This window comes from Ylistrum balloti, unplaced genomic scaffold, assembly GCF_031769215.1.
Source record: "Ylistrum balloti isolate Yb309-2 unplaced genomic scaffold, AGI_CSIRO_Ybal_v1 Utg369604, whole genome shotgun sequence".
Classification (NCBI taxonomy): Eukaryota; Metazoa; Mollusca; class Bivalvia; order Pectinida; family Pectinidae; genus Ylistrum; species Ylistrum balloti.
This window is the reverse complement of record NW_026781883.1, coordinates 150,747-294,925: the sequence shown is the minus strand read 5'-3', so window position 1 is coordinate 294,925 and position 144,179 is coordinate 150,747. Positions and strand designations below refer to the sequence as shown.

At 35.8% G+C, this 144,179-nt stretch overlaps 5 protein-coding genes across 5 annotated transcripts; 1 reads left to right on the top strand and 4 right to left on the bottom strand.

Moving 5' to 3' along the window:
* Positions 1 to 36,669: 36,669 nt before the first annotated feature.
* LOC132546329 (putative peptidyl-tRNA hydrolase PTRHD1) lies at positions 36,670 to 38,673 on the bottom strand. The gene is made up of 2 exons (XM_060210046.1): positions 38,451 to 38,673; positions 36,670 to 36,853 (listed from the first exon to the last, which is right to left on the bottom strand). Exons 1-2 carry the CDS (start codon positions 38,637 to 38,639, stop codon positions 36,683 to 36,685), a joined length of 360 nt encoding a protein of 119 aa, XP_060066029.1. The 5' UTR covers positions 38,640 to 38,673; the 3' UTR covers positions 36,670 to 36,682.
* A 4,292-nt stretch (positions 38,674 to 42,965) lies between these two features.
* LOC132546266 (dyslexia-associated protein KIAA0319-like protein) lies at positions 42,966 to 86,893 on the top strand. The gene is made up of 27 exons (XM_060209981.1): positions 42,966 to 43,081; positions 52,632 to 52,937; positions 53,507 to 53,686; positions 55,595 to 55,756; positions 56,478 to 56,630; positions 56,957 to 57,160; positions 58,514 to 58,560; positions 59,358 to 59,406; positions 59,629 to 59,727; positions 60,902 to 61,002; positions 61,228 to 61,315; positions 62,439 to 62,528; positions 63,798 to 63,930; positions 64,671 to 64,735; positions 65,283 to 65,443; positions 65,933 to 66,056; positions 67,291 to 67,423; positions 67,984 to 68,135; positions 68,935 to 69,086; positions 69,780 to 69,918; positions 71,349 to 71,419; positions 73,090 to 73,190; positions 73,551 to 73,699; positions 74,017 to 74,139; positions 74,820 to 74,916; positions 75,880 to 75,971; positions 80,148 to 86,893. Exons 1-27 carry the CDS (start codon positions 42,979 to 42,981, stop codon positions 80,300 to 80,302), a joined length of 3,429 nt encoding a protein of 1,142 aa, XP_060065964.1. The 5' UTR covers positions 42,966 to 42,978; the 3' UTR covers positions 80,303 to 86,893.
* Positions 86,894 to 92,264: 5,371 nt separating this feature from the next.
* LOC132546201 (acetylcholinesterase-like) lies at positions 92,265 to 105,662 on the bottom strand. The gene is made up of 11 exons (XM_060209915.1): positions 105,426 to 105,662; positions 104,458 to 104,613; positions 103,430 to 103,592; positions 102,472 to 102,657; positions 101,027 to 101,232; positions 99,411 to 99,576; positions 97,935 to 98,113; positions 97,450 to 97,522; positions 93,947 to 94,028; positions 93,282 to 93,463; positions 92,265 to 92,475 (listed from the first exon to the last, which is right to left on the bottom strand). Exons 1-11 carry the CDS (start codon positions 105,660 to 105,662, stop codon positions 92,330 to 92,332), a joined length of 1,776 nt encoding a protein of 591 aa, XP_060065898.1. The 3' UTR covers positions 92,265 to 92,329.
* A 2,973-nt stretch (positions 105,663 to 108,635) lies between these two features.
* On the bottom strand, positions 108,636 to 134,813 carry LOC132546255 (alpha-amylase). The gene is made up of 9 exons (XM_060209969.1): positions 134,562 to 134,813; positions 125,867 to 126,061; positions 116,619 to 116,755; positions 114,125 to 114,270; positions 112,419 to 113,059; positions 111,830 to 111,938; positions 111,033 to 111,120; positions 109,956 to 110,286; positions 108,636 to 109,168 (listed from the first exon to the last, which is right to left on the bottom strand). The coding sequence occupies exons 1-9, from the start codon at positions 134,668 to 134,670 to the stop codon at positions 109,131 to 109,133; spliced, it is 1,794 nt and encodes a 597-aa protein (XP_060065952.1). The 5' UTR covers positions 134,671 to 134,813; the 3' UTR covers positions 108,636 to 109,130.
* A 6,541-nt stretch (positions 134,814 to 141,354) lies between these two features.
* LOC132546371 (alpha-2B adrenergic receptor-like) lies at positions 141,355 to 142,878 on the bottom strand. Its single transcript, XM_060210088.1, has one exon. The coding sequence runs from the start codon at positions 142,837 to 142,839 to the stop codon at positions 141,355 to 141,357; it is 1,485 nt and encodes a 494-aa protein (XP_060066071.1). The 5' UTR covers positions 142,840 to 142,878.
* Positions 142,879 to 144,179: the final 1,301 nt, after the last annotated feature.

Genomic DNA, 144,179 nt, shown 5'->3' with positions numbered 1-144,179 from the left:
GTTGAAAATGTGTTTTCAAGATGGCGGCCATGTTGGATTTCGGACCAACCCGAAATTAACAAACTTTGGTCAGGATCATGTCACGATCATTTCAGGTAAGTTTCAGCTCAATGAGATATGTTGAACTTGAGAAGAAGTTGAAAATGTTTACGACGGACGACGGCGGACAAAAGGCGATTGCAATAGGTCATAAGATCCTTCGGTCAGATGACCTAAAAAAGTGATATCACAACTACCATCTAACCAAAGTTATCAAAATAAGAAAAAAAATAATTTCTGTTGAAGTCATGTTGACACTTTATCTGCAAATTTGTATGTCCAGAAAAAGAAAAACCGATAAAAATTGACATGGCTTCTTAGTATTAATGGATTTCATGAGCTAGACTTAACCAAGAAATAACTTTTTATGAAACTTTTTCTTGTAAAACCATTAACTTAAATTCCAACAAAAATATGTGATTGACAGTATCGTACTACTAATGTAAGGATTCAAATTTGGAAAGTGTATTTTTCAAACATTCAAACATATCCATAGTAACAAAAAAAAAATAACAACAAAGTTATCTTGTACTCAACTTCCTGATGCCTTGGTAAAGATTGTGACAGATTCTGTTACATGTGGAGACACCTAAACACTTTATTTTGACAGGACTGGCATATCAGCTTTCCATGTATAGGAAAATGCAAATATTCTTATTGATACAAGGGTTTACTTATCAATATCAAAAGAAAAAAACAAGAACATATAAAGGAAAACATCACAAACATCCCTAACTAACTGTATTACTTTGAGAATAGATCCAAGATTTTTACAGTCAGGTAGTATTTATCATGACAATTTGTAAGTTGTTCGCTGACCATGCATGTAAAGTTGTTGGCCTTAAACTGAGTGGTCAAGTGGATGTCTGGTGGACAGATACACAGGTGTGTTATACCTACGTCATTGAGTAAACACAGCGGTATTAAGTAGCACACAGTTGCACTGCTCCGTTGGCTAAACAAATACTATAACAACACAGGTTTCCTTTCCGAGGGATTAGTAGCTTTATCCCATACATATATACCTGCTTGAATCAAAAACCTTAGTCTTATTATCCTATGGTATATTAGTCATAGTATGTGGTATACAGGTCTAGTTCTGCAATAGAAAATCCTCACAAGGGTCAAGAAGAAAAGGATTTCACAATACCTAAAGGAATGTAATAGAGATATTACAATGTACATAATGTAGTCTGTAGAAAGTTATTTGTTGGTTAAGCATACTTATTCCTAAAGCACTTCCTTATTGACTCAGTGACAGTGCGATCAGGGTATATATTCGATTATTTCAACTGGTTTGAATATCTTAAAATATATCTTTTGAAAAAAAACTTTAAGTAACTTTAAAATAATAAAGGTATCATGTATTATAATTATTGCCACTATATAATTTTTAGATAAGAATAGAATAGAAAAGAACAGAATAGACAGACGGACAGATGGACAAGGAAATCACCAGATAAACTGTTACAATAGACAGAGATCACCAGGCAAACTGTTACAACAGACAGGAGATCACCAGACAAACTGTTACAACAGACAGGAAATCACCAGACAAACTGTTACAACAGACAGAGATCACCAGACAAACTGTTACAACAGACAGAGATCACCAGACAAACTGTTACAACAGACAGGAAATCACCAGACAAACTGTTACAACAGACAGGAAATCACCAGATAAACTGTTACAACAGACAGGAAATCACCAGACAAACTGTTACAACAGACAGAGATCACCAGATAAACTGTTACAACAGACAGGAAATCACCAGACAAACTGTTACAACAGACAGAGATCACCAGACAAACTGTTACAACAGACAGAGATCACCAGACAAACTGTTACAACAGACAGAGATCACCAGATAAACTGTTACAATAGACAGAGATCACCAGACAAACTGTTACAACAGACAGAGATCACCAGACAAACTGTTACAACAGACAGAGATCACCAGACAAACTGTTACAACAGACAGGAAATCACCAGACAAACTGTTACAACAGACAGAGATCACCACATAAACTGTTACAACAGACAGAGATCACCAGACAAACTGTAACAACAGACAGGAGATCACCAGACAAACTGTTACAACAGACAGAGATCACAAGATAAACTGTTACAACAGACAGAGATCACCAGACAAACTGTTACAACAGACAGAGATCACCAGACAAACTGTTACAACAGACAGAGATCACCAGACAAACTATTACAACAGACAGAGATCACAAGATAAACTGTTACAATAGACAGAGATCACCAGACAAACTGTAAGAACAGACAGAGATCACCAGACAAACCGTTACAACAGACAGAGATCACCAGACAAACTGTTACAACAGACAGGGGATCACCAGACAAACTGTTACAACAGACAGTAGATTGCCAGATGAAACAGTTTGATAAATAGATGAAGAAAAAAGATTGCATTTGATGACAGACTAATGCACAAGGAAATAGATGGATAAACAGTTTACAATAAACAAACGAACAAAGGATTGTAGCTTACAACAGAGAGATGGACAAGTTCATCACAGTTTATGAGACAGAGGGAAAAAAGAGATCACAATTCACATCAGGACAGTATCATGGCTATCATGGCTATTACAAAAATTAAATCATATTAGAAGTAAAATCATTAAGTTCAACCATATTAAACTGCAGCCAGTGGATACACTTATAGAACTTAATAGTCAATGACAGAAATTGTCTTCACTTGTTAGTGAGCTTCCTACTTCACTTTTTAGTGCGCTTCCTACTTCACTAGTTAGTATCCTACTTCACTTGTTAGTGAGCTTCCTACTTCACTTGTTAGTGAGCTTCCTACTTCACTAGTTAGTATCCTACTTCACTTTTTAGTGCGCTTCCCACTTCACTTGTTAGTGCGCTTCCTACTTATCTTTTTAGTGCGCTTCCTACTTCACTAGTTAGTATCCTACTTCACTAGTTAGTGAGCTTCCTACTTCACTTGTTAGTGAGCTTCCTACTTCACTTTTTAGTGAGCTTCCTACTGCACATTTTAGTGGGCTTCCTACTTCACTAGTTAGTGGGCTTCCTACTACACTTGTTAGTGAGCTTCCTACTTCACTAGTTAGTATCCTACTTCACTTGTTAGTGAGCTTCCTACTTCACTTTTTAGTGAGTTTTTTACCTCACTTGTTAGTGAGCTTCCTACTTCACTAGTTAGTATCCTACTTCACTTGTTAGTGAGCTTCCTACTTCACTAGTTAGTGAGCTTCCTACTTCACTTTTTAGTGAGCTTTCTACCTCACTTGTTAGTGAGCTTCCTACTTCACTAGTTAGTATCCTACTTCACTTTTTAGTGAGCTTTCTACTTCACTAGTTAGCGAACTTCCTACTTCACTTTTTAGTGAGCTTTCTACTTCACTTTTTAGTGAGCTTCCTACTTCACTAGTTAGTATCCTACTTCATTTTTTAGTGAGCTTCCTACTTCACTTGTTAGTGAGCTTCCTACTTCACTAGTTAGTGAGCTTCCTATTTCATTTTTAGTGAGCTTCCTACTTCACTTGTTAGTGAGCTTCCTACTTCATTTTTAGTGAGCTTCCTACTTCACTTTTTAGTGGGCTTTCTACCTCACTTGTTAGTGAGCTTCCTACTTCACTAGTTAGTATCCTACTTCACTTTTTAGTGAGCTTCCTACTGCACATATTAGTGGGCTTCCTACATCACTAGGTAGTGAGCTTCCTACTACACTTGTTAGTGAGCTTCCTACTTCACTAGTTAGTATCCTACTTCACTTGTTAGTGAGCTTCCTACTTCACTAGTTAGTGAGCTTCCTACTTCACTTGTTAGTGAGCTTCCTACTTCACTTTTTAGTGAGCTTCCTACTTCACTTTTTAGTGGGCTTTCTACCTCACTTGTTAGTGAGCTTCCTACTTCAATAGTTAGTATCCTACTTCACTTTTTAGTGAGCTTCCTACTGCACATTTTAGTGGGCTTCCTACATCACTAGGTAGTGAGCTTCCTACTACACTTGTTAGTGAGCTTCCTACTTCACTAGTTAGTATCCTACTTCACTTGTTAGTGAGCTTCCTACTTCACTTTTTAGTGAGTTTTTTACCTCACTTGTTAGTGAGCTTCCTACTTCACTAGTTAGTTATTAGGGAATGCAGTGGCAATGTTAACATAATGTGTCCAGGTGTGACATATGACCCTTCAGACATGAATCCATAGAACCTGTCCTCACTTACCTGTGATAAACCTGTGGGGTTTTTTTGTGATAGTCAGCAAAATAAAATGATATTAACCGTTGCCCACATGAAAATAAGTGACATTATCAGATGTTGAATTACATAGAATATGTAGGGAAAAAAATCAATGTTTCAAGACAACATTTTATTAACCAGAAAGTGACATTAACAGACATGACATTGAGTGGGTTTTACTGTATCACCAGAAATAATGTGCGAACAGACAGGAGATCACCAGACAAACTGTTACAATAGACAGGAAATCACCAGATAAACTGTTACAACAGACAGAGATCACCAGATAAACTGTTACAACAGACAGGAAATCACCAGATAAACTGTTACAACAGACAGGAGATCACCAGACAAACTGTTACAACAGACAGGAGATCACAAGATAAACTGTTACAATAGACAGAGATCACAAGATAAACTGTTACAACAGACAGAGATCACCAGATAAACTGTTACAATAGACAGAGATCACCAGACAAACTGTTTCAACAGACAGAGATCACCAGACAAACTGTAACAACAGACAGAGATCAACAGACAAACTGTTACAACAGACAGAGATCACCAGACAAACTGTTTCAACAGACAGAGATCACCAGACAAACTGTTACAACAGACAGAGATCACCAGATAAACTGTTACAACAGACAGAGATCACCAGATAAACTGTTACAACAGACAGAGATCACCAGATAGCCTGTTACAACAAACAGAGATCACCAGACAAACTGTTACAACAGACAGAGATCACCAGGTAAACTGTTACAACAGACAGATCACCAGACAAACTGTTACAACAGACAGAGATCACCAGACAAACTGTTACAACAGACAGAGATCACCAGACAAACTGTTTCAACAGACAGAGATCACCAGACAAACTGTAACAACAGACAGAGATCAACAGACAAACTGTTACAACAGACAGTAGATCACAAGATAAACTGTTACAATAGACAGAGATCACCAGACAAACTGTTACAACAGACAGAGATCACAAGATAAACTGTTACAACAGACAGAGATCACCAGACAAACTGTTACAAGAGAAAAATGTGGCAGGTGCACTTAAAAGGGTGAAAACAGTAATAGGTCAGATCTAATGAGAGAATACCCATACTGTGAAACCTGCTCTATAATCTATTTGTCAGGGGGAAATGTGATAATAAGCGGAATGTGATATTAACAGTTGACACATTTTTCCAGATGTCTAAACCTGGAAGTTAATTTTCAGATGTACCAAACTGACTTGTTTATACAGAATTTAAAATTTGATTGTTTTTTCCTGTAAGAAGTGATTTTCCTTGACTTTTGTTTGTTTATTTTTTTAAATATCTAAACTGCAATCAAATGATCACAAACGATCATGACAATTCATGTAATATTCAGTTTATACGCAGTTAGATTCTTATGTGACACTATCATGTCATCAGTTGATGTTTTGCCACAATTTATCGATCCATTACTGTATAGACTCAATAATGGTGTATCAACACAAAGTTGGTACATGTGTATCTCTGCAAATTTTATCAAATTTGAAGATCACAAATTGATACTTGCCGACAATGATAGTCAGCAGAGTGTGATCTGTTTATCTTTAAAATGCCAAGTTTCATTGGCTGTTAGTTGTTTTTTTATGGCCAATCAGATGTTGTGAAACACGGCATACGGAAAACCCAGTGTAGCATTGTAATTCAAGCAATAAATGATTTGAAGAAATATTAAAAGGTTAACATTCTGATATTATGACCAATTAGTTTTCAGATCTTTATTCCACACAAAAATGTTTACGACATCAGGAAGAACATAAGCAGCCCAGTGAAGCTTACCGTGGGCATGTGTGATTATTTTCCATGATAAAAAATGCCTAACCCAGACTTCATTTCATGAAACCTGAGGTTCAAATTGATTATTTTAGCATTTAAAGCTTTGTATCAGAAATGTGTTCTCGGAAATTTAAAGACGGCGACATTGTAATAACGACATTGACATGCCATGGTTTGGTATCCCATGGGTCATTGTAAAAAGAAACAAATAAAACACAATTTTTCAAAAATTATGGTTATGTTTGATTATTTTCTTAAATGTCTTTTGCAAAATAATCTCTTTTGTATTGTAATTGATCCCGGTGTTTTTCCAAGCAGTCTTGGCAGCATGTCGATAAACTTAATGGCATGGCGCCCACTCCAATCTTATTTCCATTGTGACAGGTTCCAAGAGACAGGGATTTAAAACCCATTTTAACACATGGAATCCACTAGCCAGTTTAAAAAATAAAAGCACTAGACTTCCTTTGACCTAGCCAGACCTTACAAGTAAGCGGGTCAAGCTTATTGTTCAGGTGTAGCAAGGTGTAAAAAGTTAGTTATTAGGGCATGCAGTGGCAATGTTAACATAATGTGTCCAGGTGTGACATATGACCCTTCAGACATGAATCCATAGAACCTGTCCTCACTTACCTGTGATAAACCTGTGGGGTTTTTTTTGTGATAGTCAGCAAAATAAAATGATATTAACCGTTGCCCACATGAAAATAAGTGACATTATCAGATGTTGAATTACATAGAATATGTAGGGAAAAAAATCAATGTTTCAAGACAACATTTTATTAACCAGAAAGTGACATTAACAGACATGACATTGAGTGGGTTTTACTGTATCACCAGAAATAATGTGCGAACATTGTAAGATTTGAATTTTGAGGAGACTGGAAGTACTCATAAAATAAAAAAAAATTGCTTCATATACAAGAATTTCAATTGTAATCAATACTAATTTAAGAAAAATATATCTTAAAAACTATTCCTTTGATCCTTGATAATAATAAAATGACGTCTGCATTATGTATAGATACATATCTATACACATTCCTCCTACACAAACTACCACAAAAACAAACTGATATAATTATCAAGAATATCATATTGATTTATCTCTGATTAAAGTTTTAAATCCGGTTCAGAATAATACTGACCTACATTGATTTAGGTATACATTGTATTAAATAGGGATTGGTCAATAATAAAAAATCCTGTTCAGAATAAAAGTGACCTACTTTGATTAAAGTTAACATTGTTATCAACAAGAATTTTAAATCCTTTATAGGGCACATCAATATCAATCAGCTAAGGACGATGAAAAACTGACCAAACTAGACACAATAACAAGTTCATTGTTATCAGAAACGTTTAAGGACTATTATCTTTATGAGATATGAATATAATATAATATATATATGAGAAGTTGTCAAACATGACCTATGACCCTGAACAATGACCACTATAGTTATGTGAAAGATATGGACCACATTTTGTAAAAAGTTTGTAAGATAAATCCAGGGGTAGAGCCAACGCCGTAAATTTTTATTGAGGTTCCGTTGGTTCTTTATATCCCTTGCCCGGATACCACCCGGTATGCAGGGCGATTGAAGAATAGGGGAAAATAAGTATATAAGTCAATCGCAACAGGTTTGGGACAAGTTGATTTTTTATTAGTATGAAATGTCTACCGGTTTCGCCTGAACAGTGGGCTTCTTCAGGACTTATATACTAAGTTTGTGAGATATTACATTGATTTGGTATTGATTAAAAATGGGACAAGTAGATATAGGTAAAACTCCTCCATACCATCCCCCACTCCCAAAATTGTTATATCATAAAATTATATTATTTAACACAAATATCTTAATCAACACATTTAAATGTCTGTTATCTGCATTCATATAGCATGACTTTAAGGCCTTCAGATTAATTCAAGCTCATTCAATGCTTCCAATTAACAATGTTGTATCCTGTGACCTTAATATTGGTGAAGGTCATTTTTTTCATGAACTTTGTTAGGCTTCACCCCAGTCACCTACCAGCCAAAAATGATTCTTAGCCTTTTAGGTATTTTTTTAGGTAGTCTTTTGGATATTTTAACAAACTCTTTTTCACTTCATCCCAGAGAAATAGGCCTACATCATGAATCTTGGTCTTTCAGTAAATTTGAGTGCTATGTAAACTTTATCCTAGGAACATAGATGTAATGACTACATAAATACCCTGATTCTATAACTTTTGGTAGTCAAAAGATGTTGTTTGTTGGGTTTTTTAAAAACAAATTTGAGTCTGTGAACATAGATGAAAGTCATTTCTTTCTGCCATCACAATACCCAATTGTCATAACCAAACTCTAAATGGTTCAGCAAAAGTCTTAGAAAAATCGAAGAATGGTGGTCAGAGTGACTGCTACAGTATAATCTCACCTGTCAGGTAAGCTCAAAATGAGGTTAAAGTCATCCCATTGATATAGTCGAAACCCCTAAAGTATCATATAATATGTGTGTGCTGATAAAGGTTTGTTTTTTGTTGTGTCCATCCCATTAATACTACTCTTGTAGGCCTGAAAGGAATTAGATAGACAGAAACCCGAGTATGTACCGAAAAAATAATAGTCCAGCAATTAATGAGTCAAAACCTTTCCATGTTTGATCGGGGATTCAAACTCTGGTCACCAAAGTGAACGATGAAAGTGTTACCAATGCACCCCTCAATACCATAATATGCTTTTATGTACCATAACCAACTAGAGAATCAATCATTTTGGATACAAACGACTGTATATCTCTGATTACATTACATAGTTGATGCAATTAAAAGAGTTCCTTCTGTGGTGACATTCTTGATATTCTAGGTCATTTAAATGGAATCATTCATATGTAAATTCATTATTTAGCACTGATAATTAAAACACATCACTTCAATAAGACAGTTCAAAACTCTACAAAACTCTGCACAGGTAAGACTGTAAATAAATGAATAATCTATGTGCCTGTTTTCATGATAAAGATAAAATATGACCTAATCTATATTAGTGACGTAATTAAAGAAACACTGCATATGACTATAACGTTAATTTTCTGATAATCTGTTGACTCACTCTACACATTTGTATATTTATATAGAGTACTTAATCCTTCATTTTTGTTAAGTCATTATATATATTTGTTTCTTTGACGTTTTGTTAAGTCATCAAGCAACAATGTATCTTGTCCATACGATCTGACATATTGCCAGTAATCAGCTTTATTTATTGACATTAATTGATTGAATGATACCAGTAAAACAGGTGATTTATCCAAAGGTAGGGTGGAGTGTTTCAGTTCCTAAATAAGGAAAACTATCAAAGGTCCATTGGGCCTGTACAACACTGTTGGCACATATCTGATATCAAGTATGAGAGGGTCAAATCTGTTTTTTTTTTTTTTTTTTAAACATCATTATCCTCCCACCAATTCAATTCAGTATGTTACCGATCAAACACCATGAATACAAGTTGACCTGTGACCTTGTCATTTTTGAGGATGAAATACAACTGCAAAAAAATTCATACTTCAGTATCAATGAATTAATGTTATATCTATGATCTATTTCATAATATCTGCAAAAAAATACATTCGTTTTGGTGAAAGCTTTATGATAAACTTTGAAAATTCTAAACCTTTTATATTGACAAGAAGAGTCTCCAGGGACGAACTTCTCAATCCTCGTCCGAATAAATCCAGCAGCAAACCGTTACCGTTTATCATTATGCATAATCCTGATAATCCTCCAATAGCTCAATATATTAAGAGGTATACATATATTTTGTGACAAAACCCGCCTACAGAGAAACTTCTTAAATACCAGATGACAGTAGCTTCCAAAAGAGGAAGGTCTATCTTAGCACAGTCCAGTATGAGAACCGTCAGGGCAGTAAAAACTGTAATATTTATAAACACATGTCTATGAACTCTCGATTCACCAGCAACCATATCTATGATATTTTGAACGGCAATCAGGAGAAACCTGAAGTACTGCATTTTATGTTGCCAGGTTACTATATTGACGATGTTATCGTCAACAGTATAGTTACCAATATCAACAACATCAACCATTATTTATGTACAAGAAATCCGAAAAGATTGAATCTATTTCATAATGACCCACATTAAGGAAACCTTAGGGAAGCAGTATACAGCTGTCAAGTTAATTACATCTATTAGAATAATGTGTATTATCTTGTGCTAATTTTAGGAACTTAAGGAGACATGTTAACGGAGCCCATAAGAACTTGGTATAAATACAAAATCTATAAAAGGTCATTTGGTCGTGACAGCGATTTTAAAAGGCATTTGAGGAAGTCCCATCCAGGATACAATGTGGAACCCGAGGTTTATGAGGACAAGGTAAAGGCAGAAGCGAAGATATCAGGTAACAAAAGGCCATTTGAAGTGCTGACAAAAAGTCAGCTTGAAAATGTAAAGTTTAGGACGAGGCCGGGAACCAGTGTTATCACTGGCGGCCCTCCTAACAAATCTTGACCCGTTTTTAAAGAACTAACTGAGTTACTTTGGCAGGATTTGGCATTAAGCAACTCGGACAGCACAGCCTCTACCCCCTATTCATCAGAGGAGGAGTTGGAGTATGTGGATTACAGGATACTGAATTATCAATCGGAGTCATCATCCACATTTGGTCTAGCGTTAAGAGACTTTTCTTTTTTTCCATACGATTTACACAAGTTAATAACTGTAACCGTGAGGGACATACTAATTGTATTGATCGTAGTTTATTGACTGAGTTATCGTTGGTTAAATTCTTATGTAACAATCTACTATTGTAAATCTGCACGCTTTTAGTATACTTTAGAGTAAGAATATCATGGTAATGTTGTCCTGATGAAGCCCGACACATAGGTCGAAACTGGTAGACAAACTACCTAATAAAGTTTCGAAGAACCCGACCCTTGTCTGTTGGATTAATTTATCTGCACTCTTATGTGATCTGTCTCCCCTCTCAATCACAATCAAAGTAAAGGGAAAACAGGCCAAATTTTTATGGACCAGACAACCAGGTAATAAATCCACTAAAATACCATATAATCATTTAAACTTATGTCAGCTTATATCAACAACCTTTTATAATCTCTCAGCTGAAACGTGCAGAAGTTTTAAACCATTTGGAGCCAAAACCTGTTCTGTATATATAATAAGTTCAAGAAGGTAAAAACCTGTATATTATGATATTCTTATATAATCAAATCATCATGAAGCTATTGAGAACTTGAGGAGATTATATTCAAACTAACCTTTTCAGATATCAAGTTTCAGACAAATTGCAACTCTGTGAAAGGGTCATTATCACAGTATACAATAAGTGAGAGAGTATTTTATCAGTACACAGGAACATAGATATAGAGGTGTATTGAGAACAATACCTTTCTACAGGTATTACACCAGCTACTGGCTTTTGATGCCAAGTCCTTTAACTTAAAACTTCATAAGCAATAGGTTGACATCACGTCTATTTATAGAAATTTTGGCGAAGGTATACTGTGTAACTATTCAATACAGGTGTATTAGCCAATCAGAACCCTACACAGTCTGCTACCTGCGTTCTCAGTGACTGTAGAACAAAAATATGATGGTCACCTAAGAGTGTGAAGATATGATAATCAATTTCATCTTATTGATCATCCAACAAGGTAAGAATTGATATTTCTTTGAATTATCAAGTAAATCAGTGTTTTAAATACTTCATACATACATTTTAAATTGATAATAACACAATTTGAGTTATCTATATACATGAGTGGTACATTAAGCTATTCTAATAAACACAAGCAGTTGTAATATAAGCTGTAAATTTGTACCAATGAATATGATGATCCTGCTTATTGATATGCAGTAGGATTCTTACTTCTGAACCAATTCTTTCAAAAGCATGTGAACTAAATATAAATGAATAGTAAAACCATACCACAATGTTCTCTGGTATACATGTAATTAATATCCTGCTTCCCGGAATACAATTTCCCACCTACAGTCTTTCTTAATGTTGACTTTAATAATCTGATGAAATCACCAGATTATATCATTCTAAAGACATTCTACAAACAAAATATCAAGTGACGAAAAAAAAAATCTGTTAAGGTCTATCTTGAGAAAAACATTTATGGACAAAAACTTCTGTTTCCAAAGCAGGCCACATAAAAAAAGACTGAAGATTTCAGAGAGATCTTGCCTACCAACATTGTTTGGTTATTATTTGTTCTTTAAATGTGAGATATTTCCCCTTTTTTCTTTTCTTTCTTCTGTTCTTGCTCTTAATTATTGGTATTTGAAATTTTAAAATAGCAATAATAATCTTTGATTGTCAAATCCAAGATGGCCACCTGTCAGCTATTTTGTTTCCTGATCAGTCCCAAAATCAAAAGGGCACAACTATAGGGACCCTTGGACACTTACATAAAAATTTGAGTAAGATCCATCCAGTATTTCTCACAAAGCATCGATAACAAACTTCCATTGTCAAAATCTAAGATGACTGCTTGTTAGCCATTATGTTTTTCTGATCAGTCCCAAAATCAAAAGGTCACAACTATAGACCGAGGGAAACCTTAAAATCAAATTTGAGAAAGATTCATCAAGTGCTTTTCAGGAAATAACAATAACAAGCAGACATACTATGGATATGGACCAATTTGAAAAGCCAACCATTTAAAAAATGATGGAGGGCTAAAATTGAACATCCTTACACCATAATTTCATGGTCGGACTTCAGATCAAAAAGGTTGTGATAACAAGAGGCCCATAGGGCATGTATTGCTCACATCTATCTTAAAGCCCAGCAATAAATGCCTGTAGGTTGAGTACATCACACATTTCCAAATTAAAAGCTCAGTCACTTAACCTTTCTGATGGAGCAAGAACAAAGGGTAAATTCCTATATCATTACTTTCTTTCTCTTTGAATTCCCAGTAACAGTTTATATGGCTACCGGGTTGGTATTTAAACTATATCAAAAATATGACCCAGAAATAATGTCCCTTAAGGTGTGCCGCATCCAACGGTCAATTCTTACATTCTGATTGTTGTTGGGCAAAATCCAATCATTTTACAGAAAGAGTAGGATTTTAAAGAATTTAATTGATTTACCCTAAAAGGCCCTGCCCCTCCTGCCCCAGACAGCCAGGATCTGCCGTTTATACAAAATTGATTCCTTTTCACCCAAACATGATTTAGACAAAATTAGGACAAAATCCAATCATTCCTACAGGAAGAGTTGGATTTAAAGAATATGCTCTATTTCCCCTATTGGGCCCCGCCCCTCACACTCCAGGCAGCCATCATTTATACAAAATTGATTCCCTTTTACCATAAGATGCTTCTGACCAAATTTGGGGAATATCCAATCATTCCAAAAGGAGGAAAAGGTGAACTAGTAAATTCACCCTTTTTGGCCCCTTCCTCTCAGGCCCTGGGAGGCCGAGATATACCATTTCTATAAAATATGTTTCTATTCCCCCAAGATTATTCTGACCAAATTTGGTCAAAATCCCCAGTCATTCATGACTAGCAGCATTTTGAAAGACGACGGATGCTCCAGTATCCCTATAGCTCACTTGACCCTTTCTTAAAATAATAATTGGAAAATTGTCATATAACATTGCTCTGATTCTTAACTTTTTCTCTATGGAGCCCCCGACCCACCCCCCAGAATCCAATCAATGGGACATAGGAAAGCTCCCTGTTTTACCCAGAGTCAGCACACATGTTACGCAGTCTTAGATACTAAATTTTCATTTGTAACACACCTGAAATAGCATATCAAAAACTTCGCCCGAGAATTGCGGAAATCATTATTTCAAACAATTACTTGAAATTCCTGTCCTTTAAACACTTCATCTGATTTGAATATCTGACCTGAAGATCTTTTCTATCTAAGGTATGTGTTTTTGCCAGTAAAACATTTGAATAATTTTATCTCCTGGAGTGAGAAATAACTACTAATTTTAAAGGCAAATCAAATCTCAATTTACAAATTTTATGCAAATTAGCATAAATCTACAGGTACATTTCTGAGCAAAAAAATCACAAGTATCCAATGTCTGTTTTCCAGCACCTTGGGAGACTAACTTTTTTTCTAAACTTCTTTAAGGAAATAAACAATACTACAATGTACTTTACTCTTTATGGTTGATTTGATTTACAAACTGAAGTGACAATCATTATCAAATATTGCACAATCTATTAGTAATACAAACTTTGTTTAATTTTTACACCAACAATGTATTTTTTCAACTGAAATTGTTTCTCTTTGTAAATTCCACACTTAAAACCTTAGTTTCATTTCAGTAATAATTACTATAACTTTAGTATGTTTTAGTATGTATATATGATACCTACACCCATCTTTGTATCCCCAAAAACAAAAGATTAAAAAAATCCCACCCTCCCTACAATCCCATGAGCCATTACGGCAGAGACGTAGAGTAATCTTTAGTCCTCTTTCCTTAATGGCGCTGGAATGCATGGATGTGTTGAACTGAGTCTTCACAAGTTTCCTTCACTCCACCCATTATATTGTGTTCTGAGTATGTTTTATTACTCAGTAATACTATTATATTAGCCCATCTCCCATTTATTTGTTATTGTTTTTTTTTTTTTTTTTTAAATTTATTCATTATTTGTGCCATATTTTTGGCCATTTTAAAGTCCTTCACCTGTTCAAGTGCATGACCATGTGTTCAGACATTTCGGTTTGACGGGAGGTATTTTTTTTCAAAACTTTATTTGCCTTGTTTACTTTGATACAATTTTTGTTAATTGTTATAAGTATGGCTAGCGCTGATCTGCGTCAGGGTACAGCTCATGGGTGTTCCCATTTCTTCGGGGAATGGGACCCTCATGATGCCTGTACTCAAAGCTGGCGTTTTGGAGAAACATTGCTGTGTGAACTCTGTTCAGCCTGACCCTGACTCCGAGAAGTCCAGGGTTGAATTGACCAGGAGTTCCTCCAGTGATCCCGGAACACCAGTTGGTGTTGTTGGTGGGGACTGCCTTGATGCCAGTGTAGCATGGTATTGTGAACCGCAATTCACTTCACCATTATGGTGAAATGTAACCCCCCACAACCCCAATTGTTAAGTGAAGCCACTTTATACATTTGTTTTCAATTGATATTTCTGTACTTAATTTCTTATCACTTTTCTAATCAGTTCAGTCAATTCAAATAAACACATAAATAACGAAAATATGTCTTGGGGAGGAAATTTTGGGTAGGGCAGGGGTCACTTCACCATGGCCATGGTTAAGTGAAACATCACACAATCTTCTTTTTAGAAGGTTCTACAGTCCAAAGTGATTTGTATGGCTACTGACAACTCTGTGGCGTATCTGGAGACACAAGGGGGCACCAGGTCTCACGTCCTTTGTGCCCTTGCCATTCGCATTCTTCTTATCAGCCAATTGACCATCACGGTCAAGCATATTCTGGGCCGGCTGAACGTGCTGGCAGACACTCTCTCCAGGCTGTGCCAGCCGGTGTTGACGGAATGGCAGCTGTGTCCCGTCTGTTTTTGTCCATCAAACAGGGACAACGAGTCTTCCTTTCTGGAAGCCATGTCTGCAGCCTTCTGGCAGGGCAGGAATACCTTCACAGATTTTCATCTGCGGTCCCTTAGCTTCCTACTCTGATGGTCTGTCTAACTGGGACCTCTTGAGCACCCACTCCTACACAGGGATGTATTTCCAACTCTTCTGGCATTCCTTTTTCCTCTCCCTACTGTTTTCTGCTGTGCTGGATGGGCTGTCTGGTAAATCCAATTTCCATGATGTAATACTTACCATAACTTTATGGAGTTCCATCCTATCCATTCCTTTTCCTTTTCTGCCTGGCTGCCCCTCAGTTGGGCTCTATAAAGGTTTTTCGAGGATGGGAGATCACGCTATGTCTCTGTCGTGATGGCTCATGGGATCGTAGGAAGAGTGGGATTTTTTAATCTTTTGGTTTTGGGATACAAAGATGGGTGTAGGTACCATGTATACATACTGCAGTTATGGTAAGTATTACATCATGAAAATTGGTTTTACAAGAAAAAACCTCAAATTTATTGCTTTAAGATGTAACAACACTGTGAAAGTCATAATATTGGTGATGAATTTCACTTCCATCTTCAAGTTAAGTCCAAACATACTATAAAATCATACATTTTCATAGAACTCAGTTTTACAGATTTTCAGAAAAAAAAAAAACTATTTCATTGACACTTGATTTAATTGATAGAAAGTTCAATAAATCTAATTTTAATATGTATTCCTGAATTAAGAGTATCCTAGAAATTGATGAAAATAAATTCCCTTCAAAAATTAATGATTGATAAAAATTGATAAACAATACCAACATCAAAATGTTACCGAAACTTTTTACTTTTATAGGAATCATTCTTAACAATATTTGTCTTCCTCATAACACTGACGCTCTCATGTTTAATGTTTTGATTTCATATTCCTGGCTATGAACACTGTAATTTTTGTACACAATGTTTAAATATGTTTCTCTACACATTTTTTTGTAAAATTGACAATAAACAGTAAATGTAATATATTTTCCCTTGTAGAATCATGAATGAAGCAGAGAGATATGCGATCAGCAGACTCAAGAAAGATCTGGAGCGAGCCTTGCCTCTTACTCCGTCCTTCCTCAGACAGTTTGTTGACAAGAGTATCCTGAAGCTTGATGACAAGGATGCTATCATGGTATGTATATGGCTGAGAAATACTTATATACAGATACTCATTTTTACATTGAAAACAAAACCAACTGATATGGCACTTCAATAAAATTATAAATCAATGACAGATCTTTATTTTCTCGACATTTGTTATTGTATAGGTTTTGCATGCTGACCAATTCTGATTGAATTGCTTTAATTCAATATTTGTAAATGTAAAGAAATTCCCAGACAATGGAACATGTCATAGATGGAATATTGAGGAAATGGATATGCATATTAATTACAGTGAGCTGAAAGTAGTGGTTTTTCCCAAAGATCTTGATGTAAAAATGTAGGCAAATGGTATCTTTTTTAACCCAACTGTGTGATATTCTTCATGACAAAACGTTGACACAGTCTTATTGGTTTATTCCTATACTGTTAATGTGAAAACTTATTAAATTTTTTTTTCTTTCATTTTCAGAAACAAAATAAACAATATGATCAGGTAAGGAAATTCCTTGTATGTATTCAGAAAGTCCCTGGTGCTTTCCTTGTATTAGTGGACATTCTGAAAAAGGACAGAAACTGTCGCTATGTTGCTTCCCAGCTCGTTGATGCCAAGAAAAAACGAGAACATTACTTAACTGATCAAAGACTAAAGAAACAGGAACGACAACACTTGAAAGCTCAGGATATGTTATCTCATCAAATCGGTAGTCGCTTAGCAATGGTCGTTAATGGTTCAAGAATTCCCAGCATTGAAGTTCTGCCATTCGCAGTTCAAGTAACAGAACATGGAAAATTGATAGATAAATTAGAAACCATTAAAAAGGAGCTAGATTATCAAGAAGTACCAAATGAGCACCTTTCACTTCCGCAACTAGTTGAGAGAAAATCTCGCCGGCTTGAGAAACGTGCAAATGAAGAATTACAGAGAGCAACAAAGGCTCAAAAAGAATGTAAAGAATACAAGGGTAAATATGAAGAATTGAAACATGAGAGTGAAAAACAGAGACAGGAACTAGCTAAGGAGAAAGAGAATATGAAACTCTGGCAACATAGAAGTCGTGAGGAAGCTAAAGCAGAAAGTGACATGAGAGTTCAAAAAGTCAAGGACGAATACATGAAGAAGCAGAAAAAGGAAAAGGAACATTGGGAAGAGATCAGATGTAAAGAAAAAATGAAAACAAACATGGAACTCCATCAATTAAAAAAGAAATATGAAAATCTAAAAAAGTCTTGTACTTGCCGAGTGCCCAAGCACAACTTTGGAGCTAAGATATCAGTTGATATAGAAAATGACCACCATTTCTACGATCAGGACCATGACTTTCTCCAGGACTCAGATCACCTAACAGATCAGCAGCCCAACCAAGCTGACACAGATACAGATGGGTGTGGCTTTAGCCAACCCCAGCTACACAATCAACAGGACTATATTGTGAATAGGCCTCTGTCAGATAGCTCATCTGATTCCTCTGATAAATCTGAGAATTCTGACATCAACATTCAGGACACAGGTAATGGTGACAAGACAACTTGTGTCATTGTGAAGAAAGTCGTCAATTTTCAGGTTTTCCAAGGTTAAATTCTGAAGAAAGTTACCTTGATATCCAGGATTCACTATAATGGATTTCATTTATCAGGATCAACTGAATGTTTGAATACTGGTCAATTATAACCATAACTGTCAAGAGCTACTTCTGCAGTATTATTTTTGGTATGTTGTACTGTCTGTACAGAATACTGTAAAGGGAAGCAGTATTATTTTTGGTATGTTGTACTGTCTGTACAGAATACTGTAAAGGGAAGCAGTATTATTTTTGGTATGTTGTACTGTCTGTACAGAATACTGTAAAGGGAAGCAGTATTATTTTTGGTATGTTGTACTGTCTGTACAGAATACTGTAAAGGGAAGCAGTATTATTTTTGATATGTTTGTACAGAATACTGTAAAGGGAAGCAGTATTATTTTTGGTATGTTGTACTGTCTGTACAGAATACTGTAGAGGGAAGCAGTATTATTTTTGGTATGTTGTACTGTCTGTACAGAATACTGTAGAGGGAAGCAGTATTATTTTTGGTATGTTGTACTGTCTGTACAGGGAAGCAGTTTTTTGGTATGTTGTACTGTTATACTGTTATTATTTTTGTATGTTTGTGGCTGTACAGAATACTGTAAAGGGAAGCAGTATTATTTTTGTTATGTTGTACTGGCTGTACAGAATACTGTAAAGGGAAGCAGTATTATTTTTGGTATGTCTGTACAGAATACTGTAAAGGGGAGCAGTACCTCCAGTGAGACATTGTAAATAAATTTTACCTCCAGTGAAATCATATAAATAAATTTTATCTCCAGTGAAATCTCATAAAACATATATCAGTTGAGAATGTACTGTATTTTCTAAAATTAAAAAAAATTATTTGATTTTTTAAGTAAAAATCACACAATTAAAGAAATGTCTCAAATGCTAAAGCCTATAAAGATTGGTCGGTCCTTTTCTTAAGGATAGTTTTTTAAAATTACTAAGACTTTAGTCCATTCTTGAAAACTGTCAAAAAACATTGAGGTTAGACTCTAAAGCATAAATGGTCAGTTGACCAAGTAGCTGAAATACAGTATTTATTAATTTTCATTCTTATTTTTTCTTCATTGTCCCTAGGTCTTTACACCCAAAAACCTTCAAATGGCAATATGTAATCAAAGGGAGATAACTAAGAAAAATATATTAGTCAGAATTATTGGTTATTGATAGTGCTCACTAGTCATAAATTGTTTTTTTATTTCTTATTTATTCATTGTTTTTCATCATTTCATATTTATTGTTATCATTTCCATTAATTGATTTTTGTTGTTTCTTTATTTATTTATTTTTTCTTTGTTTCTTTTTTTTCTTCTCTTTTCATTAATTTATTTGGTTTCTGTTAATTAATTTGTTCGTTTTTCATAGCTTTTTGGATTTTATGATTCAATTTCGGTTTTTTTAAGTCATTTGCTGTACATTTTTGGATTTAGAATACAAGATGAAAAAAAATTGTTTCCCATTTTATCAAAAAAAATAGCATGAAATGAATAAAATAATTCACACATCTTAATCCATGAAGGTCTGTCAGATATAGTGTATTCAACAATGTCTATAATTTTTTTTAATGTCAGCAATTTGGTTCTCAGTGTAAGGACAAAGGCAAAATGTTTACACAATAATTCTGTCATACCTCACTTAATTCCAGGTTAATAAATGCTAAATACAGTAACTCCCCTATTCAAATATATTTTGCATGACTTTGAGTTTCCCAGTATTCAAGGATACCTATCACGAATACTTCATCACACAGCTTCTTCAGTAATTTATTCCATACAACTGAATGCAATACCTTAAAAGTACTGTCAAATGGCAAAAATACTTCAAAAGTATATTTCAATTGATTTTCCATCCATTTTCTATGTAATCATATTCCCGCTGGTCATTCAGAGAGTAAAGTCTCCTTCAACACATGCTATTAGAAAGCATATGACACTGTTTGTACTATATCTAGATTTTAATTTTTTGTCATAACTTAACAAAATTATAAAATATTATTTTTGTCCACAATAAATTGCTGAAAGTGAAATCTGTTCATTATTTTTATACTATGAATGGTTTCTGCAAGTATCAACATTTATTGTCTTTCACATAAGCAGAGAGCCATTAGCTACTTCATTTGACCAATGAAGACAAATGAAAAAACACTAAATGTTCTGGATGACTTTGATGCTGTGGACTCTCACCAGTGTTTATAAACTATCTACGTTCTGAGTTCAAAATCATTCAAATGCTATCAAGTTGTGTTATTACGTTTAACAAAAGTATTGAAATCAGGGAGTTGTAAGCTCAAATTTGTTTGTTTTCAGTAGAAGGAATCAATTAAATTTGTGTCCACAATATCATATGCCTGGGATGTTTATGGGTGAGGACCAGCTTGGTATAGTTTGTGAAGAAAGATTCCTACCTTGTCTGTTGAGATGTTCCTGGCTGTGGAGAAGGATTCCTACCTTGTCTGTTGAGATGTTCCTGGCTGTGGAGAAGGATTCCTACCTTGACTGTTGAGATGTTCTTGGCTGTGGACAGGCATTCCTACCTTGTCTGTTGAGATGTTCCTGTCTGTGGACAAGCTTGGTACAGTATGTGGAGAAAGATTCCTACCTTGTCTGTTGAGATGTTCCTGGCTGTGGAGAAAGATTCCTACCTTGTCTGTTGAGATGTTCCTGTCTGTGGACCAGCTTGGTACAGTATGTGGAGAAAGATTCCTACCTTGTCTGTTGAGATGTTCCTGGCTGTGGACCAGCTTGGTACAGTATGTGGAGAAAGATTCCTACCTTGTCTGTTGAGATGTTCCTGGCTGTGGACAAGCTTGGTACAGTATGTGGAGAAAGATTCCTATCTTGTCTGTTGAGATGTTCCTGGCTGTGGAGAAAGATTCCTACCTTGTCTGTTGAGATGTTCCTGGCTGTGGACAAGCTTGGTACAGTATGTGGAGAAGGCCTGTAGTTTGTGTTCTACTCCAGACAATTGCTGTAGGTGATGCTCCGTGGAATCTGACTGGATCTGGACTTTTCTCTCCTGGTCACGTAGCAACTTCTCCAAGGAATATTTAGCCAGCTTTGTATCACCAGAAAGAAAAGTCAGAATGGCTTTATTTCTTAGGATACTAAAAACAGTATTTATAATCAAATATTTCAAAAAAAAAAAAAAAAAAAAGATGAAAGAAAGAAAGAAAAAAATGCATAAAGGCACTTCCAGAATCTAAATGTGTGGGGACGTCGGGTGGCAACTGAACTGTTTTTTCGTGGGTGGTTGGGACAACACTAAAATATATTTTATGTGTGACTAGTGCCATTACAAATTGAATCATATGAGTGACTGGTTAAAAGTGAACTCCAAAAACTTCAAATATGCAGGTAATCTTTATACAGAAAATTAAATTAAATTATGCAAAAAAAAGGTGATGGTGCTTGTGCACTGCTTTTCCCCTTGTTAAGATCTATCTACCTGTGAAGTTTTATGTTGGTACCTCATACAGTTTTTGTGCTCCACACAAAATTATGATGAAACGTTGATAGTGATTTAAACCAAGGATACTAGTACACCAGTTCGAGACGTCCGTACCAAGATTTTTACGAGTACCTGTCTATCACATTTTTTTGACTAAAACAGATTGCATAGACCCCTCAGAGATTTTGTCACTTGTGGTGCTCATTGGGTCTCACAATCGTACTCATTTTGAATTAAATATAAACCTTATTTATTTTACGACAATTTCAAAACAAGTTATTTCAACTGATACAAATCACTCTTGTTTGCCAGGATATAAGTGCGCAAGGGGTCTGATTGTGGGAGGTAGCCGAAGTACCCGGGGATGACAGAGATGGTGAGGCAGGTGACCCCCTAACTTTTCACATCTGTTCTGGGAATCGAACCCCAGACAGCTAGGTGAAAATGAGTATGTTACCACTGCACCACCCTACCACCCCACCCATGACCATTCTGAATTAGGCTGACTTTGATAAATAAAAAGAAAAGAAAAGAGGCACATTGGCCTTAACAGTCATCTGACATAAAATACAAGATTTCAAATTTGAACTTGAGAAGAAGTCGAAAATGTGTTTTCAAGATGGCGGCGATGTTGGATTTCGGACCAACCCGAAATTAAGAAACTTTGGTCAGGATCATGTCACAATCATTTCAGGTAAATTTAAGCTCAATGAGACATGTAACACTTGAGAAGAAGTTGAAAATGTTTACGACGGTCGACACCGGACAAAAGGAGATCGCAATAGGTCATCAGACCCTTCAGTCAGATGACCTAAAAATAATCCAAATACTAAGAATGGCAGAATACAACACACTGACAATAAACAGACTAAATTTTCTATAGATCCATATAGAACTTTTCCAATCATGTCTATAATAAACATTATTGTGTCCAGGAATTACCATGGTTTTTCTCCAAACTGAGGGAATAGAGAGTTTATAATATTCTAATTTCATCACAGGTTCTTCAAATAATTTTCTTGAATTAGTATGTAAAACCCATGAAGATAAGCCAAACAAGAACTTTAAATCATCATACCCCTCACCTGTAGTTTTCGGAGGTCCTCTTTCATAATCTCCATCTCTTTCTCCATGCTTTCCCTCTTTACAGAATCTTGTCTCTATCAAAAACATTAAAGAGTAACATACCACAGTCACCAGTACTTTTTCAATCCATCAACCTTAATGTTTGTTGACTTCAGTTAAATGATCACTCATGAACTTTCAAGAACAATTTCCCTGTCAAACATTTATCTAGTGACCTTACGACAAACAAGAGTATTAAAATATTGTAACTTTTGCAATTCACAAATGCACTTTTTCAATTTTTTCACTAAAGATACATAATTTTTGTAAAATTGCAAAAATTTTTAATTATTGAAAAAATCAGCTTTTACAGTATTTTCAGCGGTTTCTTTTTCCCCATATTAGACCCTACCTGCCTATCCTCCTCCACATGGTTAGATAAACTGTTTGTACAAAACTCAGAGGGCCAAAAACCACTGTTTATACAAAATTGATCCCCTTATCCAAGCATGTCTCTGATTACTTTGGGACACAATCTAAGCATTTTTACATAAAAAGAATTACTTATAAGAATTTGCTCTATTTCCACTGTTGGGTCCCATCCTTCCCATCCCAAAAAACTGAAACCAAAAGTTTATACAAAAACTGATTTCCCCTCCACCTAAGGATGCTTCAGACCACATTTGATTATCATAAGGTCACCAGAAACTATAAATGATCATTTAAAGCAACATCACAGTAAAAAATTTGTTTTTACTTTTTACTTTTATTGCATCTATATAACAAGTATACAACATCACCTTATGAACAATGACAGTTGGTTTTTACTGAAATATGCACATAAACAGGTTTACTTTATAATTATGAAAAGGAAATCCTCATCTGTAGCTAAGCAGTCTGAATATGTAAATTTTTGCGTCATATATGATAACACATGCACACAACACATTGTCACCCATAAACAAAAATGGCTTCCTCTCCGAATTGGTCAAAACAATGGAGGCAATTACTGTCACTTATTTAAGTATTTCTTAATTGATTTAAGAATTATTAATCAATATTTGACACACCCATAACAAAATCCAGTGCTGAAAAACAGTATTTTGCATACTGTTCCACTATTGTTATCGTCATTTCTGCCTGCCATCATGTGTTTATGTTAACAAAACGAACTGCCTCGTTTTCAAAACTATTAGGTTATGTTATCCGCACTTAATTTGAGAGGGGTTTCCTGAACCAAAGGTGCGGTCAAGCTGGACATTGGAAATCAACTTTGAATATCGGGATAGCATAGAAACGTAAATGGAATTATAATGACATGTACAATCAATGACAAAATTAATGTTTTACTGTGATGTCCCTTTAAAGGCCTCAAATGATACAATCAGGATGTATTTTAGACAAAAATCACAAAAGATTCTGGTTCTAATTTATATGCAATTCTTTTTAATCCTTCCTGAAAAAAAGTGAAATTAATATCCCTCAAAAATAAAATGGCACCTTTGATTATCGCTTTCATTGATATATCTCCTAATCAGAAATATGTACATTTACCACATTTTGTCTAATCAGTCAACCTTCTATTGACTATCTTCCTGTTTCATTTTACAATCAGAAACCAACAAAACGGTCACCATATCAATGTACAGGTGATAGAAATCAATGCACTTTTTGCCAAGTTTGTATTTATTGAAAATGGTTTATGGTAAACTAATGTTCTTTTGCAGCTACAGTTACTTTAGTTTTTTCAGCAATATAACAATTTTGCATAGGTTTACTTTTGCAAATTCTGAGCCACCAATGTAAAATTCAAAGTGCTCAGATCTGGTGCGAGTCTGGTAGGAAGCCCCATTTCTGGTTGCTAATATGGCCAGGATAGTTAAATATTCTGTCAGACATTTGAGGAAAACCATCAGTTGATTATTCATTAAAATACCACAATGAATTGATACATCATTAACAGTAATAAAAATGTCCCAATCAATAAACCAGTCTGATTAACCCCTAAATTAATAGGTGTCTTGTGTTTGTTTTAATAGTACAGTGAAGGTCAGTCTTAGTTATTTCAAAGCTAGTATACAGAGGACTCATTAATAGAAATCAAACACGATCTCCATCTGGACACAATTAAACCCAGATTACTCAGAACTGAGCACTCAAGAGAATCAATTATCCTCAGCATTGCAAGAAAAACAGATTTATCTCAAACAAGCAACCATTGGCTCTCAAGGAAGATGTTCTACTGCTTGACAAAAGAGAAATTGCAATAGTAAAGACTGAACTCATAACTTGCACACGAAGTCCCTCCTTTACTAGGCTTTGCCCCAGAAGAAAAACACAACCTAGGTACTCATGCTCCAAGGAAGCATTTCAATTTCTTATGGCTTTGATGGTATGAAAGAGTACCGTAAATTTGCGGCTATAGAGCACACTCCGGTATAGTGCACAGGTACGTTTTTGGGGTCAGATTTCAAAAAAAAAAAGTATATATAACATGAGTTGATGTTTTGATCCATCGATAATTAGGAAACCACAACGAGCATGACCCTAACACATTTAATTATCTTATGTAAACAAATTTACGCAAGTGCCTTTTGGAATTTTTGGATATCTAACAGCTATTAACAGGTAACATGTGGAGTATGAGGAGACTGATGACACCTGGCATGGGCTGAACGCGTGCTATTGGTCAGAAAACGATGTTGTTTTAACAGTCTGTAATTGTGCAATCCTATCTCGTTCCCATCAAAGCAGGTGATATGTGCAGTATTGGTATGTTCTTACATGGTATCTGTACCCACCGCCGTATCCGAAGGTACTTAATGATAGATTGCTAACATCGATTTCAACATGGGGAAGCAGTGAACATCATTTACAGCCAAAGAGAAACTGGACGCCATTGACTATGCCGAAAGACTTGGGTTTTGTGCCAACTCACTTTGACATCACAGAATCCAACAATCGGGCAAGGAAGAAAAAAGCAGAACGCCTAAAGTCCTAACCCCTGACTAGAAATTCTGACAGAAACGGAAATAGGGCTGTATAATATTGTGTGCGATCACCGAGATGCATTGCTGTTAGTATGACAGAACCATACATGCGGGTCACGCAGATCCAGAGAGGTCATAAGGTCACCAACTTCAAAGCATCAATAGGATGGGCTGATAGTGGACCCGCCGTTGATGTTGACATGGAAGACAATTACGACCTGCTTTACCACGACAATGAAAAATCTACAGAGACAGACTTCATTCCGGCGTTCTTCTTTAACGGTGACAATGATGAAGAGGAATCTGAAGGATTTCAGTGACTGTGTTTGTTTCGTGCATAGTAACAACAGTAATTTGTGACCATGTTCAGTGCTATGAACTGTTTCTTACTTAAATCTCTACGGATTTATCAGTAGTTAGTTGTTTTTTATATATTTAATAATGAATTGCATAAAAACATTCGAAATTTAATTTATTCTTTTTTTATATCTTCAATCTATCATATATGACCGATGACCCTAAATAACGTGAAGGAAGGTAAACCAATATGGCAGATAGAGAACTCGAGATTATAACCCAGAAAAAGGCATGTTCCTGCATATCATATGCTACCCCTTTTGGACACGAGAGCTTTTGCCCAAAAAAAGTGTGTAGTATACCCGCAAACTTACGGTAATAAAATATGTCCTACCCCTGCTTGGGTTTGCAATAGCAACTCTTCAGTCTCTAACTTCACATCCAACCATCTGACTCTCCTTCTCCTATGCCAAGACTGGAAGTAATGTGACCTTTACTCTTAACTCTAACATGTGTAAGAACTTGTCAACAGCTACAATGATCTCCCGTATCTTAGTATCATAAACATTAGAGATGTGGTTTAAAGCCTTTACAAAGTCACCTAAGCGTAAATGAACATATGATCTAATGAAACAACACTTACGGTTTTTTCTTCTAATGCTCTCATCTTCTCTTCATATTTCCTTTTAGTTTCTGTTAAGTTCTTGTTTTTCTCTTCTTCGAGATTTCTCATTTTGGCCACTTCAAGATCCTAAAAAGGTTATGATATTAATATTCATACAAGAAGATTACAGAAGTGCTATAACTTTCACTGTCAACACATGGAGACTTCTAACATTATGAGACTTATCTTCCTAATTTGAGTGACTACAATATGTTAAATGTTGAGTTATCAACGCTATAATAAGCATTTTCCTTTCCAGCATGGTCAATCTCAGCTATCTATTCCAGTATAGTACTGTGATAATATCATGAATGTTGTTAACCTCAGTGACCTTGAAAATATGTCAAGGTCATAATCAATTCAACATGGGAAACTTTTGTTCGCCTTTTGTTCTACAATGCCTCAGACAAAATATAGTGATCCTTAGTGCATCTGAAAATGTTGGTTAAAGATGAAAGTCAACATCATGTTAAAGATGGCATGCCTCATCATCATCATCTCAAAAATATATTGGCTTTTGGTAGGCTAGGAATGTTGGAAGCAAGGCTGTTTGAATGTAATACAAGACCACTTGAAAGGGAATACAGAACGAGTAAGGAAGATGACAAAAGACTTACAGTGTACCTGGCTAAGTCTACAAATCATACTGACATATTTGCATTGCTTACAATTTTTCTTTCCAGTTCATGTTTTTCTTGAATTAACACCTGTGTTCTTTCTTCATTTTCAAGTTCATTTTTCTATAAAAGAAATTGATTTATCAACATCTGAAAATAAAACAAGAGGCCCAATAGGCCTGTATTGTTCATCTGGTAGTCAATGTTCATCAAAAATACAATCAATGTTCATAACATATACATTAATATGTGCACCAGCACCATTAGCATTCAAAGTAGGTACATTCAATCAATATTTACCAATTTCCACAAACTTTAGGATTAAAAGTAAATGTTATTTCTATTTTTCCCCTCAAAATTTGTCAGGCTTTGACCTAGAAACAAACAGCTTTCTAGCTTTTCTGTCTTTTTGTTTACCAGAAAAAGTATTTTACATATTTTGACAAAGTTTACTTCTTTGGCCTTGAATATGATGCAAGGTCATTTCTTTTCACAAACTTTGTCAGGTTTCATCACATTCCTACAAGCCAAATATCATGTTTCTAGATCTTTTGGGTAATCCGAAGAAACTGTTTAAAATTTAAAATGTGAAAAGAAGTCTGTTGGAATTAATACTAGAATCTATCAGCCAAACATCCTGCTTCTTTGGGCAAGTGAGCTTATAGATAAACTTGTGTGGACAGGGAAAATTAAGTTTAATGTTCATCCAACAAATGTTAAAATTTAACTAGAGTCAAACATGTTATTTACAGAAATAATCATACTGTCTTCCCTGCAAAGTTTTAGCCCTTCACTCTTTCTATAAAGCTGGTCCGAAAACTAGAACTGTCTACTCACCCTACGAAGTTTGAGCTCTTCAACTATTTCTACCAGGCTGGTCCTAAATCTAAAACTATCCACTTGGTTGAGATGAAATTCACCAGACACTGATCCAGTTGGCCAGGTATTTGTTGTTTCATCATTTTTATCACCTGCAAAATCTGATAACCACATAAATTTTAATATTATATCAAAATTAACTAAACAATAAACCAATTAGACTCGACTTTGTTTCTAATGTGTTATATGATGATGGTCAGACTACTATATAGGTTGACTCCAATTGGTAAATCTAGGAGATATCTAAGAATGCAACACACCTTATCAACCCAACCAAGGTTAATTGTCACACCAAAATTAAGGTGTTTTTGTGAGACTTTGAAGCCCTAAAACACCATGTCATTCTAGGTAGTTTCAAACTTTGTTTCATTATAGTAATAACACTGAAGTGGTCAATAATCCACAGCACACCCTTGGCTCTGGACCCCAGAATCACAAAGTCACAAAGGATTTTCTGATATTTGAATTTTATATAAACTTCATCAAAAGAATTTACCTTGATCTGGGAAGAAACATGAAAGAATTCAAAAGAAACCGGTACAAATATGATCTAATCCCCTTACAAGAAACCCAATGGGCCTCAATCACTTATCTGCTCTGTAGTCTAAAAGAGTTTTGTCGATTTCTTAAGTCATGCAATTTTGAAAGTCTACAGATCAAGCATGCTACTACACAAATATTGAAACCTAGGCTTGTTGAAGTTGAAAAGAGTTCAAGTTCTTAACTCACTTGACTCCATGACCTTGAAGGTTGGTAAAGGTCAATAATTTAAACAAATTATTAAAGGTAGTCCTTTATCTCAGCATTCTACAGGCCTTATCAGGGTTCGAAATTAACTATATACAACTAGCAAAATTCCAGCTAAAATCTGGTAATTGCTAGCTGGAAAATAATGAACTAGCAAAATTTTGCAAGTGGAAATGAACTATACCTAATCACTATTTTTGACGAAACATCTGCCACAAAATGCCTCTCTCCGTCTGCCTTTAAATGAGTAAATAGGTTACAAACGCTAAAGTGACATAGATTATCAATACATTCGGAATTCCTCCAGTTTTTCCCTTGATAGTTATGTGTAAACCGAATAAAAAGTTGTCTTGGAAAACTCTACAATTTCTGTCTGCTCATCATGTGAAACGCGACATATCAGCTATGATAACAAACTTTTTCAAAAGGACAGTGCTGACAGTGCTTGCGATGACCAAAACAATAGTCAACAGCCACAGCCTGGCCCTTCTGAAAAAAAATCGTCGAAATCGGAGAGCGTTTCTCCTGACGCTGCTGATATAAAATCACCGCCACAACAACGTGCATATACGGCCACGTTAAAAACGGTACGGAAATGAGAAAAAGAATTGAATATTATTCTAGGATACAACAAATCATCTAGTAACAATGTTGTTAATACAGTATGGCGCAATGACTGCCGAGAACACGGAAGATAGTTGTCTTGATAATAATTTATTGAAATGATCGTTAATGTGAACAATTTTTTAAATAATATAAATTTGGGTACAATTACATTTATAAATGGATCTGATCATATGACAGTCAGATTAGATGTAGCTCATACATGAAAAAAAGAAAACTGATAAATTCAAAGTTATATAGATTTAAAATGTTGATACAAGTAGCAATCCGCCATTCTTATCCAATATCTTGGATAACTTTTCCAATATCACTCAGTTCCTGAAAAACTCAATATAACAGTAAATAAAAGTCAAACCTATTCACCAAAAAATTGCTAGTTTGTTCATCATTTTTGCTAGTGGAAATTTTAGGCACTAGCAATGGTTATACATCCCCAATATCAGTACTTTGGGCCTTTTGGTTATTGAGAAGTCATTTGAATATTTTAATACATTTAACCCCTGTAATCTAGAAAATGGGTCAGGGTCATTAATTTGGATAAATTTATTTCCGTTCATCACAGCATGCTACAGGCCAACTGATTAAATACATACATACCATAGGTATCATATTAACCATCTGATTATAATGAGATCGGCTGCATGTCCAATATCATTAACCTAGATCTTTCTGTTATTGAAAAGCTGTTTGAAGAAAACATTTGATGCCAGATGGACTGACAGATAACACAGCACATGGCATATGCTCACTTGCACTTCTGATAAGCGAGCTAAAAATGGCAACAGCCTAATGTTCCTAAAGATTAATCAAATTTATTCATACTGGCTAAACTGCTAAGAAACTAAACTACTTTTTGTTTAATGATGCTTGACGAGAATTAATGACTTTACCTGTATGTTTGGTAGTGTAACTTGACTGACTGGATGGAAAACTATCAATCTGATGGTCTGTCATGTTTTTTTTTTATACTGAAAAAAATTCAAAAGCATCAATGATGTAAGCATATCCACAGAATCATCACTTTTGAAATAGGTAAGCTTTAAGTAGTTCACTAATAAGCCTTCCCAAAACTTCATACTTAATTTTTACACCAGGAAATGGGGCTTTTTGGAGGATAAATATGTTATGTACTTTTGTTAAATATTTAGGTATACCTGTCCTCTTTGAAAATGTACAGGTTTTAAAAAAATGCAATCAGAATTTAGCCTATATGTCAATTTCCCTCTAGTTTTCTGGTATTAAATGAATTTTAAGTGTTATTTACAAACAGAAAATATGAACTTCGTCATAGAGCTACTTTCTCAGAAAAACTGAAGAATTCTTCATGCACATTGTTATCCTGTTTGGTAAAGTTATTTAGAATGTGAAAAATTACTCCAAATTGAGCACAATGGTTGGGTACCTTGACATTTGTGATAACGTAACAGGCATCAATTATTGCAAACAATAACTTCCTTTAAGTCATGTATTGTTATAACATCATCCATTTAAAAAGTCTTTTATGGTTTTTATATAGGAGAGCTTTATATTTTGATGGGGTGTTCATTAATAGGTTCCGATTTCCATCAATATCTGCCATTACACTGCTGTCATTTAGCCAACTGCAAATAATTTAAGACCTGCATGTGATTCTAATATAGCTGAAAATGTTCATGACATATCTCTTCTAAATATACACCACAACAATTGAAATTGTCAGCAAGTATGCTGATTAAAATTACAATCAACAACGTTTTGTGTTCGAACTCTGGTCAGGTTAGTCTATATTACTTACTACGTTACGGGATATATCTCATTTTACAGGAACATGATATATCGTTTACATTATGCAAAACTATTCAAGGTTCCTGGGATTATTGAGGATTTAAGACCTGTCGACATTTCAAATGATGACAAATGAATACAAAAACGTCCCAATTTACTGACGATAACATTACCTAAGTCAATGCTAACATTCCGACGTCGACATCCTTCCGTCGAAACTGGTGACATATCGGATCACTTGTTCCAAAAAAATGCAATACATTCACAAGAACTAAGAGACTGTTTATCATTAGAAGTTCATTAGGACCAAATTCAATGTAAATTCTACTTAATTTGAACCTCAATATACACGAAGTGTTCCGAGTCTCATGGTATACAGTCCTCCATCGTCAATTCATTCTTCCCGCGGGACTTCACTCTCGGAATATCTCGCGCTTGCGTAGAACTATTTTTGTTTACAACAAAGGTAAAAGACTCGCCGTTCTTGTCTATTTTTTAAGTTGGATTTGTTGATTTCGTACAAATGCATGCAACCTCAGTTGCTACTGTTAAAGAATGACAACTCTGTTAGAGACTGCAAATGCATGGCCAGAACACTTTCACATCGGATGTATAACTCAGTGACATTTCCCAAACCAAAGGGACCCTTGCATTATAAGATCGTGATAAAATTACCCTATCAGATCCATTGTCAAATATACAACTCAAGTAACGCCAGACATAAACATATATGTTTATTTTATATCAATATACAATATGAGTATGCTTTGTATCAAAGTGGATTATGAAAAACATGTAATTTGATCATTTACAACAGGATTTCGGGTTAGAGGGCACATTTCCTTACTTCGATTCTATCTTTCCTCCCCGGAATTATTTTGAATGTATATATGCAAAGAGGTGAAGTCCTATGGCGGATGAAAAGTGACGGATAATACTATCTGCCGCTATATCTTGGTAGAAACGAGGGGATTCTGTTGGTGCTTTCTTACCCAGGATTAATAAGTTTGAGACTGATTGGAAAGGTAACTTGCGATCGCTATTTCAAATTTGAAATTAGAAAAACAGAAGGTCCGTGCTGCATATGAATGATACGATACTTCTCCCTCAATGCTCGTTCTTACATACTTAAAAGAGTGAAAGCTAAAAGGCATCTTTAGATAGGATAGTAAAAGTAAAGGAATTTGAAGACTGCTTTTTTAATATACTAAAAAGGCAAAGCAGGAGAATAGAGAACGGGTGTATTTTCACAGGTCACATATTACACTTGACACTGTTCCAAATGCATTGATATGAAAAAAACCATTATGTTATTTTTTCATTGTTCCTGCGAGAACCACAATATTCAATCAGTAAGCATGTTTCGTTATACTGTAATGACTCGACATTTTCAGACTCCGGAAGCAATACAGAAGAAGAAGCATGTTTAAGGGTTCCTGGAACATTTGAAATGGTCAATAACGCATTTGTGCTCAAAAATTGAAACGGTCAGCAACAGGGTATCTAGGCTTATAACTTATAATTAAATAATTAAGTATACTGAACCCAGTCCCCAATAATAATTTGATTGCTACTGTAAGGCCATCAGATGGACTATCACAGTGAGCACGTGTAAAGTTATAGAAAGTCTAATACTACTGAACAGATTCAATTGTCAAATAAATAGCAAAAGTTTACATTATCATGCATTAAATTGCATTGACATCATTTTACAAATAAAAACTAATTAAGTTTTGTTGTCCATCTACATGTAATGTAAGAAACAGAGGAGGGTTAGGGTTGGGGTTGGGGGGGGGGGTTGGGGGGGGGGGAAATCTTTTTGTACCTACCCTGTGTTTTAATGCTTGCCGCCTCTCAAGTTTTAATGACGTCATTATTTCATAAATATTAATGAGCTGAGCAAATCTATTTCAACACATGGGGAGGACTGCAATGTTAAAATATATTCCAGCAAAAAGTCACAAATTTGGCGCTTAATTTTGGGTTCTAACCGAGAGTTGTAGTTGCTGTCTAGTCGATATGAGTTTTACCTAGAGAAAGTGTTTCAGCCTACACCACTTGGACAAAGATGGGGAACCGAAGTAGCCTTGGGCCTTCTACATCGCAGTGATTTATTCGTCAGATTTTTCCTGTTACGCAGATCTTGTTTAGAAATTATTGGCGAGGGGACGTTTATTACAGGAATATCACGGTCTGACAGGAAAATGTCAGCAGCTCTGATTGGTGCGGGAAAAGTGTTTTTGTGAGACAAGCAGAGGTTTAACTGCCGCCTAAGAATGCAAGGAATGGGGGGGAAAAAAGCTGTCGACCTGGCTACTGCTGATTGTAGGAAGTGACCTGGTAGAGTAAGAGTCTATTTTACTGGAGAAGCTGTGTGGTAATAAAACCTTAGATACCCATGTTATCGATATAAAATGGTGAAGTCGTTAAAACGAGCTTAATGGTAATTTCATGTTGAATTTTAAAGAATTATAACTATATTCTAGTTAATAAATATATATAATAAACAAGCATACCGAGTATTCCTGCAGCCATACATCTCCTACTTATTTATAAATATCTTGATTTTTTGTCCTGCAAATGAACCAAAAGAGATTTGTTTTCCACTTAGCAGCATGATAAGGAAAACAATTTCGACTTCCTTGTCATGAATTTTCGGCCATTTCTAGGTAGTATTTCTGAGTTTCCAACCTATAGTGTTTACCTGTCGCAAACCTTAATTCAATATCCAAGGGCTTGTTCCTAATATCGAGATTTCCGTGCAAGATATCGACAACTGACGGATATAGATCAATTTACATAGAACAAATAAAAACGTCTGATTATATCACAGACCGGGTGATTCTACAGTGGACATGGTGATAAGGGGAACAAATTAAAACATCTGATAATGTCACTGACGGGTTAAATCTTCAGTGAACAGGGTGATAGGACTGCCACAAGGATCCAAGGCAAACCACGAAAGACTTTTCGTTTCCGAAGCATTATAGAGAAATCGTTATATTCTAATGATTGCTGTACGTTTTCTTGAATGTCTTGTGGATTTTCATGTGTGGATCAGGCCCCTCTGACTAGTGACCTGTAAAGGTCCTTTTCATGTCTCTGCATCAAAGTTGGACTTCTTCTTTAAATAGGTCAACGTAATTTCAACAGTAGACATCCTTTCTACATCTCTGGGTCAACGATGGATGCCCTTTCCAAGTCTATGTAAATAGCCAAAGAGGGACGTCCTTTCTAAAACAACATTGTAGGGCTTTTGGTCAACGTTGAAGTCCTGTCAAGGTATCCGAGTCAAAGACGGATGTCCCTTCTAGATCTCTTAGTCAACGTGGGATGGTCCGGCAATCTAAATACTTGCAAAACCAAAGAATGATGAGCCATTTTTTCATCTTTGGAAAGATTGCATAATGTATCGGTGTTGTTTCCTTCGTTATCAAGCAAGCCCAGTTCTTTTTGTATATAGAGAAATACAGTTATGTCTGCAGACAAGGATCAAGTTATTGGACGCCTTATCTGCAGGCACAATGACATACCTATCATGTAAATCTTGAAGTGTCAATTTAACATCAGGATCGAGGAAAGCTGACTTGTAGCTTTCTTCATTTTAGATTTTAAGCTGCAAATTCATTTAAGAATGACGGATCAAATGGATTTAACACGCTTTCAACTTTTCCACATTCTCATCCAGCTGGCATAGTTTTCATAGAATCTTTGACTGGCTTGAAATTCATATCCCATATAACAGACGGGGTTTCACAAAATCAAGCGCACTTCTTTTTCTAACTTCTCCCAATGTGATCTCAGATTTCGTCGTATTAAGTCTAGAGATTTGGTTGGTTTGAAGAACAAAGCAATATTTTGATCTAATTTGATGTTTGATTGTAACGTAATATATTTATGTTTTAAGGGTTCTGTATGCTATGTATATTTGTTTTGCTACTGTTAAAGCATTACAGATTGAGTTTTTCCCCATAGTTTCCATTTAGTTTGGCTATGCATTTAATTGTCTTCCCATACTGATTGAATGAGGACAAAATGACGGCCAAAGTTTTCAAATCTGCTCATTGTGGTTGGTAACTGTCATTCCCTGAAAAGTATTTGAAATATTTTACACAGATTTCTTTGATATTTTTGTTGTTGGAGACAGACTTAAATTACAAGCTAGCCACCAAAAGATCGTCTAACACTGTGCCAAACGTTATTGATAGGAGGGTGTCACGGAAAGCAAAATACAATGTATGTTGTTGTAAGCAGGAATTCTAGTAAACCCATGATGTGTTGATGTTCTATTGCTCTAGGCGCCTCGGATGATAATAAGTGGTTTGTCAGTAAGTGTGCTGGTGGAAAGAGGCACAAGATCATGTGACATACATAGTACACTCAATACATATGTGCCAATGAATGTATACTTCACATTGGTAATTTGTCTGAATGAACAAGCGTTGAAACACCACACTTGAATTTAACATCAAAACATATAGTACTATTTTATCTCTTGATATTTTGACTCAGTATTATCATTTCTATATTTGATATTCTTGCGGTAGAAGTATATTTTTAAGACATGGATATTTCTGTGGTGCAGGTATATATTGTTAAGACATGAATATTTCTGTAGTACAGGTATATATTGTTAAGTCATGGATATTTCTGTGGTGCAGGTATATATTAAGTCATGGATATTTCTGTGGTACAGGTATATATTGTTAAGTCATGGATATTTCTGTGGTACAGGTGTATATTGTTAAGTCATGGATATTTTTTGTGGTACAGGTGTATATTGTTAAGTCATGGATATTTCTGTGGTACAGGTATATATTGTTAAGACATGGATATTTCTGTGGTACAGGTATATATTGTTAAGACATGGATATTTCTGTGGTACAGGTATATATTGTTAAGACATGGATATTTCTGTGGTGCAGATACATATTGTTCTCCATTGTCCTTTTGTGGTGTCTGACTTGAATACTAATGAGCTCATTTTACATTTCTCATAGCCATGATCACAGACAGTACACACAGATAAAAAAAAGCATCACCATCTGAATAGTGTCGATCATTTTTCAGCACTATATCACACAGAAAACAAAAATAGCTTAGCTGGATGTCATCCTTGATTTTCCTGATACATTGTATAAATTTTTATCTGGGTCATTTTTGGCTGGAAGCTTAGAACTGCACACAAGAAAAACTTTTACACTTTTATTTCATCAGTTTAAATTTTTTAAAGTGACTTTGTATGAGGTCTTTTTGATAAGGTCTTGTTGCTATACATGTAGGAATATCCTCTGGTTGTTCTATCCACAGTTTATGATCAACATTCTCAGCTTTCAGCTTTTCTGCTAATGCCATCAAACTTTCTTCATTGTTAGCCTGTAAAAAGATATAAAAAAAAAATCTTAAACAGAAATATTCTGTAACACAGGAATGTTTTTTTCACATTCATAATAAGACCTCTGACCCTTCAACCAACATGTACTGATATAGTGTAAGGGTTGGCAGTAACTCTGGGATATCAGAATGCTTTTAACGTTACTTGATGACCTTGTGAACATAATAGGTTAAAAAGAGATGTTACTTTAAGGGAGATAACTCTAAAAGCTATCTTAATTTTTTATTTATAATAGTAAGCTGTATCTGTAAGAGTATTCATATTTCAATTTAATCACTGATCAGTGCTATATTTACCCTGATTCAGTTGTTTCTTAAACAATTATACATGTAATTCATCTACCAGAAACAAATAATGTCAATTATAAAAAAGACCCATACCAAAGTTTATTCTTGAAGAAACCTTAAGTACACTTCCAGGACCTCTTCCTTGCTCATTGTGAGGCAAAATGAGACCATTGATGGGGTTATTTTCTCTGATTTTTTTTCTTGCAAAAAACTGTTAAATATCTTTATATATCATGTATTCAATATGAAGAATGATTCGTAATGTTAAACTATAAAAATAGAGTTTATTAAGAAAATATTTCCTGAAAGCAGTATCTTAGACAATTTTTCTGCTCCCAAAATGGACGATCAAGGGGCAATTTTTTTCGGCCCTTCTTTATGTCCATTTGTCTGCACATAGCGTTTACTCATATCTTTTTAAATATGTACATTCCTGAGGATGAGACCTATCATTTGTTATCACATTTGAGACTTTTCCCCTTGATCTTTCAGCCTACTTATTACTTTTAAGGCTTCCAATGACTAAGTTAAGATTTTTTTCATCAACTTTGAGTCAAATTAATTATAATGTTTTCTATCAAAGAAATCTCAGATGGTTTTGATATTGGTAAAAAATTCATCAAAATACTTAGAATATCATAAAGTAGATAATCAGAAAATTAAAACAGATTGTTTGTTGTTCCTATGAAATAACTTATATATTTACAGTCAGATTTGAAGCAAATTTGGTGCATTTGCCAGACTTACACTTAAAATATATCGTTTATTTGTTTGAATAACCAATAAGTTTTATCACCAGATTTGAAAACAAACATATTGTTTTATATGAATAAGATCTCACATAAGTTTAATACTTGTAAACAAATGTAAATATTTGCCAGAGCTGAGGGAATTTTAAAATGTTAAAATAGATAATTTCTTTGTTCTCGTCATATAAATTAAATGTTTACTCTAAGATTTGAAGAAAATTTGATACAGCTGGACCTTTATAATCAATGCTATCTGGAATGGGTTTAACAAATGGTTAAAGCTATCTATGCAAAAGCTACATGGGAACAAAACCATTCATTAACATACTCAAGGTTGATGAACTGAAATAATCTAGAGACTAGATTATATAAGCTAGTTAAACGATCCAACGATACTGCACTGTTACATATGCAGCAATATGACTCGTTGAGGTGGGGTTAAATTATATTTGAGCAATATGTATATAAAATAACAATATGTAATACTATATGTTAGTAAATACTACGATTTTTTTCGCAGTTTTCTCTTTTCATAAGAATACCTCTAAAACAACTTTATGCATCCTTTCAATGTCGGCCAGATATTGTTGGGTTGTTGTCTCTTCCCGGAAGTTATGCATTACAGCAGTACATGCATGACATGCTTGCGCGATCAGCGCACCTATTGGCCATTTTAATTTGTCTACTAAGTCTTTTCTTAGCACAATATACTGTACAATTGGAGAAGCCATCCTCACTTCGGTTGCTGACAGTCTCACTCTATGGAGGCTTCCATGTTGTGATTCCGCACTATCTAATTTACTCTAATATGATTGGTAAAATATGTCCGTCAACTGACCAATAATATTGTATCACAGAAGATGATGACGTATTTAGGAAGTTCACATGTTAAACATACACAGCAGTAACCAAATCGGCAGGGAATACCATACAGCAGGTAGATATGTTATCTTACAACGCACTTAGCATATGAATATACTGTTTATGAATTTCAAAAGAAAACTTCTATAGTATAAGGTCACTTGAGGTCACTGCTACTGTGCAGTCGTTGTACAATATGGAAATTTAACGGTGACATGTCTCTCTCAAGGGGTCAGTGAAGATAAACATCATAAAAATTCATGCATGCATGGCTCATGTACACATATAGGCAACGAGTTGGTCGATAATGTTAGCAATCACAAGTTCTGGCATTTTGATCATTTAGCTTAGAAAAGTGGACAGAAGTGACAACGTATTAGTGGTTTGCCCATAATGACAGTAATTATGTTATCAGATGGTAATGGTCAGCATCCTATTCCAGTGGCCAGATACATATGTATATCGAGTTTTCATATCATATCACGATCGTGTCACATGCCTCTGATAACATTCAGAAATACAGTACAGTATTGGGCATTGCTTCATATCGATCATATTGCTTTTCTTATTGTTGTTGATATTTTTACTGGCTCAAAACTAATGCCTCAACTGGCAAACACAAGTAAGAAATACATTCTGAAAAAATTGATTCTTTGAAAAATTTAATCGATAAAGTTTACAAAAAAATTCTGTCTGTCATATATATTAGATATCTTCAATAATATCGGGGCAATGTTCCTTTAATGATTAAATTATTTTGTAGCATTATAAAATCATGACTGTTCATTGGCCTTAATTTTTGTTTGGTTGTTTACACGAGGATGGACAAAAGTGATACTAGTATTTAAAGTTAGCTGACAGTAATTTTGCATTTCATCAAACTTAAACAAAAACTACATCTGTTTAAGGTCTGTACTTTTATTGAACCCAAATTTAAGCATTGTCAATTATTTTACCTTCATTTTCTGTACAGCAGGAAATAAAGATATAGCTCAGAAATAGTTCATTCTGAAAAATTGTTAACAAATTTCATATTCTAAATGCAGACAGCAGTATATTTATCCAGTCATCAGATGGACTGTGCCTACTCTGAACAATAATAAGTATGAGGATTCCTGCATGAAATATTAGATTTTCAGTTCTTAAGTTTGAGTAAACAGTTTTGACAGAAACTTTTGTTTTGATAACTTTTTCCATTATAATATGCTATATAGTCGGTATATGTCTAAGTGTTAAAGGTCTTTTTAGGACATAATGATCATTGATCAGGGCTTTTTATTAGGAATCAAAAATGGACCGAATTCCTAACTGAAACTGTTGATTTTTAAAATTCCAAAATTTACAATGTACTTGTGAAAATGTCTTTTTCAGTTCACAAATTTTCTTCCCAAAATAAGACAAAATGCCCCATCCCAAAGTTATATTCAATAGTTAGTTAATTTACTTTTAACAAATTCAAAATCACATCAGAAAGTATTTTTGGTTATTTATAATGTTATGGAATTTATATTGGTATAGGAAAAAAGTATAAACAAACCCCCAGGAAAATACTTTGTTGCATTACAGGAAGGTATCATAATTGCTTATTCCACCAATTTTGTAGTGTATATGTCTACCTCATGGATGACACAGGACATAAGAAGTTAACAACATTGCAAGGTCAATCAATATACAATACAAATTCACCCAAAAAGTTAATAGTGTATCTTTTGCATGGAAAAATTAATGCACTCTAAATATTGCCTAAAAGTGTTTAAATGTTGAATGTTATATAATTGGCTTTTGTTGGATTTATAAGATGTAATATGAGAGTCAGTAATAAGAACAATTCAGCATAAATGCATTATATTATGTGTACATGCCTTTCAGTTTCTCAGATGATAAACTTAATTTCGAGCTCTTCAAGTCCAAAACAAAATTATTTTCTGTGTATTATTCTAATATGTAATGAATAGGGCCACGGGCTGCTAAAATCTGTACTTCATTCAAATTTGACTGAACCAGTAAAGTTGGCAAAGTCCATCATTTTGAACACCAAAAATGTGTATTGACTTTTTGTGTTTGATCCAATTATTAATCAGATTATAAATAATCAAATGGGCTTTAGATCATGAGGAGTTATGATAAATATGATATTTCTTATTTAAAGAAACCTTCCTTTCCCTCCATTACCAGTATTACAGTACATGTACAGATTGGAGTGATTTGGTATATTTTTGTGTAATTTAACTTGACTTAATCAATTTTAATACACTTTGTAGTCCTACATTTGTCAACATATTTTTTTCTATTTCATATATATGTCCTGTTGTCATGAGCATACAACCATCATGACAGACAGAAATAGATACTTATGTTATGTTCTTGATATAGAAGTAGAATATCATGACAAACATGCAGCAGTATGCCTAGAATTATTTTCTGTATATAGCTCCTCATATCTCTGCTTCATGTTACATGAGTCTATAATTAGTATACATACAGAATATGATAAGTGCATTTAGTAGACCTTGAGAATATATCTGATGACCTATAACCATTGTGCTTCGTTTGTCATTGTCCACCGTGCCATCCACTGTGCGTAAACTTTTGACATTTCAAACTTCCTCTCAAGTTCCACAACTGGGATTGAGCTCAAACTTGCATGAAATGATCCTGGGATGGTCCTGACCATGTGTTATTATTTAACGGGTATGTCTGAAATCCAAGATGACTGCCATGACAGCCATCTTGAAAAACATATCTTAAACATCTTCTCCAGTTCCACAGTTGCCTTTGATCTGAAAATTGGTGGGAATCTCAAGGACAGGTAGCCAATAAAGTGTTGTTATTTTTCAACCTTGTCAAAACTATGATATAGCAGCTAGGGAGGCCATTTTAAATGATTGTGCAATTATGGTTTTCCTGTGCAACACCTATTTGAAACTTCTCAAGTTTCTCTGGTTGGATTGAACTTATACTTGCATAAAATGATCCTGAGATGGTCCTGACTAAGTGTTGTTATTTTTTGGATTTGTCTGAAATCAAAGATGGCTGCCATCTTGAAAAACATATTTTAAACTTTTTCTCGAGTTCCACTGGTGCTATTGAACTGAAAATTGGTGGGAATGTTAAGAAAAGGTAGCCAACAAAGTGTTTTTATTTTTGTATGTTGTTAATACTTTGATACTGCTACCAGGGAGGCCATTTTGTAACATGATTGCGCAATCATGGTTTTCCTATGCAACACCCATTTCAAACTTCTTCTGAAGTTTCACCAGTTGGATTGAGCTCCAACTTTACTGTTAAAAAATAGGTAACACTTGTTACCATTACCTACTCCTCACAGGACCTACCATCTGCTTCATGAATCATGCATCACAATTTCTTAGCAAGATTTAATTTGGAGTAGAAAAAAAAAACCTACATCATGTTTTTTTTGTAGTCAGATGACTGTTAAAGTCCATGGGCCTCTTGTTTTTTTGTTTCCCAAAAATGAGATCTGACACTTCAGTTTTAATGGACATGTCTATTTCATTTATGTTTTGACCCCTAAGATTTATTTGACTTCTGAAATTGCCAATAAGGGGTCCTGTAGCAGTATGTTGAAATACTGTGTATGGTTCCACTTTAGAAATTTTGAAATTAGTATAACTTGGTATTATTTTAAATGTTTAAGATATTTAATTTTTTGACCATTTTGCTTCCAAAGTGTATATCAGTTCTTGTGATTTGAAGTGACCTGTTGCAATTCAATCATCTACACATTCGGTAACATTTAGACCCTAAAGTGCCAATAGTATTTATTACTGAAATCTAAATCCTTCAGGAACAGCTAAGTATTGTCCAGTATTGAGATAGAATTTTTATGAGGAAGAAAATATGAGTAAAGTGATTTAATGTGTACACTATACAGTTGTGTTGCAGTTTTCCTTCATATACATGTTGTAGGTAGTAAAGAATTAGGACTTGAATTTGACAAAATTTGTAGACCGGTCACTTAAAAAGTACTTTGGTCTACCGCTAATTGTAAACTTTGATATACATCAAATGTATTACATATATCAATATACTTACCTAGTATATAGATTCAGGGCACTTGTACTCCATATATGATAACACTTAACTTTCCTTTGTTGCAGTAAATGTACTTAAAAGCCACGTTGACAGTGACTTTACCATGACGGCTGTCTGTGCTACCATTCTGTGCGAGTACTGTGTTATGGGAGAATGAGGCAGTTTAGGACTTGGGTATTTGAGTGTGAATTCTTCCTTTCCACACTCACAAAACATGTCTTCATCATCTTTTTTCTGTCATCCTTTTTTATATCAGGTGAGTAATCAAAGATATTTTGCAGTTGTTGAACACTGAAATCAGTTTTGTGTAATAAGTAGTTAGGTATATTTATGTATGTGGATACCTGTAAATTTCTGCAATCCTGATAAATGTTGGTAGTTAAAAGAGATACTACTTCTTGAATATACAATGTATGAACTGAGGGTTGGGAATGCATTTCAAGTCCTTGTGGTTCTGATCAATAGGTCTGCTCTCTGCAAAATACAAAGTAATGCAAAACAACTGAATTTCAGTCAAAAAACAACATACACCTTGTCAATATACCACGTCAATATACCTGGTCAATATACTACGTCAGTATACCATGTCAATATACCTTGTCAATATACCATGTCAATATACCATGTCGATATACCATGAGATTTCAGGGCAAATGTGTGAAAGGGAAGAAAATATCTGAAAAAGTTTTTTAATTTCTACAAATATTCTCAGAATGAAAAGTACCTAAATGTGGTCAAATGGTAAAGTTTAAATGAAATGTTTCAAACTAGATTACCTAAAAGGAAGACAAAGTCGAATATTCTTTGCTTCTTTTTGATTCCTTGTGAATAAGGGATCATCAGTTTAAATCCTTATAATGTTAAAATGTTGATCGCTTGGTTGCAAAGTTTCCCTATTAACATGTCTAAAATCACCTCCATTTTAAATGGGATCCTTATCACATTAACTGCTATTTTTCACCTTTTTTAGGCCCAATTCATACCCTAAAATTACTTCTTACATTTTTCCCAATTAATGTACCAAATATTAATAACATAGTTTTTAGAAAAGTTGTTCCCCAGATTCTAAAGTTGATGTTATATCTGTCTTCAGTAGAAGCTGTTGTTTTGTATATAAGATTTAACATTCTCTAACTAACGTCATTGTTACCAATATATTAAGAGTTTATGCTATATCTGTCTTCATTAGAAGCTGTTGCACCTAATACAGTCTGTATATATATATATATGTGTGTGTGTGATGTGTATAGTCATACTTTGACACTAAATAGGACCTGGTTTCTATTCTGCAAAATGGGACTGACAGTACAATTAAGAAAACAGGACTTTAAATTAAGCTAACATGTTATAAAGTTTAGCAGGTTGTCATGGCAATCATTTATAATTATTTGTTTATCATTGTTCATCAATAGAAGTCAAATTCCATTAAACTAAAATTTGTTTGTCTAGCTTTAATCTATGTCTGTAGTAAGCATGTTAGCCCTAAGGGCCAGCAATGATAATTTGATGTGGCACTTTATTGTCGGTCAAACTTTATATGTCTCCACTCTGGCCCCATTATTGGATTAACATAAACGTCCTACATGTAACTACCTAAGTAATGTAGAGCTTCAAAGGGCTCAGACAAGGAAATTCATTGGAAAATCTGTTTGTTTGTAATTTTATAACTTTATCCTTGTTTTTAGACTTACAACCACTTGTAACTTTAATTAGCTTATCATGGTCATGTGACCTGTTCACTGTAATATAGGACTTCATCTAATAACTTTTTCTTAGTCAATTCTGATGAAATTTCCTTATAAGGTAAATGATGAAGTTCTCATTGATGGTTTTTTTTTGGGGGGGGGGTGGGGGGGGTAACCTATAATCGATTGATTACAATCACATATTCTACTGTAGGAAACAGATATGGGACCTTTCTACTGTAGAAAACAGAGAAGGGACCTTTCTACTGTAGGAAACAGAGAAGGGATCTTTCTACTGTAGGAAACAGGGAAGGGACCTTTCTACTGTAGGAAACAGAGAAGGGACCTTTCTACTGTAGAAAAAAGAAAAGGGAACTTTCTACTGTAGGAAACAGAGAAGGGACCTTTCTACTGTAGGAAACAGAGAAGGGAACGTTCTACTGTAGGAAACAGAGAAGGGACCTTTCTACTGTAGAAAACAGAGAAGGGAACTTTCTACTGTAGGAAACAGGGAAGGGAACATTTCTACTGTAGAAAACAGAGAAGGGACCTTTCTACTGTAGAAAACAGAGAAGGGACCTTTCTACTGTAGGAAACAGAGATGGGAACCTTCTACTGTAGAAAACAGAGAAGGGACCTTTCTACTGTAGAAAACAGAGAAGGGACCTTTCTACTGTAGAAAACAGAGAAGGGACCTTTCTACTGTAGAAAACAGAGAAGGGACCTTTCTACTGTAGGAAACAGAGAAGGGAACTTTCTACTGTAGGAAACAGAGAAGGGAACTTTCTACTGTAGAAAAGAGAAGGGACAGAAAACAGAAGGGACCTTTCTACTGTAGGAAAGAGAGAAGGGACCTTTCTACTGTAGGAAACAGAGAAGGGACCTTTCTACTGTAGGAAACAGAGAAGGGACCTTTCTACTGTAGGAAACAGAGAAGGGACCTTTCTACTGTAGGAAACAGAGAAGGGACCTTTCTACTGTAGAAAACAGAGAAGGGACCTTTCTACTGTAGGAAACAGAGAAGGGACCTTTCTACTGTAGGAAACAGAGAAGGGACCTTTCTACTGTAGGAAACAGAGAAGGGACCTTTCTACTGTAGGAAACAGAGAAGGGACCTTTCTACTGTAGGAAACAGAGAAGGGACCTTTCTACTGTAGAAAACAGAGAAGGGACCTTTCTACTGTAGGAAACAGAGAAGGGACCTTTCTACTGTAGAAAACAGAGAAGGGACCTTTCTACTGTAGGAAACAGAGAAGGGACCTTTCTACTGTAGGAAACAGAGAAGGGACCTTTCTACTGTAGGAAACAGAGAAGGGACCTTTCTACTGTAGGAAACAGAGAAGGGACCTTTCTACTGTAGGAAACAGAGAAGGGACCTTTCTACTGTAGGAAACAGAGAAGGGACCTTTCTACTGTAGGAAACAGAGAAGGGACCTTTCTACTGTAGGAAACAGAGAAGGGACCTTTCTACTGTAGGAAACAGAGAAGGGACCTTTCTACTGTAGAAAACAGAGAAGGGACCTTTCTACTGTAGAAAACAGAGAAGGGATTTTTCTACTGTAGAAAACAGAGAAGGGACCTTTCTACTGTAGAAAACAGAGAAGGGACCTTTCTACTGTAGGAAACAGAGAAGGGACCTTTCTACTGTAGGAAACAGAGAAGGGACCTTTCTACTGTAGGAAACAGAGAAGGGACCTTTCTACTGTAGGAAACAGAGAAGGGAACTTTCTACTGTAGGAAACAGAGAAGGGACCTTTCTACTGTAGGAAACAGAGAAGGGAACCTTTCTACTGTAGGAAACAGAGAAGGGATCTTTCTACTGTAGGAAACAGAGAAGGGACCTTTCTACTGTAGGAAACAGAGAAGGGACCTTTCTACTGTAGGAAACAGGGAAGGGACCTTTCTACTGTAGGAAACAGGGAAGGGACTTTTCTACTGTAGAAAACAGAGAAGGGACCTTTCTACTGTAGAAAACAGATATGAGACCTTTCTACTGTAGAAAACAGAGAAGGGACCTTTCTACTGTAGAAAACAGAGAAGGGAACTTTTTACTGTAGAAAACAGAGAAGGGAACTTTCTACTGTAGAAAACAGAGAAGGGACCTTTCTACTGTAGGAAACAGAGAAGGGAACTTTCTACTGTAGAAAACAGAGAAGGGACCTTTCTACTGTAGAAAACAGAGAAGGGACCTTTCTACTGTAGGAAACAGAGAAGGGACCTTTCTACTGTAGAAAACAGATATGGGACCTTTCTACTGTAGAAAACAGAGAAGGGACCTTTCTACTGTAGAAAAAAGAAAAGGGACCTTTCTACTGTAGAAAACAGAGAAGGGAACTTTCTACTGTAGGAAACAGAGAAGGGACCTTTCTACTGTAGGAAACAGAGAAGGGACCTTTCTACTGTAGAAAACAGAGAAGGGACCTTTCTACTGTAGAAAACAGAGAAGGGACCTTTCTACTGTAGAAAAGGGACCTTTCTACTGTAGAAAACAGAGAAGGGACCTTTCTACTGTAGAAAAAAGAGAAGGGACCTTTCTACTGTAGAAAACAGAGAAGGGACCTTTCTACTGTAGGAAACAGAGAAGGGAACTTTCTACTGTAGGAAACAGAGAAGGGACCTTTCTACTGTAGGAAACAGAGAAGGGACCTTTCTACTGTAGGAAAGAGAGAAGGGACCTTTCTACTGTAGGAAACAGAGAAGGGAACTTTTTACTGTAGAAAACAGAGACCTTTCTACTGTAGGAAACAGAGAAGGGACCCCAGGTATAGATCTGGTATGCACAGTTTGAGTTTCCCTACCAATGGTGGTTTGTGTTTCACGTGGAGCCAAGAAAAGGACTGAAAATGTGCTGATGTGGACAAGAGGCTATACCCTAATTGCACTGGTTGATTTGTTATAGGCATCCCATATGTCGTCCAGTGAGGTAGTCACCAGATATTTCCAGGAGACCTGCCTCTAAATGACCCAAGCTGTGTACAGGGTGAAAACCCAGCAAACCAAGCAGTAGTAGGGTGATGCTCCAAACATTTACATCATTTTTATCTTCTCCAAGGTTTCATAGCATATACTCAGATGAACATTTAAGAAAACCCCCCTCCACTTTCTGTTCATAACAAGGTCGACTAGTGCTTATGGCAGGGTCAACTTAATGTTCTTTCATTACATTTTTGGTTACCATGGAAAGGAATAGCCTAAATATTTAATTTTGTCTTTACTGTTGTAGAGCTATCTCTGATAACATTCAACAAGATCATACAGAAAATTTATGTGTGTATCCATCTTGAGGTTCTAGTACCTATACATTGTACTGTCTCTTGCTATGGTGGAATCTCCACTCAAAATATTGATCTGAAATAAAAAGCAATTCTGCCATAATGAGCATGTTTTCAACATCTCCAGGAATTCCTTGGTGGAATCTGTATGACCTCTAAATAACCTTAATGCAGTTTCGGAGAGAATGTTATCATATTGTCAAACATAGGTTTGATAATTTGATTTCTTGATTAGTGACTGTTTATAATCAGTGGAAATCAATAATTATTGGTTTGTTTACAACTACCAACTGACCCAAAATGCATGATTGAAAAACAGATTTAAACTGTATTGTAGTCACATCAATGTTTTAATTCATTTTTATTGAATTTGGAGTAAAATGTAAAAAAAATTGTGAAAGTGTGGTTACAATGAATGGACAGATTTATACTATATACTGCTTACTTGTAGTTATTTCATATGAACAATGATCATCAAAAATGGTATTTCATAAAAATATGATTTCTTTTTTATTTAATTTTTCATTTTCAGATGGTATATAATGACATCGTCTTAAACTAAATGATTTTATACTTAATTGTTACGATATCATTATATATTAATCGTGATCTTCTTTATTTGTCTTATAAAGTCATCAGTGATCAACACAAGTCCAACACTACAGTCAGTAGAATGTAACTGATCGCAGAAATTGATTTTTCTCTTCATTGTTGAGAAATATGTTACAAGGGAAGAAAGATCATGGTGTGTATTATACCAAGACATCTGTTGCCAAAATCGACTAACCATGCTCGCCAAGTCATGATTTCTAGTACTCATTCATATGTCAATGTTTTCAATGAAATTTAACAATACATACAAATAAATATCTTTGGATTTGGTGTGACAAATTTCAAAAGTTTATATCAATAATTTTGAATATTAGTTCTGATACAGGTATTGATAAAGATTTCTTGTTTCACAGAAATTTTTTGGAACAAAGGTAATCTATATATATATATATATAATTCAAATAATTCAAATAAGAGAGACACTTTGCATATCGTACATATAAATATAAAAACAAAATATCAACATAGCAAATCACAATCAAATCACATTGCAATCACCTGAAGATGGCCGCAAGGCTTGAAAACGTTAGTGATCTGGAATTTTTGTTACTGTGTTAATATTTTGTTTTTCTATTTAGATATATACATATACATATATATATATATGTGCCAGGTAACAGGCTGAAGCAATAGCCCTGTCCTTAAATGGCTGAAATGTATTACCTTATTACATGGTATAACTTCGATAGTGCAAGTCAAAGAAGTGAAATATGAATTTGAATAAAACCCACTAATTGTTTGTTAAATTTAGGGATGTTGAATAAAGGTGTTTATTATCAGGGAAAACAATTAAAACTACAGTAGAGTAAGATTTCCAAATTTTCTGTAGTTTTTCTGGTTAGTTTGATATTGTTTACTGGAACTCCCTTTCTTATTGATTGGTTAATTCTTCAAAACAACAACAACAACAACAACAACAACATAGTTTGATGGTGAAATACGTAAGTAAATATTAACACAAAAATACATTGATTAATGAGTCACCATGTGTTTGGCTCAGTGAGTAGAACATCAGGCTTTATAACCTAAAGTCAAGCTCTGTAGTGTGTGGTTCGGGCCCTGTTTTGAGGCACTTTGTGTTTCTCAAAACACAGAGACCACATAGATGGTCCTGTAAAGTCATGGTTGTGTTCATGGAAATATACTTAACTACAAGATCAATTATGTATGTATACTAGAAGACTTTACCTCAAAATGGCCCTGGCTGTTCAACATATTGAAAAAAAAAAAAAAAACATAGATAATTACATATATGTATTGATCAGATCTTACACAGATTTATTATATACAACCTCAGTATCACAGACCAATTATGTCCAAAATATCTATGTGGTGCTGTCGTTCCAAATCACACTGTCACTTATTTCAAAAGAGTCTTACCAAAACTCATTGAACCTTCTTTCTAGCGACAATAATGTGGGCAATTTGTTTGGGTATAACAGTAGTGTCCTTATATTTTGCAACCTGTATACAAAGTTACCATGATACATGTATATAATCGACCAGTTGACCACGTCTACGTCGCTAGTGAAATTCATCCTGGAGCATGTTTTAAACTGGCTTTGCTAGTCAGTAATTGATAATGATTTCATGACATTGACAATGCATTACATCATTGATCAAAAATGGTGTCCTTGGTTTGATTTTGACTTCCACATTTTAACTTTCCAACATGACATAATGGGACTTATCTGAAATATATGATAAATTATATTCTAGATTTATTTTCCTTTCATGAAAGATTTTATGAAAAATAAATTTATCGGACTTGTTTCATGGTAACTTGTATCACTTGCCAAGTGGTTGTAAATTTAACAGCCAATTAGAGGACAATTTGTCTACAGTGTCTCAACTCTAATATCAGATGACCTTGAGCTCGGCAATAGCAATCAATAAAAGTGGTCAGGATCAATCATTAATGTCATTGAATTGTTTAACTAACTATTCCCCGACCAATTATAGTAGAGACAGAGTATCTATATAGCTTTCCAACATCACTACAGTACAGAGGTTCTGTGTAGCCCTCCAACACAACTACAGTACAGAGGTTCTGTGTAGCCCTCCAACACAACTACAGAACAGAGGTTTTGTGTAGCCCTCCAACACAACTACAGTACAGAGGTTTTGTGTAGCCCTCCAACACAACTACAGTACAGAGGTTCTGTGTATCCCTCCAACATCACTACAGTACAGAGGTTTTGTGTAGCTCTCCAACACAACTACAGTACAGAGGTTTTGTGTAGCTCTCCAACACAACTACAGTACAGAGGTTCTGTGTAGCCCTCCAACACAACTACAGAACAGAGGTTCTGTGTAGCCCTCCAACATCACTACAGTACAGAGGTTTTGTGTAGCTCTCCAACACAACTACAGTACAGAGGTTCTGTGTAGCCCTCCAACATCACTACAGTACAGAGGTTTTGTGTAGCTCTCCAACACAACCACAGTACAGAGGTTCTGTGTAGCCCTCCAACACAACTACAGAACAGAGGTTTTGTGTAGCTCTCCAACACAACTACAGAACATAGGTTCTGTGTAGCCCTCCAACACCATTACAGTACAGAGGTTCTGTGTAGCCCTCCAACACAACTACAGTACGGAGGTTCTGTGTAGCCCTCCAACACAACTACAGAACAGAGGTTCTGTGTAGCCCTCCAACACAACTACAGTACAGAGGTTCTGTGTAGGCCTCCAACACCACTACTGTCCAACACCTCATACAGATCAGTTTCTATGTAGGCCTCTTACACAACTACTGTTTTGATGGAACAACTTGTTCTGTACAGAATTTATATAAAAGCCTCCAACAAAACTGTCAAACAGTATACCCAACTTTCACATGTCTTGATTGTCATATACACATAGTACAATAATACAGCATATATTTCTAGACCACCAACTGGTGGTCACACTGCCATTCATCCATCTACAGCTTCCAACATCAATCATATTCTCAAATTCCTGATTCCTCTGATTCCTCTTTGTCCCATGTTGTGCATTCCAATATTTGGACTGATAAAGAAATAACTGGTCCCCAGGCAGACCTCTTGGAATTTTATTCCAGGAGTTTGTAATTGCTTTATAGTAAAGCTTCTTAGAAGCATTTTGTCTCAGATTTTGTGTTAGCTCCGCTTGGCTCCCTATTAGGAATACTGAAGTCTTGGACTGTCAAAAAATGCAAAATGTAAACTCATTGTAAATGAAATGGTATATTACTTTTTTATCTAAACCAACTCCCAGGTATTGTTTTTATATGATTATTTCTTAATTAGTGACTGGTTATAATCAGTGGAAATCTTGGACAATTAATTGAACTTTGTTAATTGATTGTGCCATGTTAAAATTTTGGTATTTAGTTCCACATTTAGCTGCATTTGTCTGTAGTTATTTCTGTATAAGTGTGTAAGCATTTTAGACTCTGATTTTCACCTATAGTTTACCTTTCATTGGACTTTGGTCATTAATTGGGCCATGTTTAAGTTTTTGTTTAGTTTTGTGTCAAGCTTTATTTTATCTACAGGTACATAAGCTGTCATTTCCAGTCCTGGAATATACTTATATTTCTGTATGGCCATGTTTGAGATTGCTTTTCATGTGTGTTATCCCTGTTCCTGCCATATTTGGAGCAAATCAGAATTTTCATTTTTGTTAATTCTAATTCTGTACGTAATTGTGATATACAGATCTATCATAGGGATTCATTTCCTTTCGACTCTATAGATCTAAACTGTAAGTTTACTCATCACAACTCAAACAAAGGGACAAATTGGGATAATAAAAAGAGATGGAGGAGTCCAACGTCCTGTGAGTGGTACTAGTTGGTAGATGTATCGGTAGAACCAACGTCCTGTGAGTGGTACTAGTTGGTAGATGTATCGGTAGAATCAACGTCCTGTGAGTGGTACTAGTTGGTAGATGTATCGGTAGAACCAACGTCCTGTGAGTGGTACTAGTTGGTAGATGTATCGGTAGAAGAATCCTCGGTGGCTCTGAAGGATTCTAGCAGAACTCCATAGACGATAGCTACTAACCACTAAATAAAGGATGGAGCATCAACACCCAGGATTCCGTGTTGTATAAAACTACAAATGGACAAATTGTATAAATGGAATGCATGCAAGAAATATCTATGGCTATTGTTTCATAAAACTCATCTCCACAAACCATGCTTGGAAGCATCACACACTTCTGTGGAATTCTTGTCATGGAATTCTGTCTATAAATTTTTCTTTTGTAGGAATATTTAATGCGGACATCTGTAATAAGGATTTGACATCCGCCCGACTGAAAACAGCCCTTCACCAGAAATCAGTGCCACGCCAGCTCTACAATGCAGGAAATTTCACACGAGACTCAACTGCCAAAGATATTGTTAACTGTATCATAAGCTGCTGTGATCAGCCCACCTGTGATACAGTCTTATTCCACAACAGCACATGTTACCATATAAAGTGCAATGTATCATGGGAAGGATCATGTGACCCTACCACAAAATCAGATGACAAATTTAACACAACTATTTATGTAGAGGTGCGGTCTGTTGGTAAGTATATGTTGTGTGTAGCGAGATATAAGCTGAGGGAACGATGGCAAGAAAAATTAAATACTGTATCTTGTACTGAGTAAGGAAGAGGGGATGGAAGCTAATCTGCAGCTTGAAAAATATACTTCAAGAATTTGTACAAACATACTTGCTAGTGCTCCATAACATGTTATTTGCTGTTTTGATAGCAAAATGATCACACCTGTCTTGTACACTCTATGTACATATGCATCCTGAAATTTGTGCTAATTCTTCATTTAGTGCATTCAAAATTATTAAATCTTATTTAAGATGTTTTGAGTGAAAAACAAGTTAATGAAACTAAAGGATGGAAACATACAAGGAACACTGTTTGTTTAATGCATTGAGTTTTGATTAATTTGTGTGACTTATGGCTTTTTATGTACATGGATGCTATAGTTCATATTAATACAAGAGTAAAGTTTGGTGATCATCAGTCAGTGCTAAAAGGTCAAAGGTCATACTTGTGTACTTTTAAATCATTTTGAGGTATTTCCTATTGTACACTAGGTTCTTTTCTTATAGACTTATTTTTATTGCTTCATCAGAATATGTTAAACAGTCCATGGTAAAACCTGAGGAAGATGGTGGTGAGAAATCTTGTGATCTCCAAACACATGCTGGATGTCCAGACAATGAAGAATGCAAGTTGGATGATCAGTTTGAAAAGGCGAAATGTCGATGTATCGCTGGATATGTGAGAGACACCAATACAGGCATTTGTAAAGGTATGCCACGTCATGAACATCTTTGATATTAAAGGCCGTAAATAAGTATTACAGTTAGATATGGCTTACAAATATATCAGCTTTTTTAGAAAATTTCCTTAATTTGCCCATTTGATAATCATTCAGTTTTGTATTTATGTATTGGAGAACTCAATGAGATATTTCTCTATACTTTACTTACAAAAATGAATAAGCTTTATGTTGCTATTTATACCTCATTGTGAATTTACAAAATGATGTCACTGAAATCTAAATACACGTATTAACAAACATCTTGAAAACCATAAAGAATTGAGACTTCATTATTTAAACTAAAATATTTTATTCCTTCTGGCAGACACATTTAGCTCTATTGTCTAATCTTTATAATGTTATTTAAGTATGAAAAATTGTCAAGGAAAGGGATTTAGTACATGTGTATTGTATTCAAAGGGCTATGTTTGTTAAGAAAAGGTCATAATTATTAAGGGGTTATGTTATGTTTTATTAAGAAAAAGTCTAAATCCTTAAGGAGTTATGTAATGTTTTGTTAAGAAAAAGTCTAAATCCTTAAGGAGTTATGTAATGTTTTGTTAAGAAAAAGTCTAAATCCTTAAGGAGTTATGTAATGTTTTGTTAAGAAAAAGTCTAAATCCTTAAGGAGTTATGTAATGTTTTGTTAAGAAAAAGTCTAAATCCTTAAGGAGTTATGTAATGTTTTGTTAAGAAAAAGTCTAAATCCTTAAGGAGTTATGTAATGTTTTGTTAAGAAAAAGTCTAAATCCTTAAGGAGTTATGTAATGTTTTGTTAAGAAAAAGTCTAAATCCTTAAGGAGTTATGTTATGTTTTATTAAGAAAAAGTCTAAATCCTTAAGGAGTTATGTAATGTTTTGTTAAGAAAAAGTCTAAATCCTTAAGGGGTTATGTTATGTTTTATTAAGAAAAAGTCTAAATCCTTAAGGGGTTATGTTATGTTTTATTAGAAAAAGTCTAAATCCTTAAGGAGTTATGTAATGTTTTGTTAAGAAAAAGTCTAAATCCTTAAGGAGTTATGTAATGTTTTGTTAAGAAAAAGTCTAAATCCTTAAGGAGTTATGTAATGTTTTGTTAAGAAAAAGTCTAAATCCTTAAGGGGTTATGTTATGTTTTATTAAGAAAAAGTCTAAATCCTTAAGGGGTTATGTTATGTTTTATTAAGAAAAAGTCTAAATCCTTAAGGAGTTATGTAATGTTTTGTTAAGAAAAAGTCTAAATCCTTAAGGAGTTATGTAATGTTTTGTTAAGAAAAAGTCTAAATCCTTAAGGAGTTATGTAATGTTTTGTTAAGAAAAAGTCTAAATCCTTAAGGGGTTATGTTATGTTTTATTAAGAAAAAGTCTAAATCCTTAAGGAGCTATGTAATGTTTTGTTAAGAAAAAGTGTTATGTAATGTTTTGTTAAGAAAAAGTCTAAATCCTTAAGGAGTTATGTAATGTTTTGTTAAGAAAAAGTCTAAATCCTTAAGGAGTTATGTAATGTTTTGTTAAGAAAAAGTCTAAATCCTTAAGGGGTTATGTTATGTTTTGTTAAGAAAAAGTCTAAATCCTTAAGGAGTTATGTAATGTTTTGTTAAGAAAAAGTCTAAATCCTTAAGGAGTTATGTAATGTTTTGTTAAGAAAAAGTCTAAATCCTTAAGGGGTTATGTTATGTTTTGTTAAGAAAAGGTTGTAATTCTTAAGGGGTTATATTATGTAAAGAAACAGTTAATTTTTCAATGAATCCTATATTCTATTTTCAGCTAAGAAACACAATTAAAATAATGAGAAATAAAAATCCTTTAGATGACTTCTGTGAAAAATACGCCATAAAACTTGAAAAAAATTTGAACCTTTTCAATATTTTTGCATTCCATGGAAGGTTTGTATAAATTTATGTTAATTATTTTCAGCTTTGGAAGAAAAACCTGTCAAGATATCATGTCAGGATGGGATGGAAGAATCATGCGGTGAAAATGAACGGTGTTTTGTCTCAGATCAAATCACATCCAATGCTGGTCTGTGTGTGTGTTTGGATGGCTTCCATAGGGATGACACAAGACAATGTGTCAAAGGTACATTTATTAGTGATTAATGAAATCTTATATGTGTACATTATGTTCCATGTACATAAAAATCTCAAAACCAGAGGGAAAGAGTGTGTCCAGGTAGATTGATGCTTGCTGAGTTCTGTATGCTCACTGTTTCTTGAGTTGAGGGGCTAGTGATATTTTTTCTGCATGTGATTATCCCCCCCCCACAAACATTTGTAAACAAAGCCATGTTTTTACATCTGGTATGCAGCCTTAATGAGATTTTTGATGAGTTCCACAAAGGGACAGTTTGGTTTGGTTTGGTTGAGATTAGTCAGGTGAACATTTAGGCCCAAGGTTCTCTTGTAATAAAGAAACCCAGTTGTCTTTCCACTGTTTATCTCTATTATTCGCAGGCAGATGAATAGTGTTACCCTTCAATGTCTTCTCTTATGTAACGGACATTAATGAATGCTAATTTTCCTGAGACCGGAAAACTATGGGGATGTTTTTCTCCTCTTTATTCATTTTTTACTTCGGCTGAAAAGCCATGTCGACTAATTACATGAGAGACAGAAAATTCCTCTTAATCCTCTGTTCCTTCAATGATGGGTTAATCTGCTACTCTGTTCCTCAGAAATAAATTCTGACAGACATGTCAATAACTGTAGGTGTCATCTGACAGAATTGTGATGTAGACTAAAATATCATATCTGGACAGCTATAGTAGAATCATGTTTGGGTTTACATGTGTTCGTTACAGCGGCCCCGTCCCTGTGTGACACTGACAAAGAGAATGACTGTGGAGTAAACGAACGATGTGATGTTCCAGTAGGACTGCCAACACGCCTAGGGACATGTGTTTGTGTTCAGGGATACCATCGTAACCAGGACAACCAGTGTGTCATTGACCCAGGTAAGTGCTGATGTAACACATTAAGCTTACACTTGTTTCTAAGGGTCACTTAAGTTTATGTGGAAAAAAAACAGTTTGTTGAGATTTTAAATCAGATATTTCAGGCATTGACCTGTGTAAGAGTGCTGATTTAATAATTATTCTTAAATATGTTGCCAAGGGTCACTTTCCTTTATGTGGAAAAACCACTGGTGAAGCCAACAAGTGAAAGAGCTTGTCCAAATAATTTCTAACTGTCCTAATCTGTGTATTGTTCCCTTGTTTTTGGTTATGTATATTCACTCCATACGCTCTGAATATTAGCAAGTATATTCCTGAATTACAAGGGGCACCTGCTACCCCCATGACTCCTGTGGTCACCACGCTTCAACTTCCCATATCTAAGATGAAACCTTGCACCTATGGCATTCCCCACACCTGTCCTGATCACATGATCTGCTTCATCCCTGAGTCTTCCAAGAAACGAACTGGTCTCTGTACCTGTGACACTGGCTATGAAATGGACCAGGAGGCTCAATGTCACCCCAAAGGTAAATGAAGGAAGGTTGCTCTAATGTTTTGCAGTTGTCACCTTTAAATTTGAAACATGATGTATTTTTGTTTTTTCTTTTTATCTAGAAAGGCAGATAGATTGATTTGTATTGGGAAAATTAAGTAATTCTGATGTTTGAAATTTCAGAATCAAATTTCTTTTGTGCATTGTTGTCTTCATAATCAAAATGTGGCAAAGAATGCACACCAGAAAGGAACACTATACAATGAAACCTGTCTATAGAGGCCACTCAAGTCAGCAGAAAAAATGGCCTTTATTCACAGTTGACCTTTATACGGTGGTGCAGATACTAAAAATTGCATTACATTGGGAACTAAGAAAATGTAGACAAGAGGTCTTTTTTTATAAAGTTGGCGTTTATGACAGTGCTTAAGGGGTGAAATAGATTTTTTCAAACATCTTAGTGATTATGTTTGCTGATACTGCTGTTGTTAAAGTTACCTTACCACAGTATTATGTATCTCCCCTTGTACTACCAATAAAATAGGGGTAATTTTGTTTATGCGAACAAACCGCTTTGTACTTTAAATGTAATATTTTAGGTATAAACCAGAACAGACCTGCAAATAAATCATCCTCGAGACTCCAGGGGTAACAATCACTTTCACTGTCATTACCTTGGAACATGTCATGGTAAAATTGAAGGCAAGTCTTTTGTCTTGTCCAGAAAGTGTCACACATGGCACCTTTAATATTGCCATGACATGTTTCAGGGGTTCAGAGTGTTAATCTAATTGTAATCCCTGGAGTGTCAAGGATGCAAATAGACATACTCGGACAGAAAAGCTTGTCTGAGACTTATCAGGAAACAAAATGGGATCAGTATTTCAAAAATTCACAATCTCGGTCAGTCTGATAAAGAAAACATCACTATGGGTCTCTCTATCTGTATCAAAATGGTGAAAAAACTGCAAACATTTTCATAAAAAAAAAAAATAAGATGGAATAGATAAAATAACATGGTTTTAAAGCCTTTTTTCATTGCAGGATTAAATAAATACAACTATTTTGATTTGTATCTTCTGTAAGGTTTGTGCAGCAGAAATGGCAGGAGTTCTTTTTTTCCCTACTGTTAGGATTAACAAAAACTTTCATCTACAAAAACTGTTCAGTAGACGTTAAAGATTGTTCCAACAATAAAGAACATTCCTCTTTGCAGATGCATTTTGCATAATTTGGGGAAACTTTTGTTTAAAAAAAAAGTAAATCAAAAACATAAAATTCTACTTCTAAAAATTTTCCACAAGTATATTTTGGAAAATTTCATCTAAAATACTGGTTAGTAAAAAGCCATGTGATACTGATTTCAATTCTATTTAATTCTTTTCAGATGAAAATGATGCAGGAATAGTTACTGATGCAACAATAGAAAAACATGTAAGTAGATAAAAAATGAGTAAGTGAACCAACGCTATGAAATGTAAGTAGATCATAAATGAGTAAGTGAATCAACACTATGAAATGTAAGTAGATCATAAATGAGTAAATGAACCAACGCTATGAAATATAAGTAGGTCATAAATGAGTTAGTGAACCAACACTATGAAATGTTAGTAGATCATAAATGAGTTAGTGAACCAACACTATGAAATGTAAGTAGATCATAAATGAGTAAGTGAACCAACGCTATGAAATTTGTAAGCACAATGCAAATCAAGTAAATGTACCTTTAAAAGGGGAAAAATGTACTAAGTAGACAATAGATCAGTATGTGCACTAGCTGTTTAAATTTTATATTTTGTTAGAAATGAAGAATCAGTTTGTGACCTTTTAACACACACATTACACATGTAAGATTAAAAAGTGATGTTGCCCTGATGTAGCTTAGGGTATACTGTAGGGGAGACACAATCATTTTTGATGGTTAAAAGAATGAGTTGTTTGTATTGTATGGTAAAATAGGGTACTTCCTTATCAGATGTGCTCTCCACAAAGAAAAAAGATAGTCAACAAATTTAATTTGTACAGGTTCTTTATATCACTAATAGCAGTCACAATGCATTTTTTTTCAATTTTTATGGAAGGGGGAGAGGGGTGTTGTGTGTTTGGTTTTGGGGTTTTGATGACATAATGATTTAATTGTCAATATTCATCATGAGTTATGATATATAGATATTTTAATTCTGATCTGTGAAATGTAATTAGACTAATCAACTTATTTGTGTTACTTTCAGGTGGGAGGGAAAGTGGTAGCAAAGAAAATACCAACCAAAGTTCCAAAAAGTAAGTCTTGACTGTAATCTTGGAATTTGAATGTTCCTAACTTCATCTTGTAAAGCGTCTTTTTATTGACAACGAAAAGCCTCGAACATTGTGCACCAATTTTAAGGACTTAGAACACTATATACTAATGACCTTGACCTTGTTTCCTTTTATTTGACCTTGATTTGTTACTTTAATGATTTTAACGATGTAATTAAAGTAACATTGTTTTTTTGGCTGCAGTACAGGGACTTACTGTTTCTGCTGGAGAAAATAAAGTGGTCCAACTTCCTGACAACAACGTGACTCTAAGTGCCTTCGTTCTGGAAACCAAATCAGATGGTAATGAATGTTATATGAACAATGTATATATACTTTTTGCATGTAAAGTTTGTTTTGAAGTATTTTTAAACTTTTTATGTGACACAAACACAAGATTACAGGGTGAGAAGGGACTTCCTACAAAATTTAAAGTAAGAATTATAATCAAATTCAAATTAGAAGGTGAGTACGAAAACTATCAGTTGTGTTGCATGAATGTTTTCTTGTGTGTTGATTTCTACTAGGAGTGTTTTAAGCTCACCAGGTCTGAAGGACCGATGAGCTTATGACACGGGCTGTCCTATGTAAGGTTTTCTTCATCCGTCCATCAACATTGCAACTAGTCATGAACAACATCTAAGCAGATTTGGACCAAATTTGTTCATACGTTTTCGTGGGAAAAGTTCTGAATTTTGTATATACCATAGGTCTGACTCCCATGGAAATTTAGCAAATTTTTTAAAATGCTTCTTCTGTAGGAAAGCCTGAATTCTGTTCCAATTTCATCTAATGTATCCTTGGGTGAAGAGGACTCAATTTCGTATAAACAGCGGGTCTCGGCTAACTGGGGTGGAGTGGCTTTATCCAAAATTTGAAATATAGCAAATATTTTAAATTCCATTTTCTTCTGTAGGAATGAATTGGTTTTGTCCAAATTTTGTCACAATCAATTTTAGGTGAAGTTAAATTTGTATAAAAGACAGGGGGTGTGGGGGGTTGGGGATGAAGGTGTTTTGATTTTATTATAGTAAATGAGAACAAGGTGATTGTTATCAGTTTCTGTTATTGCTATTCAAAACACAAAAAGGTGGATTTTGGAATGGAAAAAAAACGGGTACTATTTTTCAATGATGATTGTTATCACTATTAAAAACACAAAGAGGTGGAGGAGTGGGTGGTACTGGTTGGTAGACATAATGGTAGAGGAATCCTAGGAAGATACTGGAGTATTCTAGTAAAGCTCTATAGACAAGAGGCAATAACAAACAGATATAGGATGGAGCATCAACAGCAGAAATTCCTTTACTTAAATTTTATTGGTTGTTATGTTTTGGTTGGCTAGGTCAACCGACTTCAGAAGGGTGGGTCTAGCTAAACCAAACCAAGTGAATGATACAGGTCTTTTGGGCCTCATGTATTGTCTTGATTTATTAATGTATAATGATGAATAATTATATGTAATCACTGGTTACAGGAGAGACATTCAATTATGAATGGACCCTGATTACCTCCCCTGCTGGCGCAGAGACAGGAACAATGGTCGGAAAGAACACAGATACCCTACATCTCACAAAGGTTTGTAAAACAATAACAGAAATATTATTCAGTCAGATTAAGATTGATGAAAGTTGATAAACATATTATGCTTTGTTCGTCGAGGGTTTTTAGAAAGTCGCCATCAGGATTTATCGTTTATAGAATTTTCAAAAAAATTGTTAAACATAATTATTTTAGATTTGAACGAGTTTTTGTTTGTTTACATACCCTAATAATTATAAGGTACGGTTTGTCTCTCTGTAGTTGATCGCTGGCTTGTACACCTTCAAGATCAAGGTAACCGGACAGAAACGGGAAGGGTCAGGACTGGTTAATGTCACCGTCCAACCAGGTAAGCACAGGTCAAAGGTTACCACAGTTCAAAGGTGACTGTCACTTTGTATAATGATGTGTTATGAATATACACCAAAGGACTAGGTATCTCACTGGTAAATGAGAACGGGACATTAATTTTTGAAAATTTCTTCTTAGTACATAAATAACATTGCATATATATCAAGTATCTTGTAGTATGCAACTGTTCAAGTCTGAAATTATGGAAAATAGGGAATAAACTAGTTCAAATTTATGATTAAAGGTTTAGAGGAAAATGGGGCTGTTATACCTCAGTCTGTAAAGTGTCAGACTTTGCAGTGAATATCTGAGATGCCTAGTTTGATGATCCCAACTCTGTTAAGGGAAGTGGGATGTTGTGTTTTGTTAGAAGCTGTTAGAGATAAAAACGAAATACCAATATATCAGTATAATCATAATTCAAAGTCAAGTTCAATATAAGTAGGGGAGATGATAAAGTAGGGGAGATGATAAAGAAGGGAAGATGATAAAGTAGGGGAGATGATAAAGTAGGGGAGATGATAAAGTAGGGGAGATGATAAAGAAGGGGAGATGATAAAGTAGGGGAGATGATAAAGAAGGGGAGATGATAAAGTAGGGGAGATGATAAAGAAGGGGAGATGATAAAGAAGGGGAGATGATAAAGTAGGGGAGATGATAAAGAAGGGGAGATGATAAAGTAGGGGAGATGATAAAGTAGTAGTAGTAACATACTAAGATTATCAAGAGGTTCAATGTGATGATTTACACAGAGACTCCTGAAAGAGTACAGGGAGAATATGATCAGGTGCCCTGCCATCCTGTGCTGAAAAATATCCTTACTCTACCCATTATTCTTTAGATAAATATGATTAGCCTATTGTTCAGTGAGGTAAGCACTAGCCACTACAAGGAAACACAGCCTTTAAATGGCTCTGGCTTTGAGGGGTAAAAAACCAACTAACTGACAAGAAAAATTCAGTAATTCAGCCAGCCATGTTGTTTTGTGTTTCCTCAAGTTTTAACATACTAAGAATATCAAGAGGTTCAATGTGATGATATTTAGTCAAAAGCATGCTAAAATGAAGGGATTTCAAGTCTCCACTACACATCCCAATAAATTAAATTTGATATTTTTGCAGTGGCCAGGAAAAACCGTCCACCAGTAGCCATCATAAAACCAGCAAAACAAACCATCAAAGTTCCAAACCTTGCCATCTTGGATGGTTCAGGTAAGACATTTCACACCATCAAAGTTTCAAACCTTGCCATCTTGGATAGTTCAGGATAGAAATTACAAAACATTTGAGTTCTTAATACAACCTTGTTTGACCTTGGTATATAGTTTCTTGAGAAATTTAGAAAGATCTGCAGTGAAAGGATAAAAATATACAGTCGTGTAGAATGAAATTACATTTTCTGTGGAAATGACAAAGTACCATAGAACATATGTTTTCAGTTCATTACAGTTTGGAAGATCAACATTAAAGATATTGTAAACAATTTACTTTGCTGTATTTACATCTGTATGGTAGAGATAAGATGATAAAACAGACCTATAAGTGGTGTGAAGATGTTGGGACATACTGATATATGTTTTCTAAATTTTTTTCTACAAAGAACCCAAATTTTTCCAGAAAATGAGGAAAAAATGATGGTTTTCCTTTTTTCGTTTTGTATTTTTAACCATTAATTAAGTCAATGCAATCAAAACAAAAGGAACCAAAATGACAAATATCTGATAGTGCATTTAAGATTCTCTTAGTTCAAGGCATCCTGACAATGTACAGTTTGTCATTCCACCAGAGGTCATGGCAGTCATCATTAACAGGGGGAACATGTGTTCTCAAAAGTACACATATCATATTTTTTTTTATTGATAAAAACAGGACATTTTTGTTGCTGTATAATACAAGGAAGGTCTTTTAATATCAGTTGTATGACTGTTGACTGATCATTAGTATAAGTAAAATCCTAATGTCTGATTGAGCGCTTAAGCTTGTTAAATCTCTCAAATGACATTGTAGTCCTGAACAAAATCTGGGAAATGCTGAAGGAAGCCAGCACTATCTCTATCAGTGACAACACTTTGTTTGTCTCTTAATTAAAACTTTTCATGTGTGATAGCTCTTTCTGTTTATTAGATTGTGTATCCATTTCTACATTGATTGAGGATTATTTTGAGAATTTTCCTTTTATTTATTGCATATTTATAAGGATGATTCACTCAATTGTTTAAAGTAAATATGAATAATTATAGAAGTCTTCCCTATAATGGCTGTGGGTATGGATGATTATGGATGTCTACTGCGAATAGGGAGTCAGTGCATAATCTATTGGTTATGAGTTATCTCCCTTGTATCTTCAATGATAAAAGATTGTGAGTCATGGCTTTTACATTTAAATTGGTATTTATGAAAAGAATTATATCTCTGATATTCAAGTAAGTTTAGATGTTAACAAGTTATATCTGATGAGAGTTATTCCCCTTGTATTTTCAGTGAGTACTGATGATGACCAGATTGTGATGTACCATTGGGAGGAAATCAGTGGACCAATACAGGATCAACAGTTCACAGACAACAGAGCTATTCTCAAACTGAAAGAGCTAGCACCAGGCAAATACCAGTTCAAGTAAGCACTCAAAGATCAGGTGATATCAGTGTGATATGATTGCACACGTTCTATATTTGGTGAACGAATAGAAAAAGGCATGCTCCAGCAACAGAATACACCAAACAGGAACAGAACCTCTGGCATGATAACCCATGGCTCTACCAACTAAGACAAAGTAGTATGGTCCTTTGGTGGAGTTACAGAAATCCTTTTTAAAACAGTACAAATCACACACACCTACTCCTTTCATGCAACGCCTAGAACTACCAGAGAGTTGAGTTTGAGTTTATTGATAACACACTTGGTAAGACTTTGTTATGATAAAGCTACATACTTGGTAACTTTTCCCTTAAGAGGAGATCTCCTAGGGAGTACAGATGATATTAATCTTTTATATGCCCCCTCAATTTAGTACATCTATCTATCGATCTCATTTCATCCCAAATCAATGTCATATTTTGAGAACCTCTCAACAGATTTCGTTCATATTTACCCATACTGTTATAATTTCTATGCCTGCTGTTTCCCTTGGGACCATGACAAAGTCTAAAACTAAGTTTTTGTTCAGCCAATCACAATTGTCCCTTTTCATAACAGCATCAGTGATTGGCTGAGTCAAAATTTTAGACATTGTTAGACTTAAGATAACCATAGACTTGTCTATGCGTTTTCACCACAATCTACGTCCAGAGGGACAGATTGAAGACAACATCTTGTGATGGACTCGAAGTGACCATATCTGATTTTTTCTCCACCAGGTTGACAGTAACAGATTCTGATGGTGCCACTAACTCCACCATTGCCAACGTCACTGTAATTAAAGGTGGGTTTTATATCTATGTACCTAAACAAGTCAATTACACTGGTGTAGAGAGTACTATTAATGATCATGGAATAAACTCCCAAGAAATAAATACTTTGACAAATAAAATAAATAGTCAACAGGAAAACATATTATTTTTTTGTTGTCACATGTTTATGTCATTAAATTTTGTTGTTAATCTGCCAATACTGTAATGCAATCATGGACATATAAAATTGTGTGGCTGTAGCCTGTTTCATGTCAACCATGAAAAATCTTCTCCTTTGTGTTCAAAAACCTCAAAATTTGAAGTACAGCATTTTGGGAAAAAACCTAGAAAGGTAATAACTTACTTTATAAAACTACCAATATTTTACCTACATTTTTGATTGCTGTAAAATTTTCATCACTAACCGCTCTGAATGTTAGAGATGGACAATAAAAACCTTTCAGTCAATATCATAATACAGAAATGTTTTTATCATTGCAATAAAGAATTTTATTATGTTGATGTTGGATATGTATGTGTCTATCACTTTATTTTATATGAATGATTTATATTCTATAGAACTAGACTACCCTCCTAAAGCCAATGCTGGATCCGATATCATCATCCGTCTCCCTCAAAACACTGTGAAACTATGTGGAAACATGAGCACGGATGATAAAGGCATTGTCTCGTACGAGTGGATCAAGTCAGCTGATGATAAACTCACGGCTGATATGTCTGTAAGTAACCTTGTATTAACTTTAATAACGCGACTTTTACAAGCTTACCTGGCTAAAGAAAATTCTCTTGATGTCATTTTGTGGTGTCTTTCAATTCTTCCCTCTGTCTATGATGGTCCTTTACATCTAAAAGTTCATGATCAGTAGCATACTGTGACAGAGAGCTATCAAGTTTTTCAAATAAATTACCTTTATGTTCAAGGTCTCATAGGTCGAAATTTGTTGAAACATTATGATTTATGGAAAAGATTAAATGAGACAATTATAAAAGCTTTGACTGGTAGTTAGGTTGTTCAAATTCATTGAAGTCTTCCAGAAAAGGATCTATGTTTCGAAGATGAATGTCTGCTTATTACACAAGACGTGAACCTTCGGTAGTTGACATTCAACCTTCTATTTCTAACATTTCCAATATTTATGTTGACATTGTGTGACCTTGAACTTGCTGTGTATCCAGTAGGTTAATAAAATGACCCTGTTTGTTGGTAGGGCGTGCGATCTGTCTGTCTTACACTATCAAATCTCCAGGAGGGGGACTACGCCTTCACTCTCAAGGTCACTGACACTGCTCAACAGACATCTTCAGCAGATGTCCATGTGTTTGTTAAAGCAGGTGAGTAGCCTTATCCTGTTCTCGTACATTTTATCTACAGTAGAACTTCTATAAATCAGCCATGCATAAATATACAGTTCAGATATTTGGTATATAGAGAGGATTAATTTAGGCTGGTTTAGGGTTCACTGACATTTGTCCAGCTAAGTGAGGGCTGATATTTGGTTGATTCAGGGAGGGCTGAGATTTGGTTGATTCAGGGAGGGCTGACATTTGGTTGATTCAGGGAGGGCTGAGATTTGGTTGATTCAGGGAGGGCTGAGATTTGGTTGATTCAGGGAGGGCTGTCATTTGGTTGATTCAGGGAGGGCTGTCATTTGGTTGATTCAGGGAGGGCTGATATTTCGTTGATTTAGGGAGGGCTGAGATTTGGTTGATTCAGGGAGGGCTGAGATTTGGTTGATTCAGGGAGGGCTGACATTTGGTTGATTCAGGGAGGGCTGACATTTGGTTGATTCAGGGAGAGCTGACATTTGGTTGATTCAGGGAGGGCTGAGATTTGGTTGATTCAGGGAGGGCTGACATTTGGTTGATTCAGGGAGGGCTGACATTTGGTTGATTCAGGGAGGGCTGACATTTGGTTGATTCAGGGAGGGCTGAGATTTGGGAGAGGCTGACATTTGGTTGATTCAGGGAGGGCTGACACTTTGGTTGATTCAGGGAGGGCTGACACTTGGTTGATTCAGGGAGGGCTGACATTTGGTTGATTCAGGAAGGGCTGACATTTGGTTGATTCATTTGGTTGATTCAGGGAGGGCTGACACTTGGTTGATTCAGGGAGGGCTGACATTTGGTTGATTCAGGGAGGGCTGACATTTGGTTGATTCAGGGAGGGCTGACACTTGGTTGATTCAGGGAGGGCTGACATTTGGTTGATTCAGGGAGGGCTGACATTTGGTTGATTCAGGGAGGGCTGACACTTGGTTGATTCAGGGAGGGCTGACATTTGGTTGATTCAGGGAGGGCTGACATTTGGTTGATGTATTACGGTATGTTATTTTACAGGTTCAGAGAGGATTTACATTCCGTTTTTTAAGGGTTGCTGTTTGGATGGGATAGAGGGACCCTGGTTTTTTTTGGGTTGGTCGAGTGAGGGTTGACATTTGTCTAGTTTAGTGGGGGCCTGTTCAGGGAGAGTTCACATTTGGTGGGTTAAGGGAGGGTTGACATTTGGCAAGTTAAGCGAGGCCTGATATTTTGTGGGTTTATTGTAACTGGCATTCCTTGGTTACAGAGGTGAACAAACCGCCTGTCGCTGTGACTGGGTTCCGTAAGACAGTACACCTACCGTTAGATTACATCATATTGGACGGCAGTAACAGTTCAGACGACAAAGCAATAGCACACTACCAGTGGATGATGATCAAGTAAGTCTACTGAACATATTCAGTGTTCTGAGCCCTTATCTGGTATATCAAAGTGCTGCCTTGATCTACCAGTGGATGTTATCAAGTATTTCCAGTCTATTGGTAGGATCTGTATAATTCTGGTCTGTTTTCTCCACAGTGGACATGCTGAAGAGACCATTGGTAGGATCTGTTTAATTCTGTTCTGTTTTCTCCACAGTAGACACGCCAAGGAGACCATCAGTAGGATCTGTTTAATTCTGTTCTGTTTTCTCCACAGTAGACACGCCAAGGAGACCATCAGTAGGATCTGTTTAATTCTGTTCTGTTTTCTCCACAGTGGACATGCTGAGGAGACTATTGGTAGGATCTGTTTAATTCTGGTCTGTTTTCTCCACAGTAGACATGCCGAGGAGGCCATTGGTAGGATCTGTTTAATTCTGTTCTGTTTTCTCCACAGTGGACATGCTGAGGAGACTATTGGTAGGATCTGTTTAATTCCGGTCTGTTTTCTCCACAGTGGACATGCTGAGGAGACCATAGGTAGGATCGGTTTTAACTATATTTTTTTTACTCCGCAGTGGACCAGATGACGTGATGTTACAGGATTCCACGAAAGCTATAGCCAAACTAACAGGGAATATTGTGATTGGTCAGTACCATTTTACCCTCACTGTAGCTGATGAGGAAGAGCTCCACTCAACAGCCCAGCTCTTTATCATCGTGGAAGAGAGTAAGTACTTAAGGCAAACTTTTGATCTGTGGCTACAGTTCTATGATCATATGATTGGAATTTTAATCCGTTGTTACTAAGTGATGTATAATTTTCACAGTTGAGTATCTGTAGTTACCACCATTTAATCTAAAATAAGCATAAGTGGCTAGAGATATATAGAATAAGCATTAGTTTATTTATGAGCACTGCCTACAGATATTGCCTAAACAACCATTTATTTATTGATGAGCTCTGTCGTCATTTATAGGAAAAGATATGTTATTGATATTGTCTAAGTAAGCATTAGTTTATTTATGAGCACTGCCAAGAGATATTGCCTAAATAAGCATTAGTTTATTTATGAGCACTGCCAAGAGATATTGCCTAAATAAGCATTAGTTTATTTATGAGCACTGCCTACAGATATTGTCTGAAAGACGCATTAGCTATAACACCGCAAAGCAAAGTTAGGGGTAGTGTAATGGAATCAGCTTGTCTGTCTGTCAGTCTGTCTGTCAGTCTCTCCGTAGAAATATTTTGTCTGGACAACTTGTCTTAAACTACTGGATCAATTTCAATGAAACTACACAGGAATGTTTTGGTCCATGTGTAGATGTGTATCCAACCTTTTTTTCAGCAAAACATTGGTTGTCATGGTAACCAGTTTGCAAATTACAGTGTTATACTAAAAAACTGTATTTTACAAATTACGAGGGGTATTAGTAAGTCAGTGACTTACATTTCTAGTATATTGATTATTTCTTCCATCAGATATCATCTGAAATAAGCATTAGTTTATTGGTGATTTTGCCTACAGATATTAATGAACGACCTGTTGCTAGAGCTGGAAAGGACCAGATTGTAACGCTTCCTCACAGCCTTGTTAGAATAGATGGCTCTCGATCATCTGATGATAAAGGCATCACCGATTACTCTTGGACTCGCAACAGTAAAAGTCTGGCTGCAGGGGTGAGTAGCTGGTTAAGACAAATCATTGTATTGACAGCCCCCTGTGATATATTGTTACTCACTAGAATTGTAAATAGAAGCTTGTTCCATGTCATTTGAAGCCCACTCCCTGACTTTGAGTCAGAATTGGTGTGTCAACACCCTGGGCTCATTACACAATAAATATATAATTTATGATATACAGGAAATTATTGAGATTTGACAATAAGCCTACTATGTTTGCTAAATGTATACAGCCTCCTTCTGTCTATAAGATATATCTATTGATAAGCCCAGTCTAAATGTATACAGCCTCCTTCTGTCTATAAGATATATCCATTGATAAGCCCAGTCTAAATGTATACAGCCTCCTTCTGTCTATAAAATATATCCATTGATAAGCCCGGTCTAAATGTATACAGCCTCCTTCTGTCTATAAGATATATCCATTGATAAGCCCAGTCTAAATGTATACAGCCTCCTTCTGTCTATAAAATATATCCATTGATAAGCCCAGTCTAAATGTCTTATTCTGTCCATAAAATATCCAATGATATACTTGGTCATACATAGTACAAATTTATTTCATTATTACCAATGATCCCATCTCTTAGCTTGGATTCTATGTATTTTTGGGCTTGTAACTACACTTCTACATGTATTGACAAATATTTAATGAATACAGGTTTAATTAAAGAAGTTTAATCTTTACAGGAAGTACTGAATGGATCAGATCACCAAGCTGTTCTCCAGCTAACAAACCTTGTGGCAGGGCGCTACATCTTCACACTCAAAGTGACTGATGAAGAGGGCCTGGAGAGCACAGACTCTGCTTCTCTTGTGGTCAAGGATGGTAAGTTTGTGTTTATCTCTTGTGGTCAAGGACGGTAAGTTTGTGTTTATCTCTTGTGGTCAAGGATGGTAAGTTTGTGTTTATCTCTTGTGGTCAAGGATGGTAAGTTTGTGGTTATCTCTTGTGGTCAAGGATGGTAAGTTTGTGGTTATCTCTTGTGGTCAAGGATGGTAAGTTTGTGGTTATCTCTTGTGGTCAAGGATGGTAAGTTTATACTGTCCCCACACAGTAGGTGAGATGTCAGTCCCCACACAGTAGATGAGATGTAGATCCCCACACCGTTGATGAACTGTAGATCCCCACACCTTTGATGACATGTAGGTCCCCACACAGTTGATGAGATGTCAGTCCCCACACCGTTGATGAACTGTAGGTCCCCACACCGTTGATGAACTGTAGGTCCCCACACCGTTGATGAACTGTAGGTCCCCACACCTTTGATGAACTGTAGGTCCCCACACCATTGATGAACTGTAGGTCCCCACACCTTTGATGAACTGTAGGTCCCCACACCGATGATGAACTGTAGGTCCCCACACCGTTGATGAACTGTAGGTCCCCACACCGTTGATGAACTGTAGGTCCCCACACCGTTGATGAACTGTAGGTCCCCACACCCTTGATGAACTGTAGGTCCCCACACCTTTGATGAACTGTAGGTCCCCACACCGTTGATGAACTGTAGGTCCCCACACCGTTGATGAACTGTAGGCTTGTGATTTGTACTTTTATCCTTATCATATGATCTGCAGGAAAAATCTCATGTGAACAAATAGCCAGCAGTCACCCATAGTCTAGTCTTATCAAACACAATAACAATATTTTATCGGATTCTATTTCTGAATAATAATGATCATATGCATAAGTGTTCCACTGTGGGTATTTAACCTTGTCACTGTCATATTCTTTTTTCTTTCACCACCTCCCACTTATTTATCTCAATATTACTCCAAAGCATTGTGCTGATTATGTGCACACAAAAACTGCTGCTAAACAAACGTGCTTGGTACTCTGAAAAGCAGCAAGCAGCAAATTGTTTAAAGCAAACAAGACTGACCATGTGTTTACAGTGTTTATTTGACAATGACTTTTGTAATTATGATTGGTCTGGTATAAGTCTCCACACTTTCAGACAAAACGATCTGAAGAGCTTGTACCAGAGGTGTACAACAGAGAACATACATACAAGTTCCATATAATGCTGTTACATGTGGACTAGTTGTGTAAAAGTTTCAAATCTTTTCTTACATAGGTAATCATCTCATCTAGGTGTTTCAAACACTTACTTGTGTAAATGATTTGATAACATATCCAAACGCACAGATGATTTGAGACACAGTTTCAGTCATATTTTATTCTGAATTATGAAGTCAATACTTCTCAGGAATGCTTTTGAATATTATTACAATTCTTATAATGCTTTGTTTCAGATCCTCATGCTTCTGATGTCATTGAACTTCTCATTGATGCAGATATAAAGCAGTTCACTGAAGAAGACAAGGTAAGTCATTGTAGGAAGATATCATACAATGGAAACTTTTGGGTAGTTGTGTAACTTCATATCTTTTCTACTGTGTAACATTTAATCCAGTGTTTCACACCAGTTATACTGTGTCATTTAATTAGTGGTAACAGTGTCATTTGATCCCACACCATTATATTGTGTCATTTAATTAGTCCCACACCAGGTATACAGATGTCATTTAATAGTCCCACACAGTTTCATACTGTGTCATTTTATTAATTATACTGTGTCATTTAGTTATACTGTGTCATTTAATTAGTCCCACACCAGTTATACTGTTTTGTCATATTAATTAGTCCCACACCAGTTATACTGTGTCTTTGTTTCAGATCCTCACACCAGTTTCTGATGTCATTGAATTAGTCCCACATGCAGATATAAAGCAGTTCACTGAAGAAGACAAGGTAAGTCATTGTAGGAAGATATCATACAATGGAAACTTTTGGGTCAGTTAGTCCCACATCAGTTCTACTGTGTCATTTAATTAGTCCCACACCAGTTATACTGTGTCATTTAATTAGTCCCACACCAGTTATACTGTGTCATTTAATTAGTCCCACACCAGTTATACTGTGTCATTTAATTAGTCCCACACCAGTTATACTGTGTCATTTAATTAGTCCCACACCAGGTATACAGTGTCATTTAATTAGTCCCACACCAGTTATACTGTGTCATTTAATTAGTCCCACACCAGTTATACTGTGTCATTTAATTAGTCCCACACCAGTTATACTGTGTCATTTAATTAGTCCCACACCAGTTATACTGTGTCATTTAATTAGTCCCACACCAGGTATACAGTGTCATTTAATTAGTCCCACACCAGGTATACAGTGTCATTTAATTAGTCCCACATCAGTTATACTGTGTCATCAGCTGTTAATTCTATCAGAACTTCACGCAGTCGCCTTACAACTCTCTCTCAGTCAAAGGAGCATCAGACTGTTGGAGCTGACGTGGAGATCTGCAGTAAGTTTGGTTACTACTCAGGACATTAAGTGTTCACCAGGAGGTGAAGATCAGGCACAACTCTGTCACTTTCTATGCTGTCATGGATGTTGCCTTCAGCAAAAAACTTTACCTCAAATACTCCATTTAGTATGAGAAAGGCCTTACACGTGAAGTAAAGTGAAGTTAGCCTTCCACTGCTACAGGGAAATCCTGTTTCATTATGACCCTGGTTGTTAAGGGGGCAATGAGTCTCGGAAAATAAAATAAACCATTGAACAGTGATTATTCACTAACAACACATCCAAGGTGTGTAAGTGCTGCAGCTAACAGATTGTAATTAAAAACCCCCATTTAGACTTTTTATGGTCCCCAAATATTTCAGAGGAGCATATAGCCACCGCCTTGTCCATCTATGCATCTGTCTATCCGTCCATCCATCCATCCTTTCATCCTTTCTTGCACAGAGCAACCTTTTGCTAACATTTCAGCAAGGATCATGAAATGTGGTGTATACATTGATCATACTAAGAGAATGTACAGTATACCAAATTCATGACTTGCAACATCTTATATACAGAATTACTGCCCTGTTAAAATTTTGTGTCCAATAAAGATGTTTTTGAGGAGAATTCATCATTTTCACTGATACTCTTGTTTCACTGGTTAACAACTGTAATTTGCTTGTTTTATAGGCAAATCTGCAACATGAGCTGGCATTATTGTTGCCAAAGTCCCCAAAAGGTGAAACTACGGTACGAATTGGAAATCTAGAGAAAGATACGAGTCAGGGCGTGTAAGTATACAGTTTGCTATTGGATGGTATGGTATCAATAAGATATAAGTCTGTGTGTCTGAGAATATGCATTGAAATAGGATGCTTTCATCGTATCAATTAGGTGCAAGGTGCAGAGCCCCTGTGTGTGCACATTGATGTAGGGTAATATCATTTCACCATTAGGGTACAAATCAAGACAACACATTGATGTAGGGTAATATCATTTCACCATTAGGGTACATATCAGGACAACACATTGATGTAGGGTAATATCATTTCACCATTAGGGTACAAATAAGGACACATGAATAACCACATTGATGGCTGATTAGAGGTGACCTTTTTACAACATTGGTGATATTCCTTGTTTGTCCGTAGGTTGAAGGTGAAATTTTACGCTCAAACAGTGGGAAAAGATTTCCAATCATTCCACAGTGGTATTGAGACACAAAAGGTGCTAAAACAAAAAATCAAAGATTCGGGTTCACATCTCCTCAACTTCCGAGTTCTGGCCATCGAAACTGAGGGTAAGTCAAAGGCAAGATAACAAATGAACTTTTTTTTAATGTACCACTTTTCGAGGATGAATTAAAAACACAAAAAATAGATACCTGGAATATGAAATAAATAGTGGAATCTATAATATGTTTCTTGTTTGGAAACCTATAGTCTGTTTCTAATAGAGAAATCTATAGTCTGTTTCTAATAGAGAAATCTATAGTCTGTTTCTAATAGAGAAATCTATAGTCTGTTTCTAATGGAAAATTCTATAGTCTGTTTCTGATTTTGATAGAGAAATTTATAGTGTTTCACAATTCAGAATTACTCTATCTCATGTTTACAGTTTGCCAGAATAATTGTTCAAACCATGGCCACTGTGATATTAGAACAAGGAAGTGTGTGTGTGAGGCATTCTGGATGCAGGATCTCTTTGTTGCCTATTTTACGGATGGAGAGAGTAACTGTAGTAAGTAGTCATAGTAACCAGCTCTCTTTGCCAGTGCCTCAATGCACCTTTATCTTGCTCAGATCTGCATGTCAGATAAAATTTGTAGATGGTCATATTTTATTTCATAATCAGTTTTTTGTCCAGAAAAGAATTGTAATAAATCATATTTTATTTCGTAAGCAGATTTAATAGATGTTGAAAAGTTTGTTAAAAACAAATATCAAATTGTTCAAGCATTTGAATTTGAATTATTAGTAATAAGTCAAGGCCAAAATGTGGTAAATTTGTTAATGAATTTTGGGAGCAAGTGTTATGTTAAAGTTTTTAGCCAATTTTTTCAACCGGTACTGGATCACAAATATCAAAATATCAATTAGAAATTGATCATTAAGTAGTTCAAGGTTCATTTTAAGTCATTTTATTAGCAGAATGTTAAGCCATTGTTTTTATATTTGTGGGGCCCAAAATATAATTTTTTATCTCAAGAAATATGCCATTTATAATTCAGCTATGTTACTCTCAAATAGCTCTTAAGCTTTCTTGGAATTTTGGGAAAATAAATCATTTTCTGCACTCCCCACCTTTTTTTTTAGCAGAAAAAAATAGTTACCCTGTAAAGATATTTTACTTCATATAAGATTTTGTTCCTTTCACAAAAATCATTGTAAAATCCTAAAGTGATATGTTGTGGCCTTCAGACTGGAGCGTGCTGTATGTTGTGATAATCGCATTCTTGGTGGTTGTTGGTCAGGCGGCCATGGTATGGGGAATCATTTGTTTTTGTAAGAAACGCAGGTACGTATGGTTGTCACAGCTATTCAATTCTTTATATTTCAATTTCTACCCAAATAAGACTCAATGAAACAACTAAATGTTTCATTTACCAATGAATTTGACTAGATTAACATTGGTAGTGCGTATAAATACAAATATTAGGTAAGGGGAGAAAACTCCCCAACTTCTACTATACTGGCAATATACCACAAGTATGAGATTTAATAACATCAAAATGAAAATTTTAAAACTATTAATAAAATTTAAAAAAAAAGAATTGTGTGTGCTAGGTCATTTTTGTAATTACTTAATATAATTCAACATTTAATAACTGTAACTTTACGTTTCAAAAGATGTGAAGTGACTGAAGCCTGATATTTCTTGCTCTCCGCTTCGGTGCCTGTAAAAAAAATGGCCGACACCTCTTTGTTTACGAACCGGCGCACCACGTCTAGACGTTATTCCTCCGTGGGGAAAAATGCAATCTGTCTTTGTTGCACACTATTATTTAGATTTTCATTAAATTTGTCAAAAAGTATATCAAATTTTGTTCTTAAAGTTTCAAGTAACTACGCTGAAATATGTTTCAACCTGTCACAATAATCTGTCTTCAAATGACAGACTATTTGCTTGTATGACGTCAGACGATATGATGACAAGAAACGAAAATGAAAGTAGAAGATAAATTGCGTCAGTTCCCATGCTATAGAAAAAAGAAGCGCGAATTGAAATATAAGGATTGAATCTTGCTTCTCAAGACCAATTCAATTCATCATCCCATGAAATCGACAAGATTCAATCCTTAAATAAAGTCACTTTTCTCAGAGAATACCAAGACATTGATTGAGAAGTTGCCTTTGCTGTTAAGTGTAGATTGAAATCAGCCATCAAGTTAGATTTTGAAGGCTCTTTATTCAGTAATATATTTATATAAGTGACTCTTTGGAAGTTGTGTAAGTGTCTATAAATAACAATTTTTTACAGGTGTAAGTGTAAGTGGAGGTCAAAGAAGAGACATAGGTACTCACTGCTTCAGGAGGTTGATTATAAAGATGAAATGGAGCTGATACCTAAAGGTATGTAGTTCAATCTAAATGCCCGTGGGTGTGTCCTCAACAGTCTCAGGGTTGAATGATAGTTCACTCAATCTTTTACAACTAAAGTTTTTTTTAAAGTTTTTTGTTATTTGATCCATTGTGAAAAGTTTGACTAGATTTTGCACATTTCAAAGGTATTAAAAACTAATTTTGAACACTAAAAGTTATTTGTTTATATGTGAATAAATTTCATTTTGATATTGATCTAGAAGTTATAGCCCTGTATTTGATTCTTATTAACCATTTTTTGTATGTCTTGGTTCAGGTGATTGGTACATACACTTAACTTTAGATAATTAACATGAATTGTATATCTATAAACATACATACCTATCTATATCAAAAGGAGTTATCTATATAGATTAGTTCTCTACCAACAAAATCTAGTAAATTGTCTATAATTGTGAGAACATACAGACGAGAACAAATTTGGCATTTGGATTCGCTTGGTCCATTTTTGGGGCGAAAATCGTGAGATTTTGTTGGATATTAGACTTGGCAGAAATTCCCAGGGACGTATAATACAGATACATCCCTGAAATTCCACATATAATTTTCAGACTCTCCATTTATTTTGTATTCACCTTTGATAAGCAAGGTTTTTAAACATTTACAATGGATATTTTGTCTATTCTGATTCTTTTTCCTTATTTCTATTGATTAAGGATTTTCCTTTTCAATGAGTTATAGCAGGAACAGCGAGATTCAAATTTTGCTGAACTCTTAATTTACCTGTAAATCCTAGAGAGATAATAATTATGATTCTGTAAAGTGGTTTGCAGTTGTTCAGTTGGGACACTTGATGGGTTTATCAATTTTGCATTTCTCTATCAAATCATATCCATGTCATAACAGATAGTGTATTAGATTTTGATTCACTGTAAAAACATTTGCTTTGTATTTTATTTTTCCTTATCTTTATCTGTTAATGTAGCAAAATGCAATCCCTGTGAATTTTACCAGTTATACATATTTGTCTTCCTCACATTTTGATTTGTAAATTAATTTTGTTTAAATTTCATTCTTATGCATATTGATTATGATTTACCATTGGTTTTTGTATTTTCTGTTGGCTTATCATGTCTGTATCTTTATAGAAATAAATTTAATATACTTATCAGCTGTATTAATAGACATTTCGGAAAACTGTGAATGAAGATCATTGGCCTGCAATATTCTCTGACCTCAATCATATGTTATAAACTTGGGAACCCTGCTTTGAAGGTATATATGTATTTGATAAATTCATTTAGCAATTTGCTACTAATAATCAAAAACACTTGCATAGAACCAATGTCTCTAGGTATTAGACACCATTTCAGAAGTATACTGGAAGGAAATAAGAAACAGTTTGTATAAATACCCCACTATTTCAGTCTCTGTGTACAGATCACCAAAAGGTCTAAAATTTGGTAATATGAGGTGAGTACTGATATAATTTTATTGTGGGATCAAGGCATGCAGCTACATGTTTGGGATACTTAGTACAGAGAAAGAGTGATGTCCCCTTGTTATAGGTTACATCATTAAGGCAGAGTGATGTCCCCTTGCTATAGGTTACATCATTAAGGCAGAGTGATGTCCCCTTGCTATAGGTTAAATTATTAAGGCAGAGTGATGTCCCCTGATTATCTAGGTAAGGCAAGGTGATGTTCCTTGTAAAGACATGAAGCAAGTCATATGATACCTAAAAAGCTTCATTGATTTGTTTCTACAGTTAATAAGTACAAAGCAAACAAATACTTTAGGTGAGTATTTATTAGTAGTGGCATGTAAATGATTGGTTCAGAGACAGTGGTTCAGAGACAGTGGTTCAGAGACCGCGGTTTACTCCTGTATGTCACCAGGTGTAAAAATACACAGTAAATGAAATGTGCAGAGTACCTTCAGAATACAATATGGGTGGTTAAAAATCCTATGATAAACTTCTATCTGTTACACAACACCTCATACTTGTCAGTTTTTTTTCTATTTTTAGCTAACCATCTGATGATGGTAGGCTATTCAGATTGCACTGCGTCTGTAGTTCGTCCTGCCGTTGTCAGTTTGACCATCCGTCCCCTGTCCGTCCGTAAACCATTTCTGTTATCACTCTTTCTTGAGAAGTCCGGGATGGATCTTTCTCAAATTTCATTTGTAGGTTCCCTTTGGTCCCTCATTGTATTCGTTTGATTTTGGGTCTGATAAATAAGTAACATGACTGACCATCTTGGATTTTGACTTCGAAAGATTGTTATTACTATTTCTTGAGAAGTACATAATGGATCTCTCTCAAATTTTATATGTAGGTTCCCCATGGCCTCTAGTTGAGCCCAGGTAATTTTGGGACTGATCAGAAAAACAAAATGGAGGAAAAGGCAGCCATTTTAAATTTTGACTTTGAAAGTTTGTTTTCGCTATTTCTTCAGAAGCACTGGATGGATCTCTCTCAAATTGCCTATGTATGTTCCCCATGGCCTCTAGTTGAGCCCATGTAATTCTGGGACTGATCAGAAAACCAAAATGGAGGAAAAGGCAGCCATCTTCAATTTTTCCTTTGAAAGTTTATTATCGCTATTTCTTAGAAGCACTGGATGGATCTCTCTTAAATTGCATATGTTGGTTCCCCTTGGTCCCTTGTTGTGCATGTTTTATTTGGGGTTTTGGGTATTTTGGATCAAAAAATTAAAATGGTTGACAGGTGACATACACAATGAACAGTTAATTGAACACAACTGATGCATGGACATACACAATGAATGATTAATTGAACACAACTGATGCATATACATACACAATAAACAATTAATTGAACACAACTGATGCATATACATACACAATAAACAATTAATTGAACACAACTGATGCATGTACATACACAATGAACGATTAATTGAACACAACTGATGCATGTACATACACAATAAACAATTAATTGAACACAACTGATGCATGAACATACACAATAAACAATTAATTGAACACAACTGATGCATGAACATACACAATAAACAATTAATTGAACACATTTGATGTATGCACATACACAATGAACAATTAATTGAACACATTTGATGCATGCACATACACAAAGAACAATTAGTTGAACACATTTGACGCATGTACGTACACAATGAACAATAAATTGAACACAACTGATGCATGTACGTACACAATGAACAATTAATTGAACACAACTTATGCATGCACATACACAATGAACAAATAATTGAACACATTTGATGCATGTACATACACAATGAACGATTAATTGAACACAACTGATGCATGTACGTACACAATGAACAATTAATTGAACACAACTGATGCATGTACGTACACAATGAACAATAAATTGAACACAACTGATGTATGTAAGTACACAATGAACAATAAATTGAACACAACTGATACATGTACAACATAGTACTGGAAATACTACCCATTGTTTATCGCTGGGATGAACATTTTATATTCATAAAGCCACTCTGATATTTAATCTGAAAACCTGCTACACTGACAGTAAAATAATAGACTCAGTTTTTTTTTCTTCTATCCCACCATTATCAATTTTATTGAAAAGTACTCGCAAAATAAAAACTCACTGATGTTTAAAGAACATACCAAACTAAATGAGTTGATGATTTTAGGGACATAAACATTGGTAGATATAAAATACGATGAAATCAATGAAAATGAAATGTCAACTTGAAGGAAAAATTGTTTTTTGTTCCTCAAAGAACCTCCCCCCACCCCCCACTCCTCCCTTTAAGTTGAATTTTACTATTTAAGTTTTGGAAGTGCTGATTTGTGAACAACTTTTAGCTTACTATTCTTAAGTTGATGAAAGACCTGTGGAAGGGGACTTATTTGTGAACAGTAGCTTATCTGCGGATAGAGGACTTCTTTGTTAGCAGGGGCTTATCTGCGATAGGGGACTTAGTTGTGAGCTTGAACTTATCTGTGATTGGGGACTTGATGCTGAGCAGGGGCTTACCTGTGGAGAGATACCATGTTAATGATTTTACTGTAGTTTTAGCATAAGAAAAAAAATTAAAAAAAAAAAAAAAGGAAATTTTTCTGTGTATTAAAATTAAGACTGCCATATATATAGAGACTTGAAACTTTGTTTTTTTTTTTGTCTTACACATTTTCTTTTTTTCTTGTTATTTTCAGGAAAAATCCAAAACAGCAGCGTGATGATTTCTGAGTCGGATTTTACAAGTGAGGAAGAAACTTTATTTGTGAACCATAAAAAGACAAATGGTTTTCTTCAGAAACCACTCAATGGTATTTCCAAACAACATTTAAAAACAAAATTAAAAACATGAACTATGGCAGTGAGTAATGCTTCATTAGAATCATTCCTTAAATCCGTTGTGACTCAAGACTTTGTTAGACCAACAAACTCTCATTGTCTTCAAAGTGATGAAATTCTCACATCTACATGATGTATTATAAGTCCTTTCTACAAAACTGTTTCCTTAGAGGGAGCTGATGTTCTGTGATGTAAAATGTCAAGGCTGACATTCAGACTCAAACTTCTGCACTAAGTGAAACCTCATTTACAACAGCTCTGAGCTGGGAATCTTGGCCAATTGATCTCATTTTAGACTATAAAAATTCCCGAGGTTCCAAGTATTGCATCAAGTTGTTGTCAAATCTGAACTTTAGGTCTTTTGTTGGGAGTGGCAGGCTGATGTTTTACTTAGGGGGGGATTTGCATGTTTTCTGATCATCTTCATACACCATGTTACTCATACCTAATCCAGCCATCTCTATCATCTGTCATCACATAGGTCAGAGGTCATTCTCCACCGAGAGGGATATAAAAGGTCAAAGTTCATCACATCAAATCACTTATGGTGATAGTAGGTGAATTTTCATTTTGATGGGTGGGATGTATGTATTATGTTTATGTATTATACATGTATATATAACTGATATCCATGGCAACAGAGTACAAATTCACTGATTTGACAACTCTATAATCTAGGTTTGTGTTAAAATTGTTATCAAGGGGTTGTTTTTACTGTTAGTACTATATGTGCTTATGAAAATACCTCCAAAGTTTAAGGTACTTTGAAGAAATTTAGTGTAGATTAATTGCAGTAAAAAACCAGAATTTATCAGACTAAATGCGGTATGACATGGCATCACGCTATATTTGTTCTTTATCAATTGTAGGAGAGATATAGAGATATTAAATACAAATTGTTGATTCATATCAAGCTAATTGTGATCCTATTTAGTATATGCATTGATAGGCCTCATTTTCAATCAAAATTGCTTCGCCAAGAAATCCTGCTTCGTGATTTTACAGATGTACTGACCTGTTTACCCACACCATTATATTACCGTATTTTTCCTATTGTAAGTGCCAACAAAACATAACATCTGACTCCAGTCAGCAGGGGGTGGGCTTATTACAGCACAAGGATAAAGTATGTGTTGGCATTTTTGAAAATGCAATAGATTTTGTTAGGCTTATCACTAGACATGGGCAAACTGTAGGATAGATCTGGTACAAACATATGAGGGATTCTCACACCTAGAGATCACATTGTTTTATTCTGTCAATCATTCCATTCGTTACACTGGCACTGTTTATACTATTGTCCATTCACTTGTACATACAGATAGAAATCTATTTATTTTGTGAAAAATGATGTAAACATGCATTCCATGGTGGAAATCCATAATTGTTGTTCTGTCAATATAAAATATACACAGTCCTTTTCTATGTATCAGTAAAAATCGAGACAAAATAGTTCTCATCTTTTTTCCTCTTTTCCCAAATTGTAGAAATTCTGAATTGACAAAATTTCTTAGCAGTAAGAAGGAACATTATGTCACACCAAATGTTATAAAAATCTTGAAAATTGCTCTGAATGAGACCATGTATGCCTGTATACTATCAGCTTTCTATATAGCTAGTAATTTGACCATGTGCACCTATAAACCAGTAAATTTCTGCATGGCTACAAATTGGACTGGGTAAACTAATCAATCATTATTTTTCTGTATGGCTACAAATTTTGCTGGGTACATGGTAGCCTATGAAACATTATTTTTGTGATTGGCTCTGAATCTGATTGGATACATCGTAGCCTATGAACAATTACTTTTCTGGATGGCTACGAATTTTACCATCTTTGTCTATAACTAGTATGATGTGGTTGTCTTTATGCTATTTGATAGCAATGTGCAATGATTCTGGCTTTTACATGTGAATGTGAAATATGTCCACAGTATTATCTGAATAACTTCAGCCTGTAATAGTGTAAACTGTACTGCCATGTTATCTGTTTCTGTAGCTTGTAATAACATGTATTTAAGACGGCCATCCTATTGTGTTTTATCGTTGGTAGAAACTGTATTGTTTAACCACTGCAGTGTCTAATGTGTATGTCTCGTTTAGAGAACAGTAGTGTGCCACCACATCATAACTCAAAGTTCAGTCGATTCTGTGGCACATGACCATGATTTAACGAGGCTTTTTGACAGTACTAGTAAATATCAAATCTTTTTTATCATAATACCCAGGTAACACAGAAACCTACTTGATAAATATTATTTAAGATACCTTGAAAAATAAAATCAGTGTATTTATGGTATATTGGTAAATTTTTCATCACAACATCAGTTGTAACGTAAGACTTAATTTGGTTTTTTGATTCTTGGTGCCCGATGGTAGTGACATTAAAATGTAGGAAAATATTTTATATAAAGTGGAATCCTAAAAGAAAGATTTTTTGTAATAAACATATCATTGGGTTGAAATGTACAGCCAAAGACTTTTTTTAATACTTCTGTACCCACGTTCATTCATTAATCACCATGGAAATACTTTTTGCTTCTTTTAAAAATATTTAAGGTTTTCATTGAATATTGGGTTGTGAATATTGGGTTGCTTACAAAAAGCTTTGCTTTAAGTTTATTAAGATACTTTGCAGAATGTTACAATGTATTATATATATGTTCACATGAACAATATACAGGCTACATTATACAATCCATTTTAATAAATAACAAATATTTGAGGGTGCATTTCATATATTTAAAGGTGTTGACATTGAACACATTAACATTGAAATTTAACAGTACATTGTGAAGTTATTTCATGTATCTTGAAAGTCATACACAGCAATGATTTTTTTTATCATAGGATTTTCTCAGTTTCTGTTAGATCACCAAAACCAATAAAATACACACTGACCATCTCTGTTGAAACTCGGAGTCTGTAGATGAGAGGTCTCCAGTTCTAGGCTGTCCATCCGAAAAGCCTTGACACATCATAGGGACTTGTTTCCATATAGCTGCTAAATGCGGGATGGGCATATTTTAAAATTATTCTCAAAAGCATAAAAAATACTGAATTTGTGAGGTTATATTACAATGAAAGTGACCACTCAAAAAATGGGGTTTTTTTTAGTGAAAATTTGTATTTGTACTTGCAGTAATGTCACATCTGAAAATGTTTTGTCTTCATTATCTAGATGCACACTTGATGGACTAGAAATATGTTAGGACAGAAACTATTGGATGAAAAATATCTGTTTTACTGAAATGTGCAATGATTTCCAGAGTAAGTATATTTATGGAAGGCAGTGTCTGGTTTCAACAGTAGCAGTCCATTGTATCACTTCCTAACGTTTGTAAACAAAAGTGTGGTGTCTATCTGACATCATTTGACATGGTGTTTTATTTATGCAAGACTGAAGTAGGAGTTGTCTCTTTCAGCAGGTACTCTCTTCCTGTTGTCACAGAGAGTGTGTAGATCACTTACAGTTAACTGGACATCAAATGGTGCCTTCACAGAATAGGATTTGAAATCTTGATTGAAATAATCTCTGCTTGAAGATTTAATTCTTATTACCATTTTCTTGTACCAGCATAAAGATTTACAGTTCTCGATATTGCAAAATGGTCAATAACCAACTCCATGACTGGTCAGTGTTGAGTTAAATCCTTTGATTGGTTGGTATAAAAAATATCTGATTAGTTGACAAGTTTAGATTGTTTGACTGATGCACCGAATTTATCATTATTTTTATTTTATTAACGGGATTATGCCCATTTGATTGGTTTGCATGGTATGGATCTGACTGTCTGATTGAATGACAAGTTCAAACCCAAACCATGTGGTTGGCTGGTGAGTGTTTCTCTGTAAGTTGGTATTTTATATGCTGGATGTAACGATAGGATTGATGTTCATTGAATTCAAATTGTTTTTTTTAAAAAAAAGATCACTTTCAGTGGTTACTGTTTTTATCAGTTTGTTATTTGAAGCTGACAGTTAATTTCTAATTATGAAAACTGAAACATGCATTTACAGATTAACGGTCTGTATGATCGCCAAACATTCTCATTTAATTTGTTGATTAATAACAGGAGTTATTTCCCTTGTTTTTGTTAAGTGACATCACCTGTATATACTTGTACATGATTGTATACAATGCAATCCACATTGAACTTGATCACTGCAATAGAACTGTGGAATTTTGCCCAGAGTTGTTTCCTGAAAAAATCCTAGCTATCCGTGTCAGACTCACTAAACTTATTATCATATGCTTGTCATGGTGAAAAATCAAATTTGTCTTCAAACCCAAACACATGAAACATTTAAAATGTCAAAACTAATGTAACTGGCTTCACTAATAAGACTGAGATTAAAAGAAGCAAATTGTTGAAGGGAAGCGTGGTAGCCAGTAAACTCCGGCACTGCATAATAACCATTCATTTATCCATTATATATAAGTCGAGAAATTATCATTTGCAATGAATTTTGGTACAGAAATTGTGTTTTTCATCATTACATTACAGGGTATATGTATCAGTGTGTATGTGGTGTAAACTAAGATAGCTGTAACAGGTAAATATCAGATTTACTCCACGACAATTGACATTGTACGTGTTGAAAATGAAAGATCGGCATAATGATGAATTTCCATTTTGAAATTGTTCAATGTGTTTTTATATTAACAATTCTAAGCACTCCCATGAAATACACCCTACTGGAAGTACTTCTGGTTTATAAGTGACTCAACATGTCAAGGATTAAACTGCTTAACAACTTTTTAAAGAACTAAAACTTTGTTTAATGTCTGTATTTTCAAGAATTGTAAATTCCATGCTGGGAATTAGTAATTATCCACCTATTGTGAGGACATAACAGATTACATAAAATGTGATAAATAAATAACTTATAGTGTAGAAACAAGTTAGAAACTATTCTCTCATGTTGCTGTGTAAATCTACAAATGATTATTGTTAAGTATATGTAAAGTGAAATAGAACTTAGCGTTATGTATGTGTACACTGTTAAGTATATGTAAAGTGAAAATAGAACTTAGCGTTATGTATGTGTACACTGTTAAGTATATGTACAGTGAAAATAGAACTATTTATATAGTATGCTCAAGAATTACTACATATATATCCATGTATGAATGTGTTGGTATATTGTGTGAGAATGTCTGATAACATGTTGCCGGGGTGAACTCCCCTCCCATCAGTAAAGGACAACTCTGATATGTGCAATGTTCTTTATCAAATCCTGATGTACAAGACTATTAATACTTTGACAAACTATTTATCTTTTTTTCTCTTAGTTTTGAAGTCCTTTCTGTAATGAATTTAAACTGTATATAACCTGTGATATTTCAGGACTTAAATTCAGTATTATTTCTGAATTTAATACAAGGTAGATAACTCTCATCTGTAAAAGTGGAAGGGCTTGCCAATAGATCTCCTGGCTGCTAAAGTGTATATTCTGGTATATCAGATAGATTTACAACAGTGGCAGATTTTAGGCTGACATTTCAATGACTACACTATCATCGTGATTAGACAAATGACCAGTGTGAAGTGTACTACTATGTACAGCACTGACATATGTAATGGGACTTTTTGGCTTTGTTTTAATCTTATGTAAACTAAGATAGCATGAAAAGATGGGAAAAATTGTGGAAAAAAAATACACAAGATGATAACATTATATCGTTGTTGATTCAGCTATGCTTCATTTTTAACACTGGGTCACGCTGGTTATCTGTCTGATAAGGGTACCAGTGTAGTTAATTGAAACATCACACTTAAATCCTTTACTGGTTGTGTTATAAGAACTTCTTTTCATATCACCAAAGCGAAGAGAAAACTTTCAATGATCTGATATATCAGAGTACCCTTCCTTAGTTGACAGCTGAGGAGTAGGAACAATGTTCTCTACCTTTTTGGTCCATTCCAATGACATGTAAGGCTCACTGTGATTATCAAATGCTTTTTATCTCATGCTGCTGTTCAGGAAAGCAAATGTTTACCTGACGTGTAGCTTTGATCTATTCCAATTTCTGTATAAAGTGAATTTAAGTTTTATGCAAGGAACAGGTGAAAACTGGTATCAGTCAAATACAGACAGTCATTGATGTAGTGTGATAACAAGGCAATTCCATCCCATAGTTTTGGGATTTTTTTTTTTTTAATTCTGTGAGAGAGGTCAATTTGTAAACTGATTTAAATTTTGTTCATAAAAAATCAAACATATGGCTGAACTAATTTCATATTTGTTCATTGTTTTTGTCTTGAAACCTTATACTGCAGAAATCTTGTCTGCCAACTTTTGTTTAATGAAAACATGATGAAAATATTCGTAGTTGATATGTAATTCTTCTGAAATCTATTTCACTCCACTCACAGAGAGAATTAAAATTGTAATACTTAAAAATATAGCAGACTTGTATCTTTTTCCATGAAGTAACTCTTTTATTCAAGAAGTACTGACCTCGTTTTAAGTAAGGCATGCTTAATTCCCCAACTTGTAGCCTATCATGATTTTGGTTCTGAAATATGTATGAGGTGGTAAATGTATGGTTGTCAAATTTGAACAAATCATTGTAAATAAATTTTATATTTACACAGGTTATATAGATTTGAGTTGTTTATGAGCATATTTATCCGTGACACCAAATGATTGTAACAAGTCTGACAAAGGGATCTACCTCTGGTATAAGAGATCAATACTTTAAAAATTTTATGAAATTGTATATGTAGATTTTGGTCCAAAACATTCAAAGTTTCAGAAAAGTGCATTTTATATATATATATAAATACGATGTAAAAATACTGTAGGTTTTCTTTCTAGTGGATACAGTCTTAAGACAAATGGACAGACGGACAGCTTACAGTCTAGTACAACATAACATGCTGGAGAGCTATGCTATTGGCTTGACAGGACTGACCGCGCAAATAAATACCAAATGTACCTATCTTATTTCAGGAGTTTATTGACAACAACAGTGCGTGCTATCATAACATTGAGATATGTTGGTTTATGATATTCACAACAGAAAAAAAAACTATGGTTTAATGCCTTAGTGCGATCAGTAAAGTGACACAAAAAGGATTGATTCTAAAACTAGTGTCGGGTGTAAAACTAGACATGCCATATACAATCAGTGCATGTTTCACAAAATTAGTGTTTGCTACGAAAATACTGCACAAAATTACTGTAGGGCATGAAATGGAAAGTTAATTTGTGTTTTATCAATCCTGTTATCTGCTACCTATCCACTTCGTGCCTCATGGCACATAAGGCTTTCACAGAACGCTTCCATCTCTGCCGGTCTGTTGCCACTGTCTGCACCTCGTTCCAGGATTTCCAGCCTGCTTCTTCTCTCTCTCTTCCCACTGTTCTTCTCCACATCATCTTCGGTCTTCCTCTTTTCTGCTTCCCTTCCGTGGCCCAGGTTAAGGCAACGTTGCAGTCGTTGTTTCTGTCCTGTCTCAATCCTAACCCGTATAAATTCATTGTTTTGTGATAATGGTGACTAAAGAGTAAACAAATATGTATGATTTATAAGCAGTGGGTCTTTGAAAAAAGACGAGATATTCTCGTACACTTGTATACACGGAACATAAATACTAATTTGTAAACATAATTTATTTGAAATTCTAAATATGTGCTAAAGAATGATTTCAATGGAGATCATTGAAAATAGTACAAGAATATGATCAGGTGTTCAGGGAAGGCAAGCAACTTCTGCTTCAATGACACTTGCCATGTAAATCCTAATGATGTATTCTCGTGTGAAAATACAAAGAATGGAACTACCATGTGCTAACAAGCATCAACACATCCAACTTTACATCACATAAAGTGTGTAATTTGTCAAGTTGATGGGGGTTTTTAACTGAGAACTAAACAGCGAAAACTTTACCGTAATCAGAGATTGCTGGCCCAATATCTAGGCATTGGAAAAGAATATGAGAGTTTGTGATCAGACAATAAAGAGTGTTGATCTCCAGGCAGCTGTCATTTCAACTTTTCTCTATAAATTGCTACTACTCATAAACAACTGAGCAGATTTTGACAAGAGTAAGAAAGTACTCTGACCAAATTTGGTCAAGAGCATCCCATAATGAAGAGGATTTAATTTTGTATAAATGATGCATCTGAGGCCCCAGAGGGGTGGGACCCAATAGGTGAAAAAGAGATTTGAAAAAAAAATTTCATCATGGGAAGAAAAATTAAAACAAAAATTTGTTTAGATTATCCAATTGTAATAGGGACTCAATTTTATGTGAACAGTGGGTCAGATTCCCTACTGGGTAGTGGGGCGAGACACACAAGGGATAATAGAGGTAAATCTTTACCATCCTTCTGTAGGACACACTAGGGATAATAGAGGTAAATCTTTACCATCCTTCTGTAGGACACACTAGGGATAACAGAGGTAAATCTTTACCATCCTTCTGTAGGACACACGAGGGATACATCCTTCTGTAGGATACACTAGGGATAGAGGAGATAAATCTTTACCATCCTTCTGTAGGACACACGAGGGATAATAGAGGTAAATCTTTACCATCCTTCTGTAGGACACACTAGGGATAACAGAGGTAAATCTTTACCATCCTTCTGTAGGACACACTAGGGATAACAGAGGTAAATCTTTACCATCCTTCTGTAGGACACACTAGGGATAACAGAGGTAAATCTTTACCATCCTTCTGTAGGACACACTAGGGATAATAGAGGTAAATCTTTACCATCCTTCTGTAGGACACACTAGGGATAGAGGAGATAAATCTTTACCATCCTTCTGTAGGACACACGAGGGATAACAGAGGTAAATCTTTACCATCCTTCTGTAGGACACACTAGGGATAACAGAGGTAAATCTTTACCATCCTTCTGTAGGACACACTAGGGATAATAGACATAAATCTTTACCATCCTTCTGTAGGACACACTAGGGATAACAGAGGTAAATCTTTACCATCCTTCTGTAGGACACACTAGGGATAACAGAGATAAATCTTTACCATCCTTCTGTAGGACACACTAGGGATAGAGGAGATAAATCTTTACCATCCTTCTGTAGGACACACGAGGGATAACAGAGGTAAATCTTTACCATCCTTCTGTAGGACACACTAGGGATAACAGAGGTAACTCTTTACCATCCTTCTGTAGGATACACTAGGGATAATAGTGATAATAAATGTTACACAGTGAAGTCATTAAAAGAAAGCCAAGACAGAAGTTGGATCTGTTAAAGATTTATTTCTTGTTTGTGGTTGTATATCAAAATACAAATCTCTTTCATTCTTATTTCTCCGTCCCTCTGTCTCTCTTTCTCTCTCTCTCTCTCATCTCTCACTCCCTCATCTTCCCCTCTCTTTCTGTCGCTCTGTTTCTCTCTCCCTCTGTCTTTCTGACAATAAGATAAGAATGAAGTTGTGCAAGATAGGTTTTTCATTGAGAATCAAAGAAAGTAAATTTTCAATGGAATATTGTTGATGACTCTGATTTCAAAATAACTACATGAAACCTATCACAGATCACAAATCTAAAAGACAATCCTCTCCCTACTAATACAGGGCAACAATTACAATGAGGGTTTTTTACCACTTCTTTATAAATGTGAGAAATTTCGCCTCATTGTTAGGACTCTACACAGATACAGCAGGTTAAAAATTTGTCTAAGAATAAAAGACCTACAAATATATTTTTGTCTCTGAATAATATTTATTTGTTTCGGAACTAAACTACCCCTATTTCTCCATTCTAAGCTATTATAGGGTTGTCTGACTGAAATGTTGTAAAGACCAATAATATTTTTAAGAATGAAAATCTAATGTTTTGTTGAATGGTATTTGAGTTATCTTTTCATTGTTTCTCTCAATACCTGGATTAATTTTTTCCCTTGTTCTCCGCTCAAGACTACGCTGTTGTTAACGGATCTTGTTAAGCAGAAGTAGAGCTTGCCACATTAACAGTGAGGTAAACAGAAATAAAATATAATAGAAGTCTATAAATAGACTTTATGACAACCAATGATTGACACTTAAAACAACTGATCGCCAGATCATGAATTGCGTATAAGTAGGAACCAATTACTGATCAGGAAGACTACGGATGATTTACAAATAAAGTGACAGTAAAAATCCTTTACAAATCTCTATTACCGCAAATAAGCCCACCCCACCCCAGATCAGTACCATGGTAGTAAAATCTGTTAGTAAAAGTATGATTTTGCACCAAATCCATAAATGAATACATGAAGAGTGATTTAAAATGAAGGAAATGATTCTAAATAATTGTTATTTACAACATATATCAGAAAAATATATTTGTGTTTATTTACAAGGAAAGATCATAGCATCTTCAAAATCAAAATATACAATACATCTATATACAGGTGTATTCAGCAATATGTATTATATACATATTTCTGTGTTATAGAAAACTGCTGGAACCCATCAAAGACAAGAAAGAAAATAAATTCAAATTCGGCTCTTTTTTGTACGCGATTGCTATTATGGTACAATTTTCTCTTATCAACTGTTCCTGAATCTGATAGACATCAATTTACCAATACATTCACAGAAATGTATCAAACATGTACCTAATTAACTGAAATTGACAGTGTGAAAATTTTTACTAATTTCTAGCACGCAAACTAATTACATACCCTGAATATTCAAATTTTTAAAAATTTTCGCGACAATATTTTAAGCAAAGTAGCAATGAATCTATGACATATGTACAATTATAAATTGTATAAAACATTTTTGGTCTCAAATTTGAAATATTGCATTCTTTATTGTTATGGAGACTACATGGCACAATAAATTTAATTATCATTTACATCACACTCTATGTTTATCATGTTAAAAATCCTGTACATCATGTGTTAATGCTGCCATGTAAAATCTGTATATTTACATCTTAGTCTGATTTCAAATGGATGGGCAACACAACCTAAATATACTGTTATATATATAAAAAAAACTGTGGTACAATTTTGCTTATTTGAGCGTTATTTCAGTACACACACAGAACTATGTTTTCAGAATTAAGCAAATTTCAACAACTGAGAATGAAAACATTACAGAAATGTACATTTATATCAATACGGTAAATCATATTTTATTTTCATGGGGCTCAAAATTTATGGTTTCCCAAAAGTATACATTTTTGCTGGCACCTGATATTGTAAATAAACATTAATACAATTTACTTAAGTCCATGTCAACTTCCATCTGTTAAACATTTTGTAGACATTTAAATTAAAATTATTCTTGAAATTTAAATTCTCCTCAAAAATCAATTATTTTACAGTACTATGAAAATAGATTTTGACAAAATATGATAAAAAAAACACAGAGTCGGAACAGATTCTAATTTTCATCCAATTAATCAATTAATCTGCCAAACAGAATAAAAAATTAACTACTCTTGAAAATTAATACATTATCTTCCCCATTGTTGATAAAATGAAAACATCACAGATTACCTTGAGAAGTTCTAGAATTTTTTATATAAGTATGACATCCATCCATGCAGTCTTATTTAGTGAATGATGTTGAAGAAATGGTGTCAGAATTTGCCTGAATTACAGAAGTCGATGTATTTATCATGTGTTGTTAGTGATGAAGTTTCCTTTCCTAAATAAAAGGAATTTGTAGAAAACTTACATGGAAGGGTAATTTAAATAGTCATGTTTTTTTGTAGAAATGGATGAATATATAGACAACTTCTTATTGATTTGTTTACAAACACACACAGGGTCACCACAAATATTAGTCACTATGGAATGTTTTGTAAAACAAGGAATTCTTTTCTAGGTATAGTACATACATAATGAGATTAATTAACATTTTCAGAAAAAAAACTTTTGGTTAGAGTTATTCCAGTAAAATATCTAGTCTCTAACGTCAAACAGGAGACATCACCAAGTGATAATCAGCTGTGTATTCTCCAACTCTCAACATGCAAACATTTTTTTTAAGATAAAATAACCCTGGGAATCGAAATACAGAAATATTAAGTCAGGTGATTTCTCTAACACTCAGTAGTCTTTTGGTCGTCTACGGTACAACACGATACACATGGCCAGTAAGATGATAACGAGAAGGCCACATGCGGCTGTCAGTGACCAAGTCGCTGTTTGGAACTCTGCCTTGGCTGCTTCCTGTGGTATCGATGTTGTTATATCTGTCAACATTACAAAGCATCATGGGATACTGCCTTCACACAAGTTTTCAAAGTTAAAATAGTGAGACTGTTCATTGTTTAAAATCAAAGAAATGTGCAGTTATAGATATTTTGACTATCTGATACTTTTAGATGAACTATACAATATATACACATGCTCCTCGGACAATGCTTTACACCTACTGACTGATACCTTAAAACAACATAAATTCACAATTAGTTTGTCTTTCCAGTTGACTCTCTGAAATCTTTAAGGTAATAATAAAGAATTCTTAAATGCCTTTCGTAAGAATCAAAGTTAAGGAGTCTACACCTTGTTTTTGACAAAGATTTTAACGGAGCGCAGAAATGATAATGTAAAACACAATATCCAATATCATTCAAATCAAAATAAGAATGTATAAGATTTTTGTGTCATTTGTTTCGTTGTTGTTATGGAACCAACAAACACATTTTCAGATTTCAGTTCACCAATGTTTTACTATGATGTAATTATACGCCACAGTACATTATCCTAACATTTCCAAGGTTTTACAGGTTCAGGCCTTCGGACAAACTCCCACAATTAAAACCCAGGGGTATTAATGACAAATTTTAAGAGCTTGAAATAAATAAAACCTCAGAGAAAGCTTGGAATTATGGGATATCCACAAAAGTTTGTATTAGAAAATGATCCAAAATGCTTTGCTTCAAGAAGTAAACAAAAACAAAATGAATAGTCAATGGGAAACAGTACAAATAAAACTGAAGCTTTAAAAGTTATTCTTCAAACAAGACAACAAGTCAACAAAACAGCAGATACTTACAGTAAGGACGAATCGCAATTTGAGGAAAGTATTTCCGCCAGAAACCATAATCAGACTGCCGATAATTCGTAAGATTTTTTGAGAAATTTCCAATACTGAAGTAGCTGTGGTTGTAAAAATTATACTCGCCCCACGTGACTCCGCGAAAAAATTTCATATCAAATGTCCTCGGAGTTGGATCCCTGTTAAACATAATTGCATCACTATACTGTAAATTTGATCCATCAGTTATTTCATACATTTTTGTAGTCTATATGAAAATAAAGTTCACAAAATAGAAGATGTTATAGTACGCTCCACACTGGTCATTTGTATGATGAATGTGACCATGTTGTCATCAAAACGTCACACTCTAATCTTTGACTGGTTGTGTTTTATTCTATTGACATTACAAAACTGAAGAAACTTTTCAAAAATGGCAATAAAAGTTCAATTTAACAGAAATCAACTTGGTGCAACTACTACAAAACAATTTTTTTGATAAACAGGAAAAATATCACAGAAATTGTGAGTTCAAAACAAATTTTGTATGTTATGCCAAGTTTTCTTTTATCTTACAAATCAGTATGCAAAAAGTGTTAACAATGACTGTTTCTCAAACAGCATTATGTCCAGTCAATTATATAAAAATCGTATTTGTCATGAAAATGCAGATGATAACATACCCACTTGAGGAGAAGTTTGTCCAAAGACTGATCATATACTCGCTGACATTCCTGTTACAAAAATATCTAGTTTTGTAGATGTCTCATGATGACATGTAATTTATAGATGTGTAGGGCAGATGACACAGTTTACAAAGAGTAAAGATGTGTAGGGGATGATGACAGTCTAGTTGTAGTAGATGTGTAGGGGATGATGACAGTCTAGTTTTGGTAGATGTGTAGGGGATGATGACAGTCTAGTTTTGGTAGATGTGTAGAGGATGATGACAGTCTAGTTTTGGTAGATGTGTAGGGGATGATGACAGTCTAGTTTTGGTAGATGTGTAGGGGATGATGACAGTCTAGTTTTGGTAGATGTGTAGGGGATGATGACAGTCTAGTTTTGGTAGATGTGTAGGGGATGATGACAGTCTAGGTTTGGTAGATGTGTAGGGGATGATGACAGTCTAGTTTTGGTAGATGTGTAGGGGATGATGACAGTCTAGTTTTGGTAGATGTGTAGGGGATGATGACAGTCTAGTTTTGGTAGATGTGTAGGGGATGATGACAGTCTAGTTGTAGTAGATGTAAAGGGGATGATGACAGTCTAGGTTTGGTAGATGTGTAGGGGATGATGACAGTCTAGTTTTGGTAGATGTGTAGGGGATGATGACAGTCTAGTTTTGGTAGATGTGTAGGGGATGATGACAGTCTAGTTTTGGTAGATGTGTAGGTAGTGATGACAGTCTAGTTTTGGTAGATGTGTAGGGGATGATGACAGTCTAGGTTTGGTAGATGTGTAGGGGATGATGACAGTCTAGTTTTGGTAGATGTGTAGGGGATGATGACAGTCTAGTTTTGGTAGATGTGTAGGGGATGTGTAGGGGATGATGACAGTCTAGTTTTGGTAGATGTGTAGGTAGTGATGACAGTCTAGTTTTGGTAGATGTGTAGGGGATGATGACAGTCTAGTTTTGGTAGATGTGTAGGTAGTGATGACAGTCTAGTTTTGGTAGATGTGTAGGGGATGATGACAGTCTAGTTTTGGTAGATGTGTAGGGGATGATGACAGTCTAGTTTTGGTAGATGTGTAGGGGATGATGACAGTCTAGTTTTGGTAGATGTGTAGGGGATGATGACAGTCTAGTTTTGGTAGATGTGTAGGGGATGATGACAGTCTAGTTTTGGTGTAGGGGATGATGAGATGTGTAGGGGATGATGACAGTCTAGTTTTGGTAGATGTGTAGGGGATGATGACAGTCTAGTTTTGGTAGATGTGTAGGGGATGATGACAGTCTAGTTTTGGTAGATGTGTAGGGGATGATGACAGTCTAGTTTTGGTAGATGTGTAGAGGATGATGACAGTCTAGTTTTGGTATGACTGTCTAGTTTTGGTAGATGTGTAGGTAGTGATGACAGTCTAGTTTTGGTAGATGTGTAGGGGATGATGACAGTCTAGTTTTGGTAGATGTGTAGGGGATGATGACAGTCTAGTTTTGGTAGATGTGTAGGGGATGATGACAGTCTAGTTTTGGTAGATGTGTAGGGGATGATGACAGTCTAGTTTTGGTAGATGTGTAGGGGATGATGACAGTCTAGTTTTGGTAGATGTGTAGGGGATGATGATTATTTTTAGTAGATGTGTAGGGGATGATGACAGTCTAGTTTTGGTAGATGTGTAGGGGATGATGACAGTCTAGTTTTGGTAGATGTGTAGGGGATGATGACAGTCTAGTTTTGGTAGATGTTTGGTAGATGTGTAGGGGATGATGACAGTCTAGTTTTGGTAGATGTGTAGGGGATGATGACAGTCTAGTTTTGGTAGATGTGTAGGGGATGATGACAGTCTAGTAGATGTGTAGGGGATGATGACAGTCTAGTTTTGGTAGATGTGTAGGGGATGATGACAGTCTAGTTTTGGTAGATGTGTAGGGGATGATGACAGTCTAGTTTTGGTAGATGTGTAGGGGATGATGATTAGTTTTGGTAGATGTGTAGGGGATGATGACAGTCTAGTTTTGGTAGATGTGTAGGGGATGATGACAGTCTAGTTTTGGTAGATGTGTAGGGGATGATGACAGTCTAGTTTTGGTAGATGTGTAGGGGATGATGACAGTGTCTAGTTTTAGGTAGATGTGTAGGGGATGATGACAGTCTAGTTTTGGTAGATGTGTAGGGGATGATGACAGTCTACAGGGTGATGACAGTAGTTTTGGTAGATGTGTAGGGGATGATGACAGTCTAGTTTTGGTAGATGTGTAGGGGATGATGACAGTCTAGTTTTGGTAGATGTGTAGGGGATGATGACAGTCTAGTTTTGGTAGATGTGTAGGGGATGATGACAGTCTAGTTGTAGTAGATGTGTAGGGGATGATGACAGTCTAGGTTTGGTAGATGTGTAGGGGATGATGACAGTCTAGTTGTAGTAGATGTGTAGGGGATGATGACAGTCTAGTTTTGGTAGATGTGTAGGGGATGATGACAGTCTAGTTTTGGTAGATGTGTAGGGGATGATGACAGTCTAGTTGTAGTAGATGTGTAGGGGATGATGACAGTCTAGTTTTGGTAGATGTGTAGGGGATGATGACAGTCTAGTTTTGGTAGATGTGTAGGGGATGATGACAGTCTAGTTTTGGTAGATGTGTAGGGGATGATGACAGTCTAGTTTTGGTAGATGTGTAGGTAGTGATGACAGTCTAGTTTTGGTAGATGTGTAGGGGATGATGACAGTCTAGTTTTGGTAGATGTGTAGGGGATGATGACAGTCTAGTTTTGGTAGATGTGTAGGGGATGATGACAGTCTAGTTTTGGTAGATGTGTAGGGGATGATGACAGTCTAGTTTTGGTAGATGTGTAGGGGATGATGACAGTCTAGTTTTGGTAGATGTGTAGGGGATGATGACAGTCTAGGTTTGGTAGATGTGTAGGGGATGATGACAGTCTAGTTTTGGTAGATGTGTAGGGGATGATGACAGTCTAGTTTTGGTAGATGTGTAGGGGATGATGACAGTCTAGTTTTGGTAGATGTGTAGGGGATGATGACAGTCTAGTTTTGGTAGATGTGTAGGGGATGATGACAGTCTAGTTTTGGTAGATGTGTTGGGGTTGATGACAGTCTAGTTTTGGTAGATGTGTAGGGGATGATGACAGTCTAGTTTTGGTAGATGTGTAGGGGATGATGACAGTCTAGTTTTGGTAGATGTGTAGGGGATGATGACAGTCTAGTTTTGGTAGATGTGTAGGGGATGATGACAGTCTAGTTTTGGTAGATGTGTAGGGGATGATGACAGTCTAGTTTTAGGTAGATGTGACAGTCTAGTAGATGTGTAGGGGAGGATGATGATCTAGTTTTGGTAGATGTGTAGGGGATGATGACAGTCTAGTTTTGGTAGATGTGTAGGGGATGATGACAGTCTAGTTTTGGTAGATGTGTAGAGGATGATGACAGTCTAGGTTTGGTAGATGTGTAGAGGATGATGACAGTCTAGTTTTGGTAGATGTGTAGGGGATGATGACAGTCTAGTTTTGGTAGATGTAGAGCGACTGGACTTTGACAACCTGGTCCAATCCCGTCCCGAACATGTAGTCTGACATCATCTGTAATGACATGTTATAAACGTGTTTACTGACACAAGTCTGAAATTAAAATGTGCTGCACTAAAGTGAACAAAATATAATTACTTCAGCACCTTACAAAGATAGTATTGGTCCATCTAAAGCATGTGGGATAGGATTTGTAAAATATTCAAATTTTTTAACCAAAGTCATGTCACATTTCAAACTGAAGCAGGTGATTGATAGACACTATCTAAACAAATTATTGTTGCTCCAAGCCTCAGTTTCCAGGTTAGGACTTAAGAAAACCAAAATCAACATTTTCCTCCCACATGACCCCTCATTGTGTTGTAATAAACCTGTTTGTATATATTCCTTGTCAACATTTGCTGAGTGAGACACAAAGGAAATGTCAGAATGTTTGTCCTCAACGCCTACAAACTTTTACACTTACGTCTGAAATCCTACTCCTAATCATTGATTCGTTCTGTGGATCCGGCCAGTAGGTATATTGAAACTTGATTGCCTCACCGGTTCCTGTCAAATCTTCCACGTTCCTTTTCACCAAAAACTCATTCACAATGTTCCCAAACTCTGTTGAAGATACTCCATTCTCTAGTGTCTTTAGGTTAGCTAGATAAACAAGAAAAAAAATGTGGTAATTGAATACAATATTTTCATACAAGCAAACCTTCTGTACTTCAAGACCAGCAACCTTCTGTACTTCAAGACTAACAACCTTCTGTACTTCAAGACCAGCAAACCTTCTGTACTTAAAGACCAGCAAACCTTCTGTACTTCAAGACTAACAACCTTCTGTAATTCAAGACCAGCAAACCTTCTGTACTTCAAAATTAGCAAACCTTCCGTACATCAAGATTAGCAAACATTCTGTACATCAAGACCAGCAACCTTCTGTACATCAAGACCAGCAAACCTTCTGTACTTCAAGACCAGCAAACCTTCTGTACTTCAAGACTATTAAACCTTCTGTACTTCAAGACCAACAAACCTTCTGTACTTTAAGACTAGCAAACCTTCTGTACTTCAAGACTAGCAACCTTCTGTACATCATGACCAGCAAACTTTCTGTACTTCAAGACCAGCAAACCTTCTGTACATCAAGATTAGCAAACCTTCTATACTTCAAGACCAGCAACCTTCTGTACTTCAAGACTATTAAACCTTCTGTACTTCTAGACTAGCAACCTTCTGTACTTCAAGACTAGCAAACCTTCTGTACTTCAAGACTAGCAACCTTCTGTACATCAAGACCAACAACCTTCTGTACTTCAAGACCAGCAAACCTTCTGTACTTCAAAACTAGCAAACCTTCTGTACTTCGAGACTAGCAAACCTTCTGTACATCAAGACCAGCAACCTTCTGTACATCAAGACTAGCAAACCTTCTGTACTTTAAGATTATGTTCAATATCAAAGATATTTCAGGTCTTTTTTGTTTTGTTCCAGATTTCTGAATTTTTTTATTTCAGAAAGACTGAAGGAGCTATAAAGGTGTACCCACTAGTTATAAAATATTGTTTGACCTGGAGACACATGCTAGATATGTCTGTCTGATGAGTTTTAGACAAGAAACACATGTTTGTTATGTATTATCTTTATCAAAGAATAACTTATTTTGTAAGTTTATATCAAACCCAAACTTTACTCCATGCCTGTGATACTACAAATCAGAGATTTTACAAATGACAACATACTATCGTTCTGAGTTCTGCAACTTTTGTATCTTTTTTTTTTTTTTTTTTTTTGTGCACATTTTATTTTGAGGATAATTGAAGGTCAATAAATTGATCTATAATATTTAATCATTATAATGTGTTTGGACTTTTATGTTAAATCAAATCAGATATGAAGTATCTGTTTCAGAAATTATGTCAATTCAATGAAAAGAACTTCAGTCAATACTTACGGACAAATAACGACCCTTCATCTTTGTTCAGACCAGCCATGATTTTGATCTTTTTGAAGTAAGCCTGTTCTCGCATAGATTTGGGACTTCCTGGGAGGAAGGCATAGAAAGCGCCGTTAATTGGGCCATCTACTGTAGGTCCCCAGGGGTTTCCAACGTACCCATTCTGAAACAGTTTAATATATATCTAAGCAAACGTACAATTTAACTTAGGAATATACAACAACATCTGGCTTTTCTTAAAAACATTTAGGTATCTTTACTTTAATAAATATGTCTACAGGATATATCCACACATCTTTTTATTTCTGGAAATTGTGTATTATCTATTCAAATTGTCTTAACTTTAAAAAAATGTCATGATACTTTCTTAATGCTGATTCTGATGGAAGTCATTATCTCATCCAAACGGGATTTCAAGCTGGTGTGACTTTCTGACCTCAGTTGAAAGTAGAGCAGTTGCCATTGGACAAAAAAATCTCTACTTGAGGGCGAGATTCTTAACTATCTAATCCAAATCTTGTGTGTAGGGTTACTTTTTTCTGTTCTACCTTAAAGTTAGGGAATACACCCGCTTCTGCCCCTTAATTATCTGATTGAATTTTACATCTCTCTTCTGCCATTGGCGTTCCATCTATAAACAATTCTTGTTATCACTATCTCCTGAGTAAAACTGATGGACCATTCTCAAACTTCGTTATGAAGGTTCCCCTTTGTCCATAGTGGAGCATGTTTTGGGATTGATAATGATCAGAAAAATGTAATGGTGAACAAGGCAGTGCAAGCTGATATCTTTGATTTGGACAATAACATTCTGTTATCCATCTATTTCTTTAGAAGTATTGGATGAACCTCATAGGTCACATGGTTTCCCCATAGCTCAAAGCTGTGCTCATTGAATTTTGTGACTGATACAAAAAAAGACAAAATGACAATTATGTAATTGCATGGTGGACTGTCAGTGTTGATACTACATGAGAGATATCCGTTGTTTTGATATTGATTTCAACACATGCAAACCAGTAATTACAGGTGAGATGGAGATAAGTTAAATCAATGCTTATACAGACATCACACCTGACCTGTCCTTGGCCTAGGGCACTCCAATATGACAGTCACTTACCAATGTGAATCAAATTTGTTGTGGCCATTAAAACCAGGTGAAATGTTAGGATAGGGGTCAGTGCTAGGGTAGGAGTAGTCACATTAAAACAAGTGTTACTTTATGTACTGAAGTCACTGCTGGTGGCAGGTTATAACTGTTTAAAACATGTATTGTTTATAGGTCCAATACATACATTTTGTTCTATTTCCATCACAGGACACAATACATCTTCTGATTATCCTGGATATGTGGGCAGACCATAAGGTAGAAAAAGCCTATCTTACCCATGTGAGTGTTTTTTACCATAAGATAGAAAAAAAGCTGTCTTACCTGTGTGGGTATTTTTTACGCTAATATAGAAAAAACCTGTCTTACCTGTGTGGATATTTTTGACCATAAGATAGAAAAAACCTGTCTTACCTGTGTGGGTACTTTTGACCATAAGATAGAAAAAACCTGTCTTACCTGTGTGGGTACTTTTGACCATAAGATAGAAAAAAACCTGTCTTACCCGTGTGGGTACTTTTGCTGATGCATTCACAATTTCATCAGCAGTTCTGTACAGCTGTATACATTGAACAAGGCGGAAGTTATCATCATTGGGACAGCCAAGTTCCCAGGCCAGATCTTTGGCATACTCTGCTGCTGTGGCGCCCTCTATATACGACCACTCACTGCGATCTGACCCGCTCTGTAGAATAGCTCGCTGAAATAGTTCTGTAACATACATTGTTAAAATGATTGAAAGAATAACTAATCTGCCATTAAACCTAACCAGTGTATCAGTCAAAGAAAAAATCAACACTATCAATGGAGATACATTGTATAAAGGATCTTCCAGGAGTTTCATTTGATTTGTGAATTCATAAAATTAGTCTTAACAGTTTTTTCTTGTGCCCTCTACTGTCTAATCTTTATTCATTCTTTAAAAAGTTGGGTCTTTTTTCTTATCTGTATTTGCTTATCATTATACAAAATTTGAATATTCCTCTAAAGAAACAGCGATAATAACTTTCTTAACTGCCAAATCCAAGATGGCTGCCAGTCAGCCATTTTAATTTTCTAATCAGTATGAAAATCAAACAGGCACAACTAGGAGGCAAGGAGAAAATAAATATGAAATTTGAGAAAGATCCATTTGTGCATTTCTCCAGAAATAGTGATACCAAAGTTTAATCACTGAAAATTAAGAAAAGCCACCTGTTGGCCATTTTGTCTTTCTGATCAGATCCAAAACTAGAGACAAATAGAAACCTACATATGAAATTTGAGAGGGATCAATCCAGGCCTTCTCAAGAAATAGCAATAACAAATTTTCCTAGTAAAAATCCAAGAGGGTCACTTGTCAGCCATCTTGGTTTTGTTTTATCAATCTTTAAATCAAACAGGCTCAATCAGGTGACAACAACGACCTACATACAAAATTTCTGTGCTTCTCAAAAACTAGTAATAACAAACTTTCATTGTAAAAATTCAAGATGACCATCTGTCAGCCATCTTGTTATTCTGATCTTTCCCAAAATCAAACTGTATATAAGAAATTTGAGAGATCCATCCAGTACTTTTCAAGAAATTGTTTATGGATGGGTAAACAATAAATGTAGGTTAATTTGAATAGCTCACTGTCTGATGATGCTGTAAAACATAACAGCATGTCTCAGCTAACGTTCACTTGTCCAACTTGTAGTATGTACTTGTCTGACAGAGGTTTGTACCGCTCCGACAAGTCATACAAGTGTGAATGCAGAGCCCTATATCTCTATGAGCATATATTTTCATATCTCCTCAGTGACCATAAAATCACATTTTTGCATAAAATGGTTTAGTCAGAGACATTTCTTAATGGAGACCTTTTTAAACACGGTAGCACAATGACTAGCTAAAGTATTTTTCTTTGTCATGAATGCAATGGATTCCAGCAAAATGTGATTTTAATACAACATATAATGTACTTACTGTCAGATCGTGGTGATAACAGGTGCAGACCTACACTTGCAGCTCCAGTGCTCTGACCAAATAAAGTGACAACATTTGGGTTGCCACGGAAACGGTCAATGTTCAACCTGATCCACTCTAGAGCCCGCACTTGATCAAACATCCCATAATTTCCTGCAGAATTCTGATCATTGGTGCTGAGGAACCCTGAAAATTCAGAACAGTGGTTTTAAGAATAATTTATTTGTCACTAAGAGATTACTTCCAAACAATGAACCATCATGTATACTTATGTATATCTATGTACATGTGTGTCTATGTACAGGTGTGTCTATGTACAGGTGTGACTAAGTAAAGGTGTGTCTATAGACAGGTGTGTCTATGTACAGGTGTGTCTATATACAGGTGTGTCTATGTAAAGGTTTGTCTATGTACAGGTGTGCCTATATACAGGTGTTTCTATGTAAAGGTGTGTCTATGTAAAGGTGTGTCTATGTACAGGTGTATCTATGTACATGTGTGTCTATGTACTGGTGTGTCTATATATAGGTGTGTCTATGTATAGGTTTGTCTATATACAGTTGTGCCTATGTACAGGTGTGTCTATGCATAGGTGTGTCTATGTACAGGTGTGTCTATGTACAGGTGTGTCTATGTACATGTGTGTCTATGTACAAGTGTGTCTATGTACAGGTGTGTCTATTTACATGTGTGTCTATGTACAGGTATGTATATGTGCACATGTGCCTTTGTACATGTGTGTCTATGTACAGTTGTGTACAGGTGTGTCTATGTACAGGTGTGACTATATACAGGTGTGTCTATGTACAAGTGTGTCTATGTACACATTTGTCTTTGTACAGGTGTGTCTAAGTACAGGTGTTTATTATAAAGGTGTGATGATTCTGATAAGATCAGTGATGATTGGGACTCAGATATTTAAGAGACATTGAACAGATGTGTAAAAACGAGAACTTACCAAGTGGGCCTAGTCGATAGTTGATTGTTACCACGACAATACCCCTCTCAGCAAGGAAGACCCCTGGGTACTGGTGAGAACTGCCCAGTGTGTAACCTCCTCCATGTATAAACACCATGACAGGGTACAGACTTGGGCTGTTACTGATTGGCTCATCTGTGTTCTGTAATCAAATATGTCACAGAAAACACAATCAGTCTTACTTAATAAACCACACAGCCAGGTTATATTGTAGTTTTCTCCCAAGGTCTGATGCAGTCTTCATTGTGATGATTAATCCTTGGCAAATACTTCTTACCTGAGCATTCCAATGTTAACCATATCAAGTTACAAATGTATTTAATGATTTCAACAGGAGAATTGAGATTCACTGTGCCAGTGAAAACAATGTTATCAGGAGTGTTCATATATTACATACATATAACCAGGTGTCCTTAATAGACAGGCAATGTATATTATTACCAGGTGTCCTTTATAGACAGGCAATATATTTCATAACCAGATGTCCTTTAAAGACAGGCAATATCTTTTATAGCCAGGTGTCCGTAACAGACAGGCAATGTCATTTATTACCAGGTGTCCTTTATAGGCAGGCAATATCTTTTATAACCAGGTGACCTTTACAGACAGGCATTGTCTTTTATAACCTGGTGTCCGTAACAGCCAGGCCATGTCATTTATAACCAGGTGTCCTTTATAGACAGGTAATGTCATTTTAACCAGGTGTCCTTTATAGACAGGCAATATCTTTTATAACCAGGTGTCCATAACAGAAAGGTAATGTCATTTATAACCAGGTGTCTTTTATAGGCAGGCAATGTATTTTATAACCAGGTGTCCTTTACTGCTTTTTAAAACTAGTTACCCTTTACAGACAGCTATTGTATTTAATAACAAGGTGCCCTTTATAGACAGGCAATGTCTTTCACTACAAGGTGCTGTTTTTCATAGGCACAGGTCCAAATTTTATTGACAAAAGTGTTTCTTCAAATACATGTACTATAATTATATGTGAATGTAAAACTTACATTTGGAGCAAATATATTTAGGTATAAACAGTCCTCGCTGACATTATGTTTCTGCAGGGATGGTACAGTTTGGCGGATATACCACATGTGCTGAGGACAGGCAGGGCGATAGTATGTCGCATCCCAAACTCCTTGCCAGTAGGGATGTTCTGGTTTCTGTTAATGACAAATTGAAAAAAGGGAATTATACTTCTGTATATATCTTACCTGGAGTCCTTTCTGATTTTTTTTTTATTGTAACAATTACACGTATACTATGTAAACACATTGAATTATCTTAAACCACAAGGATTTTCCAATGAAATGGCTGTATGTACACATATTGAATTATCTTTAACCACAAGTATTTTCCAAAGAAATGGCTGTGTGTAAATATCTTAAACCACAAATATTTGGATATTTTTTATTTAAGCTGCATATAACTTACCAATTTTTGAAAAAAAGTGTTTCATTACTGAGAATTAAAAACCCCCATGCAGAAATCTTGTTATTTTAGTGATGAAACACATGTTTTGCAGACCAATGACATGCACACCAATGACATGCACACGAGAGTTTGGCACTTTGTAAAAATAAACCTAAAGTTAATATAGTAACACAAAATATACCAAAGGCAATGTATCATTTATGTGATCATTTCAAGTTGTCTAAGATCTTTGTATAACCAATACATTAAGTGATTCATTCATCCGACAAGGATCTTAAGAGTATTGAAATGCTTGTCTAATTTAATTAGATAAGAATTAACAACAGAGTTCGCTACTAACTTTCCCGTCATTGAAGTAAACTGTGACCATTTTTACAGTGTGTATCTGTGATTTTCAGTTCTAGATCTAGTGTTGACAGAGATTCCGGAAACACCTGTTGATTAGTGATCAGTACAGACTGACAGGTAAGTTAATTATTTACAACAAATATGAACCTCGTTACAGTTTCTGAGTACGTACACACCATTACGTCGTACTTACACGGAATCTGAACTCCCGCCTCCAATCATCGTATTGTTCCAGTCTTTTGGCGTAGGGTATCCCCAAAAATACATTGATTCTTTTTCTGTCATAAGCTGAGTAATGCGAAGGTATGGAAAAACCATTCACGTAACCGTTGGCACTCAGAACCTGTACGTTTTCGCGATCGGCTCCACCAGGTGTAACTAACACCATTAATACAATCAAAGTTACAGTGACCGTGAATTCCAGCTCCATAGTGATACAGATAACTTTATATTACCTAGGGAAACACCTGTCCATTTTGAAGTTTTTGTCACACCGGAAGTTGATATCACGTGACTACAGGTAAAAATTGTATAAAGAAAGATAACTCTCTTTCGGATCGTCACTTGACATGAATGTCAACAATGACTAATATATACCTACATGTACGTGATCTAGAACCCAGGTGATTTTGATCGTTGTAACATGTGACGCTCCCCTGAAGAAACAATAACTGTGATTAAATTCATTCCTCATAAATTAGGAGCATTTGTTTCCATGGCAAATTTTTTTTTTTTTTTTTTGAAAACACACATTTGACCTATCAAACATCCTCCCAGATATCATAAAATAGGCCAACAACATCCTGGGATGCCAATGTTTTGTTGTCGTCTGTCATTATGTCACACATCCTTAGATTACCACGGAGGTCCAAACATATGCTTGGTTATTCATACTTATCCACAAGCTACTTAAATATAATACACACGTTTGTTGCTTACCATAGTATATTCTGTTGTACTAGATGTATTTGTACTACGTCAATTTAAATCGCGGATGTAGGGGTTGAGTAAACCGAATCCTGATACATGCAAGATATCAATCTTTCAGCACCGAGTTCGTGTAATGTGGACAACGAATTCTCTCAATTCCTCGATATTTTCATTTTTTAAAAAAAATCCTAGTTGTGTTTACTTCGTGTGCAATATGGCGTGCCGTATTCATTTCTGAATGGTTTGGGGTTATTACCTGCTTTTATCTGTGCTTATTTTCAGTAGTCAAATAAATTGAGTAATCAGAAAAAAATGAAAAAAAAATCTGAGGCCTACTTTGATCTTTTTCTACAACGAAACCAAAGGAACAGCTTGTGTAATGGTTTCAGTTTTTTTACTGTGATTTTTACTTCCTTTATAGATAACAACACGGATTCCTTAACCTATGGTATTAACACGTCGCAAATGATTCTCTCTCCATGGGCGCGGTGGGTGAGAGGTTAAGGCGTCTGGGCCGTCACCGGTTCGAGTCCTGCGGTGGTTTTTCTCCGGGAACCCCGACTTTCCCCCACCACCCAAACCTGGCATATCCTTATATGACTCTGGTGCTTAATAAGACGTAAAAACAACAACGAAAGATTGACCAATAAATCATTGGTATTTAGAACTTGTTACTAATATCCGATTTTCGAGCAAGATGACAGACAAATTAAAACACACAACACAAGTTTTCGAGAGTTGCAGATTGGTTGACCTATTTGCTGTTTTTCTGGTCACCATAATAATATCATTGGGAAGTAGTATATAACTCTGTGCGATATGGACATGGTAGTGTTTAATGCTGGTAAGCCTGATAGTTCCGTGGTTGTCTACATTGTTCTCATTTGAGAACGTGCCAGTGACCAAAATTCACATAACGGGTGTTGGTGGTGGAGCAGAAAACACTCACCCTTTCGGAACATATGGTATTATTCTCCTAGTACATTTTGTACTTTTTCATCAGTCTCCTTGTAAATCTTCATTTTTTGTCCGTGGTTGGCAGAACTTTTATGTTTGAATTAAGGTTATTTGACATGTCAGAATTACCTATATTGTGTTTACTCTGTGTAGAAATGTAACACTTCTCAATGTCGCGACTGATTTATGATTAATCAACTAGTCCCTTTTATAAATACATGACGTTCAGTTGATTTTATTCGACGTTAAATGACGTTTGGGTCAATTTCAAATGTTTCGATTTCGAGGTGGCAACGTCGTTGCATGGAACTTGTAAATCGATGGGTAACTTGAGTACAGATGCTGTTTCATTCATCATAAAGACTTGGACCTGTACTTGGCAGTTTGAGAGCTGCTCTAAAGAGCGTACCAAGTATGCACCACTGGTGACAAATCGGGTGATTTCGATGGCCAATCAAACACCTGCACGTTATTCTGTTGCAGAATAATTGCTGCAAAATGGTGACGCAGCAGATAAGACAACGTGAATATCACGTGACATCACAACAAAATGGATCACGTGTGTATTGGAACGTCGTACTTTCGTTTGTAAGTTTTCAACCTGTCGCTGACTTGGCAGTCACATGACCCCCAAACAATGTACGTTACTCCAGTGTCTTATACGAAGTCATACCTATCGGTCGTTCTGCTAGGTCGGCCGCTTTGGGGAGGATGGGATTTTGACTCAGGTTGGTTTAAACGACTTAACAACTGGTAAATCCTCTGAACATGTACACGCGTACACTGCACCTGAAATGTTGTGTCACTCGACACCAAGACTCTCTAACCTGGGTCATGCCTACAATCCATTTGCTCTGTATTTGTGACAGTCAGAACAAAATGGCAACATTGGTAAATACCAATAAGGAACTGTTGTAGTTTTTATTTTTGTTTAAATCCAAACAAAGATACAAATTAGAAATCCTTATGGAGCTCTCCCGTAAATACAGGCTTTCCGACACCATTTTGGTAACCACCTTGAATTTTGTAACTTAACTATTGTCATTTTCTTATATTGCAAGGACGTTAATTTGTGTTCGCTCGCATTCCTGATAAATTCTCCCAGTTTTTTTAGATGATTTTCTTTAATTTCTATTTGAAGTTGTTGTATTCTGCTTAATTCCTAAAACATACCCCCACATATGACATATTTAGAATTATTACAGCCACGATAGGGAAACGTATAGTGAGCACTTCCGTTGATGATAGAAGGTCCTTACAACAAATTTCTCCTAATACCACGACTTTTTTTCAAGATGTCGACAGCAGCCAAACTTACAAGAGAGTTTGAGGGATGTAGGTCGACGACGAAAAGTTTATGGTCGCATAAAGATATCAAGTTGGAAATAGTCAGACGTTTAGACGTTTCATTATTGTTTACCTTGTTCTCTTTTCGGAACGTGACATTACTTGGACTGGCATGATTTACATTGCGCTTGTCGTCGATGAAGCCAAACATTTATTCTTCGAAACACCATCATTCTCCTTGTACTTCTGAACAGTCACTGTGTAAATCCTTCGTTTGTCTGTACATTGAGTTTAAGTTTGGATAATGGTAATGTTAACATATTGGTATTTTTGTTGTTGTATTTTTACATATATATAAAAAAAACAAGACAAAAGCTTCAGATGCTTTTGAATAAAAGAAAAATTGCCAAAGGGCACAATTATGGCAGACCGATCCGTTTCGCAGCACAATACCACTGACAGTGTTTTTGTTAAAGTTTGTTATTTTCGAAGGGTTGTATTTTTCGTTATTTTTCAAGGATTGATTACATCCGTGAAAAATGTTTACGAATTGTAGATTGAAAATAAAATTCATAAAAACACTGTACAACTGTTGATTTCATTGCGTCCTTTTTTTTTTTATAAAGCTTCTGGTAAAATCGCGAAAAAAAAATCCCGCGAAAAAACAACTGTTACAGCATTAAGGTGGTGGTGCAAAAGTATGTGGATGACTTTTAGAGTGACGTCACGTCGTCACCTTTTTTGGCTGGCCTTTCTTCGCACCTGAAATGAAAATGATACCACGTGAGTATCGGTTCACAAAAGTGTTAACATCTGGTACGTAATAGGATGTGCATTGTAATTTATTAGACTAGTCTTAATTTCTGGGACCTGACAGGCAGAGAAATATTAGCCAAAACAAATATCAATGTTAACTTCTAGGACCCCACAGGACGCAAGATATCAAACAAATGTTAACTTCTAGGACCCCACAGGACGCAAGATATCAAACAAATGTTAACTTCTAGGACCCCACATGATACAAGATATCAAACAAATATCAACTTCTTGGACCCCACAGAACGGAAGATATCAAACAAATGTTAACTTCTAGGACCCCAAAGGACGCAAGATATCAAACAAATGTTAACTTCTAGGACCCCACATGATACAAGATATCAAACAAATATCAACTTCTTGGACCCCACAGAACGGAAGATATCAAACAAATGTTAACTTCTAGGACCTCACATGATACAAGATATCAAACAAATGTTAACTTCTAGGACCCCACAGGACACAAGATATCAAACAAATGTTAACTTCTAGGACCCCACATGATACAAGATATCAAACAAATACAAATATTAACTTCTTTTAACCGCACAAGAAGCAAACACAGGTGTAAATATTTGGGCTCTGTCTTTCTGTTACGTTAATTTGGTCAATTATCGATGTTGTCTTTCTCTTATTTGTTTTTTTTCTTGTCTTTCCTTTGGAAAAACATCGTTGAGCACTGACACCATCCTTTTTTTTAACTGTCATGCAGGAATCTACCGATTTTACTCACCAACATGAATGGCTATCATTGGATCGTCACTACTGTTGCTGATGCTGAAATGTGCGTTTCCGTCGTTCCCAACCTGGATCTCTGTTCCTGAACAGTTAGAACCATCATAATTCCCGGAAATGACATCACAGTAAGTTCCGGCCGGAAGTCCAGTCTGTAAGGTCTGATCTAGTTGGTAACTGTCCATATTCATCACGATGAAGCCCTTGTTGCCCCTACCGAAGGCTATCTGATAGTTACCATTGTCCCACCAATGCTGCAGATTCTGTCCCATAACTATGTTCCTGAAGGCGACCATATTGTACATCTGTCTCCATCGATGTTCGCAAGTCTGGAAAAAACGAAAAGAAGGTAGCGGATATGAAAATGTGTAGACATGTAGAAATCATGAAGACTGGAACTTATGTGTGCTTGTTAATGTGATAACGAGCTCCTTAGTGAACAAAATAACAATTCAGGTATCTAGATCATATTTATGCAAACCAGTGATAAATCTACATGCAAGCTCGAATCTTTGCGAGTCCCGAGTCCTGGCGAGTCTCGAGTCTTGGCGAGTCCCGGGTCCTGTACTTATAGCGTTTTGATGTGACTTTAATAAGTTCTGGAAATATTTCAATATTCCATTGTAAGAAGCATTGGGTTTAACAATAAAGATGAAATGAACTTATGAAAATAAATTGTAGACTGATCACTGTCAAACTATACCATGCTTTTGACAAAGAATACCACATCTTCAATTTGTTTTTTGAAATTTTGAAAAATGGGGTTTCCAGCTTTTTCAACTTACAAAATAACATGTAACATGTATTATATTACGATAATTAAAGTTAAAACTTACAAGTCTAAGGTAGCTACACTTCTCAATGAAACAACGACACATTCAGACCATATTGATAAGGGAACGTAATCACAGTCTGAACCGATGAGCTACACATAACATGCGGAACTCAGTTTTGATGTGCCATCCTTGAGAGCGTTCGGAATACTTTTTTAAAAGTAAATATTTCAATAAATAAATAAAATAAAATAGATAAACAAATGAGATGGAAAGAAGAAGCGAGAACGTATTTTTCTTACCCAACCATTACCACACGTGAGGTCAGCGTTGATGGTCACATCTTTGATATTGTCACCGTTACTAGGTGGACCCTGGTCAGTGTTTGATCTACAAACAAGTATAAAGATTTGAGAGAACCACCGACATGTTTTTTTATCTTGAGTTTTCTTGTAAATGACTGGCATGAGACACTTGAATCCATAATATTTGTTTTACCTTATTTTCTCTAAAAGTTTCTCACCAGAGTCTGATTCTTGACTTTGTGAGCAAAGCGTCTAAAATGAACTAATATGGATTTCGGTGGTGGAAAAGTAGTATATTTGAAAAGTTAAAAACAGTCGTTTCAGATATGTACTTAAATAAACTAGCTGTTCATGCTGGATTCTAGAAATTCTGCTGCTAATAAACTCATTCATAATTCACTTTTATCTCAGCTTCAGAAAATATCAACATTATTTATATTGTATGACCAATCCGGAATCATCAATGGTTTTATTCGAAAAAAACAATGGATGAAGTATATGTATGAAGAAAAGTGCCCAAATAGAAATATCCTATTTATAGCAACACTGACCTTGATATTTTGACAGGAAGAAAAAAGTGTTGTCTCTCTTGATTTATTCTTAAATCATATAATTATGCCTCCCCCCTCTCTCTCTCTCTCTCCCCTCTCTCTCTCCCTCTCTCTCTCCCTCTCTCTCTCCCCTCTCTCTCACTCCCTCTCCCCCCCTCTCTCTCTCTCTCTCTCTCTCTCTCTCTCCCTCTCTCTCTCCCCCTCTCTCTCTCCTTCTCTCTCTCTCTCTCGCTCGCTCGCTACCTTTGGAAGTTGTAGCTGCTCATGAGACGTGTGAAGCCATATGGATGTGCCAACATGAAGGCGGTGGCCAGTTTGTATGGGCGTGGTTCGAAGTGGGTCAAAGGACCACCTAGAATAAAGGAACAACATTACATCATTTCAACAGTTACTTTACCTGACAGTTCCTACTTACTTCCCCTTGATGTAATGTAAAAAAAACATGGTTCCATGGAGTCATGGGAACTTAACTTATTGTAAGTTTTTCATCATTTTTATTTTCCTAACTCGTCTTCTATGTTTTAACATTTTATGCCTTTAGCATCTCTGACGAATCCTAGAAGTACGAAATGGCTGTATGGCGCATTTTAATTAATTTTCGGATATAAATGTAAAGTGTAGCTAAATGTTTCTATTGAAGTCTGATATTCATTTAGAGTGCCATTTTTATACAAATTTTACCAATATATCTCGCTATCAAACATATTGTAATGAGTTTGCATTTGTAAGAATATACACAGACAATGTAATTAAAGTTAGGGTTATTTACACGTGATCAGGTCACGTATGACAACTATTTACATGTGGGTTCGGTTACCGTTCTAGTACTTACCCCCTCCACCATGTCCTCTCTGGTTGTCATGGTTATCAATAAACACGACGACGTCATTAGAGTTTGGCATATTCCAAGCCTCGCCCCAGTTGTGGAGATATTTTGCTTTATTCTCGTTTCGGAAAACCTGTCCGAGTTTCACGCCAAAGATGAAATTAGTTACTCGTCCGATCCCTGTGTATTCCGAAGCAGAAATTCCTTCACCGCCCATATCAATCACTTCCTGAAAGATAAACGGTTTCGTTCCTGAACCGAACACATCTGAGTTTAGATTATGCAGTTTCCCAAATACAACTCTAAGGTCTCCAGGCCACATATGTTTGGCGGCGTCTACACGGAACCCGGCCACACCTAGGCTTATCAAATGGTTCATGTAGGCAGCGATCTGATCGCGGACATAGTCTTTGCTGAGTTTCAGATCAGCGAGACTGACAAGACGACAATTGCGGACCTCTTCGGCATCGTTATAGTTATGTATATTCATGTCACTGCTGTGACATTCGTTTCCGGAGTTGAAGTCCCAGGCAGAGAAAGGAACACCAGGATAGGACAAGTGGTCTCCGTCCCAATGGGAACCCGCAGTTCCCGTCCCGGATCCTCCAACTCCAGTCATATGATTGATGACGGCGTCGGCATATATTCTACAAAAGTAACAAAGTACCATTATAACGATCCAAACCGTTTCTCACTGCCGTTGTTATTGCCTGTTCATATTGAAACGGTCATGTTTTCTCTTAAGCTGTAGAAATACATACATTTATATAAACTTATCAAAAATATTTGGATAGATTTACGACCATTTCACTTTCTATAAAAAATTGAAATAAAATGAACTATGCGTGTATAATATCTTCCAGTCATACAAACTGGCAACACAAGATCGCTAGGAAATACTCAATCATTTGCTGTAGTTTCATCATATAATACTGAATTGTTCACTGAACCCACAGCAATGTGATTTTTATTTAATATGATATTCGATGACCACAACAGAAAAAAAAACATGAAGGAATTATACCCACAAACATATTTTCTCTAGACTGGAAATTCCTTTTTCTTAGGCACGTGTGTGCCTGACATTCGTCTTGTCAATTTCAACATTTGTGTTATGTTGTAACGCTCTTTATTCAAACGGGAAAATGGATGTAACAAATTTCACTCATAAACACTTCTGGAATATTCTATATTCACTAAACAAACACTCCAACAATGTTGTACATGTAATCTAGAAACATTGTACCAACAAACACCTACATGTACCTGACATTAACATTGTACCAACAAACACCTACATGTACCTGACATTAACATTGTACCAACAAACACCTACATGTACCTGACATTGTACCAACAAACACCTACATGTACCTGACATTAACATTGTACCAACAAACACCTACATGTACCTGACATTGTACCAACAAACACCTACGTGTACCTGACATTAACATTGTACCAACAAACACCTACATGTACCTGACATTGTACCAACAAACACCTACATGTACCTGACATTAACATTGTACCAACAAACACCCACATGTACCTGACATTAACATTGTACCAACAAACACCTAACTGACGATGACATTGTACCTACAAACACCTACTTGACGTTGACATTGTACCTACAAACACCTACCTGACGTTGACATTGTACCTCCGAACAACTACCTGACGTTGACATTGTACCTACAAACACCTACCTGACGTTGGCATTATTACACCTGGTAACCATATCTCTAAGTTGTTCTTCGGTGCCACTCCTGGTGACCAGTTTGTAGCTGACGGGTTGATACCTCTCCCACCATGGTCTGTTACTGACCAAGCGGTTCTCACTAGGTGGCGATATCTGATTAAAATGATAGTACATCTTGTACATACATGTACAGCCACGTTATTGAATTACAAGCGCAAACCTCAATCTGGAATACGACATATCAGTCAATAATTTTTAAATTTTTTCTTTCGCCCCCTCGGTTTCGAAATTTAGGCACTTAGCATCTTTGACGAGTACAAGAATGAAGAAACTGTATGATGCAGTTTGATTCAATACTTAATTCTGCTTAATCGAATTCTAAATTTGTATTGAAAGGTGATATTCACATATGTGTCTTTTGTATTCCACGCAGAATAACACAAAGTATAGACTGATTATTAATTCCTATACGACTCGTCAGTGAAACTATCGAAGTAAAAGTGTTGAAACGAAGAAGGCGATTGAGGATAACTCTAAGTCGTCGGAGTAAATATCAAAATGAATATGACTAAGTGCACTTAACCCCATTTTCTTTTTCTGATCAGTCCTAATATCAAAAGGGAACCTATATATGAAATAAATGAAAAAAAAAAATCAAATCTGTTTGGAAAATTGACAAATGATCCATAGCGGATTTCTCCAGAAATTGCCATGACAAACTGTTTACTGTCAAAACCCAAGATGGCTTTTGACCAAATTTTCAGATCAGTCCCAAAATGAGCCATTGTACTGTTGACTTTGTTGCCAAGAGGAACCTACATATGAAATTTTTAAAATGATCTATTGAGTACTTTTCAAAAAGGTCCAAGATGGCCGTAATTAAGCCATTTTGTTTTATGAATCAGTCCCTAAATGAGACGATTAAACAAGAAGAGATCCTCAGAACTGTATGTGTCGCCTGCAGAAATTGAACTGGATGTGCAACGATCAACCATAAAGTTGTAATACCAAATTTCATTTCTATAACTTGAAGCATAAAGGGAAAACTGCGCAAAGCAATATTCCTGAGAAATTTTCTAAGTTGAAAGGGGCATAACTCTGCCAAAAAGGGTCACAGACAGCCGGGAATCGAACTTAATCTATACCCTTGCAACAAAAAGCCTTATGCCAAATTTCATTTTTATAACTCAAAGCATTACCGAAAAAAGTCCGGAAAGCTTTCGTACGGACGACGCCGCCGACGACGACGACGCGTGACGACGGACAAAGTGGTCCCTAAGTGTCCGCCAGCCCTGCAGGCGACACAATAAACTGTTACGAGATGGGGTTTACCATTGACACGAAGCCAATCCGGATTGAAAATTACCGGATTCCGTGGTCTCCTCGAGTTCCTCTACACCGATAGACGCTATTTTGGAAAACTGCATAGTCACGTGTAAACGTTACTGGGAGCAGGTCGAAATGTCGCAAAACATTATCGTTACGCGATCTGTTACAGAAATACAACTGTTCCAAAGAGAGAGGGTGTTTTAGGGTAGTTTGGACACGAAAATTTACGTACATTGGTCTATTTTCAGTCCTATTTTTTTGCAGCATTAATCAAATCCTGTACAGAACAAGCGTTTTTATCGATAGACCGTTCATTTTGCAGTTGATTAACAACTTTTACAGCACCACAATTCTTCAGGCATTTAATAAATGCGACTCGGAGTTTCACTACTGCAGAAATGTCACACTTTTTTGCCTATAATTTATCCACTGGCGGCGTACAACTTGTGCTGCTTCCTTGTTATTTAATCAATTAGATCAATTTGTTTTTTCACATGACGATAAAAATAAATCAACTTTAATATTTAAACAATGTTTATTCTCCATATTTGCATGATTTTGTTTGTTTTTTATTGGATAAACTACATTGACACTAAAATTTCATAAGCGTATCCTTGTCCATCTACCAGATTTACTTTATGGTGAACTTCTCACCTTGGCGTGTAAAACTAGATATACTCCCATCGGGTTTACATAGAACTAAACAGGAAAGTGATGGTAGAACGGAAATATTGCGCAAGAGGGAAACCGAGGGAATTCTTTCATTTTACAAAAATTGTGTAAGGACGGACGGGCTGACGGACGACGGATCAGGATTCAAACAGCCCACCGTTTGGTAATTGCATATTAGTGTGACAAAATAGCGATAAGATCATACTTAGTGCAAGTAGGTCGAACTGGTGGATCCGGTTATGTTTTGTTCGAAACAAATATCAAGCGGTCCTTTGTATGATGAAGTAGTCATACAAACATCATACATTATTTTTTCTAACTGGTCGAGACATACACACTTATATCTAATGTGAAATATATTTTGAAATATTTAGAGGGACAAAAACATTTAATAGCCCACATCCAATGTTTGTGATTGTGAGAAAACATTAATAGAATGGTTGTTAAAATACCGGGATGTTAAAATATAGCAGTCTCGATAAATAATAGTGCGTACTGACCTGTACACCACAGAATCCTTTAGGCCCCAGAAAACGCTCACACTCCTGTGCGATATCCGTCCATTTCCATTCAAAAAGATGAACAATCGTGTTGCGACCAGGAGCACAGGTTGGGTTACTGTACGTACCGGCTAGGGCTAAAACATACACAAACCTCATCACTGAAATACATACCGGCTAGGGACTAAACCATGTACACAAACCTCATCACTGAAATACATACCAGCTAGGGACTACAACATATACACAAACCTCATCAATTAAATACATACCGACTAGAACTGCTATTTGCTGCTGTTTTGCTGTTGTATGCTGCTGTTATGCTGCCGTTTTGCTGTTGTATGCTGCTGTTTGCTGCTGTTTTGCTGTTGTATGTTGCTGTTTTGCTGTTGTATGTGGCTGTTTTGCTGTTGTATGTTGCCGTTTTGCTGTTGTATGCTGCTGTTTATTGCAGTTTTGCTGTTGTATGCTACTGTTTTGCTGTTGTATGCTGCTGTTTTGCTGTTGTATGCCGTTGTTCTGGTGTTGTATGCTTCTGTTCTGCTGTTGTATGCTGCCGTTTTGCTGTTGTATGCTGCTGTTTGCTACTGTTTTGCTGTTGTATGCTGCTGTTTTTGCCGTTGTATGCTGCTGTTTGCTGCTGTTATGCTGCTGTTTGCTGCTGTTATGCTGCTGTTTTGCTGATGTTATGCTGCTGTTTTGCTGCTGTTATGCTGCTGTTTTGCTGCTGTTATGCTGCTGTTTTGCTGTTGTATGCTGCTGTTTGCTGCTGTTATGCTGCTGTTTTGCTGATGTTATGCTGCTGTTTGCTGCTGTTATGCTGCCGTTTTGCTGTTGTATGCTGCTGTTTGCTGCTGTTATGCTGCTGTTTTGCTGATGTTATGCTGCTGTTTTGCTGCTGTTATGCTGCTGTTTTGCTGATGTTTTATGCTGATGTTTTGCTGATGTTATGCTGCTGTTTGCTGCTGTTATGCTGCCGTTTTGCTGTTGTATGCTGCTGTTTGCTGCTGTTATGCTGCTGTTTTGCTGATGTTATGCTGCTGTTTTGCTGCTGTTATGCTGCTGTTTTGCTGATGTTTTATGCTGATGTTTTGCAGCTGTTTTGTTATTGTTTGCTGCTGTTTTATGTTGATGTTACGATTTTACAATATTACTGTTTTACATTTAACACTATCAAAAAAACTTTTTTTTTTAATTTGACATATACACCTCGCATTTCTTTTTGGCGAAGCTTCTCTTCTAAAAACATTTTCGGTCAAAAAATTCGAGCTTTTCCAGTATTCAGTTATATTAAATGATAGTTACGGGTCCCCCGGGTTGTTTACAATTGTCTGAAAATTGTTAAGAACCCGTATTAAACAGGGTGTCATCGATGACCAATCGACTCATTGTTGCCCGCTGAATTATTGACGTCAAATAGAACATTTTTGTTTTGTTTTTGTTTTTTCTTTTTCTTCTTGGATGCACGCCTCCATCATTCGCTTTCGTAGTCAGCAAGCGTCCATAAAAGACTGCAAGAATGTTTTAAAACGTGGAATAGACTTACCAGGCTGTGCTTCACTGAGAGTGGACCTCATCAGTTGTCAACTAATAGTCATACACACATAGTACCATTTGGTGCGTCAACGAAAAGATAGTAGCCAATCAGATTTAGGCAACGAAAGTCTGAAACCAATCGGATTTAGACAACGAAAGTCTACAACCAATCGGATTTCGACAAATCAGAATTCGACAACGAAAATCTACAACCAATCGGATTTCGGCCAATCAGATTTTCGATAACGAAATTCTCCATCCAATCGGATATCGTCACAAAAAGTAACACAGAATAAAGCATTTAAAGAAAAATGAGTGACACTCTGTATAATGCCTCGCGATTCGCAGTGGCAGCAGGTGCATTTAGTAACCACTAACATAGAGAACAGCGACGACTGCCCTAAATCTTATGTCAGTAAGAAGTCATTGAGGTGGTTGGCAACTAACAGGATTAGGGGAACGTGACTTTTTTTATCTCCCCGACTTACAAGTTAACCTACAATATAACTGGGTTTTTTATTAGTCTGCATTGCCGTGGCTTATGTTTTGTTTACAGCGTCACTGTAACGTTTCTGTCTACCAGCCCCAGCGTGAATTCACCTCTTCAGTTTAAATCGACTTGTGAGGAATTACAACAGTTAGTCTAATCAACCGACAATACTGAGCAGTTAGTACAACAAACTGAAAGTAATATCGATGAAACCCAGCAGCCAACCCTATAGTTATTTCCAGACAACAAAGGAGAAATAGTGATATCCGACAGCAGCGAGGATGACACGTCAACTGACATATCAAACAACGTCCAGGAAGAAGAAAAAAAACAGAGAGGACACTACAGATAACGGAGAGGGCAGTACGGATAACGAAGAGGGCACTACTGATAATGGAGAGGGCACTACTAATAACGAAGACGGCACAACGGATAACGAAGAGGGCACTACGGATAACGGAGAGGACAGTACGGATAACGAAGAGGGCACTAATGATAACGGAGAGGGCACTACGGATAACGGAGATGGCACTACGGATATCGGAGAGGGCACTACGGATACAGGAGGGTACTACGGATAACGGAGAGGGCACTACTGATAACGGAGAGGGCACTACTAATAACGAAGACGGCACTACGGATAACGAAGAGGGCACTACTGAAAACACAGAGGGCACTACGGATAACGAAGAGGGCACTACTGATAACGGAGAGGGCACTACGGATAACGAAGAGGGCACTACGGATAATGGAGAGGGCACTACGGATAACGGAGATGGCACTACGGATATCGCGCAGAGGGCATTACGGATAACGGAGAGGGCATTACTGATAACGGAGAGGGTACTACTGATATCGGAGAGGGTACTACGGATAACGGAGATGGCACTACGGATAACGGAGAGGGTACTACAAATATCGCAGAGGCCAATACGGATATCGGAGAGGGCACTACGGATAACAGGAGGACACTACGGATAACGGGGAGGGTACTACGGATAATGGAGAGGGCACTACGGATAACGGAGATGACACTACGGATATCGGAGAGGGCACTACGGATATCGCAGAGGGCATTACGGATAACGGAGAGGGCATTACTGATAACGGAGAGGGTACTACTGATATCGGAGAGGGTACTACGGATAACGGAGATGGCACTACGGATAACGGAGAGGGTACTACAAATATCGCAGAGGCCAATACGGATATCGGAGAGGGCATTACGGATATCGGAAAGGGCACTACGGATAACAGGAGGGCACTACGGATATCGGATATGACATTACTGATATCGGAGAGGGCACTACGGATAACAGGAGGGCACTACGGATAACGGGGAGGGTACTACGGATAACGAAGAGGACATTACTGATATCGGAGGGTGCGTAACTGATATCGCAACTCGAAATTTTGAGTAATTTCGAGTTACTAACTCAAATTTCGAGTTGCTATCTCGAAATTTCGAGATAAAATAAAACACAACGTGGCCGGAATAGCTTCCGTACATTCCGCCTACTGTATAATGTATACAGTCTCTGGGCCCTACCATACGTAAGGCCATTGACAGATTCACATCGGACAAAGACGTTAACTTGTTCTGTCACCTCGGCGACAATATCTACGTATCGGTTCACAATCCTTACGTGTGTTGACAGAAAGATCCACGGGGGTAACTTAAACGACAATGTTGTACCGAGCAAGCACAGTATCTGCATGGCCTTTTGGGAATATGACCAACTGTTTAGTGTTTTAGTGTAGGCGCGTGTGACAAAACCCCACTGAATCGACATGTTGACGATAGGGAACAACGAACTGGATTATTTGAATGTTGTGTTTCACATGTTTCACGATGAAATAATTAACCATTACCGTGTTAAAGTGTTAATGTTATTAAGCAAAGACTTAAGTAACAGATAGAAAGATCCCGTGTAAGTAGACAAATTTCAGAAACTGTTTCCGAACTTCGATTTCAGTGACTGTTAAATTTTCTTTTCGGTCAATATATAATTTCAGTTGGAAAAAGACAAATTTGACAATGTCGTAGAAATCGACAGATCTCATTTGATTTGAATGCCTAAAAAGTGATACTTAAAAACATTTCACCTAATTTAAAGATGTCTGTGCCAGGTAAGATCGCCTCGTGCATTAATGTCGCCATGTTCGTTAGTCTGTAATACCAATCCGGATACGAAACAAGGTCAACACTGGATTGTCGTATACAGACGAAGAAAGAAGTGAAGAGTATTACAATCCGTTTTGATTACCCGTACCCCACTCCTCTCTTTACTTGAAGTGTTCCAAATATTCTTTGATGAACCAGTCCGAATAAGATTGAAAAATGTTACAATTTTCTGTAATAAGTCCACATTGCTGTCACTCACTGTTCGAATTCAGTTTTTATTCTACCAGATGATGAGAAAGTTTGATATATAAAAAAATGATGATAAAAATCGTACATGAACTTTTTTTCAATATCTTAGTGTGTCTTCCTTTACGCACTAGATGAGATTTAAGACTAGCTGAAATATAGTCAATTTTACTGCTTTCAAAATCTTTTGTAAAATAGGATGCGAGACTGGACGATACTCATGAGGTCAGTATCAAAAGATGCTGAATATTACTATGTTTAAAAACAGGACAAGTCAACAGAATATTGGTTCCAACTCAAATAAAACTAGGACAAAATATGACCAAAACAAGTTTTATATGCAGACTCACGAAAAAGTATAGAAAGAAAAAGACCAGGTGTTCCGGAAGAGTAAGCGTTTCTGCTTCATCGGCGACAACCGTCATCTAAACATTTGCCAATCCAAGTACTAAGTAATCTAAACTTGTTCTTGTGACTCCAAGAGAGAAAATATATCTACTCCTAATTTCATCGGTCTATACATGAAACCTTTTGATGACCCCCCCCCCCACCCCGACATCCCCCCCCCCCCGACATCCCCCCCATCCCCCCCCTCCTTAATTATGCCATCAATCTCGTGTCAGTAATTATGTTCGGATAAAAGAATAGTAGGTTTCCACTTACCACCTGTAACTAAACAGACCGCAACGATCAGTGAAAACATTTTGGTGCTCGCGGTGAAACGCAATGGCAAAACTATCTAGATCCTTCCCTTTTATGTGTGCTAGATAAGAAGTCGGATGACCTGGAGAGTTATGTCTTTGTCGCTCTTAGAATAACGCTACAGGTACGTTAATATAGTGACGGAACCTTTAAAGTGCAAGGCGCTGGATCATGATAATAGATATCAAGCGAAATAATCAATTGTTAGGCCTTCTTTAAACATGATCTATTTATTAATGGAGAAAAATGAAATCGAAATATCAACGGATAGAAAGTAATCTATGTGTTAATGGCGGGAAAAGTTAACTAGGTAGTAATAAGAGATTAACGAGAAATAAATTAGGTGTTCATGACGAGATAGGTCAACAAGGAATTAATGGCGGGAAATGTTAACTGGAAATTAATGGCGGGAAATGCTAACGGGAAATTAATGGCCGGAAATTTTAACTGGGATTCATTAAAATTGAGAAAGGTTGTTTAGGTATGCTGTAGCACAGGTTGATAGAAAGGTGAAAATATAGATCAACGTAACCTCGATCATAGCTGTTACATGACCAGTAGTTTACACTGCTGGTCCCTGAGGTTACCATAATCTACAGGTCACGTTTTATCTCTAAGTACTTTAGTACTACACTACAGAATGTACACGTGTACATGACTTCCTTCTAAAATTATATAATTCAATATGAAAAATAATGAAATTAATTTCGGGGAAAGTGCACCTAATTATCTGGTTTTAAATATTTTTTTAAACAATATTGATTTTCCTAGGTCGTCTCCTCGGCTTCAAAATTTAGGCCCAGAGATTTACTGACAAGTCCTAGAAGGATGAAACAGCTGTATGATGTAGCATCACTGACAAGTCCTAGAAGGACGAAACAGCTGTATTATCTAGCATCACTGACGAGTCCTAGAAGGACGAAACAGCTGTATGATGTAGCATCACTGACAGGTCCTAGAAGGACGAAACAGCTGTATGATGTAGCATTACTGACAAGTCCTAGAAGGACGAAACAGCTGTATTATGTAGCATCACTGACGAGTCCTGTATATACAAACATCTGTATGTTGTAGCATCACTGACGAGTCCTAGAAGGACATTAACTGTATGATGTAGCATTACTATCATAAAATGACAAGTCCTAGAAGGACGAAACAGCTGTATTATGTAGCATCACTGACGTTTCCTAGAAGGACGAAACAGCTGTATGATGTAGCATCACTGACGAGTCCTAGAAGGACGAAACAGCTGTATGATGTAGCATCACTGACAGGTCCTAGAAGGACGAAACAGCTGTATGATGTAGCATTACTGACAAGTCCTAGAAGGACGAAACAGCTGTATTATGTAGCATCACTGATGTGTCCTAGAAGGACGAAACAGCTGTATGATGTAGCATCACTGACGAGTCCTAGAAGGACGAAACAGCTGTATGATGTAGCATCACTGACGAATCCTAGAAGGACGAAACAGCTGTATGATGTAGCATCACTGACGAGTCCTAGAAGGACGAAACAGCTGTATTATGTAGCATCACTGACGTGTCCTAGAAGGACGAAACAGCTGTATTATGTAGCATCACTGACGTGTCCTAGAAGGACGAAACAGCTGTATGATGTAGCATCACTGACGAGTCCTAGAAGGACGAAACAGCTGTATGATGTAGCTGAATTCATTATTTTGTCTACTATCATAAAATGACGTTGAAAGATGTTACTCGCGTTTCTGTATAACATCTTTTATTAAGCCTGTTTTTAACTTTAGACGTGAAGAGTAACTAGGGTTACAAAGTGTATACTGTAAACGTTGCTACAGGTAAAAGGGTTCCTATTTTCGCTATTTCCGAGGATGGAGCAAAATCATGAAAATTGCCTTTATCGCGGAATACACGGTATTATGCTGATTTTAATTCACGTTTACATCTCCTAATATGGAATCTCCCTCGCACCATCAAATAAAAATGCATGTTCCATATGTAGTGAAACAATATGATTAATCTCATAGCTATATAAAAGTCAATATAATTTGTTTTAGTTGAAATTAGATCTTGATAATAGATACATTCAGTGTGTATTCAAATCGTCAAGAAGAGACAAGAAAGTGATCTAGTGACACCAACATTGAGGTAAGGTGAAACACTAACATTGAGGTAAGGTGAAACACCAACACTGAGGTAAGGTGAAACACCAACACTGAGGTAAGGTGAAACACCAACACTGAGGTAAGGTGAAATACCAACACTGAGGTAAGGTGAAACAGTAAGGTGAAGCACAAACACTGAGGTAAGTTGTGAAGACATCATGACGGCCCTCGGTATATAACCTAAATGTTCATTTTTGTCTCAATATAGTTTGGAAATGTGATGAATTCTGAAGTCTGTGATCATGTTTTTATGTCTGGCTCGTTATTTTAATAAGTAATGAATTGATTAATACTATATTACTTAACAAACTTGTTCCGTATCCTTAGACCATGTGACAATTGTACTATCACTTATTTATTGTAGAAAATGCTGGTCAAACACCCAGGGGTAAATAAGTGTTAATGCGACCTGGGCCCGATGATGCTTAATACGTTGCTAATTTGGTATCGAAAAATTATGAGACAAGCGAAATAGTGCTCAGGAAGAGGACAAGTGATTTCATATATAACCGGAACAATAAAGGAATAAAAGTAGGATACAAGTAGGACACAAGTAGGATACAAGTAGGACACAAGTAGGACACAAGTAGGATACAAGTAGGATATAAGTAGGACACAAGTAGGATACAAGTAGGACACAAGTAGGATACAAGTAGGATACAAGTAGGATACAAGTAGGATACAAGTAGGATATAAGTAGGACACAAGTAGGATACAAGTAGGACAAAAGTAGGATACAAGTAGGACACAAGTAGGATACAAGTAGGACACAAGTAGGACACAAGTAGGACACAAGTAGGATACAAGTAGGACACAAGTAGGACACAAGTAGGACACAAGTAGGACACAAGTAGGATACAAGTAGGACACAAGTAGGACACAAGTAGGCACAAGTAGGACACAAGTAAGATACAAGTAGGACACAAATAGGATACAAGTAGGACACAAGTAGAATACAAGTAGGACAAAAGTTGGATACAGGTAGGATACAAGTAGGACACAAGTAGGATACAAGTAGGACACATGTAGGACACAAGAAGGACACAAGTAGGATACAAGTAGGACACAAGTAAGCACAAGTAGGACACAAGTAGTACACAAGTAGGACAAAAGTAGGATACAAGTAGGACACAAGTAGGATACAAGTAGGACACAAGTAGGACACAAGTAGGATACAAGTAGGACACAAGTAGGATACAAGTAGGATACAAGTAGGACACAAGTAGAATACAAGTAGGACACAAGTAGGATACAAGTAGGACACAAGGAGGACACAAGTAGGACACAAGTAGGACACAAGAAGGATACAGGTAGGACACAAGTAGAATACAAGTAGGACACAAGTAGAATACAAGTAGGATACAAGTAGGACACAAGTAGAATACAAGTAGGACACAAGTAGGATACAAGTAGGACACAAGGAGGACACAAGTAGGACACAAGTAGGACACAAGAAGGATACAGGTAGGACACAAGTAGAATACAAGTAGGACACAAGTAGAATACAAGTAGGACAAAAGTTCGATACAGGTAGGATACAAGTAGGACACAAGTAGGATACAAGTAGGACACAAGGAGGACACAAGTAGGACACAAGTAGGACACAAGAAGGATACAAGTAGGACGCAAGTAAGCACAAGTAGGACACAAGTAGGATACAAGTAGGACACAAGTAGGATACAAGTAGGACACAAGTAGGACACAAGTAGGATACAAGTAGGATACAAGTAGGATACAAGTCAGACACAAGTAGGACACAAGTAGGATACAAGTAGGATACAAGTAGGACACAAGTAGGATACAAGTAGGACACAAGTAGGATACAAGTAGGATACAAGTAGGACACAAGTAGGACACAAGTAGGACACAAATAGGAGATATCTGTTGATATGTAGATATTATCCTGTAGATATTTATGTTGCTATAAGAACACCACATATATATTCATTTGCAGAAATTATCATATATATCTATTTGATTTCTTTTTTAATAAAACTTGTACTTACATGTTCGTTCTGATGCTTTTCGAAACCTGTTCAGTAAATTATGATACTCCAGTATTAAATCTGGATTAATTTGTTTTTTTCTCTCTCCAGTTGTCTTTCTGGTCGATGGTTTCTGTTCCACTTGTACCTGTTGCTGGGTGGGTACCGCAGATTTTAGCTTCTTCTTTTGCTTTATCGTGTCTTGAAATTCAGGGTCTACATCATAAAGAATAAGAGGCCTCATTCTCAGTCATATTTAGATTTAAACTAAAATTGAATCTTGAATAATTCTGATCACTTATTGTAGTATTTCTTTATTATGGAATTATGGAACAAACAAAATAAACACAATTCAAGCGGAAAACTTATTAATGATATTAGGGCCGTGGCTGTCGCGGGAACGTGAAACAGCAAACAAACACTATAACACTGTGTGTCACAATCAGTACACAAACACTATAACACTGTGTGTCACAATCAATACACAAACACTATAACACTGTGTGTCACAATCAATACACAAACACTATAACACTGTGTGTCACAATCAATACACAAACACTATAACACTGTGTGTCACAATCAGTACACAAACAAACACTATAACACTGTGTGTCACAATCAGTACACAAACACTATAACACTGTGTGTCACAATTAATACACAAACACACAGTATAACACTGTGTGTCACAATCAATACACAAACACACACTATAACACTGTGTGTCACAATCAGTACACAAACACTATAACACTGTGTGTCACAATTAATACACAAACACACAGTATAACACTGTGTGTCACAATCAATACACAAACACAACACTATAACACTGTGTGTCACAATCAGTACACAAACACTATAACACTGTGTGTCACAATCAGTACACAAACACTATAACACTGTGTGTCACAATCAATACACAAACACTATAACACTGTGTGTCACAATCAGTACACAAACACTATAACACTGTGTGTCACAATCAGTACACAAACACTATAACACTGTGTGTCACAATCAGTACACAAACACTATAACACTGTGTGTCACAATCAGTACACAAACACTATAACACTGTGTGTCACAATCAGTACACAAACACTATAACACTGTGTGTCACAATCAATCCACAAACACTATAACACTGTGTGTCACAATCAGTACACAAACACTATAACACTGTGTGTCACAATCAGTACACAAACACTATAACACTGTGTGTCACAATCAGTACACAAACACTATAACACTGTGTGTCACAATCAGTACACAAACACTATAACACTGTGTGTCACAATCAGTACACAAACACTATAACACTGTGTGTCACAATCAGTACACAAACACTATAACACTGTGTGTCACAATCAGTACACAAACACTATAACACTGTGTGTCACAATCAGTACACAAACACTATAACACTGTGTGTCACAATCAGTACACAAACACTATAACACTGTGTGTCACAATCAGTACACAAACAAACACTATAACACTGTGTGTCACAATCAGTACACAAACACTATAACACTGTGTGTCACAATCAATACACAAACACTATAACACTGTGTGTCACAATCAGTACACAAACAAACACTATAACACTGTGTGTCACAATCAGTACACAAACACTATAACACTGTGTGTCACAATCAGTACACAAACACTATAACACTGTGTGTCACAATCAGTACACAAACACTATAACACTGTGTGTCACAATCAATACACAAACACTATAACACTGTGTGTCACAATCAATACACAAACAAACACTATAACACTGTGTGTCACAATCAGTACACAAACACTATAACACTGTGTGTCACAATCAGTACACAAACACTATAACACTGTGTGTCACAATCAGTACACAAACACACAACACTATAACACTGTGTGTCACAATCAGTACACAAACACACAACACTATAACACTGTGTGTCACAATCAGTACACAAACACACAACACTATAACACTGTGTGTCACAATCAGTACACAAACACACAAACACTATAACACTGTGTGTCACAATCAGTACACAAACACTATAACACTGTGTGTCACAATCAATACACAAACACTATAACACTGTGTGTCACAATCAGTACACAAACACTATAACACTGTGTGTCACAATCAGTACACAAACAAACACTATAACACTGTGTGTCACAATCAGTACACAAACAAACACTATAACACTGTGTGTCACAATCAGTACACAAACAAACACTATAACACTGTGTGTCACAATCAGTACACAAACACTATAACACTGTGTGTCACAATCAGTACACAAACAAACACTATAACACTGTGTGTCACAATCAGTACACAAACAAACACTATAACACTGTGTGTCACAATCAGTACACAAACAAACACTATAACACTGTGTGTCACAATCAGTACACAAACACTATAACACTGTGTGTCACAATCAGTACACAAACACTATAACACTGTGTGTCACAATCAATACACAAACACTATAACACTGTGTGTCACAATCAGTACACAAACAAACTATAACACTGTGTGTCACAATCAGTACACAAACACTATAACACTGTGTGTCACAATCAATACACAAACACTATAACACTGTGTGTCACAATCAGTACACAAACAAACACTATAACACTGTGTGTCACAATCAGTACACAAACACTATAACACTGTGTGTCACAATCAATACAATCAGTACACAAACACTATAACACTGTGTGTCACAATCAATACACAAACACTATAACACTGTGTGTCACAATCAGTACACAAACACACAACAGTATAACACTGTGTGTCACAATCAGTACACAAACACTATAACACTGTGTGTCACAATCAATACACAAACACTATAACACTGTGTGTCACAATCAATACACAAACACTATAACACAAATCACACAAACACTATAACACTGTGTGTCACAATCAGTACACAAACACTATAACACTGTGTGTCACAATCATATAACACTGTGTGTCACAATCAACACAAACACTATAACACTGTGTGTCACAATCAGTACACAAACACACTATAACACTGTGTGTCACAATCAGTACACAAACACTATAACACTGTGTGTCACAATCAGTACACAAACACTATAACACTGTGTGTCACAATCAATACACAAACAAACACAATAACACTGTGTGTCACAATCAGTACACACAAACACTGTGTGTCATAACACTGTGTGTCACAATCAGTACACAAACACACTAACACTACAATAACACAAACACTATAACACTGTGTGTCACACATCAACAAACACTATAACACTGTGTGTCACAATCAGTACACAAACACTATAACACTGTGTGTCACAATCAGTACACAAACAAACACTATAACACTGTGTGTCACAATCAGTACACAAACAAAACACTGTGTGTCATAACACAAACACTGTGTGTCACAATCAGTACACAAACAAACACTATAACACTGTGTGTCACAATCAGTACACAAACAAACACTATAACACTGTGTGTCACAATCAGTACACAAACAAACACTATAACACTGTGTGTCACAATCAGTACACAAACAAACACTATAACACTGTGTGTCACAATCAGTACACAAACACTATAACACTGTGTGTGTCACAATCAATACACAAACAAACACTATAACACTGTGTGTCACAATCAGTACACAAACATGTCACAATCAACACAAACACTATAACACTGTGTGTCACAATCAGTACACAAACAATCACTGTGTGTCACAATCACTACACAAACACTATAACACTGTGTGTCACAATCACTACACAAACACTATAACACTGTGTGTCACAATCAGTACACAAACACTATAACACTGTGTGTCACAATCAATACACAAACACACAACAGTATAAACAAACACTATAACACTGTGTGTCACAATCAGTACACAAACACTATAACACTGTGTGTCACAATCAGTACACAAACAAACACTATAACACTGTGTGTCACAATCAGTACACAAACACTATAACACTGTGTGTCACAATCAGTACACAAACACTATAACACTGTGTGTCACAATGTATAACACTGTGTGTCACAATCAGTACACAAACACTATAACACTGTGTGTCACAATCAATACACACAAACACTATAACACTGTGTGTCACAATCAGTACACAAACACTATAACACTGTGTGTCACAATCAGTACACAAACACTATAACACTGTGTGTCACAATCAGTACACAAACACTATAACACTGTGTGTCACAATCAGTACACAAACACTATAACACTGTGTGTCACAATCAGTACACAAACACTATAACACTGTGTGTCACAATCAATACACAAACACTATAACACTGTGTGTCACAATCAATACACAAACACTATAACACTGTGTGTCACAATCAGTACACAAACACTATAACACTGTGTGTCACAATCAATACACAAACACTATAACACTGTGTGTCACAATAACACTGTGTGTCACAATCAATACACAAACACTATAACACTGTGTGTCACAATCAGTACACAAACACTATAACACTGTGTGTCACAATCAGTACACAAACACTATAACACTGTGTGTCACAATCAATACACAAACACTATAACACTGTGTGTCACAATCAGTGTGTGTGTCACAATCAGTACACAAACACTATAACACTGTGTGTCACAATCAGTACACAAACACTATAACACTGTGTGTCACAATCAATACACAAACACTATAACACTGTGTGTCACAATCAGTACACAAACACTATAACACTGTGTGTCACAATCAATACACAAACACTATAACACTGTGTGTCACAATCAGTACACAAACACTATAACACTGTGTGTCACAATCAGTACACAAACACTATAACACTGTGTGTCACAATCAGTACACAAACACTATAACACTGTGTGTCACAATCACAAACACTATAACACTGTGTGTCACAATCACACAAACACTATACACACAATCACACAAACACTATAACACTGTGTGTCACAATCAGTACACAAACACTATAACACTGTGTGTCACAATCAGTACACAAACACTATAACACTGTGTGTCACAATCAATACAACACTATAACACTGTGTGTCACAATCAATACACAAACACTATAACACTGTGTGTCACAATCAAACACAAACACTATAACACTGTGTGTCACAATCAATACACAAACACTATAACACTGTGTGTCACAATACTGTACACAACACAAACACTATAACACTGTGTGTCACAATCAGTACACAAACACTATAACACTGTGTGTCACAATCAGTACACAAACACTATAACACTGTGTGTCACAATCAGTACACAAACACTATAACACTGTGTGTCACAATCAGTACACAAACACTACACTGTGTGTCACAATCAGTACACAAACACTATAACACTGTGTGTCACAATCAGTACACAAACACTATAACACTATAACACTGTGTGTCACAATCAAACATACACACTATAACACTGTGTGTCACACACAACACAAACACTATAACACTGTGTCACCAACACAAACATACCACCATGTAAATACTGTGCATCACCAACACAAACACACTACCATGTAAATACTGTACATCACCAACACAAACATACCACCATGTAAATACTGTACATCACCAACACAAACATACCACCATGTAAATACTGTACATCACCAACACAAACATACCACCATGTAAATACTGTACATCATCACCAACACAAACATACCACCATGTAAATACTGTACATCACTAACACAAACATACCACCATGTAAATACTGTACATCATCACCAACACAAACATACCACCATGTAAATACTGTACATCAAACACAAACATACCACCATGTAAATACTGTACATCACTAACACAAACATACCACCATGTAAATACAGTACATCATCACCAACACAAACATACCACCATGTAAATACTGTACATCACTAACACAAACATACCACCATGTAAATACTGTACATCATCACCAACACAAACATACCACCATGTAAATACTGTACATCATCACCAACACAAACATACCACCATGTAAATACTGTACATCATCACCAACACAACCACCAACACAAACACAAACACCACCATGTAAATACTGTACATCATCACCAACACAAACATACCACCATGTAAATACTGTACATCACCAACACAAACATACCACCATGTAAATACTGTACATCATCACCAACACAAACATACCACCATGTAAATACTGTACATCACCAACACAAACATACCACCATGTAAATACTGTACATCATCACCAACACAAACATACCACCATGTAAATACTGTACATCACCAACACAAACATACCACCATGTAAATACTGTACATCACCAACACAAACATACCACCATGTAAATACTGTACATCACCAACACAAACATACCACCATGTAAATACTGTACATCACCAACACAAACATACCACCATGTAAATACTGTATACACCAACACAAACATACCACCATGTAAATACTGTACATCATCAGCAACACAAACATACCACCATGTAAATACTGTACATCACCAACACAAACAACCAACACAAACATACCACCATGTAAATACTGTATACACCAACACAAACATACCACCATGTAAATACTGTACATCATCACCAACACAAACATACCACCATGTAAATACTGTACATCATCACCAACACAAACATACCACCATGTAAATACTGTACATCATCACCAACACAAACATACCACCATGTAAATACTGTACATCATCACCAACACAAACATACCACCACAAACATGTAAATACTGTACATCATCACCAACACAAACATACCACCATGTAAATACTGTACATCATCACCAACACAAACATACCACCATGTAAATACTGTACATCATCACCAACACAAACATACCACCATGTAAATACTGTACATCACCAACACAAACATACCACCATGTAAATACTGTACATCACCAACACAAACACACTACCATGTAAATACTGTACATCACCAACACAAACATACCACCATGTAAATACTGACACAAACATACCACCATGTAAATACTGTACATCATCACCAACACAAACATACCACCATGTAAATACTGTACATCATCACCAACACAAACATACCACCATGTAAATACTGTACATCATCACCAACACAAACATACCACCATGTAAATACTGACACAAACATACCACCATGTAAATACTGACACAAACATACCACCATGTAAATACTGTACATCATCACCAACACAAACATACCACCATGTAAATACTGTACATCACCAACACAAACATACCACCATGTAAATACTGTACATCATCACCAACACAAACATACCACCATGTAAATACTGTACATCACCACCAACACAAACATACCACCATGTAAATACTGTACATCACCAACACAAACATACCACCATGTAAATACTGTACATCATCACCAACACAAACACACTACCATGTAAATACTGTACATCACCAACACAAACATACCACCATGTAAATACTGTACATCATCACCAACACAAACATACCACCATGTAAATACTGTACATCACCAACACAAACATACCACCATGTAAATACTGTACATCATCACCAACACAAACATACCACCATGTAAATACTGTACATCATCACCAACACAAACATACCACCATGTAAATACTGTACATCACCAACACAAACATACCACCATGTAAATACTGTACACAAACATACCACCATGTAAATACTGTACATCATCACCAACACAAACATACCACCATGTAAATACTGTACATCATCACCAACACAAACATACCACCATGTAAATACTGTACATCACCAACACAAACATACCACCATGTAAATACTGTACATGTAAATACTGTACATCACACAACACAAACATACCACCATGTACTGTACAAACAAACATACCACCATGTAAATACTGTACATCATCACCAACACAAACATACCACCATGTAAATACTGTATACACCAACACAAACATACCACCATGTAAATACTGTACATCATCACCAACACAAACATACCACCATGTAAATACTGTATACACCAACACAAACATACCACCATGTAAATACTGTACATCATCACCAACACAAACATACCACCATGTAAATACTGTACATCACCAACACAAACATACCACCATGTAAATACTGTATACACCAACACAAACATACCACCATGTAAATACTGTACATCATCACCAACACAAAAATACCACCATGTAAATACTGTACATCATCACCAACACAAAAATACCACCATGTAAATACTGTACATCATCACCAACACAAAAATACCACCATGTAAATACTGTACATCATCACCAACACAAAAATACCACCATGTAAATACTGTACATCACCAACACAAAAATACCACCATGTAAATACTGTATACACCAACACAAACATACCACCATGTAAATACTGTATACACCAACACAAACATACCACCATGTAAATACTGTACATCATCACCAACACAAAAATACCACCATGTAAATACTGTATACACCAACACAAACATACCACCATGGAAATACTGTACATCATCACCAACACACATTAGATGTACTACAGTAAGTACAATGGTTTTAAAAGTACAGCTAGATTCACGACAACAGAATGAAATACATCTAGTGCATATATTTACCTTTAGACCATTTTGTAAATATTTTTATCCATCTTGCGAACTCCTTTTCAAAATCCTTGTCTTTACATTTGTTGAGATAATTGTTTACATCCATATTAGACGGATCCATGCGTCCGAGGTACAACCGTTCTTTGTCACATCTGTCCACGATTTATACTGGGCATTATATAGTCAAACCTTGAGCTATCATAGTACAAGTTTCTTTGTAAAACGTTGTATGGTGCGTCGTGCAATCTAAATGTTTGTTCACACTTATTACTATACTTTCCTAGTTTTATAAGTGAAGCATGTTTATTGATTAAGCTGTAACGAAGAACACGTGCGTGTATATATATCCACAATATACGTCATGAAACCAGAGGAAACGACGGAAATATTAACATGCGAATGTATACAACTTACAGTGTTTCTATGTGTTATATACAGTGTATTTATGTGTTATATACAGTGTATGTATGTGTTATCTACAGTGTATGTATGTGCTTTATACAGTGTGTTTATGTGTTATATACATTGTGTTTATGTGTTATAACAGTGTATGTATGTGTTATATACAGTGTATGTATGTGTTATCTACAGTGTATGTATGTGCTTTATACAGTGTGTTTATGTGTTATATACATTGTGTTTATGTGTTATATACAGTGTATGTATGTGTTATAACAGTGTATGTATGTGTTATATACAGTGTATTTATGTGTTATATACAGTGTATGTGTTATATACAGTGTATGTATGTGTTATAACAGTGTATGTATGTGTTATATACAGTGTATGAATGTGTTATAACAGTGTATGTATGTGTTATATACAGTGTATGTATGTGTTATATACAGTGTATGTATGTGTTATATACAGTGTATTTATGTGTTATATATAGTGTATTTATGTGTTATCTACAGTGTATGTATGTGTTATACACAGTGTATTTATGTGTTATATATAGTGTATTTATGTGTTATATACAGTGTATTTATGTGTTATATACAGTGTATTTATGTGTTATAAACAGTCTATGTATGTGTATATACAGTGTATTTATGTGTTATATACAGTGTATTTATGTGTTATATACAGTGTATTTATGTGTATATACAGTGTATGTATGTGTTATAAACAGTGTATGTATGTGTTATATACAGTGTATTTATGTGTTATATATAGTGTATTTATGTGTTATATACAGTGTATTTATGTGTTATATACAGTGTATATGTGTTATATACAGTGTATGTATGTGTTATATACAGTCTATTCATGTGCTATAAACAGTGTATGTATGTGTTATATACAGTCTATGTATGTGTTATATACAGTGTATTTACATAAAGTATGTGTGATATACATTTTATCTGTGTGTATATATTGGAGGAGCGAAGTGCTCTTTCTTTCTGCAAGTCGTATTTGTTATACGTCACTAGGTGTGTTGTCCTTAATATCCAAATTCACGCCAAAGTACATTACTCTCGGCCCCCATCAACTGTCATGTGTATCAGTTTACCATCTGACATAGTGTAACGAAGGGAAGTAACTCCAGGAGATCAGAATGACGTACTTTGATATAACAATGATATATAATAATACAATCAATACAGTTTGCTGTGAGACTGGTGTTTAGTTTGTCATGCGTTTGTCTTTTTATTTAAATGAAACTCGGAGAAGTCTTCTCGTGCCAAATTTTCCTCATCTGATCCGTTTCCCTTAGTGGTTACCAAGAGAATAAAATTCTGAAAATATTTATATATATTTATGTGTCAGTATCGAATGGCTTGAGATGTTTCTTAACAGGCCAAATTTCGAAAAGGAAAGGGAAAGTTAAAACAAATAAACTTGAAATCATACAGTATTATTATTATCATAGCTGATTTTGACATTTGTCATTTGTTGTTTACCGTGTAAGTCTCAGTAGAAAAACAAACAAACAAAGATGTGTTTTTCTATCTCATCCGTCTAAAAAAGATTAGGAACAGGATAAAGGCACACACAAAATCATAGATTACCAAAGATCCCGATATAAGACTATGACAAGACGAGGTTGTCTTGGTTTTTTTCTTTTTTATTTTCTGGGATCTGTATCATAGTCTAGAATCGGACATATACTCACTACTTTTACTATGAAAAAGTACATCCCAATGAAGAGATCGTAAGTGTTCGTGAATTGATCGTAAGCGTTCGTGAAGTGATCGTAAGTGTTCGTGAATTGATCGTAAATGTTCGTGAAGTGATCGTAAGTGTTCGTGAATTGATCGTAAATGTTCGTGAAGTGATCGTAAGTGTTCGTGAAGTGATCGTTTGTGATCGTAAGTGTTCGTGAAGTGATCGTAAGTGTTCGTGAAGTGATCGTTTGTGATCGTAAGTGTTCGTGAAGTGATCGTAAGTGTTCGTGAAGTGATCGTTTGTAATCGTAATCACTGGAAGCTATAATATAACTTACATTTTCTAACCAGAGTGGTGTTGTCTGGTCAGTCTCTCCTAACACACCTGGTAAAACTGCTCCTGTGTTGGGTTTTAAAAGATGCATGTATACTAGCGCAATGTAATGACAGAGATTATGATAACAAAAACTATAAGTACAGAAATAGCTGAACCATGAACAACGAAAAGATATATATATATATACAGAATCAGATGGTAATAGCAAACTGTGTAGGGTGAACATTGCAACGATCTGTTATTGTTGGTCGCCAAAATGTCTCGGAATCTCTCAACAAATAGCACAATTATAAATGGTATATATAATTTACTTATATACGTTGTGTCAGAAGTAGAATGAGAAGAATTATGTTTTTTTTTAAAAGTTGGTATATAAAAACAGATGGTTTCTATGTCTATAAAGTTAGTATAGATATATGTATATCTGTTCAGGCAAAATAACAAACTGCCTATATATGTCCAGGCAGAAAAACAAACCCTTAAACCGCTTAAATATTTCTCTATGAGCAAAATCTCACAGCAAGTCCCGTCTCGATGCCGAATTCAACAGTTCGCTTGACTTTGCGATGGGCTCACAATTATTTATGACCATAACAGCACCATCCAATAGTGTAATACAATTTTCGAGAATTTCTGAGTTTCGCGTGGTGTCGGTCAAATTGTATTCATAAACCAGTGATTTTTTTTACTGAAAACCCATTTTGTGACCGTCTATGTCCGCCATCTTGAAATGACCATTCCTTAACGGGTACAAATATTGACTTATATCGATTCCGATGTCTTCAATGTTGGGACGTCGTTTTCTTGTTGGTCTCTGACGTTAACAAATGGAAGGGCGACAACTCCGATGAAACAAAAGGTGTAGTCTGACCACGGAGGTTTTCCCACTGTGAGTGGGTGTGTTCTACCAAATCAGCGACGCTCTTACGAAGGCGAGGGTATAATGATATCAGCTGTTTGGTTAGTTATTGTCGATATGTACAAAATAGATATTCAGTCAGATTTAAATAAGTCAAGATGGCACCGAGACCATCAAGCACCCTCTACATGTCTCTGTAGACCTAAACGGAATGATTCTTTTATTATATAGAGGAAAGTTACCAACATCATAAAAGGGAACCTCCTTGAAAGTGATCGTAACCCCTGGAGAATCGAGGATGGAAAGGGGTGCAGACTTTTATTCCTATCATTTTAAAATATTATCATTCTCATTTTTTTCAAATTAACCGATCGTTTTTTCATACTTTAACTCTAAATGAAGTATGTTAATGTGTTTATTTCTTGTATAATCCTCATTGTACAAATTCAGTGAATTTAACGTCGCGTAATCACGTGACGTCGATTATCCAATTAACTGAAAGATTTTGAATCGAGGTGGAAAAAAATATACGGTCTGTTACAAATTTATGTGAACATTATTCAAACTCGTATAGTAAAAAAACTGTTGGTGTTGATTTGTCTTTATGTTACTCACGTGACTAGAAGACAAAAATATGATAGTTTTGACGATAACCAAAGAGAATCTCTGAATTACAGCTCGACACAGCTTCAGATTTCTCACTAGTCTGGAACGGAACGGATCATCATGTTACTAAAAAGAGGGTCGCCGAATGTAGAGAATGAAAGCAAAGCTTTTAAGCCTAAAGTAATTAAAGAGGAAAATGAGTTAGGCTATGCCGATTCTAAACTTTTATCTAAATTACTATAAACATGCGCGTCTAATGAGGAGGTAACTGCAGATGGAAAGCAACACTCGTGTAACTTCTAGAATTACAAAATCTGTTGATAACAATGTGACATCTGTATTTTACTCTAATTACCACCACGTAAGGCATACAGTATTTCATTGTCTACGCCCCTTCGTCAAAAGGCACGTGCTTGTACTGATGGGAATACCACAGGTACACATGAACTTGTTATAAATGTATTTGGATCTATGCCAATGAGTTCATAGCATTATTTTGGGATCAAGATCAACATTCGATTAAAATTACATATCCTTAATAATTACATTCTAAATATAGAATATAGAGATGTGTCATACTACGCGAAGTCATGTAGTGCTAGCTTCTGTTAACCTCATTGATCATCATGCTGGAGGCCGGTCACAAACTATCCAGAACATATCTATGGTAAAGAGTCTTGTCTAGGGAAACAATCACAATAACACAGGCCTCAACAGATTTCAACTTGCAGAAAAACAACCTGTCCTGAGTAAGGGTAAAACCTAATACCTTTGAGTGTCTCTATGTGTTGCAACACTTCATAGGATATTTTACTTTTAGTAATCAAAACTAAAAGACATTTCATTGTGTTTTTGTTTAAATGTTCCTCTTCAGAACATAATTTATTTGTCATACCTCAATATTATCACACTAGTGTATATATATATACATACATATATAACTGGCGAGTTATTTTATTGATCGTTACATACATATCACATATACCATCGTAACAACCACACAGGTGAAATTGAAATGATTGAATATCTAAGACGATGTTGGATGATAGATATTAAAACATATGGATATATAATACGGTATTTCTTAAAGGGACATTCTTCGTTAGAACGGCAGTAATAGTTTACGCTACCTTTTTCAATGTTTATATTTAAAAGAAGATCATACGATTACATGTGTTTAACTGCGATGAAATCAACATAGAAATGTACAGAAAATACACATATCATTTATCATCACATTACTGGTGAAATGAAGAAGCTCAGTTTTGTAATTTTTTTTTTTTTTAGTTTTGTAATTTGCGTTATCTGCGACTGTCGTATTAGTGTTAAATTAGTTTTACTTTTCTGACTTAAAATAGTTTCCACGACATAGCGTCACTTTAAAAGATTGAATTATGAAAGTGTTATTGGTAGATGGGGAATTTCAAATAACAAAATGCTACTTTTAAACAGACAGTAATCTCTCTTAGTTTGAGAAACCATATTCCCAAACCTTAAATTGGCTCCAAGTTATATATCGCAGGATATGCTCCAAGATATAGTTATACCTATATCCACGTCCGTGCTCGTGTCAAGGCAATTAGACAAATCTGTTTCAATTAATGAGTGACGTCGCGTATCTTAGTGTATTTACTGGCACACATATATAACACAGATACACCTATGTAGTAAATAAATATATATCACGAGCTTGATACAAGTAGACCGACAGCTGAAATGTACATGCTATTTACATTACTGGTCAATGAAGTAGATGTTTTTGATATTACTCACTAAAAATTAAAAGATATTGTAATTTAATTGTCTTAAGATGCATTCACAAAGTCAGATTCAAAAATAAGATTTAAAGAAATATTTTTCAAAAATATTGTAAATGCAGTTAACAGGAAAATAATTTTGTATTGATCTGAAGATTTAATGAACAGAGTCTTTGAGATTTTTACCCATCATGGAAAAAAAATCCGTTGATCTTGGTCTCAAGTTATCGTCGATCAATCTGGTATATTTGTATACGAGTTATCCCCCTTTGACCTTGTGTTACCGTGCCAAAACAAAAAAAATATTGGTTTGAAAAAGAAACACCTTCGGTCAGGTATAGGAAATACTAGATACTATATATCTTTCTAAACATTATAGCGGAAATATTTCTCAAGTAGGATTCAGTAACGAAGGTTTTTAATTCGTTTATTTAGAACTAGCTGATGTAGTTACTCATTTTTACGTAGATTCTAAGGAATATACACACAACTTCTTCGGCTGTTGCGAAAGAATCCCACAAGTCTTTTTCATGGGAAACAGTTTTACGAGTTGCAAATGTTTTTTAATAAAATAGCTTCCGCTTCTGATCAACACAACAGCGAATTTCCGTTTAGTACATGGAGCTACTTGAAAGATCGACACCGAAAGAAAAATATGTCATTTAGCTAATGTATTAATTCAACCTTACATTTTATCAACTCTGTTCAGGATATTTTTTGTTGTTGTTTTTCTTTAGAATGATCTGGTTTGATTCCAAGGGAAGAAATTAGTATAGTAAACTTAATTACAATGAACTTTCTGAAATGATACTACGAAATTACCGATACAATACATGTTTCTATAACCATTTTGACAAAGATTTGTTCTTCAGAGTTTTAAAGTCAGTAAACGGTTCTATAATTCTATATCTGAAAAAAATCTATTTTAAAAAAAGTATTTCCTGTACCGCACTTTCGGTCGAAAAGGATGAAATAATTAATCTTATCCAGATTCCAGATAAATAAAGCTGCATTAGTGATACTATATCTGATTGTTTTTGTAAGCTTCAGCATTCAACCACATTTATTTATAAACACAATCTGTAATACGCGTGGTTGCTGTAGCATTGGCGGAATAATGCAGCGGAAATGACGTCAATTACGTCGACCGTGACATTCCACTGAGCTCTGCATGGGTTATGTCTCCTTCCTTTTGTTTAGACTTACAACAACAGCAAAATACTTTTGCACATTGTCCAAAGACCATTTTCTTAAACTCAGTGTTCAGAAAGCCGTAAATGATTGGGTTTAAAGCACAGTTGAATAAAAATGATCTGTGAAAAAGTTCACTGGCAACAAGTTGTGCTGGTGTAAAATCGTTCGGATCGTAAGTTATAAATAATGTCGACCAAATCACAAGACACAAGTAAGGCAAAAAGCTCAAAACGAACGCAATGCTAATAGACAATGCAATTATCGTGTATCGCTTTGTGTTGATATTTTGTGACCGCATTTTTTCTTTCTGGTGATCAATGTTTCCTTTTGCGCTTGCGTCACGGGTTTCTATCTCCGTCATGGAGCTAGTAGTGGACGCGAACGACAGTCTGGATGTAGCTGACCCTTCCCGCAAGGGGCTTCCAAATTTGCTGTGTCCTAGTGCCCTTTCCTTGCTGTTTGCCATGGTTGCAGAACTAACTCTGCGATTGTTCTCCGGAATCTTTTCCGTTCCTGATTTTTCCGTGAAACTTTTAGTTTGCCGCACAGAACTAGACATTCCATTCACTATATCCTTCTCGTGGTCAGGATCCATCGACTGTGGTATAATTTTGTGTGGCCCCATTTTTATCGATCGGGCACTGACTGCAATCGAGTTGGCAGATGTGGGTCGACTATTTGAGAATTCGTCTTCGCCAATAGGCGACAGCGCACCGTCGCGAAGGTCATTTCCAAAGCCAGCCAAATCATCCATTTTGCTTCTACCCTCTGAATGGGTCAAATCACTCGCAACCGTCATCGAACTCGTAGGACGCGCAGAAGTTAAGTTTCTCTCGATCCCTGTCGCATAAAACCGGAAGCTGCGCAACTTGTACAGTTGCCTCCCAACAAGTGTATACAAAGCCGTGAGCACAACAAAAACAATGATGAAACATAGAAAGAGAAACGAGTTATATATTGTCACAAATAATTTGTACTCCTCGTCGGGGTTTAAAGTGCAATCCCGGGCAACCACTGATGTGTCCTCTGTTAAATTTTTCTCTATAACCGTATTGAGAAAAATGGCGGGCCAAGAACAAAACAGTGCAAAAACGATTACACCGAAAATAATCCATCTTGCCATTCTTTCTGTTATTTGCGAATCGAAAGGTTTACATATTTTCCGAAATCTGTCAACAGCTATGGCAATAAGGGTCGTACCGGAACCAATGCAGGAAAAATAATTCACAAAACGGAGTGCGCGGCAGGTTGCGGCACTATCAAATGTGTAAAAGTTGATTAAGTCTGAAATCTCCATAGGCATAGATATAATGCATGATACTAGATCGAAGATAGCCAAAGTGACAATGAACATATAGGACGCTGTAGTTTTCATTCGACATCCATAGAAATAAATAACTAGAGGGTTTCCGAATAGGCCTATCACCATCAGGACTCCAATAATGATGATAACCGGAAGTAATATGGAAACATAACTGTCATTTATTTCCTGTAGTCGTACTTCCTGTTCCGGTGTATTCATCTTGGTGTTGTTCTCCGTCTAACCAGTCGAGATTTCATACGGATTTACCATGGCGAACCACCTGTAAAAGAAAAGGTTAACACTTAGTAGATATTTATGAAGTATTCTGCAACACTGTCTGTCTGATCGTCTTATGTCTGGTGTAGGAGCCAGATGAGACTTGAACTGATCAAAAGATAATTTTGAAATTTTAATGAGAAGTATCAGTCAGTGGTAAATGAAAAAAGTCAATGCCGAAACCGAGCCTGAGTTCCTTCATTACAGGTATCTGTGTATCGAAGGGACGCAACTCTTCATGGCTTGAGTCTATCCTGTACAAAGTCGATCGTGTTAATTTATATTTTGTGATTTTGTATTAGGCCAATACTAGCTAGTTCATGTCACTCGTCAATCTGATTTGCTGTGTTGAAGAAAATTGTGTTCAGTGAAACCTCAGTATTAAGGTGCCCTTTTGGAAGCTTGTCTGTACTCGTCATACTCGTTAATCCGACTGACCCGATATTAAGGCCACATCTGTCCAATTTCATATGTAGTATTAATAGTAAGGTTTCACTGAATACAATTTTCTACAAACTCCACAAGCAATAAACTGCAAGCGAGACAGGGAGGGACATACACACTAATTCAATGACTATGAAGATATTTGTCTACATTGTCAAACACGATGGTCAGCTCAACTCGTCATTAAGACAACTTTTGTCCAAATTTTCATTGAATTAATAACAGTTAACAGACTATGATTGGATATGATATGACTATCTGATACCTAAATATAGCTAACTGATCTCTGATAGCTGGCAGAATGCGGAAAGGCCGACCAGCCTTTTTGGTCTGATTAGTAAGGTGAAATTAATTGTGAAAACGGTCTTTGGGACATTTCAAAACTGGTCTTATTTACGAGGTGGTCTTAATAGTGGAGTGGTCTTATTAATGAAGTGGTCATGATAGTGAGGTGGTCGTAGTAGTGAGGTGGTCGAGCTGGTCTTAGTAGTAGGATGGACTTAATAGTGAGGTGGTCTTAATAGTTTGGTGGTCGTTATAGCGAGGTTGTCCTAATAATGTCGTGATCTTTAAGCTGAAGCACAAAGTGATATACACAGGGTTTATAGGGGAATTGAAAAAAGTGGTCATCATTTTAAAGTAGTCTTTAAGCTGGGTCTCACTATATCCATATCACTAGGACTTTTCTTCCAGGTGTGCCACAAAAGCTGTGATCATGTTTTTATCATGGATTTATATCCTTCATT

Bases quoted from the DNA above. Each gene is read 5' to 3' on its own strand.
- LOC132546201 (XM_060209915.1), bottom strand. From the start codon at position 105,662: ATGGAGCTGGAATTCACGGTCACTGTAACTTTGATTGTATTAATGGTG. The intron at 104,614-105,425 runs GTAAGTACGACG...TGTCATTAACAG, and splicing joins GGCGGGAGTTCAGATTCCGT to AAACCAGAACATCCCTACTG. The intron at 103,593-104,457 runs GTAAGTTTTACA...ATTTGATTACAG, and splicing joins TAAATATATTTGCTCCAAAT to AACACAGATGAGCCAATCAG.
- LOC132546329 (XM_060210046.1), bottom strand. From the start codon at position 38,639: ATGGCTTCTCCAATTGTACAGTATATTGTGCTAAGAAAAGACTTAGTA. The intron at 36,854-38,450 runs GTATTCTTATGA...ATCTTTTTACAG, and splicing joins TGCATAAAGTTGTTTTAGAG to GCTAACAATGAAGAAAGTTT.
- LOC132546266 (XM_060209981.1), top strand. From the start codon at position 42,979: ATGAGGCAGTTTAGGACTTGGGTATTTGAGTGTGAATTCTTCCTTTCC. The intron at 64,736-65,282 runs GTGGGTTTTATA...TATATTCTATAG, and splicing joins CAACGTCACTGTAATTAAAG to AACTAGACTACCCTCCTAAA. The intron at 69,919-71,348 runs GTAAGTTTGTGT...GCTTTGTTTCAG, and splicing joins TTCTCTTGTGGTCAAGGATG to ATCCTCATGCTTCTGATGTC.
- LOC132546371 (XM_060210088.1), bottom strand. From the start codon at position 142,839: ATGGTGATAGGCCTATTCGGAAACCCTCTAGTTATTTATTTCTATGGA.
- LOC132546255 (XM_060209969.1), bottom strand. From the start codon at position 134,670: ATGGATCCGTCTAATATGGATGTAAACAATTATCTCAACAAATGTAAA. The intron at 116,756-125,866 runs GTAAGTACAAGT...TGTATGTTTTAG, and splicing joins AAAAGCATCAGAACGAACAT to CCCTAGCCGGTACGTACAGT. The intron at 114,271-116,618 runs GTCAGTACGCAC...CATTTTAATCAG, and splicing joins AAGGATTCTGTGGTGTACAG to ATATCGCCACCTAGTGAGAA.